Source organism: Thamnophis elegans, chromosome 1, assembly GCF_009769535.1.
Source record: "Thamnophis elegans isolate rThaEle1 chromosome 1, rThaEle1.pri, whole genome shotgun sequence".
NCBI classification, from domain to species: Eukaryota; Metazoa; Chordata; class Lepidosauria; order Squamata; family Colubridae; genus Thamnophis; species Thamnophis elegans.
Genome location: NC_045541.1, coordinates 98,399,215 through 98,543,393, shown reverse-complemented (window position 1 = coordinate 98,543,393; position 144,179 = coordinate 98,399,215). Strand labels below are relative to the sequence as shown.

At 38.5% G+C, this 144,179-nt stretch overlaps 4 protein-coding genes across 6 annotated transcripts in view; 2 read left to right on the top strand and 2 right to left on the bottom strand.

Moving 5' to 3' along the window:
* Positions 1-14,309, top strand: part of LOC116517594 (7-dehydrocholesterol reductase-like) — a 23,410-nt gene extending 9,101 nt beyond the window's left edge. Inside the window, exons 6-8 of the mRNA XM_032230643.1 lie at positions 4,928-5,132; positions 10,494-10,625; positions 13,697-14,309. Coding sequence (XP_032086534.1) covers positions 4,928-5,132; positions 10,494-10,625; positions 13,697-14,161 — 802 coding nt within the window. The 3' untranslated portion in view covers positions 14,162-14,309. The remainder of the gene's footprint in view (positions 1-4,927; positions 5,133-10,493; positions 10,626-13,696) is intronic.
* Positions 14,310-24,490: 10,181 nt separating this feature from the next.
* Positions 24,491-53,902, top strand: ZDHHC13 (zinc finger DHHC-type palmitoyltransferase 13). The gene is made up of 17 exons (XM_032225156.1): positions 24,491-24,609; positions 26,904-27,043; positions 28,656-28,778; positions 29,803-29,880; positions 30,886-31,030; positions 32,285-32,349; positions 34,066-34,228; positions 34,897-35,022; positions 36,301-36,434; positions 38,893-38,993; positions 41,354-41,478; positions 43,806-43,868; positions 46,396-46,489; positions 48,292-48,375; positions 48,956-49,113; positions 52,250-52,347; positions 53,477-53,902. Exons 1-17 carry the CDS (start codon positions 24,589-24,591, stop codon positions 53,607-53,609), a joined length of 1,851 nt encoding a protein of 616 aa, XP_032081047.1. The 5' UTR covers positions 24,491-24,588; the 3' UTR covers positions 53,610-53,902.
* A 90-nt stretch (positions 53,903-53,992) lies between these two features.
* Positions 53,993-72,103, bottom strand: CSRP3 (cysteine and glycine rich protein 3). Its single transcript, XM_032225169.1, has 6 exons — positions 72,054-72,103; positions 66,584-66,728; positions 62,273-62,444; positions 58,253-58,385; positions 57,445-57,538; positions 53,993-55,219 (listed from the first exon to the last, which is right to left on the bottom strand). The coding sequence occupies exons 2-6, from the start codon at positions 66,693-66,695 to the stop codon at positions 55,146-55,148; spliced, it is 585 nt and encodes a 194-aa protein (XP_032081060.1). The 5' UTR covers positions 66,696-66,728; positions 72,054-72,103; the 3' UTR covers positions 53,993-55,145.
* Positions 72,104-75,343: 3,240 nt separating this feature from the next.
* E2F8 (E2F transcription factor 8) lies at positions 75,344-96,945 on the bottom strand. 3 transcript variants are annotated; one of them, XM_032222904.1, is made up of 13 exons: positions 96,806-96,945; positions 94,994-95,095; positions 92,222-92,482; positions 91,782-91,938; positions 84,606-84,890; positions 83,231-83,392; positions 81,940-82,077; positions 81,445-81,645; positions 80,660-80,729; positions 79,904-80,360; positions 78,734-78,818; positions 78,053-78,408; positions 75,344-76,141 (listed from the first exon to the last, which is right to left on the bottom strand). In XM_032222904.1, exons 2-13 carry the CDS (start codon positions 95,009-95,011, stop codon positions 76,058-76,060), a joined length of 2,274 nt encoding a protein of 757 aa, XP_032078795.1. In that variant the 5' UTR covers positions 95,012-95,095; positions 96,806-96,945; the 3' UTR covers positions 75,344-76,057. The 3 variants fall into 3 exon arrangements, with proteins under 3 accessions (XP_032078795.1, XP_032078802.1, XP_032078809.1); XM_032222911.1 differs by having other exon boundaries at positions 96,814-96,945; XM_032222918.1 differs by lacking the exon at positions 78,053-78,408.
* Between the last annotated feature and the right edge of the window lie 47,234 nt (positions 96,946-144,179).

Genomic DNA, 144,179 nt, shown 5'->3' with positions numbered 1-144,179 from the left:
GTCTTATCTCTCTTGCCAATTGTGGAGTCAGTCTTCTTTTTGTCTCCTTTATAAGGTTTTTATAGACTTCTCTCCACACTTTGTTGCTTGAAGGGTCTCTCAGATAATGTCCTTGCCAACTACTACTACTTGCTACTAAAGTTAACTTGTCTTTGTTTGCCAATCTTGCTTCTGAAAAAAATTCTCTTCTTATGTCTATCGTCTATTTTTTTTCTCTTCTCTTCTAGTCTTCCAGACCTCTCTTAGCTTTATTGACTTAAACACAAATTCTTTTATGCTCTTCAAAGGGGAAGGGTTCTGTCCCCCCTTCCTTCCTTCCTTCCTTCCTTCCTTCCTTCCTTTCCTTCCTTCCTTCCTTCCTTCCTTCCTTCCTTCCTTCCTTCTTTCTTTCTTTCTTTCTTTCTTTCTCTGCCAAAATAGTTCTGAGAGACACCTGTGAAAACAGTTAGTGCCCTTGGTCTTTTATCAGTTTCTGTAAACAAGTTGCAAACCCTTGAGCTGCAAAGTTAGTGAAGTCAAATAGATACGTTGTTTCAAAAAAAACCTCCAACTGGCAGTTAATTTTCACCTTCTGTAGGAAACAAAGTTCTTTAGATTACTTTTAGTGTGATTTAATAACAAGTAATAGGAAGAATTGTTAAAATAAAAAGGAAGATTTTAATACAGAAGTCAAAAAATAAAGCAACAGGAAGCAGAAGAAAAAAAATCAATCCGTTCACTTTAAGCGGAGAAATGGAGAATGTGAAGAGCATTTCAATCCACAAAAAATAGTTACAATGACAAAGGAAAAAAAACTTTCCACAGTGATCCCATTAGGATTATTTTCGCCGCCCAGTTCTTTTGTTTAAGGATCAGTTTGGCTTTAAGGAAACATTTCTTTGGGCATTCTTAGCAAAATAGAAAAAATATCTCACCAGATGGACTCACTTTCTCTTTTCACTTTCTTCCTTCCGGAACATTCTGACTTCATCAGCATAGAAGCTGCCTGTTCACCACAGGGTTGAAGCACTTTCCTTGGGTCCAATAGGGATTTTGCAATTTCCCTGAGACCAGCAAGACTGTCTTCTTGATCACCATCTCTATGGGACAGTTTAGGTCTCAATGGCAAAAGTCTCAACGGCCATCTCAGAGTATTGAGACCGCATGTTGTAACATCGCGACGTGGCTCCTCCTTCTCCAGCTTCATGCATTCTTGAAGGATATGAGTTATGTGCACCCATTCCACTTTGATACTATTCTGGTTTTGGCATTGAGACTTATTTGTTCTCACAGATGATGTGCTCTGTGAGCAAGAATGGAGAAGTGCAATTCTGTTGATACAAATCTTGGATATCTTAGCAACTTTTAAACCATATTATTCTGAATGAATTATCTAGACCAGAATGTTCTTCTTAAGTAGATTTTTTCTATTTCTTATATCTGTGTTCAGTCTTGCAGGCTGTGGAGTTCCTTCTGTCATCTTCGTTATTTAGCATCTATATAAAACTGCTAACTTGGTCATTAATGGATTAGAGTTCGGTGTTATTAGTATACTGATTGCAGCCAACTATATTCCTTCATTATTAAAATCAGATAAGACTGCAGATATTAAAATAGATGCTATAATAGCCTGGATGACATTCTTTATCTTGAAGTGAAATCCTGGCAAAGTAGAGACTTTACGACACCTTGTGAAACCAGAAATTAAGTACCGTATTTTCACGACTATAAGCCGCACTGAAAATCCTAAAATTTGATTAAAAACCGGCAGTGCGGCTTATAACCCGGTGCGCTTTATATATGGAAAAAGATCGAAAATATCTCCCTCCCGATTTGACGCTCAAACTTGAAGCACGAGGACGGCTGGGCTGAGCGCCCATTTCCGAGCCCCCCCCCCGCTTGGTAGGAAGTCCAGATCGAAAGCCAAGCCTGCAGCTGGCTGGCTGGCTGGCCGGACTACCAGCCCCAGCAGCAGCCCCCGGCCAGTTGGGGTAGAGGAATACAAGCCCCATTACCCCCAGCCCAGGCTTTCCCTCCACCCCTGCATTGACGCGTCGTTCAACCGACCCATTTTCCCCCCGGGTTTTATTTGCCAGCGGAGCCCACCCACCAGACAGACCCTCGCCCCGTTTTCTCCCCCCATCCCACCCAATCCGGGTTAGAGACGTCGTGCGAACGTGTCTCTCGGGACGCCCCCCCCCTCCAATTCGGGTTCAAAGCATCGCGCGGATGCAGGAAGCCTCCTGCTTTCTCTATTCTTCCTCTTTCTCCCTCCATCTTTCTCTTTCTCTCTTTTCCTCTCTGCCGTCTTTCCCGGACCGGGTCTGCTGGTGGGGGGGAGGGCTGGGAGGGGCTGATGGATCCGGTGGTACCTGCCTGAAAAGAGATAGAAGGGGGGGACGCAAGCTTGGAAGCCACCAGACCTTAGTTGATTAGGAGCAGCAGGATTCCCCCCCGTCGCGCCCCCCCACCTCTGTATTGCAGAAGGGACAAACGGTGCCCCCCCTTATTATTTTTTTACCAAGCTCTCAGGGTGGAGCGGCGAACGAGGCAGCCCGTAAGAGCATTTTCGGAGCCAGAAATCCGGTTGCTGTGCCAGCCGACATTGGCCGTGGTCTCTCTCTCTCTCTCCCCCCCCCCTCAAGCTTCTACGCCCCGCCGCTTGATCATTCTTGCTTTGTAAGCAAAACGGTGTGGGGGGGAGCAGAACGAAAGGAGAGCCGGAGAGAGAGGATGGGGGGGAGAGAAAGAAAGAGAGAGAGAGAAGAGAAGAGATCAGCTCCTTTATAAAGACTGGATTGCCTTCCGCGCGGACGACGCTGTGCTCCAGGGGGCTGTTGCTCACTTTCTGCCAGCTCTCCTGGATCAGCTTCTGATACGCGCTGGAAAGTCCGTCACGCTCCATTTTTCTCCCAGAGCTAAGTGCCAAAGGGGAGCAGAAGCGCCATTTCGGGAGAAAGCTCCGCTCCCCGCTCAAAGGCTTGGGCTGCCCCCGGAGGAACAGGTGGCCCGGATCCGGATCCCCGAGCAAATAATAAATAAATCCACACGCGGGGCTCGACGGAGCTTTGAAAGCCGCTTTCTCGCCCAGAGCTTCCCTTCACATCTCTGGAACGGCTTGGCTCCTTTCTTTTTTTTTTTAGGGCGCCCCTCCGTTGGGAGGAGGAGGAGGAAAGGCTCCAACTCTGCCCAGAGAAGGAGCCCGAGCGCTCCGGGGAAACGTGGCAAGCCAGCCCTTCAAAGTCATGCCAGCACTTTAGCGTGAATGTTGCAAAAAAAAACGTGCGGCTTATAACCCGGTGCGCTTTATATATGAAAAAAGTTTGAAAAATTAACGTTAACTGATACTGTGGCTTATAACCCGGTGCGGCTTATGGTCGTGAAAATACGGTAGGTTCTCCACCCTGGGAAGAGTTGTGCTGCTCCTGAAAGAGCAGGTGTACACCCATATTATATACTTGGATTCATCTTTATCGCTATCAGCACAATGCATTTAGCAAGCTATATCTACCTAATCCTGAAAACTGCAACCTTTCTGGATAGGGATAGGGTGACCTCATCTTCTGATAACATCCCATTTGGATTACCATCAAATTATTAGCAGGTCTACTTTTGAAGATTCAGAAATTACAGTCAAGGGCCATGCCTTGGAATATTCTTTAGAGACAATGTAATACTGGTTCTGAAAGAATAGCTCTGGTTACCTACACTTGTATCACTAAAGTTCAGTAAAATAGCAATAGCAATAGCAATAGCAGTTAGACTTATATGCCGCTTCATAGGGCTTTCAGCCCTCTCTAAGCGGTTTACAGGGTCAGCATATCGCCCCCACAGTCTGGGTCCTCATTTCACCCACCTCGGAAGGATGGAAGGCTGAGTCAACCTTGACCCGATGAGATTAGAACCGCTGAACTACAGATAACAGTCAGCTGAAGTGGCCTGCAGTACTGCACCCTAATCACTGCGCCACCTCGGCTCAATACTTTAGGAGTTTTTCTCAGTGTCTATCTTTCCTGCTGTTAAATTCTCTAAAGTCTTCATAGATAGTCCTCAACTTACAATCATCATGGAACCTGCCCATAACAGTCAGAAACCATGATCATCGTATAGTGGATCACCCATGTAACTGATCTAATTTTATAACATTTTTTGCAGTTGTCATTAAGCAAGTGCCACAGTCATAAAATGACTGCTGCGCTCGCTAAGCAAATCTGTTCACTATGCGGCATTTTTGCCAAAAACTGGAAATAACACCAGGTTTTAGCAAAACAAACTCTGGTCATATGACCGCAGGATACTATAAACATCCATAAATGCAGGCCGCTTGCCAAGCACATGAAATGTGGTCATGTGACCAGGGGACCAACAATTGGAACTTTGAAGTTGATGTTATGTACTTGGGGGGGGGGGAGGGAGGCTTTGCCATATTTTGAATGGTCACTTGTAAATCAAAGGTGTATTTACCCTGGAACCAGGTCAATACTGATATTATCCAACTTTGGGGGAGTCAGTTGAAGATTCTTTTAGTAATGAATGTCAGCTCTCATCTGGAAGTTATTAATGCTAATACTACTTTTATTTTAAGGTTACAGTAACAGAACCTTACAAGTCTGAATATGCTACCCCTCCCTGTTTTTATCCTGAAAAGAACTAGGGAAATTCAAATCTAAGATGTTTTCTCAAATTATATTTCTGCCGCAGACTCAGGTTTTTTTTATGACCTTTGTATTGATCTCTTCTTTCTCAAGAGTTACTCCTTCTTCCCATTACACAGATCAGGTCATAAATATTTGAAATGAAAATAAATAACATTGTAATCAATGTCAATTATTTGCAACAGACTAATCAGTAATGTCCATTTTGTTTATGAGTGTTCTTGCAATTTCATTTGTTTTTCAGATGGATGTATAGTAAACTTTTATTTATACTCTTAATATTCTATTTTTAGCAAATTCACTGGCAATTTCTTCTATGACTTCATGATGGGAATTGAATTTAATCCACGCTTGGGAAAGTGGTTTGATTTCAAATTGTTTTTTAATGGCCGACCTGGAATTGTAGGATGGACTTTGATTAATTTATCTTATGCTGCAAAACAACAGGAATTATATGGACAAGTCACTAATTCTATGCTACTTCTCAATGTCCTACAGGTAAACATTAACACATGGATTAAAATTAAATGCTGTGAACAACAATTTCCTCCTATTCATTTCCTCAGGGGTGTGTGTGTGTGTATACACATACAAAAAAACAGACGTGTATTATATGCGCACACCTCTGGCTGCAATTTCATCATGACTATAGTTCCACAAAATTCTTCCTTATGTCAGTACCACCATTTACAAGCTATTCTTCACAAAATAATGACCAAAAATTATTGGAGTTGTGAAATAGTTCAATATGCTGTTGATTTCAACCTCAAAATCTCATAGGTTCTCATATAGCAAAATTTCATGCCAGAGTTCACAAAACAATATTCTTGCATAAGAATTCAGATTGAGATAAATAACATCTGTTTTTTGGAATGATTTTGAAAACATTAAAAATCTCTGATTTATAGCTTATTGTATTGGAAGGTTGTGTTCGGAATGTTTCTGTATTGTGACAGTGTAGTAATAATTAGGCACTAACATACAATAAAATTAAAGAGAACATTGTTTATGGAGATTCTCAATCATCCAGGTCACGGTTGTCCCAAAAGTGCTTTTTCCAAAGGCAGCTGGATTTTCTTGGTTTTTATTTGAAAACATTTTGCTTCTCATCCAAGAAGCTTCTTCAGTTCTAAGTGAGGAGAATATTCTTTGCGGTCATTTGGTCATTAGCACTCTCATGGTTGGTTGTTAGCTCTCCAAGAGTAGTTGAAGCCACTTAGGAATTTATCTATATCTCAAGAGTCACTTGAATCAGAGTGTAAATGGTATTTACATTTTGATTCTCACTACACACCTGACCACAAAATAATCAGAATCCTACACCATTGGGCTGAAGCAGGGATTGGTTGCTCCCAGTTTGCACTGGTACAGCAGAAGGTGTTTGTAAAATTTACCGTACCTTTTAGAACCCCTTCGTCCAAACTGCAACTGAGGAGTCTGGAAGCCTAAGAACAATCTGGAAATGTCTTCAACCAGAAAACCAATAATACAAGTAAGTACTTGAGTGTATTTCTTTAATTGTGTTGTTCTTATGTAAGATGTAAGTACATGCAATTAAGTCTTCCTTTCTGTGTCTCCTCTTTGTGCAGGTTATTGGAATAAGGTGGTGAGGTGGTGGTGCAGAAGACCGGCAAGGAAGTCATCTTTCCTCTGTAAGTAGCAGTTTTATTGCTTTGTGTGCTGGTTTCATCCTTAATGTAGTGCATGCAATTAAAGTCTTCCTTTCTGTGTCTCTTCTTTGTGCAGGCCATTTGTTGGAGCAAGTGTGATGTAAAAGACTAGCAAGGACAGTCATCCTTCCTCTGTAAGTAGCTGTCTTTATTGTTTTATGTACTTATTTTAATCTTATTTAAGTAGTAAGTGCACAAAGTAATAAATTTCCTTTTTTATATCTTCTTTTTGTAGATCATTCATGGGCACAAAAAATTCAGTGACATTGTCTTGGCCACTCCCACCCGGTCACATGACAGCCAAGCCACTCCCACCCGGTCATATGACTGCCAAGCCACTCCCACCCAGTCACATGGGTGGCAAGCCACTCCCTCCCGGTCACATGGGTGGCAAGCCATTCCCACAAAGCAGACCACACCTACAAAAGAGGTTCTAAAAAAAATTTAAACCCACCACTGGGCTGAAGGTATGCCTATCAGCAATGAGGGAAAAGAGAAGGAACAAAAACATATCAAGGAAGCCCTCAGAACTTACGACTATCCTAATGGAGCTACAAATGAAAACCACAAAAAGATCCAGCAGGCGCTCCTTCATAATAGACAAGGGAGAGAACAGCAAGCAGAGCAGCATTGTCATTCCATATATTGCAGGAATATCTGAAAAACTCAGGAGGATTTTCAACCAACATAACATACATAAATACATTAAGGTTGAAGCTTGTCCACCCCAGGGATAAAATTCCCAGACTGACCAATGAGGTATATAGCAATAGCACTTAGACTTATATACTGCTTTACAGTGCTTTACAGTAATCTCTAAGCATTTTACCGAGTCAGTATATTGCCCCGAACAATCTAGGTCCTCATTTACTGACCTTGGAAGGATGGAAGCTGAGTCAACCTTGATCCGGTAAGAATCAAACTGCCGAACCATTGACAGTTGGTAGTCGGCAGAAGTAGCCTGTAGTACTGCATTCTAACCACTGCACCATCACGGCATTAACATGTAATTTGTGACAATCTTCTGATACAAATGATGCTTCTTTCATTTCAATCCTTTGATCTTGTAGAAGAGCCCAGTAGTAAACCATCTAATAATACTTTCCTGCAAAAGGTGGTTTCAAAACCATCTCAGAGTATATATAATATAGTATACTATAAAGTATATATTTCCACTATAAAAAGTGGAAAGAGGGGGACATAACCAAGGCAGAATATCAGCAAATAGCCCAAGCCTGTACAGATGAGTAAGGAAAGCTAAGCCTCACAATGAAGAAAGTCTGGCCACAAAAGTAAAAAAAATAACAAAAAAAGCTTCTTCCAACATGTTAAAAACAAGAAAAGGGTTAAGGAAACAATTGGTCCATTGCTGAGAGAAAGCGGCAAGAAGGTGACAAGCAACAGGGAGAAAGCAGAACTATTTAACTCATTTTTTGCATCCGTCTTTACACAAAGGGATAAAACAGTCCAACCTATCAAAAACAGCACCACAAAAATCAGGTTAGGAACACAAATTGAAATAGGGAAGAAAATGGTAAGTGAGCACCTGACTACCCTAGATGAGTTCAAATCACCAGGACCAAATGGATTACAACCCAGGGTTCTGAAGGAACTGGCAGATGAGATCTCAGAACCACTGAACTACATCTTTCAGAGATCCTGGAGGAACTACCAGAGGACTGGAAAAGAGCTGATGTGGTTCCCATCTTCAAAAAAATAAAAAAATAGATCCAGGAAATTACAGACTTATAAGCCTGAGCTCAATACAGGAAAGATTCTGGAAAAGATAATCAAGCAACAAATTAGCAAACACCTAGAAGTAAACAAAGCAATAGCCAAAAGCCAACATGGGTTTGTCAAAAACAGATCACGCCAGACTAATCTTATTGCATTCTTTGACAAAGTGACAAAATTAGAGGACCAGCGGAATGCCGTCGATGTAGTTTACTTGGACTTCAGTAAATAAGGTAGACCATAACCTACTACTAGATAAAGTAGAAGAATGTGGGTTGGATAGCATTACCACCATATGGATTTGTAACTGGCTGACCAAATGTGTAGTCCTCAATGGAACTGCATCTACATGGAGGGAAGTATGCAGTGGAGTACCACAAGGCTCTGTTTTGGGCCCAGTACTCTTCAACATCTTCATCAATGATTTGGATGAGGGAATAAATGGGAAACTCATCAAATTTGCAAATGACACAGAGCTAGCAGGAATAGCCAACACTCCAGAAGACAGGTTTAAGATACAGAAGGATCTTGACAAACCTGAACATTGGACACTATCTAATAAAATGAAATTCAATGGTGAAAAGAGTAAAGTTCTAAATTTAGTCAAGAAAACCAAAATGCACAGGTACATTATAGGTCAGTGATGGGCAACCTTTTTGGCGTGGTGTGTCAAAAATCGGCAAAAAATCGAGCATAACTCGCGTTGTGTGTCACTTCGACAAAAACATAATTTTGCGCAATTTATAGTTTAAACTACAAAAATGTATAATTGCAATATATAATTGTATTTAATAAACCAAAAACAAATTATTTAACATACCTGCTTAGTAACTTCTTTGTTCATCAGTCGATTTCGTATGTTGCCCTTGATATTATTGAACTTGTTTTGGGTGCCGTGAACCAGGGCTATGGTGTTGGCTGCTTCCAGCTCCACGTCCTCATCAACATGCCGCTCCAGCCCGCCCCTGCTATGAATATTCCTAGTGACGCGAGGGCGAAGAATATGAATATTCATAGCAGGGGCGGGCCGGAGCGGCATGTTGATGAGGACGTGGAGCTGGAAGCAGCCGACTCCACAGCCCTGGTTCACGGCACCCCAAACAAGTTGGCACTCCGCTGTTCCCTGCTGTGGTGCGGTCGTAACCTCCAGTCCCAGGAGTAGACTCTCTGTGCCGGCCTGACTGGAGAGAGGCGCGCACTGTTCCCGCGCTCCTCTCCTGCGGGTCCTCCCTCGCCGCGCTGATGACGTGTGTGCGCACGGCACGCACGCCTTACCAGCAGCCCCTGCGCTCAGAAAGGGGCGGTGGCGATACAGTAAGTGAGTGTGGGCGGGGGAGATCACACGTCCTGCCCCCCCCGTTCCTCCAGCACAGATTCTTTCATCCTCGGCGGCCGTGCAGGAGCTGAGGATGAATCGCATGAAATCCTGTGCGTGTCACCCCAAATGGTTACGCGTGTCAGCACTGACACTCCTGTCATAGGTTCGCCATCACTGTTATAGGTGGTACCTTGCTCAATAGTAGTAACTGTGAGAGGGATCTTGGAGTCCTAGTGGACAACCATTTAAATATGAGCCAACAGTGTGCAGTAGCTGCCAAAAAAGCCATGCAGTTCTAGGCTGCATAAATAGAGGGATAGAATCAAGATCACGTGAAGTGTTAATACCACTTTATAATGCCTTGGTAAGACCACACTTGGAATACTGCATTCAGTTTTGGTCGCCATGATGTAGAAAAGATATAGAGACTCTAGAAAGAGTGCCGAGATTGCCGAGTGCCGAGAGTGCCGAGAAGAGCAACAAAGATGATTTGGGGAATGGAGACTAAAACATACGAAAAACGGTTGCAGGAACTAGGTATGTCTAGTTTAATGAAAAGAAGGACTAGGGGAGACATGATAGCAGTGTTCCAAGACCTCCAAGGTCCCTTCCAACTCCGCTATTGTATTGTATTGTATTGTATTGTATTGTATATTAGGCTACATTCCTAAGCAGTTTTCTTAAAGGATTAACCATATGGAATCTAATGGAAATTGTTGTGATTAGAAATCATACTATTCTGCATGTGAAAGTTCAAGCTAGATATATATTTAATATGTTATAAAACAAATTGATTAAATTTGATTGACAGCTAATTGAGGAAGTACTTTATACACATCTCAGTTTTGAAACACTTTCATAGAAAATCCCCCCTCCCCCCCAAGAAACTCCAGTTGCCTTTTGGAAAAAGCATCTTTGGGATAAAGAGGCATTGGAGTATTATTTTTTTCAACTAAAGGGCTCTCTGAAAGTGGTGATAGAATCATTAATTTAGAATTTTAATCTTTAATCCTATGTATCCCAAAAACCATGACTTGCATTTTATATCTATATAAATTTGAGTTTCTCTCAAAGATAGCATTTTTTCACATGTCTAATTTTTTTATAAGATGTAATGATAATGTGTATATTTTTCAGGGTCTTTATGTTTTGGACTTTTTTTGGAATGAAACTTGGTATTTAAAAACAATGGATATTGCCCACGATCACTTTGGATGGTATCTGGCCTGGGGAGATTGTGTTTGGCTTCCCTATCTCTATACTCTGCAGGTATTTTATCTTATACATTTACCTTCAACTGTTTGTCTTCAACTGCATCTAGAAACAATAGAGTTTTCCCCGCTTTAAGAAAGCACCTTGGGTATCATGATGACAGCTCATGTTTAAGGATTTATTTATTTTGTTAGTGTTTGGAAGTACTGCTGGAGGGAGCAATCTGCCTTGCCACTATTATTTTGGAGGGGGGAAGGGTTAATGGGCAACTGTTAGGGTGATGGTTGCTAATATGTGGCAGTTGGAGGTTGGGTGTGAAGACATCTGGAAGGTGATATTTTGTGTGGTGGCTGGAGGCCAGTGGCTGATATCTTATATGCCAGAGTTGAAAAACTAGAACGCAGGCTTTCAGAGGCTTTCAGAGACCAACTAGAGCTGAGGGAAAATACAAAGGAAGAAGGATGCTGGATGAGATTGTGGTATAACTCAAACAGTCATGGAAAGCGGGGAATGCTGCAGAGATAATATTTGGAAGCTATTGTAGATGTTGGAAACTATTGTAGGAGGGCATAGAAGAATGGTTGAGAAGGAATTATGAGAAATTCAGACAAAGAAAGGCTCAAACAGGTCAAGGTGGCTTCAGTCTGGAGCATGGACTCTGATAGATGTAATCGTGAACAAAAGAAAGATACAAACTCAATTCAAGGTGCTGACTGTCACCTTTAAAGCCCTTCATGGCTTGGGACCAGGTTATCTGAGGGACTGTGGGTCATATCCACCCGACCCACAAGAGTGGGGAGACAAGGAATATTGCGGGTCCCATCTCCTAAAAGGGTAAATCTGACAGGACCCAGAAGAAGGGCCTTCTCTATGATGGCTCCCTTCATCTGAAACATCATCTCTCTGGAAATTATTTTGGATTGTTTAGCAGCAGTGATACCAAGGCCAGGGAAGGGAAGGAGAGTGACCAGAGGCCTTGCTCTGGCTGTGTACGGGGTTTTTGCTCTATCTGTCTGTTTATTATTGCAACTGTTCTTTTTTCCACCCATTAAAATGTTTAAACTGTCCAATAATCAAAGCTCTCTGGGCAGTTTACAATAAAACACACAAAAACATAACCTTAAAAACATGTATAATAATACCAAAATACAAAATAAAAACATCATATAAACTAAACGCCTGGTATTGAAAAGCCAGTTAAAATCCTGGGAAAATAAAATGGTCTTTACCTAACACTAAAAGGATGATATTGTGGATGCCCTCTCCCTTTTTAACTTCTATATCAACCCCCTGATTAATCTCTTACAGAACCCTGATCTGCATCCTCCTAACCTAGCACAATGCAAAATTCCAATTCTATATGCCGATGATGCCGCTATTATTTCACAAACTCCTGTAGGACGGAAGAGAGCAATTAGGGCAACACTTGGCTATTGCAGGCAAAACAAGCTGGTCCTTAACTTTTATAAATCAAAATTTTTAGTTTTTGCTAAAAGACCTAGCCAATACGCCTGGAAAATAGAAGGGCATAATTTGGAACAGGTTAGAACATTTAGATACCTTGGGATGGTTTTCCACTTGCAAGGGACATGGAAGGCACACCTGGATCATACATTGCAAGCAGCCAATAGGTCCTCATTTGCAATTAAACACTTCTTTTACACAAGCGGAGGGCAGTTAGTACCTGCTGCCTTAAAACTTTGAGGCCAAAACATTGGCAGAAATTCTGTATGGGGCACAAACAGGAATCCTCACAAAGAAAGACTTGCTAGAAACCATACAAACCAAATTCCTGTGAGCCATCTTAGCTGCACCCAAAGGAACTCCAAATGCCCAGTTAAGAATTGAGACAGGCATGCCTCAAATTCAGGTAAGAGCCTGGATGATGATGATCATTCATTGGCTTAAAATGCATTTCTTTCCAGAGGGACCATTCCCACTATTGTTGCTTGACAACTTCCCCTCCCCCTGGAAACAGGCAATAGATCAGAAGCTGGGCTCTTATGTGTTCTCACCAGTATTCTTAATGTCCCTAGGCTTTGATCAAGCAAAGCAAGTAGTAATGAATAGAATGAAGGACATGGAGTTCCAAGAAGAACTAAATAGGTTGCCTCTCCTCAGTAGGGACAGAATCAAACAGGGTGTGTGGGAATCAGCAAGATATCTAAATGATCTGATCTTCCCAAAACAAAGAATAGCTTTCTTCAGAGCCAGATTTAACATTCTTCCTTCAGCACTCCTCCAGAGCAGGTACAAGAGAACACCTATAGCAGAACGGGTATGAATATGTGGTGAAGGAGAAGTTGAAGATATCTCACATGTTTTATTGTACTGTGAGCTATACAGAGTCCATAGGTCTGCATATATTCTCCCCTTACTAGAGAGATTTCCAAGGAGGGCAGACAATTTTTATTTAGGCTTTCTCCTCTAGGACTCAAACCTGTCTACCATGCATGCAGTGGCAAAATTCTGTGTTGCTGCAATGTCCACAAGAAAAAGATTAGTTACAGAATTATAGCTGTTATCTTGTACCAATTATTTGGACATAACTTTAACAATTTTTGGACCATTGCATTTACTCCCATACTTATCAGCTTTTCACCTATGTAAACCAGGGAGTGACCCGAACAGTTTGAGAGCATATATGTTATTATCTATTTTTAATATCAGTACTTTTTAATATATTTTAATGTCTATTGCTGGTCTTTGACTGTAATAAAGATATACTACTACTGGATGCTACTTGAACCTTTTGGGGCAGAAATTCTATAAATGGAGTGCCACCACAGGAGGTGGGAACCCTCCCCTTAATAGAATCACATTTCATTTCCTTTGCTCAGAGATCCTGGAAAAGATATTCATTAGATGATAAAGCTTGGATGAGTACATAAGGTAGAAGGGTCTTTTAGAGTCCTGAGCCACATAAGGCCCTAAAACCACTTTGAATTACTCTGTGGATGAGGATAGATATTATGGAAGAAAGTCTATGTGATTGTTAAGAGTTGACACTGACACTATGGGACTTAATTAATCAAGAACCAAGATAATATAAAGTAAAGTAAAGAGTGCTGACTAAATATGACAATTTGTTTACCAATTGTTTTTCATCATTATTATTTTTACCTCAGGGATTGTATTTGGTCTACCATCCTGTCCAGCTTGCTACCAGTTATGCCCTTGGAATTCTTCTACTGAGTTTGATGAGCTACTGTATTTTCAGAATGTCCAATCATCAGAAAGATCTCTTCCGTCGCACTGATGGCAACTGTAAAATATGGGGGAAGAAAGCCAAATATATTGAATGTGCCTACACATCAATCAGTGGAACTAAACATTACAGTAAACTGTTGATTTCAGGATTCTGGGGTATGGCCCGCCATTTAAACTACACTGTGGACTTGATCGGCTCCCTGACATACTGCCTGTGTTGTGGTTTTAATCATATTCTTCCTTATTTCTACATAACTTTTATGCTCATTCTCCTGGTCCACCGCTGCTTTAGAGATGAACATCGCTGCTCCAATAAGTATGGCAAAGAGTGGAAAAAATATACTGATACAGTACCATACCGACTCATTCCGGGGATTTTCTAAATGCTTATTTTAGACTTAAAATATTTTGCAAAAACAAATACCTTTATCAGCAATATTTTGGTACATATGATGGTGTATGATTTACTTCATAATGTGTTAAAAATAACATTTAACATAAAATAAAATGTACATCATATAAACTTTTAAAGGTTATTTTCGTTGTTGTTTTTTAAAAAGTTTCGTTTTGTACTGATTTGTTTTGCTACCTCCCCGTCCCAAATCCAAAAAAACAGTGTAGTAATTTGTATTTCAGTTTTATTATTCTGGAAAAAGGGAAATTGTGATCTATAATTGACCACAAGTTTATTTATATTGCCATGTGATGATTCTCCAATTATTGTACTTGCACTGAAGATTCTGGAGTCTTCAGTACCCTCTAAATCCATACTTGATACCCTATTGTACTGCCAGAGGACTGGAAAAGAGCTGATGTGATTCCCATCTTTAAAAAAGGAAAAAAAAATAGATCCAGGAAACTATAGACTTATAAGACTGACCTCAATACCAAGAAAGATTCTGGAAAAGATAATCAAGCAACGAAGTAGCAAACACCTAGAAGCAAACAAAGTAATAGTCAACATGGGTTTGTCAGAAACAGATCATGCCAGACTAATCTTATTGCATTCTTTGATAATGTGACAAAATTAGTGGACCAGAGGAATGCCATCGATATAGTTTACTTGGACTTCAGTGAGGCATTTGATAAGGTAGACCATAACCTACTACTAGATAAAGTAGAAGAATGTGGGTTAGACAGCATTACCACCAGATGGATTTGTAACTGGCTGACCAACCACACTCAACATGTAGTCCTCAATGGAACTTCATGGAAGGAAGTATGCAGTAGAGTACCCCAAGGCTCTGTTTTAGGCCCAGTACTCTTCAACATCTTCATCAATGATTTGGATGAGGAAATAAATGGGGAACTCATCAAATTTGCAGATGACACCAAACAGGCAGGAATAGCCAACACTCCAGGAAACAGGCTAAAGATACAAAAGGATCTTGACAAACTTGAACATTGGGCACTATCTAATAAAATGAAATTCAATGGTGAAAAGAGTAAGGTTCTACATTTAAGCAACAAAAACAAAATGCACAGGTACAGTATAGGTGGTACCTTGCTCAACAGTAGTAACTGTGAAATGGATCTTGGAGTCCTAGTGGACAACCATTTAAATATCAGCCAGCAAAAGCCAACACAGTTCTAGGCTGCATAAACAAAGGGATAGAATCAAGATGACATGAAGTGTTAATACCACTTTACAATGTCTTGATAAGGCCGCACTTGGAATACTGCATTCAGTTTTAATCCCCAGGATGTAGAAAAGATGTGGAGACTCTAGAAAGAGTGCAGAGAAGAGCAACAAAGATGATTTGGGGAATGGAGACTAAAACATATGAAGAACATATGCAGGAACTGGGTATGTCTAGTTTAATGAAAAGAAGGACTAGGGGCAACATGATAGCAGTGTTCCAGTTTCTCAGGGATTGCCACAAAGTAGAGGGAGTCAAACTATTTTCCAAGGCACCTGAGGGTAGAGCAAGAAGCAATGGGTGGAAACAGATGCGCTTCAAGGTGCTAGTCATTACTTTTAAAGCCCTACATGGTATTGGACCTGGGTACTTGAGAGACCGCCTTCTGCCAATTACCTCCTCACGACCGATTGGATCCCACAGATTAGGTCTCTTCTGGATTCCATCAACTAGCCAGTGTCGATTGTCGACCCCCCGGGGGAGGGCCTTCTCTGTGGCTGCTCTGGCCCTCTGGAACGATCTCCCTGTGGAGATTCGGACCCTCATCCCCTTCAGGCTTTCCGCAAAGCCGTTAAAACCTGGCTGTTCCGGCAGGCCTGGGGCTGATGAGTTTCCAGCCCCACTCGAATTGTTGCGGCTGTTGATGAGTTTTTAAGCTGTTTGTATTTGTCTGTCTTTTCATTTTTTGTATTTCCCCTTTCCCCTATTTAGTTTGTTAGCTGCCCTGAGTCCCCTCGGGGAATTGGGCGGCATACAAGTTCAATAAAAATAAACTAAACTAAACTAATCAAGGAGAGAAGCAACTTAGAACTGAGGAGAAATTTCCTGACAGTTAGAACAATCAATCAGTGGAACAGCTTTCCTCCAGAAGTTGTGAATGCCCCAACACTGGAAGTCTTTAAGAAGATGTTGGATAGCCATTTGTCTGAAACAGTATAGGGTTTCCTGCCTAGGCAGGGGGTTGGACTAGAAGACCTCCAAGGTCCCTTCCAACTTTGCTATTGTATTGTATTGCATTATAAAAAAAATCAGAAAGATTGCATTGAATGGCTTTTTAAAAGTTCTAAAAACTAGAAAGGCTAATCCAGAATGGAGAGAACTGATTGACTTTTTCACTGCTACAAGTTTCTGTATTTAAAAACTTGTTGCAATTTTTTTCTGTTGGAATCAATTGAAAACATTCCAGCATTTGGCATATCAGGAGAAAGAGAGAGACTTGGTGTAACAGTGCTCTCTGTTGAGCAAGAAAAGCATTGCACATGGAATTTTGCTGTTATTCCCAAAGTAAAATAATAAAAAGGAATAAAAAGAATATGAATTAAAAAATAAAAGTGACAAATCCACTTTGAAAGGGCAGCCATCAAGCTAGCTGAAGTTGCTCTTCACTGGCTTATTCTGTTGTGTGAACCAAAGTTGAAATATTCAGGTTTTATTAAGATTCTGAAGTGTAAATATAATTGATCCTCTTTCTAAAACTTTTGTGCTTTTAGATAGTCATTGAAGAATTCAAATATTACAGTCTCTTCAGTAAACTGGTTCACATATAAGCTAAACTATGTTGTTAAGCTTGTTTGTACTAGGCATAATGTCATTCATTAGCCTACCTGTTGTACTTTTAAGATTTACTCAAACTAGGCCACTTCAATAAGCCACTGCGTCCCCTAAGCCATGGTTAAACATACCGAAATTGTTATATAAGTAAAATGAATACTGAGATAGGATTCCATGAATATGTTTAATACCAGAAATGCTATGCAGCACTTTGAATTCAATAAACAAGAGGTACTTTAAAATGCATGGCAGTGCAGCTATATAACTATCTGCAATGCTACAAAAAAAGCATGCCCTGCACAGGTTTTAACAGCAGATTTGTGCAATCCTAGAAAAACACTGAGTTCTTTGGAGTTGGAACCAGAAGCTACCATTTGGCATACTCAATGCTAAGAAGGAGTTGGAGTTGGAGTCAAATGTTATATGTATGCCACATTTCAGAGATAACATTCAAACAATTTCACTTAAGTACTTATTTGTGTTTAATGGATAAGATTATGACTAGGTGAATTGCATACCTACTCAGTGGGTTGACCAAGATACTACTCTGACTTCCTGTGGTGATGTCATCGTGCTTGAAGCTGAGGAACGGGAGCTCTCCTAACCTCTAACTCTAATTTCTTCGTTTGGGCTCATTTCCGAGCGCTGTGGATCCTGAAGGGACCAGCAGATTAAGGGGGAAACTCTGAAGATGCTGGGGTGATAAGGCAAATCCCCCAGCGGGTATGAGAAACCCACTAAATGGATGAGGATCTATCCTGCCATTTGGTTAGGACCGGAGCGATGGCGACCACATAAGAAGGAAGTAGAGAGAGAAAGCAGTTGAAATCGAGACATCTGTTACTATTATTGATAACCCAAAGAAGAGGAGGACAATGCAAAATTGGCAGAGTGGGCGAGCTGGAAAGAAAGAGGCTTTGGGAAGGACACTGTTTTTGCAGTGCAGAATTTTGCCAAAAAGAAGTGAGAGCATAGACACTGAGTTGGAATTGACAGCCTGACTAACTTGAAGGAATTGGCCACGGTGAGAATGAAAACCTGGCATGGACAACAGGAGTAGAGCATAGTAACTGCCGAGAAGACTTGGAAGGCACAGAAAGGATTGTTTAACAGTCGGGTTGGTAGTTGACTTTTTCTTCTTGCTTTTCCTTCTATTGTTTTGTTTTCCCCAAAGAATAGTTGAACTTACAAGTATTTGGCATTTATTTGCCTTGGAACTTGGAACGGTACCAGAGACAGTAGAGAGAAGACTGTTTTGGAATGATTAGAGGGCGTCTTTACCCACCCCCCTTTATTTCCCTTTTCTGCTGGACTTGTTGTATTAACTGATTGGCAATAACAGTGATACTGAGGAGAGGGTGACACCTAGTGGATTATAAATTTGCACCGTGAAGTCTGATGCAAGAAAACGAATGGTGGCATAAGCTGATTGATATATATATATATATATATATATATATATATATATATATATATATATATATATATATATATATATATACATATACATACACACACACACACACACACACATATATACACACATACATACACACACACACACACACACATACACAGAGAGAAACTAATTACTAGAATTGAATACCTGTATAACTGATACAATTGAGAGACATCTATTTGTATAAGATAACAGTGTGATAAATAACTCTATGATATATAATAATTAAGGATCAAAAACAGAACAGAATAATACATAGGAATGTTTAGATATTGAAATGTGATATTAAAGAAGGTTAATTATTGTTAAATATTGAGATATTGCTAATAAAGTAGAAGTAAAGTAGAATTTATATGCAATTGTGGGCAAGGATAAATAGGGGGATAAAAATGGCAACTTCAGTAAAGTTAGTGAAAAAAACTACATCCAATATGATTTCAGCAACACCCCCCTCTTCAAATCAAAGATCAATTGAGAGCATGTGGGGGCTGGAGAAAGGTGGAACGATGGCAGGAACAACGGGACCAGCACCAACAATGCAGAGTATGCAATTGATGCTCCAGATGATACAAGAGACATTGACGAAAAGCCAAGAAGTGACAGCCACAAATCATGAAGAGACAAGGAGGAATCATGAAGAAATGAAAAATGAAATGGGAGAATTGAAAGGAAATATCAAAAATGTGGATGACAAAATTTGAAAGATACAGAATGCCTTAGCAATCAATGAACAAAAAATCCAGAACATCGAAACAAAAATAGAACAAACAGATCAGAAGATGGAAAAAAGTGGAGCTGAAATATAGACAAATTAATAAAGAATTAGAGTTATCAATAATCCAACTTGAAAATGAAAGAGCTGCATTCTACCTAAGATTTCAAAACATACCGGAAGAGAAGGAGGAAGACCTGAAAGGAAAAATGATCGAAATCTTCACCAAAATTTTACAGAGAAAAGAACAAGAGTTGAGAGGGGACATCGATGAAGCTTACCATGTGCATACTAATTATGCCAGAAGACATAGACTCCCGAGAGAAGTGCACGTAAGATTTGATAAAAAAACAACTAGAGATGAAGTGTACAAAAAAAAACTAGAGAAGGGACAATTACATTACAGGGAAAAGAGTTGATCACGATTAAACAGATTCCACAGAGAATTCGGGAACAACGTAGACAATACCAATTTTTAACAAATCAGTTAAATAAAAACAGAATAATGTACAGATGGTTGGTACCAGAAGGGGTACTGGTATCTTGGCAAGGAAAAAGATATAACCCTAACCCTAACCCTAACCCTAACCCTTAACCTAACCCTAACCCTAACCCTAACCCTAACCCTTACCTTTATGTGAATCGGCTTGCTTTAATTTAATTTTAATTTTAATTTAATTTATTTTTTATTTTTTTTCGTCGCACTGCTGATGACGTCAGGTACGCGCTTTCGTTGAGCGCGCGTTTGTCGACCGCGGTTTTGACGGGTCACGAGATGAACTACAGAAAGATCCAAAGAATAAAATTTAAAAAGAAAAATGATAAAACAAGATCAACTTAATAACTCAAAAGGAATTAGCACAGAAAATTAAAAACAGCCAGACAAAATTACTTTGAACAAGCCAACAAACCTGGATGATGGCTGGGATACAGATTGAAGAATAAAAGAGAAAAAAGGATGATATATCAATTAAAAGATGATGAGGGAAGAATTCAATACAAAGCAGAAGAAAAGAAGCATATTATTTATAAATACTTTGCAAAATTATACACACAAGATAGTATGGAGGAAATCAAAATAAAACATTATTTAAACACAGAAAATATAACACCAATTTCAAAAGAACAAAGGGAGGTGATAAACAGGCCAATAACATTAGCCGAAGTGGAATTAGTCCTCAAAAACCAGAAAAATAATAAAACCACAGGACCAGACGGAATACCGGTGGAGTTATACAAATATAACAAAATAATATTGGAAGAGCTAGGAGTGGAAATGTTTAACAAAGTTTTAGGAAAAGCCAAGACACCTGAATCATGGATAGAAGCAATAATATCGCTAATCCCAAAAGAAGAAACCAACCTACAAGAAATTCAAAATTACAGGCCAATTTCATTACTAAACTCCGATTATAAAATATTTGCAGCAATTATGGCAGGAAGAATTAAACAGATTTTAAATGAACGATTACACCCGGACCAAAATGGATTTTTACCTCACAGACACATTAAAAATAATACGAGAGTCATCCTAGACATAATAGAGTATTACGAGGTGCATCCAGAAAAACAAATGGTACTGGTTTTCCTTGATGCACAAAAAGCATTTGACAACATAATCTGGAAATTTATAATAACACTATTGTACGAAATGAAATTCGGAGAAAAATTTATAAAAATGATAAAAGGATTTTATAACACTCAGACAGCCAATGTTCTGATGAATGGAGATCTAACAGAGAAGACTGAAATAAAAAAAGGAGTCAGACAGGGATGCCCTCTCTCTCCTTTGCTGTTTATATTAACTTTGGAAATTTTATTAAATGAAATTTGGAAGGACCAGTTGATAAAAGGTTTAAGACTCAAAAATGAAGAATATAAGGCCCAAGCCTATGCTGATGACTTAGTATTTGTTCTAGAGGATCCATTAGAATCCAGCCTGAAATTAATTCAAAAATTAGAAGAATATGGCGAAATGGCAGGACTAAAGATCAATAAAGACAAAACAAAAATGATAACCAAGAACATGACAAAAAAGCAAGAAGAGGAACTGGAAGTAGCAACTAGAATGCAAATAACTAAGAAAGTGAAATACTTGGGGATCTGGGTGTCGGCAAAATGTTCCACAATTAAAGATGATAATTATAATAAATTAGTGATACAAATAAAGAAAGATTTAGAAAATTGGAAAAATATTCAGTTATCACACGTGGGATGTATAGCAACAATTAAAATGAATATTTTACCAAGAATTCTATTCCTGTTGCAAGCTACACCTATTAATTCTTTCAAGAATTAAACAAAATAACCCTAGGTTCATTTGGCAGGAACGAAAAGCGAGAATTAAACTAAAGTCAATGCAAGACAGCAAGGAGCGGGGAGGCTTAGCATTACCAAATTGGGATTTATACGCATCAGCAGTAACAATAACATTGGTGAAGGATTGGATAGAGCTAAAGAATGAAAGAATTTTGACCTTAGAAGGCCATGATCTGCAAGCAGGCTGGCATACATTCCTATGGGATGATAAAAATAAAACACACAAATACTTTCAAAATCATTTAATCAGAGGAGTGTTATTGCAAAAATGGTTCAAAAATAAAAAAAAATCCACTATGCGAAAATACCGAATTGGCTATCACCGACAGAAAGGACAACTCACCCAAATTTTACAGATCTGAACAAAATGCTAAGATACAGAGACTTAATTGATAGACAGGGAAATTTAAAAACAATTGAAGAATTGGCAGATCAGAACATGAACGTTGACTGGCTAACTTACCTCCAAATCAAAACTAAATAAAGATACTAAATTATATGACATCGAAACAGAATCAAACGAATTGGATAAAATTATTCAAAGCTCAGATAGAAAGATGATAGGGAGAATATATAAATTCTCCCTGAAGTATAAAATGGAAAAGGAAATTGTGAAAGAACAAATGATAAAATGGGCGTAGAACTTTGGCTAAAATATTGAATTAGACAAATGGGAAAAAAATTGGGGAACAAACTTAAAAATTGCATACAAGGAAAACCAGTACAAAATGTTTTACAGATGGCACCTGGCATCAACAAGGTTAGCTAAAATCTTAACAAATACCTCCCCAAAATGTTGGAAATGCGAATCAATACACAGAACATATTACCATATATGATAGACCTGTGAGAAGGCTAAAATTTTTTGGAAAAGGATCAAAAATTGGCTGGAGGCAATAACAGGGATTAAAACAGAATGGAAATCTGAACTTTTTTTATTAGGAATAATGTCTGCGAAATACAAAAAAGAAATCCAGTATTTAATACTACATATAATTATGGCGGCAATGATTGCCTTTGCCCGGAAATGGAAAAACAAATTAATTCCAAGCGAAGATGAAATAATGAGAAATGTTATGGATTGTGCTGAAATGGATAAACTAACTAAAGAAATACAGGGAAAAGAAGAATCAGAATTCTACCAGATATGGGATAGATGGTATAGATGGATGGAGGAAAGAAACAAAAATCAATGAAGGAATATAACAAAACTCAAAAAATAATAGTTATGAGTAAAATAAGAGGGTTAAGAATGGTGAAATCCAAATGAAATACAATAGAAGGGGAAATAAATAAGGTGAGTGGCATCGATTGATAATTGTTATTATAAAGAACAGGAAGCTCCTGTTCGTATTGTATTGTGTAAATGTGGTGTATGTCTAAGTTTTGTGTGTGTGTATTTTACATGTTTGTTAATTTAAAAAAATAGTCTTGGTTCCCCCGGGTTCCCCTCTTACCTTCAGCTTACGAAAGAGTAAGCACAGCAAGGATTAAACCCATCTCTACTCAACAGTAGTAGTATTTCAACAGTATTCCCAATTAAGTGAATCATGAACTGATATCAATTCCATAACGGATCTTCCTTCTCTGATGAACTTGGTATCCTATGAGGTTAAAAAAAAAACTTTGTTTCAGTTTCTCATCTGCTAAAGGAAGTAGAATCAGAAAAGTTCATACTGAACATGAAAAACTTTTCAAGAAATAAAAACTGCTTTGGGTAGTTAGCCTGTGTTCCAAAATCTAGAGTTTAACTTTGTTGTTGAACACATTGATACTTTTGATGTGAGGTTAGGGAAAGTGTTACAATGTAAAAGTTTGATGATTCATTTATTTAAAATATTTATAGAATTGGCCATTTTTCAACTAACTCTGGCAACTTCCCAAATAAATACCAACAGGCTGTATATAGCCACATAAGAGATATAAAACTGCATCCTTCTCCCAATAACTCAAAATTATGAATACAGATAGTGATTTACAACCACAATGAAGCCCAACATTTCTGTTGTTAAGTGAAGCGTTTGTTAAGTGAGTGTTGCCCCATTTTACGACCTTTCTGGCTGCTGTGGTTAAGTGAATCACAGGAGTTGATAGGTTGGTAATCCAGTTATTAAGTGAATCTAGCTTCCCCATTGACTTTGTTTGTCAGAAGGTCACAAAAGGTGATCACATGACCTTGGGACACAGTAATGGTCATAAATATAAATCAGTTGCCAAGCAGGAGAATTTTGGTCACATGATTATGGGGATGCTGCAAAGGTCATTACTGTGAAAAAGGATCCTGTCACTTTTTCCAGGGCCCTTGTAACTTTGAACTGTCACTAAATGAACTGTTGTAAGCCGAGGAGTACCTGCATCTCTTTCACCTCCATGACCTCCTGATCACATAGAAGTCAGAGAAGAGCGCTCTTTGGCTGTAGTCACAAGTTCTCAGGGGGGCATTTATTTGTTTTGTTTTATTTATTTGATTTGTCAATCGTTTACAAGATATTAGGTATAAGAAGAAACAGAAGTATGAATGAAATGGGGACAAATAAATGGGGACAGTAGGACAGGGACGTAGGCACAATGGTGTGCTTATGCACGCCCCTTACAGACCTCTTAGGAATGGGGTTGAGTCAATAGTAGAGAGTTTAAGGTTAAAGTTTTGGGGATTTGAAGATGTAACAACAGAGTCAGGTAGAGCATTCCAGGCATTCACCACTCTGTTGCTAAAGTCGTATTTTCTGCAATCAAGTTTTGAGCGGTTTATATTGAGTTTGTATTTAAGCTATTTTATTACTATCTTTAAAAGTTCGTTACAGTTACGGGTTTCCTTCCCGCTCTGAGGGAAGCTGACTATTATTACCCTGCAATGTTCATCCTCTGCCAACATTGATCCGAAGCTCCGGAAAAGGTTCCGTGGAAGGAGGGGCGCCGAGAAGGGCTCTCGCCCCGGCCACCGACTGCAAGCCACCTCCAGGCCGCCAGGGGCCCGGTTCGGACTCCCGGCTCCTGTGGGCGTGACCGGAGCGCCTCCTTTTCTCTTTCGAGGGGCTGGACCGTGGGGTGTGTTTCGACGGTAACCAGGAAGTCGGACCAGGAAACTCCTGGGGCCGCCAGGCGAGCGGTGACTCTGGACCGGTGACCATGGAGGGCGCTAGCCGCGAAGTAAGTACCAAATGGCCGGAAGGCGAGCCATGAAGGAAAGTCCGAGAAGAGGCCTAAAAGGCAGGCAGGCAGGGTATTATTCGCTGCGATTCAGCTCCGCTGGTTCCCTCGTGATCCTCGGAGGAGTCGGGGCCGACGGTTGGACGCGGTTCTTTCCCCCAAAGTCGAGTTCGGCCACTGAGTTGATCATCTCATGGCACTTTTCCAGCTTCATTTTGTAGTAGGATTGGGTGGTCAGATAGAGGCAGACGAGCACAACTTTGTTACTCCTCCCCACCCCCTTCTTCTTCATCATCATCCCCGGGGAGACGTACTTAGCCCAGGAGAGTTCATTTAAATCTCCGAATGAGAAAGGAGGGATTAAAATAGGTGGTGTCAGCCAAAAGAAATAAGTGGGCTCAGGTTCCTGTAGGAGAAACTGCTCTGGGAGATCACTTGAGTCAGGGGAAGTTATCACAGTGACTCTGGGTGAATGAAGTTCTGATGACCTGCTTGCTTGCCTCCAGCACAAACATCTCAGAAAAGATGTCTGTGGAGATTCTCAGTCATCCAGGTGATGGTTGTCCCAAAGGAAACTTTTTCAAAAGGCAACTGGAAGACTAAGCGATGAGAAGTAAAACATCTTCAGCCAAAAAACAAAGAATGTCCAGTTGCCTTTAGAAAAAGCACCTTTGGGGATCTCAGAGAGGAAGACCTTAGATGCAGTGTCCCAAACCCAACTTGATGAGGGGTCTAGACTGCCTCTATGCCTCCAGACCGAGAGCTGTGATTCAGTTTTTCTGACTACAGGTTCGTACAAGATTTGACAGAATATCAGCAGGTAGAAAAGCCAGCACCACATAGACAGAAATCATGGGTGGGCTTTCAGCACAAATGTTTCCCTACTAAGTCTACTAGATATTTTGATTACCATACTGGAATCTTAAAACAAATATTTAGTTGAACATGATATCAGTGTATCAGTCTATTAAACAATGAATATTTTAATATAATGTTTGAAAAGATTATTTCTTCTTGCCATGATATGTCAAATGCAACTATGAAGGGTAGCTTTATATTTTAAAAATGAAAATTATCTAACTTAATAGTATTTATCTTACTGTTTCCAAAAACTATCTTCATGAATGATTTTTGCTAGCACAGGTAGCAAGGAATTGTTTTTTGAGGTCAGTTCTCCCCAAAACGGTTTCTGAGGTAAAGAATGGTCCCACTTAATTTTCTGGTATTAAACTAAGCAATAGTAGGAAATTGGCAGTATGCCTCTCATGGAGATATGCAAAAGATGTACCTAATGGGAGAAGGAAAAAGTTATTTAGTAAAAGCTTTTTTTAAAATTTGTCAGTTACAATAGACATTATTTATTTTGAGATGCTCTCAAGGCACCAGTTTGTCATTTCCGGTAACTATCTAATAGTGTAGCCACCTGATGTAAAGAATAATTAAGATGCTCAACATCACATCTTGAATACCACTGAATAAATGCATCAAAGAAGACTAAATTGCTCACTTTGTTTAATATCATGCAATTGTCACTTACATGTTTCATCCCAAGACAGGTGCATACCAAGAGTAATTAATTTATTTAGGTTCCTTACATCACAATTCAAAGGACAGTGTGACTGATTTCAATTCAGTTTCCTCCTACCTAGTTGAGCAAGTTCCTATTTCTAGATTCTGAACATTAGTTTTTTTTGTTAGCAAATCAGCACAAGATCTGAGTAGGCAACTGCAAAAACAACAAGGGTTTATGTTGTTTTTGCAGTTGCAAAATCATTGTTCCTTTGGGGGTATGTGCAATGCAGTTGGGGCATTTCCACAAAATCAACATTAGGGTCAGGCAAGTGATTTTATTAAGACCATAGTTGAGAAGAAAACATATAACTTTTCATATAGTGATGGCCCTATTGTGAAGTAAAATTGATCATTAATTCGGATTTGGATCATGCTGTTAAGTGCAGTATTCTTTTCCATTATCCCATTATGTTATTCTTTGTTTGACATGAATTCCCATTGATCTGCTTTTCGGGCAGGTAGGAACTGTGTCTCCCTCTACACCTTGTTCAGGATTGCTGTAAAAGGGTGAATAAGCATATACCATTAGACCTTAATTGAATGTTGGGTTTTCTCTTTGATATGTTTTTTTTTCTTTTTGACTTATGATAAACATTTAATAACAAAACAACATGTCCCAAAGTACAAAAAAACCCCAGTTTCCTCATTACTTGCAAGAATACAATTGTACTGGCCTACATTTTTGATCAAGAAATGTATTAATTATTCATTTTAATTTACAGTGTCAAAGTCACAGCCATGGGTCCTTCCGTCATGGCCACACTTGGGCTAGTTCGTATGAAGATAAAGATCTATTAAAAGAGCATGAGATGCTGCCTTTTGTGGAGGATTACAGTAATTTTGACATTGTCAAAGCAGCCCAGTAGGTTTCTTGAACAATCAAATTTATTCTTATATCACAATTATAAAAAAATTAAATATTAGAAAGTATATTTTATAGGAAAGTGTGTGCATATAAAAGATGCTGTTAACAGATAATATAATTATGAATGATTTCTAAAACTGGAAAAATTTATTGTAGAAAAATAAGTTGTCTCTTTTTACACAGATATTCAAAGCTCTATTTCCAGGGCTTTGTGAGAAAAATTAGTATTTACCTGTGGTGAGCTCACAGATCGCACAGAATCAAAATGTGATATGTTTTGTTTTGGTTTCCTTTTTTATACAAATCCTTCCATTGCAATGGTAAACCATGATGAAGTTTTTGTACAGATGTAGTTTGTATAATAATATGTGATTTGGAATGGCAAAGTATATTCCTAAGAAATATGAACATACCTATAACTGAAGTGAGTAGTAATTTCAAAACGTTTATTTAGGCATGTTAAAAATTAGATCAATATTTTAATTTCAGTTTTTGAAAAATTTTGGTTAGCTTATTAGCAATTAGATGCCAGTCTTTTCTATGTAAAGAGAGAACTTTCATGAAATGGAAATGAATAGTTAGCTGTGTAGCTGAATACTTATTTGCACCATTTAAAGGTGCAAATAAGAAAATAGAAGCCTCTTTCAACTAGAGCTCAGTGTGACTCCATGGACCTGTCAAAATAATACATGTGTAGTTGGCCATTTCCTTTCTAGGAATTTTTTTTTTAATTTTCACACTCTAGCTTATAAGCCTGTTTTTTTCTGGTGTTCTTCCATCCAATTACTAACCAGATCTGGCCTTGATTATCTTCCAAGCGCAAATAAAGTCAGACAGGTTCTACCACCTCTTAAATATAAAGCAGGAAACTATTTCATAGATTTAGTCTAATGGCATGACCAATAATTAGTATCAGTTACTAGGTAGAAATGTGCAGCATCATTTCAGAAAATCTTGAGTGTTCTGCTAACAAATAAATTTTAATGTACTTCTGAAACTTACATGTTGCTGAACTTCTGGCAATTAAGAGCTGTAACACAGAATAGCCTCATTATTGTTTTACAAGATGCACTAAGATAAAACTAAAATCACATGTTTTAAACTTACTGATGAATCTTTGAAAATTGTGGTTCTTCTGAATGTCAAAATATTGATCTCAACTTTTGACTATTGGAATATTGATTCTTGCTTTCTTTAGTTTTTTTTAACCAAACAACATATATTATGTCACTATTCAATACTATATCTCAAATATTTTTAGGCTGGGATGTCTATAAGAATGTTTTGTTTATTTTTGTTTACTTTGAGTTCAGTTTTGATTCCTGGCACTAAATGGACGAGTATGGACACTACATGAAATTTTCTGGAAGTGGTTTACCATTGCAAAATAATTTAACTCATTTATCCTTTGGTTTGTATTCCAATGCCTTTAATCACTTCACTAAGCTAATTTTGTTATGAGAAATAATTATGCTAAACCTCAATAAAAATAATACATATAATATCCTGTCACAATACCATGTAAAACTACATTCCAATCAATGTTATAGTGGAGACATAAACAACCCAATTTTTTTCATAACCATCTAAATTCATGCTTTTATTTCAGATATGGTCTGTTAGAGCGATGTCGAGAATTGGTAGAAGCAGGATATGATGTAAGGCAGCCAGACAAAGAAAATGTGACACTTCTTCATTGGGCAGCAATCAATAATAAGTTGGATCTTGTAAAGTAAGTTGTCAGTAGATGAATTTATCAGACTTTATGAGCAAAAGAAGGGCTTGGCTCGTGTAGAAACAGAAGCAAAGTACAGTAATGGCACCCATTGCAGTCGACGTAGCAGTGGGGCGGGTGGCGCAGGTAGTCAGGCAGAGATGGTTGGGCAGAGAAGTCAGTCCCTTATCTGATTGAGGATTGTAGCTGGGAGAACCCAAGCTGGGTGGGTCCTTGGCCAACAACTGATAGGATTTAGTTAACAATGAGGAAAGACAATGAGGAATTATCATTGCTAAAATATTCAGTATAATATGACTCGACATTTTACAACTGCTTTTTGCTTAATGACAAATATTCTGATGCTAGTTGCTGTTGCAATTTAAGATACCTGTATATTTCAGAAACACTTAAGTCCATATTGTATATATATTGTGACAATAAAAAAATTACAGTGTGTTTATTAGTATAAATTTTTAAACTCTTATCCTATAGGGTTGTTGCAAATAAAACAATAAGCATTACACTTCATTTTAATTTTAAAAGTATACCTTATTATAAATGTTTGTAATAGAGGGGAGAATCTTGAGGGCCTTAGGCATAAGTGGGAATCAATTAAATGTTCTGCTCAAGGACAAGTATTCAGTAGCTAAGAAAATGTTTCAAAAATAAAGGTAAATATAGTTTTATGATAAATATCCAAAATATTATAAAATAAAATCCATATTAGCATTTTTAAAATTTAAGTGTATAATTCTGAAATGTAAAGCGACTTCCCAACATGGCCAACTTCCAGTCCATTCTTCGTGGCCATCCTCCTCTTCCTATTGCAGTTCATCAAGTATCAAACAAACAATGAGTATTGGGACAACATTTTAGCATCAAAATGAGTCAAGTACCAAATTCAACGAGTTTTGAAGCAGCTGAGTACTGTATTATCTATTAAGACTACCGTGTTAATAGAGTTGTTATCCATTTCTCTTAACACTATATGTTAATTCATCATGCATTTATAAAACAATTTACTTTTGTTATCCCACAGGTATTTTATCTCCAAAGGTGCAATAGTGGATCAACTAGGAGGAGATTTAAATTCAACTCCACTTCATTGGGCAATTAGGTATGAAGCAAATATTTCTTTTGATTATTTAAATTGTTACAGTTAACTGTGTGATATTGTGATAACGTTAGGGGAAACTGGGGTAACTTTAAAATTTGCATCTTTCATCTCACAGCCAAAGACTTGCTTAAATGGGATTTTAGGTCAACCTAGAGTTCTGTATTTCTATATACAAAAAATGGGGCCGATAAATAGAAGCCATTCAGTTGTTAAGAAAACTGTCAGAAGAAGAAATGAACATCAGCAAAACCTAGTCCAGTTATGACTAACCCTTTTCTAAAGGTGTGCCAAAACTGTGTGCACATGCACTGTCGTGCACGTGCCCACCCCCTGCACATGCATGAGCTACCTCCCCCCGCCCCCGTGCATCTACAAGCCACCTCTCTACCACGCATGTGTGAGCCAAGCCCCGCATGTGGGAGGCAATTTTCACACACCAGACTCCAAAGGCCGGCTGGGGAAAGCTGTTTTTCACCCTCCCCAGGCTTCAGGAAAGCCTCCAGAGCCTTGGGAGGCTAAAAAACTGTGTGCGTGCCCACCCACCGTGCATGTGCGGGCGACCCCTGCACAGGGTGGATTTTCGCCGTCCCCAGGCTTTGTAGGCTTTCCTGGAGCTTGGGGAGGGCAAAAACGGCCTCCCCTGGCCCTCCAGAAGGCTGAAAGTCAGCTGGCATGCACCGGAGTGATTTTTCACACTTACGACTGTTCCAGCATCTCAAGGTTATGTGATCAAAGGTGTGCCAAAACTGTGTGCGCATGGACTGCCCATCCCTTGCGCATGCGTGAGCTTCCCCCTATTATTTCATTAATAATTAGTTCCATTATTAATATATATTTGTTTTTGTTATCTTTTATTCTTACTCTGAAATTTAACTGTAACTTTTAAAATTTAAAGACCTCTTGTTGACATGTATTCGCATTTCTTTTCCATTAGAAATAATAATATAATATTATTGTGTCTTCAAAAGAAAGTGTTTTAAAATTAAAAGCACTTTCTCTTTCTAGGCAAGGGCATTTATCTGTGGTCATATTTTTGTTAAAATGTGGAGCGGATCCAACTCTTATTGATGGAGAAGGATACAGCAGCCTGCATTTAGCTGTACTTTTTCAACACATGCCTATTGTGGCTTACCTCATATCAAAGGGTCAGGTATGTGACTTTATGCAGTGCTGTAATTAATCATGTAGCAGGCATTAATACCTATGTGCTAATACTTTACTTCCATGAACGTTACGTTTTATAACTGCACAGGTACAAAGATTCCTTGCGTATTTAGTTACTTAGGAATTTCCACTCCAAATGGCTGTCATTGGCAAGCACCAAAAATAAGAATTAAAAGAAACAGAACAAACAGAATAACAGTGTCAGCAGTACAGGTAGTCCTTGACTTACATCCATTTGAGCCGAACATTTCCTTTGCTAAGCAAGACAGTTAAGAGAGTTTTGCCCCATTTTACGACCTTTCTTGCCACAGTTAAGTGAATCACCACAGTTTTTAAGTTAGCAACATGATTGTTGCCCGAATCTGACTTCCCTATCGACTTTGCTCGTCAGACGTTCACAAAATGTGATCACATGACCCCGGGATACTACAGTAGTCATAAATACATTATAGTTGCTAAGCATCTGAATTTTTATCATGTGATGCTGCAGCTGTTGTTAAATATGAAAAACTCTTATAAGTCACTTTTCAGTGTCATCATAACTTCAAACTGTCACTAAATGAATGGTTGTAAGTCAAAGACTACATGTAATGGCACCATTGACTAGATCCTAAACTTGGCATCTCCAATACTTTCAGAACCAGGTTCACTTTATTTCAGAGCTGCATCAGGAAGGTGGTGATCTGAATATTTAGGGAGAAGCTATTCCACGGGAGGAATGCTAACATTAAGAAATCTCTACTGTGTTCTCACTGAACTCCTTAGGGCAGTAGTTCCCAATCTTTTTGGCACCAGAGACCCGGGGGGGGGATTGGTTCGGTTTTGCTTGCTTGCTCACTGCTCATTTCCAGCTATGCATCCCAGTTCCTAACACAGAATACCAGTCAGTGGCCTGGGGATTGGGAACCCCTACCTTAGGGGACAGACTCCTCAGGGGGGATCTCTGTCAAGGATCTTACAGACTGATTCATACTGGGATATTGGAATGTCAGCCAGTATTGTAATACTGAAAAATATTTTTAAAAGTTGACTGTTTTAAATATTGCAAAGTTCTGTGTTATGGTCATATTAAAATAAACTGGAAGGCACCTAGGCCATACGGAAGTACCACTAAATTATAGATTAGTCATGAAACCCAGAACATTAATTGAATTAATTGCATTTGCATCAGTTTATGGCTTCAGTTGCTTGTTGGTGGTTCATTCCATTTCCTGAAATGTTAATATTTTCTCATATTTAGAATGTAGATATTACTGACCACAATGGATATACCCCTCTGATGCTGTCAGCCCACAAAGTAATTGGGTGAGTAGTGATTGCTACTGCTCAATTCAGTGAGATTTTCTAAGGGAAGAATATGCAAAATATTGCTGTGCTTTTAGGAAAGCAAAACAAGTTACATTGTTTGTTACCAAAACTGTTGTTCTCTTTTCTGAAAGAAAAGTTTTATGAAATACATAACAGAGCTACCACAGTATGGCATTGAGGAAAGATTTTATCTTTATTCCATGCTAAGTTCTGTATTGCAAAGGAAATCATTTTGATAGGTTAATTTAATGTCTTGAATTAAAAATTATTCTTTTTCTTGTTTAGTTTTTATATTTTTCAATGAAATTTAGAGTTTTGGAAAGATCTTTGTAGGATAGAGTTTACAGTGTGGAAAAATTTCCTCTATTGCATCCTAGATGTTACAATATTGGACTACTTTATTGAACTATTTGCTGAGGACTTTAGTTATTCTATATATGGTTTGCTCAGGCATGAAATCCTCTTACCTTCGCTACCAGTTTGTGCATGAGCAGAACCTTCTGTGCATCTGCAGAGCATCCATGATGACGTCTGGGCAGGTGGGCAGAGCCTCCCGCCACCGCCCCTATCAGTTTGCCCGAACCAGGGCAAACTGGCAGAATACCACCTGTGCCTTTGCTTCTATCAAATACTTTTTGTTACCGCATACCACAATCAGCCTTTAACTCCACATTCACCCAACACAATCCGTAATTTAAGCCTATTTACATCATCATACCCTTCTCCATAATCTATAAATGTAAACTGTACTAACTTTCTTATATTCATATATTCTCAATAACCAGCTGCAGAGCAAAATCTGGCCTGCTTCTTTCCTGGCAGGATTACATTTTCCAGATTGTATTCATTATCACTTCTTGTATCTTTGCAATCAGAATTCTGCCAATTATCTTCCCTGGTACACTTAACTAAGCCCTGTAAGTAACTATGCATTTATTCTTGCCTTTTTTTCCTTTTTTATAATGAACAATAACAACATTTTGCTAGTCATTAGAGACAGATACAATCTTAATATGCATGTTAAACAAGTTGTAAATTATTCCACAAACGAACCACACCTATATTTTAACATTTCTTCAATTGCTCTGTTTACATCTGTAGCCTTACCATTATTCAGCATTCTCAAAACATTTATTGTTTCATTTTTTTCATGGGTTTTATTATTATTTTGGAAGCTAGCATGTATGGTATTTATTCCAGTTCTGCTCTTATATATTGCTGTTATTGCTGTATGGATTTCAGACGTTTCTCCCAACATCTCCTCATTTCAGTTTCATTCCAAATCATGTTAGTCCTTTTATTTTTAATTCCATTCATACAACTGAAGGACTTGTTTAACTCTTTTTACCCATTTACAACACATATTTTTTAAAATTTCTATCAATATTGCTTTGCATTTTCCATGCCTCTTTAAATCTTACCTATTCCTTGTTCTCTTTCACCACATTATTTTAAGTTTCTTTTCCTCTGTATACAAATTCTTCATCTCATTTTGCAACATTCATTCTTTAATATGCATTTTCTCATTCATATCCAGATACATTTTATAGTTCTTGCAATATATTAATATGCAATTATTACTTTTGTATTTTGTCTTACGTATCAATGTGATAGATTTGCTATTACAATATGGAAATAAATTATCCATAAATGTATTTATACATTTAAAAATAAATTTGCTTTTCTAACTTGTGCATTTTTATTTTTATGAAGGCGGGAACCTACTCATTTTCTACTAAAGTTTAATCCATCTGTCAACGCTGTAGACATTATAGAAAAGAACACTGCTTTGCATTGGGCTATTTTAGCAGGAAATGTTAATGCTGTAGATGTATTGCTAGAAGCTGGATCCAGTCTGGATATCAAAAATGTCAAGGTATTATTCCATTTTCATTATTAAAGATCCTCCTGGGCATCAGAATTTTAGGTAAATATCAGAATGGTTATTATTGGGGGGAAATAGGAGGAAGGAGTATTATGTGTGTGTTCACCTTAGTTTTTGTTGCCATGTATTTTGAAAGTAGAGCGGTGGCCCCAGTGGTGGGATTCAACGTTTTTTACTACCAGTTCTGTGGGCGTGGCTTTGTGGATGTGGTGTGGCTTTGTGGGCGTGGCAGGGGAAGAATATTGCAAACTTACTTACTTCATACTAAAATAGCATTTTTAAATTAATTAAATCAGAATAGTTTTTATGACCTTCAGAATAAATATGTTTCAAAGTATAGTTTGCATTGCTGTTGATCTTTAATTTCTAGAATATACAATCTGATTTTAATTTGGGAAGCTATTACTATACAGTGAAGGGAGATTATGTTATAATAGCTCATTATTTTGTCATTATTTGAATATCAGCATTTTATTTATGAATCCTCTTCCTATTGCAGATTTTAAACATTGCTGTAGGCTTCTCACTGTGAAATATAAGTGTAACATTATTGTGCTTATTCAGGTTTAGTAATAAGATAGGATTTTAAAATGAAGCAGCCCAAAGATATGTTTTCTATTTCATGCTGTTTTTTTAAAACAATGTTGTTTTTGCCTAAGGGACAAAGACCACTTGACCTTGCTCTTCAAACCAAAAATCGCATAATTATTCACATACTTCATGAAGAAGAAAAAATTAGAATTAGAAGAACATCAGTGTTTTTGAGGTTTCTGGAAAAAAATGAGGTATCGTAAACTGAAACAAATAATTAAAATTGAATTTTCTAGACAAGAATTGATGCTGAGCATATTATTGACCATAATAAGTTGTACTAAGATTTTTTTTTAAAAGATATTTTAGATAGAAATGATAGCAATTCACCCAAAAATAGCGTTGGAATCTCCTGGTAGAGTCACCATTAAAGAATAAGAGGCAGTATATAAATAAGGAAAACAAAGAATAAAGATAGATGAGGAAAAGAGTTTGTGTGGCGTATAAGGAATTGATAGCCAATATATCCAAAACTGCTATGGAAGGTTTCACTTAATTCCCTTGCAGCAGCAATTCCACTCACTCCCATTCGGTAGTTACAAAGAAAAAATAGGAAATATGTACATCCTTAATTATTGATTTTGCTGAAAAATCAGTTTCCTCTCTATTTCATTTTACATTATACCGACTACTATTGAGCTGGTGCTTTTTCCTGTCCCCTTTTCATTCCAGATGTTTTTAATATATACCTATGTTTAAAATAGATAGGGAGATGTGATTTAAGGTGTTTAGCAGCTAGATCAAGGAAATAACAAAATAATTTAACAAGCTTAGTTACATACATTCATTAAATATTTGCAGGTCTTAAGAAATTGATTATATTATGATTTGCATATTTTTAAAACTAATAATAATTGACTTATTTTGATTTTGTCAATGCCGATGGTGTTCAAGTAGTATTCCAGATGCAATTCCAAAACATCTGGAGCAGGAGTGTTAAACTCGTGGCCCATGGGCCGGATGCATCACATGCTGGCCATATCCACCTCCCGGTTTAGCTGAAGGGGGGTGGGGAGTCACACTACGTCACGTGACAACAATGTGACACCACAAGTTTGATCTGATCTGGAGCAACACTTGAATACCACTGGCTTTGACAAAGTCTCTATCAGTCTATTGCAAAGACAATTTTATTTAGAACAGTTTACATCCTGTGCCAATACCGTCAAACAACATGTGCTTATTCCATCTCCTAAGGAAGGAGTCGATAGGTGCAGCCAAATCCAGTCAAAACATCTGGCTGACTGCATGACTAACAATAATAATAATAATATGGAAAGAGAACAGCACTTAGTTTTAAGACAGAGCCAAAGTGAAAGATCACATTTAGCAAAATAAAGAAGTTTTCAAATTTTTATATGAGGCTATTATGTAATCTGAGAGATCCGAAGGTTCCCCCCCCTTCCATGCACTTTATTTTTGCTCATTTTTTTTCATTTTGTAATGAGTTTTTTTAATTTTGTTTTATTTAGTTCTTGCTATTGTTTGTGTCATCATTGCTATTGATATGGACAGTAGGATATGTAGCAAGCTTAAATTCTGACTCATGGCTGTTGAAAGGAATCTTGCTGATGTTCATGTTGGTTACTCTGTCTTTTTTTGCAAGGTAGGCATATCTATACTTTTCTTACATTTATTTATGTAAGGTAAAGGTAAAGGTTCCCCTCACACCTATGTGCTAGTCGTTTCTGACTCTAGGGGGCAGTGCTCATCTTTGTTTCAAAGCTGAAATTTATTTATGTAGCATGTAGTAGATTCTTTTCTTGGTTCCTGAAGATGAAATCAACAGGGCAGGGTAGAATTGATTCTACTTTTAATTCAAAGACTAAGCTTAACATTTTTCCTGTCCCATGGAGAAAACACCTTCCCTTCAGTCTTGTAGGGAAGCCCTTCAGCCTTCTCAGGGAAACAGTAATTTTTCTTTAGTTCCCTCCACACAAAAGCATCTCCTTGGCAGCCATAATCAGCATGCCAGCAAGAAGCCACCCTCAGGAGAGCCACAAGCTAAACTAGGAGTATGACCTTGAAAAAGGAGGAGGCCATTGACTGAAGAATATGAGGGGACAAAACATGGAAGAGGCAAATGATGCTGCCGTGTTTGAGCCTTAATGCAATACAGAACTGAAAACCTGTCAAAATTCCACCTCCACACCTTGACAGAGTGGGCTCCTTAGGGTCTCAACTGTGTAGAACTTCCAGAAGTTCTAAGCAAAATACACAAGAAGATAAGCAAGGAGAGAGAATGGCCATCTGAAAGAGCACAAACCTAATAGTTTGTTTTCCCTAAACAGGGAAGCAGACAAGACATGTTTCCCATCCTGCATTTACTAGATAGTTGAATGGAGAATGGATGGAGAATGCATTGCCTTTTCACAGCTAAAAAAATGCTGCTTTCTCCCTAAGTCACAACACATTCCACAAGGGGTGAGGGGTGACTGACAGCACCCTTAATAATGAAAATATGCTATAAATAGAAATTAGTTGGGCAAATTCTTCTATAATACATTATTAAATAGTTGATTTTGCAAATGCAGATTTTGCACTGCATTGTGTCACCCAAAGTTCTATAACTAGGGATCCCCAAACTTGGCAAATTTAAGACTTGTGGACTTCAACTCCCAGAATTCTCCAGTCAGCATAGCCGGCTGGAGAATTCTGGGAGTTAATGGAGAATTCTGGAAGTTAAAGTCCACAAGTCTTAAAGTTGCCAAGTTTGAAGACCTCTGCTTTACACTGATCCACTCTGTTCAGTTGGGTATGGATGTCCATGAGGGAAAGTGGAGCTAAATGGCATTGTCATAAAAGTGTTGCCACATAATCGTAATTTACTTATCAATTTTGTATGCTGCTACAATCATAAAAGAATTCTAAGCAACGTGATAGGAAGTTATATTTGCAATTTACCTCATTGGTATCATGCACAGTATGAGCAACAGCATTTTAATGTCCTTAAAATTTCTGCCAGATGTTTGTGGCTTATAAATCTGTTTCCTGTCTGTTTCATCTCTGGTAACCAAGAACAATAGCTAGACCTAAAATAATATACTTTCTGGTCAATAGAGGATGCTTAGGAGGGAAAGAAGATTAAGACAGTAGCCTCCAGAGTCAACATGCATGTTAATTCATTGTGCTGGTACATAATGTTTTTCCATTTTCACACAGTCTTCCAAATGCAATTTTTTGTTGTGACAATGGACTGTAAAATAAAGGAGAAGTTAAAACACAACCAGCTAAAGTCAATACATGCAACTGAAGGCAAGTTTCCTCTATGAGGACAGGAAGCTGCCTTTCAGCCAAAAGAGGAAGTTTAACCCTTTCCAGCTCTAGCTTCCTTTTCCATCAAGTCCATCGTCTGGTGATCAGAAAAGTAAATCACAATAGGTAAAAAAAATACCATCCTTTTATAACAATGTTCAAGATTCCAACAAAAATGCTTAATTATAACATTGTGTCCTGAGTCACCTTAGCAATAGTTTAGCTTCCAAGATATTGTCCAAGATCCTTTTCATACATTGTGTTTTCTAAACAGAAATAACTTCCATATGGAAAATGTATGAAATCCCTATTTTAGATATTACAATTATGATTTTTTTTATTTCCTATTAGGTAACTATATTACAATAGTGACCAGATATGTCTTTCTAGAGTGCATGTGCCCATTGTAGTTCCAAAAAATCCTGCATGCAAATAAATCTGGGTTTATGTATTCTCTCTTCTTTGTGTTCTAACTTTCATTTTATTACAAACCAAGAAGGTTTTTGAATTTATGTAAATAGGTTTTTTTTTAAAAATTCTTACATAGGATATTATAGCTATTGCAGAAACATGTTTGGATAAAGAAACTTAATTCATCAGAAAGTTCACGTGCTGAATGAACATGTGTAAATGTTACTTGACATATTTATGTCTAATAGTGGGTAAATTTAGACAGCAACTCTTTCTCAGGTTAACCTACTTCACAGGGTTTTTCTTATGGGTCTAAAATTAGGTGATATTCTATATATGACAGAGATAAGTATATAAATGTACTAAATAAATTAAATACTTTTAAATGTTCCATTTAGGTTGTTCATAGGATTCAACACAATGAAATATTTTCCCGTAACATTTTTGATTAGTTCCATCTTTTGGATATCATGGACCTGTTTCATCTATTTCCTGCCTAATATCCTTTGTAAAAACAATAGTACCAATTGGAGACTTTCTTTACGTATGTGTGTGTGTCTGTGTCTGTGTGTGTGTGTCTGTCTTCCTGTCTGTCTTGATTTTTATAAGGCAATTCACTGCAAATAAATTGTAATATTATATTGTAAGCTGCCATGAAACATTTAATGTATTTGCTAAGAAAAAATGAGTTACTGCTAAAAAAAATATTATTATTGATGGCCAATAATCTTAAATGTATAAACTAAAAAGAAATAGACTTTTTTAAAGTAGCATGCCTGTTCTGCTTTCCTAGTTGGCTGTTAGTGGTGTCTTGATTATTCTTTTCCCATGCTGCCTCTACTACCTTTTCCATCAATATTATCTTCCACTACATGTCATTTCTCCATCCTAATCTTTTCTCTTTGCCACTGTATGGCTTTTGCTGCATCTCCTTCCACTTCCTTTTCCACATCACCCAATAATTACTAAACTGGCTACTGAGAAACTACAGCTTTAAAAGTACTTCTCTATTAAGAAATCACTAGACAGAAAAGTGCATTGAATTTTAAAATGGAGTGTGATAGGTGTTTCACTAGTTGGTAGAGCATTTTATTAGCATGGAAGGGGTTTGGAAGCCATTGAAAGTTTCCTTCTAGGATCTGAGTCTATATTTTAGCCTCAGAATTAAGATGGCTGTGGGATTCATTCAGTACTGTAAAATTGTAAAGAAGGGTAAAACGCTTATTTGTATTGATTATTTTTATAGATTACCACCAACGAATCTAAAAAATACATCCACCTTTTTGACAGTAGTATTCTTTTCTGCTGATGAGAGGGAAAAACCATGGCCAATACATGATTACAAAATGTACATTATAAAATGTAGATGATTATCAGTTGCAGGGAGATTAACAAAAAACCTAGTACTTGAACCACAGATCACACTTTGCTGTATTATCTGCGTAAATTAAAAAAAATAGGTAGCCTTTAGCAGACAGCAAATAATATTACAATACTTCTCAACTTCAAGACGTATTTCCCTAAAGTTGCTGGATAGCATAATCAAGGTGAGATTTCTGTGTGGCCTCAGAACAAGATGTTCTCATTGTCTTCAAATTTGGTGCAGAGTTGTGTTTTGTAAGTTAAACTCTTTGTGTATTGTTTACTTACTCAATTTTTATGCAGTATTTATTGGTGTACAATATAACATGACCATATTAAAATATGTAGTATGAAGCAATATTAAGATAAAAACAATTTAAATTTCCAATATATGAACAATATGAAATACTGTACCTTCTATACTGTACAGTTTTTGGCCCTTTACCCAATTCCATTTTTAAAAACCATGTTTAAACCATGTTTAACAATAAAAATAGAATAGAATATAAATGATTATTGTTTTAAAGTGGATTTAATCTGTTCTGTTAAAGAGTATTTTATTATTAATTACCATCTCCCAAGATAATTTTTCTTTTAGCATGCTTTTTAATGAGATCTTATTAATAGTTTCTTTATGAATTAATTCATGTGAAATATTTGGGCATATTCCAACTGCCAAAGGCACATAAATCTACTTAGCTCTTGAGAAAGATATCTGGTAATTTTTCAGTCATGGCTTTTGCTTTATGACTTTTAAACATTCTTTTACAAAATTACATTTATTACGTTGTTTGATATTCACTCAACTGACTAAGCTATCAATCATAGTAGGTTTTATGTATCTCCTGAAAAAATCAATTGAATACTATATAAAGAACTAAAGGGGTTCTGAGGAAATAGGTACCTTTTAGATAACACATTTTCTTCAGATTTTTTTTTAAAGTCACATATTAAATAATGTAAGATTTGTTTTCCCGTGGCTGAACAATTATGTCTCAAACTATTCTAGTCGTACATCAGCTGTGGATTTGATAGATTCTCCCAAGGACCCCTTCATTACAAGAGCCTGGAATTGGAACACTAATACTTAACCAGGATTGTTTTTCCAATTTTCATAATATGAGAGACTATATAAAAATCTATCAAAACCAAAGTCATTTGGCAGCTGTAAGACAATTTCATGATGGGTAACCAAACTTTTGTCTATTATCCATTGGTGTCTTATTATACTGTTCCTAATTTTTGAGATATTTTATCTGCTTTGCTTATTCATACCACCCTGCCTTATATTTCTGCTTTTTTGAAAATATGAGTAACAAAATGTGCTAAATGTGGTTGTTGTAAATTTAAAAGCTTTTTAAAACATGCATTAGAATCTGTTTATTGCCTCTTCCTGCCATGGTGTTATTGCTATTTCACTTTGAATTACAGCTTAGAGGGATGTTTATGCACTCTGATATGTGAATTATGGAAAAAGAGTCCTTAACTGGAGGCCACATTTTCCAGATATAACTTCACAGCTTCCTTTCTTTTTTGGCACGGTGGGCCTTATCTATTACTTTTACAAAGCTGTCAGAACTGATCCTGGATTTATTACAAGTACAGAAGAAGAGATTAAAAAGGTATTTTCACACATTCAGTAGTTCTTTTCAAGTAATTACTATTAATATTGAAAAGCAATATTTCTCAGAAAATTTGAACATTTGCTATGTTTTCCTCAAAATTCATCAAGTATTGCCAATGGGACAAATTTGGAAAAGTGTTACAGGTAGTCCTCAACTCACAACCGCAATTGAGCCTGAAATTTCTGTTGTGAAGTGAGACATTTGTTAAGTGAGTTTTGGCCCATTTTACGAACTTTCTTGCCCAAGTTAAGCACTGCAATTGATAAATTAGTAACCCTGGTATTAAGTGTGTAAGGATTCCCCATTGACTTTGCTTGTGAGAAGGATTAAAAACCAATCACATGACTCTGGGATACTGAAACCATCATAAATATGAGTCAGTTGCAAAGGATCTGAATTTTGCTCACATGATAATAAGGATGCTGCAAAGATCATTCCTGAAAATTGTCATGAGTCGCTTTTTTCAGTGCCATTGTAATTTTGAACGGTCACTAAATGAACTGTTGTAAGTCAAGGACTACCTGTACTTTGGAAGCAGAGAAAAGTCAGTACTTCAGATATAAAGGAACAAAGCCAAGCCACAGTATGGAGGCTCATTATGATGTGTAAGACAATATCCGGTTTTCATGATTGCTAATGTAACTGTTAATGTCACTGGGCAGTGTATTATAGTCGAAGTCTTAAAAAATACTTTGTTTTTGCTTGTACATGCTATCATCAGTTAACGACAATCTTGGGACTGGGATTTCCATCACTACGCAAAACATTCGTAAAGCACAATATTACATGACCATTCTACTTAGCACTGGCATTCTGACTTTTCCAGTTGCCGTTGTTAAATCCCATTAAACATGATATATTATTGTCATTTGCAACCCCCTGCTAGCCTCCTCATTGACTTTGCTTGTCAGTGAAGGTTGCAAATGGTGATTGTGTGACTGCTGAATGGTGCAGTGTTGTAATTGTGAGCCAGTTGCTGAGTGTCTAGATGCTGCAACAGCTAGAGCTTCCAAGATAGGTCATAAGTACCACTTGTTTGGTGCCATTGTAAGTTCAGTGTCATTAAGCGAGGAACACCTAGTTTGAGTTTCTGAAGTCATGTGTAGGCTTGTTTGACAGAATAAAGTCAAGTGACAAAAGTGATAAAATAGTAATTACATGCTTTTGTGACTGGAAAGATCTGAAAGATCTGAATCTTTATTGACATCCATTTTTCAAATGTTCCTGAATCTATGAACGTGAAAACAAAATTAGGGCAAGATGGTAGTTGGGAAATAGGTTGAAATATACCTTGAATGGCTCAGAGTGGGGAAAACTTGTTCCTTGTCCTCCGAGAAGTAGAAAATTATACAAGTGTTATACAATTTGTATAATTATACAATTTGGGACTGCAAGGCAGGGGGACATGATTTGTTTGACTTTTTAAATAGTAGTAGTAATATCATTCCATTCAGTATAAGTATGAAGATAAAACACTTTCCTGAAGTGCAAATCCATCCATTCCTCCCCTACACAGAGAGTTTTCAAAAAGGAACAATAGGAAAGGATTATTTTTTCCTTCTCTTCAGACACATATTTTTCACGTCCACCAAGATTGTTAATTTTATATCATATTTCCTGAAAACAAAACATGCCTACAAATTACTTGGTGGTTGGTTGGTTTGTCTGTGTGTTGGGGGAGGGAGAGTGTTTGTGCTATATGTATATCCTTGCATTCATAAATAATATAGGAATCGTGCATGCCTGGGACCTAGCTTTGCAGTGAGGTCTTTAGAAATAAATTAAATAAGCAAGTTAATGATTATGTACTTGCTGTATAGGAGAAATGGACTGGTGTAAGAGTAAAGGAAAATGATTTGTATTTGAAGCTGGGTACCATAAATGTCATAATAGCCCCACTGCTGAAAAATATTATAAAACAGCCCAGTATTTCTAATAGTGCCCACATAGCTGGTGGGTACAGGATTAGGAAAGGTTTTTTTTTAAAAAGGAATTATGTATATTTATTAAGATAATGTTATTTAATATAACTTTTGTGAGTCCCCTTCTGTCTTCCCAGTTCCCTAAAGAGGAAAGTATCTTGTATTTGCAGCAGTTTGTATATTTTCATATTAATCATTTAAAAAAACCTATTTTTAGTTAGAGTATTATTTATATACTTGAAATGGACAACAGTCGCAATCCTGCTTTAACCGTCATCCACTCCCTGCAATTGTTGTATTATAAAAATACGTTAAGTCTGTTAAGAGTTTTCAGGTCTTAAGTTATGATACCCTGAAGCATTGAGATATAAACATGTTTACAAAACTTAATCTGTCTTTCAGAATATTATTAACCTTGGGGAATCTGGCTCTTTGAACTTCAGAACATTCTGCACAACATGTCTTGTAAGTTGAGCAGTGATGCCTTAAATAATTTGATTTTTTTAAAGGATTTTTTTAATGATAGTAGAGAGGCATGTTTCTTCAAGTTACTTTTTGAATTATCACACTTTGGTTTAAACATGAATATAGTGTACTATAATACTTTGTTTCCTCAAAATTACGACATGTCCTGATAATAAGACCATGCCATATTTTTCCTGTGGGCAAAAATATACGCCCTCCCACAATAATAAGTCTCCTGGACAACCTCCCCCCTCCAGCCAGGCAGAGTGCCACTCACCAACCTAGCAATATCCTGAAGGCGCAAAGCTGCAGGAGCCACGGGAAGGGGGGCAAAGGCGCTCACATTGCTTGATGTCTTTAGGATACCACTGGTTGGTAGGTGGCGCTGTGCTCAGCTGGAGCGGGGGGTTGCCTGGCAGCTGCTCTCACAAGCAGCTGCCCGGCAACACCCCTTTCCAGCCAGGTAGAGCACCAGTCACCGACCCAGTAATATCCCAAATGCACTAAGCCATGTGGCACTCTGCCCGGCTGGAAAGAGAGATTGCGCGAGCACTTGTTCTGACTCCAGCTCGCGTGCCTCCCTGCCTCACCATGCCCAACTCTCCCTGCAGGGCTGGGCTAGGGCGCTGCCACCCCGCTGCCGCCATCATGCTCCAAGCATAACTGGCTTCCAAACTCCGGAAATCCGCTGCCGAATCTTCCAGCAGCGGCCGCTCTGGGACTACGCTCTATCATTGTGGGCTGGCTGTTGGAAGACTCTTCCTGCAGCCAGCCCACAACCATAGAGCGTAGTCCCAGAGGGGCCACTGCCAGAAGACTCAACAGCGGATCTCTGGAGTTTGGAAGCCGGTTATGCTCGGAGCATGGTGGCAGCAGGGTGGCGGCGGCACCCTGGCCCAGCCCTTCAGGGAGAGTTGGGCATGGTGAGACACAAAGGCACGCAAGCTGGAATCAGAACAAGTGCTCACGCAACCTCTCTTTCCAGCCAGGCAGAGCGCAACGCGGCTTAGCGCCTTTAGGATATTACTGGGTTGGTGAGTGGCACTTTGCCTGGCTGGAAAGGGGTGTTGCCGGGCGGCTGCTCATGAGCATGGTCACCTCATGGCGGCTTTGTTGCGCTGCTGTGACAGTGCAACACAGCCGTTTGCCCGAGTCTGTGCCCGTCTCTTTGGACGCCCGCTTGCAAGAGAGCAGCCACCCAGCCACCCCAAACCAATAAGCTCCCCCAATAATAAGGCCCAAGCAAAATTTGGGGGGGGGGAGGCAAAAGAAAATAAGACCCTGTCTTATTTTCGGGGAAATACGGTATCAAAACAGAATATAAAACTTAGCTGGTCTGGTACCCTTTTAGGGAAGATGTTTACATATTAGTTGTTTCTGGAGACCCTAATTTCATGCTAGCCATTCCTTAGAGAGAGTTAATTTATATTTTGCTCAGTACTAACATCCAGAAATGGGTGTCACATAATTTAACAACCGGTTCACCTAGTGCAGAAGCAAAAATGTGAGCGGGTGCATGTGTGGCTTCTGTGCTAGCATGAAGCAGTAGTCGGAACTTCTGGTACGGGCAAGCAGCAGCCCACCTCTACTAACACCTAATTATTATATGTAATTTAGAACTCACTTTGGGAACTTTTCTCTCTGCAAATATGAGTAAAATTTTAAAAGGAACATGGATAGCAATGGCTCATCACTACCAAAATCATTTCTGCTTGTTAGGACTGCCTCACTTGAATTTATTTGTTTTTAAACATCTACTGGTGGACACATGATATGAAATTTCCCTTAGTAAGCATAGGAACTTGCTAAGTCATGAACAAGAAAGGCAGTTTCACTAATGAAGACTGAGTGTAATACACTGTCCTTCCTGCTGTAATTCTTTCAAGCATAATGCATTGCATTTTTTGAACCAGTCCTCCCAGTCCTCATCACCAAGTGATGAAAGCAGGATCAGTATCCAAAGAGCCCTTCAAGTCACCTTAAATGCTCATAATAATGAGGAAGTATGTTCAAACATAGTCCTTGCCTTCCTGTATGTTTATTTAGATTAATCATACCATACCCTTGTTGATAGTTATTCTAATTCACAGCAGTCTATAAAATATATTCATCCATCAAAATACTTTTTTCCCCATTATGGAGCGTCATTGTATTTAAAATTAAAAGTACAGCAACACTCCATAATGCCAATAAATGTTATGACAACAAAACGTTTCTGACGCTGGCTAAATGTAATCAGATCATCTCAGAGCTGTTGGAAGAAGCTTTCAGAATACGTGATCTGAATGGAAAGCTGCCCAAACACTGAGACACGAAATATACACATGAGTGGAGGCCTTTCTGGATCCAAACAAGTGATTAAAGATGGGATTGTGACTCTTACTGTTAAATTTAATATAAGCAGCTATTTTTCTAGGGTGAACTTCAATTTATGATAAAGGTCTAAAATTTGAAACGCAGGAGAACATTTACTACTGCATTCAGTGAGGTGTTCATAATCTTTTTTTCTGTGTATTTTCTTACTCAGATTAAGAAACCTTTGAGATCTATGCATTGCCATGCTTGCAATTCATGTGTAGCTAGATATGATCAACATTGCTTTTGGATCGGACGATGCATAGGTGAGTTTATTTTAGCACAACCAGGATTCCTTTCCTAGGGGGTCTATGCCAGGAATATTTCTGAAGTCTTAAAAGGGCGGCCATTAATAGATCACAGGGAAAAATCTCTAGTGGTTGAGTGTTGTGTGAAGAGATGCTGACATGGTGCACAGCTTGGCAGTGTACAACATTAGATAGTGTTAGCAGAGTTGGTACGTGATTAAAGATTAAAAATAATTCTGATTACACTTACTGAAGACAGACTTCCTTTGGAGTGTCTCATGTGGGATTGCATTGCATGTTTTGGTTTTGTTATTTTTGTTATATTAAGTTTAGAGGAGCTTTGAAATATAGGTAGTCCTCAACTTACAACAAATCACTTAGGGACCATTCAAAATTGCAATGGCACTGGAAAAAAATTACATGATCATTTTTCCCACAATTGTTGCAGCATCCCCATGATCATGTGATCAAAATTCAGATACGGGCAACTGATTTATATTTATGATAGTTGCAGTGCCCCGGGGTCATGTGATCACCTTTTCTGACATTCTGACAAACAAAGTCAATGGGGAAGCAGATTCACTTTACAATAATTTTACTAACATAAAAACTGCAGCAATTCACTTAGCAACTGTGGCAAGGAAGATCATAAAATGGGGCAAAACTCACTTAACAATTGTTTTGCTTAGCAACAGAATTTTTAGGCTTAATTGTGGTCAGAAGTCGAGGACTACCTATATACCAATCCTATTTAATTCCCTATACCCAGCCACCCCCATGTATAGTGTGTTGGGAGAGTATGTGCCAGTGCCTGGAGGCTGTCAGGATCTGGATGGGGGTCAACAAGCTTGCACTCAATCTAGACAAGACCGAATGGCTGTTGTGTTTCCCTCCCAAAAATTTGGTTAGTAGTCCATCACTCAGGCTGGGTGGTGAAATTTTACGCCCCTCAGACAGGGTTCCCAATTTGGGAGTCCTCCTGGACCCACAGCTGACCTTAGAACATCATTTGTCAGCTGTGACCAGGGGGGCATTTGCCCAGGTTCGCCTGGTGCACCAATTGCATCCCTACCTGAATCGGGAGGCACTCGCAACAGTCACTCATGCCCTCGTGACCTCAAGACTGGACTACTGCAATGCGCTCTACATGGGGCAGCCCTTGAAGAGCATTTGGAGACTTCAGCTTGTCCAGAATGCAGCCGCGCGAGCGATTGTGGGTGCACCTCGTTACACCCACAATACACCTATCCTCCGCGAGCTGCACTGGTTACCGATTGGTCTCCGGATACGCTTCAAGGTGCTAGTCGTCACTTATAAAGCCCTTCATGGTATTGGACCTGGGTACTTGAGAGACCGCCTGCTGCCAATTACCTCCCAAAGACCCATTAGATCACACAGGGTTGGCCTCCTCCGGGTTCCGTCTACCAGCCAATGCCATCTGGCTACTACCTGGGGGAGGGCCTTCTCTGTGGCAGCGCCAGCCCTTTGGAACGAACTCCCCACCGAGATTCGGACCCTCACCTCTCTCCAGGCCTTCCGAAAAGCCGTTAAAACCTGGCTGTGTCGGCAGGCCTGGGGTTGATGAGTCCCCTTCCCCTCTCAATTGTGTGTCTGTTGATTATTTTAAATGCTTGTAATTGTAGTTCTTGTGTTTCCCTTCCCCTCTTGGGTTTGTGAGCCGCCCTGAGTCCCGCTGGGAATAGGGCGGCATATAAATAAAACGAAACATGAAACCTGAAATACTCTGTACCATTTTTAGATAGAATAATTATTCTGTGAATGTTATATTAACAAATCTTTAACGATTCTCTTTGATCCAGGTGTAGGTAACCATGCCTATTTCATCCTGTTCCTCTTTTTCTTGATCTTGCTGAATATTTGGGCCATACATGGAACTATTATATGTATGTATTTATAACTGTTATTTCATTGTTTAGAGAGAAAATATAATGTGTTGATCTCTAGTAAGTCTAATATGTAATTCGAGGACAGTATTGGTCAGCATTCTAAAATGTTACAAAACTAGCATCCTTCTGGAAAATATGAAGGACTGGCAGCAACATATGTATTCTGTATGTATGCAATCTATATTTTTGTTTACAAATAGCAGGTTTGAGTCCAAGTGTATACATATGATTATATATATATAAGACAAATTAATATATAACTACACCTTTTCATTAGGCTACATTGTGCATGTAGAATCTTATCTCTACTGAACATAGTTTGCATTGCAGAGAATTTTGCTACAAATAGTTCTTTGATTCTATGATGGCTGCTCATATTTATTATTAGAGTAAGCTGGTCTTCCTGGCAGCTAAATATATCAATACACATATAGTACTTATGGATAGTATAAATAATCCATTTTGGGATTGTTTTATCGGTAAAAATAGGATCAAAACTTTATAAATGAAAACACAGTTTGTCATGATCTTTTTTTTAACGTAATCCTTTATTTAAAGTTAAAATTACTTCCCTTAGATTGGTCAGAACGTTGTACAACAACATATCAGAAAGATGGAGCTTGGATGTCTTTCACACAGATCGTATCTTGTTCTCCTTGGGTGCTATATGTGTTCATGCTCGTACTTTTTCACTCTTCATGGGCTGCATTATGGCTAATCCTTCAGATTTACCAGGTATATTTTTTATGTATTTAAAGTATTGCATTGAGTGTTATTCAATAGCCTACAATGTATCACTTTTAGTTAATATTTCTAAATTATCCATTTTGTGCATATTTAATCACGATGCCAATGAATTGGTAAAAATCAGGACTGCATTAGTAAATGAAGTTGTTTTTCATTTGCTATTTAGGATTTTACTAGGGATATCTACCACAAAGTGTTCAATATTCTTTTGGGTCAACTGCAGCCATGTCTATTATATTTCTTTGTTTTTATTTGTTTGTATGTAAAACAAAATAGGCAGTAATATTGTTCCTTAATATATCAGTTTGTCATAGTTTATCCATAGAGGGGAAACCTTATTTTGTAATTTAAAATATCATCTTGCAATGATTGTTTATTCTTATATTCTTAGTCTTATTTTCTTTTGCCCCACAAAATATGGCCTTGGGCTTATTATAGGGGAGGGCTGATTTTCTGGGGCAGGCGAGAAGCAAGGTTCGCCTTTTACCTTTCCAGCTCCATCGTGTACTTCGCCATTGTGCTCAGGGAAGTGGCTGGTAAAAAAAACCCCACTTCTCGCGAGGTCAGTCAAACTTCTTGAAGTCACGAGAAGGCGAGGAATGTGACGGAGCTGGAAAGGTAAGAGGCGCGCCTCGCGGCCCAACACCGCCCACCTCACCCCAATGGTAAAGGCAGCCTGCCTGGTTCCCTTCCCCTCCGTCCCTTTAGTGAGGGGTTGCAGGTGGGGGGGGGAGAAGCGAGGTGCGCCTCTTACCTTTCCAGGTCGGTTGCGCTCCTCACCCTTTCACCCATTGAATCCTGTTGTAAAAAAAACTCGTGAGTTGAACTCATGAGGTTTTTTGTTTTCAAGGGGATTCAATGGGCGAAAGGGCGAGGAACGCAACGGACCTGGAAAGGTAAGAGGCGTGCCTTGCTTCTCCCTCCCCCACCTGCTACTCCTTGCTAAAGGGACGGCGGGGAAGGGAACCAGGCAGGCTGCCTTTACCATTGGAATGGGCGGTGTTTTTTTGCACAAGGAACAGGCAGGAGGGGGTGATTGCATTGCTGGCCTGCCGCTGTTTTTGCGGCGGGCTCTTTTTGCGTGGGAGGGAAGGGTGGGAGGTGGAAGCACTTTGCTTCAGCTGCCGCTGTTTTTGCGTTGAGCCCTCTTTTTGCCCCGCAAGCTGTACCGGTAGGTGGTACAGTGGTAATGGCGAAATCGGTTGCGCATGCGCTTAAATAGTTGGGGGCGGGCTTATTTTCAGGGGAGGGCTTATTTATGGCACATGCTCTGAAAAGCCCGATTGGGCTTATTAGCAGGGCATGTCTTATTTTTGGGGAAACACGGTAATAGCACCATCTCTAGATTTAGGATTTCCCTGCCATAGGTAAATTAATCTTTTATGGTTGAGCTGTCAGTTTAATTCTAACATGTGGCAAAGATTTGCTCTTGAGAAAAGCATGTCCTAATGAAGGAACTTCATCTATCAGTCTCTCTATCTTGTCATCAAGCATCCAAGCTGGTATAAAGAATTTAACCTGCCTCATGGAGTGTGTGCCTCTCAACTGAAAACTGCTCTATTGGGCAGCTTTATATACAGGTTGTCCTCAACCTATGATCACAATTGAGCCCAAAATTTCTGTTAAGTAAAACATTTGTTAAGTGAATTTGCCCCATTTTACTACCTTTCTTGCCATGCTTGTTAAGTGAATCACTACAGTTGTTAATTAATAGCACGGTTGTTAAGTGAATCTAGCTTCCCCACTGACTTTGCTTGTCAGAAGGTAAGCAAAGATGATCATATGATGGGGATGCTGCAATGGTCGACAATGTGAAAAACAGTCATAAGTCACATTTTTCAGTGCTGTTGTAACTTTGAACTGTCACTAAACGAACTGTTCTAACTTGAGGACTACCTGTAGTTTTTCTATGCTAGATCTTCTGTGACTAGGAGCATTATGCTGCCTTCTTTATTTGTTCTGTGGCCAATAGAGACTGGCACTTTGGCTACCCAAGATATACATCTGTTTTATTGCTTCTAGTCAAGAAATATATATTGAGGAAAGTTTCTGTACCTTTTATATGGGTTACAATGTTAAACAATTATGCTGCTTTCTTTCTCTCCCCACCTTTCATATATGCTATTATAGAACATAACACAGTACAGAAAGAGAAGTACAGCATGGACTTTCCTTGAAAGTAGAATTCTACTTGTGTTGGGGTTTTTGCTGCAGAATATACATAGAACTAGGCCAATATTTTTTAACTTCAGGAACTTCAAGATGTGTGGACTTCAATTCCCAGAATTCCCAGCTGGCTGAGTTGAGAAACATTAAAGTAGACCTATGACACTTCTACTGTTGTACAGTTGCCAAGAATTCAGCCAGTATTTAATTACTTTCTTCCTTTCAAAAACAAAAATAATGTTATTCTGCATAAAACTGATTGTTAAAGTCAGCCTTCAAAGTAATTTTATATGTGGGATATCTTTTTTCATACCGCTTTATATTTATTCCACCAAGAACTAATAGATAAAAGTACATTTTGATAACCATAGTGGGTTTTTAATTAATGATTTAATGGAATAATTTGTCATTGGGATAAAGAGAAGTAAATAATGCAAGGTTTATTCACACACAAACACATCCAAACACATAAACACATTATATACATTATATACACACACACACACACACACACACACACACACACACACACATTGTACATTTAAATATATGTGCATGTGTCTGTGTGCCTATGTATATGCTTGTGCGTATGTGTAAATAAATATCAGGACATGAAAATACCCCAAAAGCCATTTCTATCAGCTTATTTTGGATTTTGAATTAGAGTCTAGCTTAGCGAAAGTGCTTGTCCCAATATAATTGCAGTGCATAATTCTATAGTCTTTCAGATAGAGATTTCAATTAATTTATATTTTTTTACTTCTGTTAACAGATTGATTTATTAGTGTTAATCCTCTGTTTTTCATTTATCAGTACATTTTTAACTGAAAAAATATTCTTATTTTTGCTTGATTAAAAAGAAAACATATCAAGTACTTTTGACATTTCATTTTGTCAATATATTATTCATGTATTAATTGACATTCAGTTTTTTCCTTTTTGATTCTTTCATTTTCAGATTGCATTTCTTGGATTGACTTCACATGAAAGGACTACACTCTGGAAGCAGAGTAAATATTCCAAACATCCTATTTCATTTAGGAAGACTCCATATAAGTAAGTCAATTTAGAAAGTATCATTATTCAATAACTGTTTCTGCTTGAAGTAATCATAGTTGTTAAATTTGGCTTGCTTAAAAAGTATATAACTGCTTTAAAATATGCAACCACCACCACTAAACCTATCCCCCCTCCACACAGACACACAACAATAAAGAGCTGTTGTGTATCTTGCATATAAATAATAAAGCGCTCAGGGCAATTGTTTGTAGATTTAAATTTAAGATGATCTGTGTATGTAGAGGGAATGAGGCAACATCTTCCTAGAATTACCACATTATTCAGTAGTAAAAAGATGGTTGGGGTGCATACACTTCCTTCAAATGTAATTAATGCATGGAACCCTGGTTATTGTGTTACATGCCATGCGTGTTGTTCTCTTTTCAGCTACAGTTCAAATTTAGATAGTTTAGTTGGGAGAAAGAAGGTCAAGATAGCTACTCCCTACATGTTCTCAGTATATCTTTCATGATGCAAGTAGTTGCTTTAGTTTGGCAAGATTCCTATCTATAGATAAGGAATAATAAAGGAAACTGTTTAGAAGTAACTCTGTAGTCTTTCTTGGTTTTTGGGCCTGACAAGGAATGATACCTGTCTTTCATAATGATCTGTAATTTAAAACCCGTATATAAAGTGAAACACAGTTTGGCATTTTGAAGCAAATACTATATCTGTCATATACTTAGTTTCTTATTGTTAAGCTTCACTTTTACTTGCATTCTATGACTTCAGTGTCAGAATAGAAAGGTATGTTCTTTAAAAAAATGTTTTCAGTAGTTTGGAACTCAAAACCTATTTCTAATTTGTTTCATAAGTTCACAAAACTGCTTACTAAAGAAAGGTGTTTTGTAAAATACTGTAAATAGGAAATATCCTTTGTCACGGCATTCTGTTAGGAAATCACCAAGCCACAAGTGTTTTCTCAAATTCCAAATGTGCCACTGATCCAAACAATGGGAAATGACTAGTATACATTATACTTGTTTGAAAGCAATTCATTTGTAAACTTATCAATAGTTCTTGGATACTTCCACGATATTGAGATTCTGCCAGCATAAAATGCTTTTAAAAAAAATAATAATATGAAGGTTATTTTCAGTCTGTGTTACTTTTCTTTCTTTTCTAGTCTTGGATTCTTCCAGAACATTGCAGACTTCTTTCAGTGTAGATGCTTTGGAATTCTCAAGCCCAACGTAATTGATTGGACTAAGCAGTACACTTTAATGTTGGCAAAAGATCGACACATTCATCCAGTGTGAAAGCGAAAATCTACTCTCGACTGCCTGGAATTTACTGAATGTTTTCAGAAAAGATATTTAGAATATTTTAAAGTATATTGTGAATTATTTTGTTATTTGCTATGTGTCTGATTGCTATTTCAGAAAAAAATGAAAGTTTACATGGTTAAACTGAAGGAAACTGGAAATGCAAAGGCAACCATGGCTCATGTATAATACTTTCAAATACTTGGATGTGAACAAATACAGTTGTGAAATGTTACGCTTCCTCAGCTTGCAAAAAAGATTATTTTTAAATAAAGCAGGAAAATCTATCTATGATTCATTTATCTCCCTCATTCAAAATTTACCCTCGGTTAAGAAAATAAAGATGATTTGAAATATCAAAATACGCTATTATATGAAATCCAATTTATAATTCATAAGAAGTTATTATACTTCTCTGCTAATATATAACTATGTATTAGGACTATGCAGTGCTTAGATCAAATCCCCCAAAGTGATCTAGGAAAAAGACATAGCTGCTCTAAAGTACTGCAGTCAGTTGTTATGTTGGCACTCTCGTCTTTGCAGCCTTTTGGAAATTGAATCCAAAGTACTGGACAACTCTAACCTACATAAAGGCTGTTTAGATTTGACATATGTATGCTCACATTTCAGTTAAAACTTCAGTATATTACTGGCTTTAAATATTTAAAGGAAAATATAATAGTCACTGACATTGAACAATATATGCAGTAATGACAGCTTTTTTAAAAAAATTACCTAATGCATGTAAAAACAGAAAATAGAAGATTGACTATGAATCTTTTTGCTAGGCATTACTATTGCACATCACATTTATGGAAAATTTGACCTGCAGTACAAATCTGGTGCATCCTGAAGTTCATGCCAGAGTAGAACAGAATAAAAATTACCTCAGATAAATGCAGATTACAACTATATTTTTGAATAAGTGCAAAGTTTAAGTGAAATGACAAAAAGCATACTGTGTAAAGTAATTTGAGAAATGATGAATGAAATGTTTATCTTAGTGCTCACAATTTAATTACACTTCTTTTATGCAGCACAGCACATTTACTGCTCTCTTCAGTAAAATATGTTTAAAGATGGAATAACCAATCAGTTTTTCCCAACAAAGATATCAAAATTTTGAGAGGATTAAATTTTAAAAATAATATAGAGATTATATTTGCAGGTAGACTTATTAAAGTATGTTATCATTCTGACAAATCATAACCAAATGCCTATATTTCATGTTCCATCTTCACTTTGTTGATGTTTCATATATTCTATGATAAAGAATAGGATTTGAGTTTTGCTTAATTAGCACAAGTGTAAAAATAACAGTGTCAGGATTGTCTGTGTAATTATCTTGATAAAATAACCAGAATTTTGATTCAGAAATTATTTATGAACAGTCCACATCTCAGTGTTGGGGAGTTCTGTTGCTCAGGAATGAAATGCTATTTTTCAAAAATGATTTCCCACAACAAGAAATTAAATTTTTATTGTTACTTATTTAGATAGGCCTAAATGAGATCTCAACATGGCATCTTATTCCACCTTCTCAACTTGAGTGAGGCCGCCAAATCCAATTCCTTTAGGGCCAAAATTCTTTGCATAACAAACTGTAAAACAAAGAAAGGAATGATAGATTTAACTATTTTCATAAGCCTGTCAACACAAAACATTATCTAATCTTTCATAAAACCCAACTTTTCTATAAAGCTTTGACAACAGTACCATGTTGAAATACACCTAAATATATATAAACTATATAACTCCATGTTGCTCCTTTATTTGACCCTTGTCTCCATGTAGTGCAGATTTTAAAGCAGGCATTGTAAGTGCAAACAGAGCCACCAGATCTGCTTTTCTAAAATTTAGATGACCACAGGAAGAGTAAGGTTTTATATTTAGGCAAGAAAAATGAAATGCACAGGTACAATATACGTGGTACCTTGCTCAATAGTAGTAACTGTGAGAGGGAACTTGGAGTCCTAGTGGACAACCATTTAAATATGAGCCAGCAGTGTGCAGCAGCTGCCAAAAAAGCCAACACAGTTCTAGGCTACATAAACAGAGGACTTGGACTTAATCTTCGTAAATGTCAACGTCCACAAGGCAGTGACCGTTGCATTGTGAAGGCCAAAGGCAGAACGTCACGGATTACAGAGTTGTTTATCCGTGTGTTGTCCTGCCATTGGGTTCCCTGATTAGAATGAATGTATGAGGTGTTGCTATTTTAAACCGTTTTCTTTTGTTATGTGTTCGTTATGTGTCTTTTTTTTTCCTCTTTATTTTTGTAAGCCGCCCGGAGTCCTTTGGGATTGGGCGGCATATAAATGTGGTTAAATTAAATTAAATTTATAATGCCTTGGTAAGGCCACACTTGGAATGCTACATTCAGTTTTGGTCACCACGATGTAGAAAAGATGTGGAGAGTCTAGAAAGAGTGCAGAGAAGAGCAACAAAGATGATTAGGGGACTGGAGACTAAAACATATGAAGAACAGTTGCAGGAACTGTGTATGTCTAGTTTAGTGAAAAGAAGGATTAGAGAAGACATGATAGCAGTGTTCCAAAATCTCAAGGGTTGTCACAAAGAAGAGGGAGTAAAATTATTCTCCAAGCCACCTGAGGGTAGAACAAGAAGCAATGGGTGGAAACTAATCAAGGAGAAAAGCAACTTAGAACTGAGGAGAAATTTCCTGACAGTTAGAACAATTAATCAGCTTGCCTCCAGAAGTTGTGAATGCCCCAACACTGCAAGTCTTTAAGAAAATGTTGGATAGCCATTTGCCTGAAATGGTATATGGTTTCCTGCCTAGGCAGGAGGGTGGACTAGAAGACCTCCAAGGTTCCTTCCAACTCTGCTATTGTATTGTATTGTATTGTATTAAGACAGCTGCATTGAAGAACTCTTATCTCTTTGCTTCCACCTGAATTTTTGTAGCTCTATTTTAAAAAAAAAATATTTCAGCAAAATGACACAGGTTTTAAAGCAAATGTTTATCACACAAGGAGTTTCATGGGTGGACTACATGATCATTATGTCATTTTTTGCTAGCATGATTACTTGCATGACCAAAGGCTTGTCAGCTGTGAGACATCATACCACACACTGATTTGCTTCACCATTATTTCTTGATCCGACCAAATTTCGTTGGGCTCACACAACCAATTAAGCCATAAACAAGGCATTGCCCTTTCTCAATTCATAATGTGTATCAAGCTAATATTAGAGACATTACATTGCTTAAAGAACATGGAGAAAGGTACAGTACTCAGATGGGAAAGAAGATCAAATGTTAATGAGGGACAAATTGGATCTGCATCTGCTATTTTTATTCATAGTTCATTTTTCAGGGCACTAAAATGCTTTGAACATTTGTAAGTCAACTACCATTAAAAAAACCTAATTAGCAAAAAATATGGAATTAAAATCTACTGTATTATTTTTGTCTTCAGGTCAGTGTTGACTCCTGGTAACTAGTCACTTCAGTTTTCTTGGCAAGAATTTGGAAGGGTTCTTGCCTCTTTCCTGGGGCTGGGAGTAGTGAATGCTCCAAGGTCACCCAATTGGCTTTGAGCCTAAGGCCGAACTAGAACTAATGATCCCCAGTTTCTAGCCTGATGTCTAAATCACTTCACCAGACTGGCTCTTCATTGAATTTGGTATGAAAATGATGAATCTATCATTGATGTGTGGATCTATCCTTCTCCACAATCTTTGAAAGAATCAAGTTTCATTGGATACTTTGAAAAAAAAAAATGGGTCTAAATTCAACATGCATAGTCTAAGTCTGCATGCTAATGTTTCTCTGAAATGATATTTTACATATTACACTTGCCTTTACAATAAATCTCCCCATCTTTGTCTGTAACATTTGTAGATTCTAGACTTTTTCCACAAAAAGCACATCGGAAGCAAGTCTTGTGCCAAGGCTGAAACCGAAGACAAAAAAAAGAATTAACTCACATAAAGTATTTGCAAAGCAAGGTTTTTGTTTGGCAGTCTATTCATAAATTAAGAGAAAGATTATTTGATCTTAATTTACCTTTCACAAGCTAATCTGGACTTCAGACAGTACATTTATGCTGAATACACGTGAAAATCATAGTACCATGTTTCCCCGAAAATAAGACAAAAATTTTCTTTTGACCCCAGAAATAAGCGCTTGGCTTTATTTTCGGGGAGGTCTTATTATTTTTGAGATGCAGGAGGCGCCGAGCGTGGTCACCTCATCGCTGTTGCTGTGTTGCAAGATTTTCAGGGAGGGCTTATTTTCAGAGGAGGGCTTATTTTAACGCATGCGCTTAAAAGCCCGATTGGGCTTATTTTGCTGGGAGGTCTTATTTTCAGGGAAAAGGGTAATTATTATTGCCTCAAGCAGATCAGAGTCAGACTATCAACTGCAAAATGAGGATAACGTGCCATTTTAAAATGTGAAAGAAGACAAATGTGTCTTTCTGCCGCATAATCCTTGGCATATCAACATATTCTCTTTAGTGTTGTATAGGTTGGGAATCATAATCTTGTGTCTACTGTGCATGTAACAATATGAAGGTTGTTAATTATTCTTGGTTTGTGATAGCTGTCAGCCAAATGTTTTTAATAGTAACTGTGTATTGTGATAACATGTTTCATAGATTTCTTACCTTTCCTCCTCCTATTATCTTCTCTGCAGCATACACTGACTTTCCACAACGAGGACATTTTTCTACTTCTCCAAACCTTGTGGCAAATTTTGAAGGGTTGGTAGGGGTAGACGGACGACCCGGCTTTGGTGAGCTGGTGGCAAAAAGGTTTAGCATATATTAACTTTTTTATCTCAAAGATTAACTGACCTGATCTAATATCTGACCTGACAAATAATGTATCAAATAAGGAGAGGTGAAGGGAGAGGGGGAAAGAGGGAGGGAGGGAGAGAGAGAGAGAACATTTATGTTTTTAATAGAGTCAACCAATATTACCAATGTTATGTAAGAACTATGTATTCTAAAGAATTTATTGTCAGGCTGGTTCTTTAAAACACAATTGCTGAGTTCATGCTGACCAGAGTTTATAGCAGAATGTTCAATTTGTTCATGCTCAGCATGAAGTAAAAGAGGAAGATCTATTTCTTTGAGATATCCTGATAAATATAAAGAATAATAGAAATATAAAAGTAACTATTTTTAATGGTTAGAAAGGTTTGGGCAACAAAATCACAAAAAGTGTTATATTTTGAAGAATAATAAATATATTATGATGCAGATTTTTGTAGGTTCTGTCAATGAACCATAGCTATAAATTTAACACAGATAAAATGTAAAAGAATTAGAGAAATAAAAGGCACCATTCAAAAGCAAAGATACCTGGTGAAATTTCAGAATAAAAGACATACACTATAATAAGGGTAATGTCATAGAACCATGTATATTATGGTTATTGCAGATTTCAAAAGAAATGAGGAATCAACCTTCAGATCTGCCACATTGATAAATAGTGATAAATGTCCACAGCTTTTGTAATTCTACAATACACACCGTATTATTTAGTCTGCAACAAGGTTAGAAAGCAGAAGGAACAATACACTGTTGTAGTATTTGGAAATCTTTTTAAGCCTTTTCCAATCCCACCGCACCCACCAAATATATGTCCTAAATTCCTTTCCTGAGATAGCCTACAATCTCCTTGTCCTTTGCATTCTTCATTGTTTGGGTCCTTGGTGCTGAGAACTATTCTCTGAGCTCAGTTCAACCCTGAGCTACATACATTCTCTCTCATTGGTAGCATTGCTTAGACTTAAAAAAAAAACAATATAGAAATCTGAATATCCTTGGACAAATGTTTTTGGAGAGATGATTTTAGATTAACCTGATCTAAACAGAATCCAATGCAAGAAATTATTGCCAGAGGTTCCGAATTTGGATTCTGTTGTCTCTATTCCATTCCCCACCATGCCACTTCTCTCCCCAATCCAGTTCCAGTGAAGAAGGTTTTCCTGATTGGACTACTCCAATTGATATGTTCGAATCTGTATGTAGACAGCACAAATGCATAAATGAAAAGGTTAAGAGTAAAGACCAATTCTTTAAGAGGAAGTGCTTGCTTGCTAAATATTTCTGATCCCTTTAATATCTTTCTGTAAATAAATAATATCTTTCTGTAAATATCTTTCTGTAAGTAAAAAGAAGTACCATATTAAGATGGTAAGAGCTGCAGTGGCACAATAGTTAGAGTGCAGTACTGCAGGCTACTTCTGCTGATCACCTGCTGCCTGCAGTTTGGCAGATGGAATCTCACCAGGCTCAAGATTGACTCAACCTTCCATCCATCTGAGGTGAGTAAAATGAGGACCCAGATTGTTGGGGGCAATAGGCTGACTCTGTAAACTGCTTAGAGAAGGCTGTAAAGCACTATGAAGTGGTATATAAGTCTAAGTGCTAAGGGGACAAGAGCATATTGGACCCTATACTCTGGAATGCCTTGCCCTTACAAGCGCCTTTCATATTTTATCAGTTTACCACAAACTGGTAAAAATCATTTTCTCTAAACAGACATTCAAGGTAAAGGGTCCTTGATGCACTCTTAAGGTTGGTGTTAGTTTGCTAGCACTGGTGTTCTATATCTGCAAGAAAACAACCAAGCTCCGAGAGCACCAAGGACCCTTTATTTCAATCCTGAGCTATAAATATTCTTTATTGAGACATTCAAGGTATAAATGGTTGATGTGTGATGTAGAATTTGTAGTGTGTATTGGTTTTACTGCCAAGCATATTACAAAACTAAGCAGTAAGAAGATCCTAGAAAACAAACAATTGAACAAAGAAACAATGGAATGTGTGGATCATATCTATACATGCACATTGCTTTGTGGGTTGTAAGTTTTTTCCAATGAAGGAGTAGGCACCAAAGGAGTCCTATATTAAGATAATTTGCTTTTAACTAAATCTTGTTTTATTATTAAACAAGATATTATAAATCATACGGATATCCAGAAAAAATTGTTCAAATCAGTTTGAAAACTTTTTAAAAAACCACCACCCTTATATTAACGTTGGAAATTATTATTGTTGCTTTATTGCAATTAGGATGATATTTTCTCAGTCTTTAGGGCTGTGGTGGTGCAGTTGTTAGAATGCAGTACTGCAGGTTACTTCTGCTGACTGCCGGTTGCCTGCAGTTCGTCAGTTTGATTCTCACCAGGCTCAAGGTCGACTCATCCTTCTATCCTTCCGAGGTTGCTAAAATGAGGGCCCAGATTGTTGGGGGCAATATGCTGACTCTGTATAGTGCTTAGACAGGACTGTAAAGGACTGTGAAGTGGTATAATGTCCATAAGTCTAAGTGCTATTGCTATTTATACTTATATTATAGAAATATGAACATAGAACTTTATAGAGCAGCAGGTAGTGCTTAATCTTAGTTACTCAAAACAAATATTCTACTTCAACATGGAGTACAGTGACCATGTTTTCTTGGAAAAAGATAAATCTGAAAAGAGGGCTAATTTGAAAGGTTTGTAAGGAAAAAATTGGTTTTGTTGATAATTTTGTTTTACAAAGTCAAATTCAACAGTAAAACCAAGAAAAACTTTACAAAAGCACATATTCTAATAAAATGCCTTAAAACAAGCAGTATATGTAAAACTATTTTAGAAAGAAAATTCAGTTTCATACAAATGAGAAAGACTGTGTATCAAACAGTACATTTGTTTTGTAAAAATTAAATGACTGGAATAAAGGACAAAAGTTGGTTTTTGAAAAATATATAAATATAAAGGAGGCCTTCTGGAAACAAAGGATTGTACCAGTGGTGGGATTTTTTTACTACTGGTTCTGTGGGTGTGGCAGGCAAGGTTACTGCAAAATCCCTAATACCTCCCCACCCCACTAACCTGCTTTCCAGCTCTGTTCTCCTGTTTAAGGCAACAAAAGAAGATCAGCTGGGAGGCAGTGGGGATGGGGCCAGTCTATTTGCCAGTTCTCCGAACTACTCAAGATTTCTGCTACCGGTTCGCAAGAACCTGTCAGAACTGGTTGAATATAACCTCTGGATTGTACTTTATAATTAATAGGATCACTCTACCCTAGAAGGAAAGTAATCAGCAGATTGTAATGGGACTACTTCAAGAATGAGGGAAACTTCAGGATAATGTGACTGGACAAAGTAATCAAGGTTGTTGTTGCGATAATTTAAGGAGAGGGCATAATTACACCACCATACAAAGCAAAGGTGAGTAGAAATCAAATAAATAATAATAATATTCCATTCATTGTGTAATTAACCATTAATGTAATATTCAGCTATGTGATACCCTGCAGTTCTCTGGAAGTCAGGAGGGATTGGCCTCCAGCTCAAAGAATTAAAATTTAGATTCTATTTATTTTTACAAAATTTAAAATATGTGTAAATAAGGCTTCATTTTCTGATGCCATGTAAAGGAAATATTCTTTGCCCAATAGAATAGGTAATCGTTTTAGAGTAATACTCCTGAAGAACTAAGTCTAATTGTTTTAAAGTAATACTCCTGAAGGACTAAGGCTCATTAAAATGGTTTTAGGAAAATGATTGTAGCAATTAAAGAAAAACAACCAGATAACTATTTCTCCAACATGTTGTTATGGAAACTGAGCAAAATAACTGAATGCAACCACAGCTATAATTATAAAACAACCCAGAATTTCACTCACTGCTGCTGTAAATCCAGCCCCAGATGTTCTCCTGTGTCCGTACTGAGACAACCGGCGCCTTGCCCAAAGCCAATTCCTTTGGGGCCATATTTCCTCCCATAACATGTTTTGCAGTAGATTTCAGATTCATGAGCCGCTACTGTTGTGCTGTCCAGAGCTTTTCGGCAGCCCACTAAGAAAGAAAGACGAAAACACATGTTATGGTCCTGATCTGCAAACAGAGACTTAAATTTTACTATTCTGCATTGGAAGTTTGAAAATGAGGATACGAAAAGTTTCCCTACATAATAATCAAAGGCAATATAAACTAGTTTCATCTACTGTTAGAGAAATGAGAAGCAATCATGGGTCCAGAAAAACTAGGGTGGAAAATACTGTTTCCCTCACCATTACAGCCCTTGAGAAGGGTATCATACAAAGAAGAATAAAAGCTAGAATTCATTGATGGTGACAAGGATAGAGAGCTTTGAATTCAGAAAGTCTTAAGGTCTGTTTCTGTAGACTTGATCTTATGCACTTGGGTGCTTTGTTGCAACTTTAAGCCATGCCTAGCTGCACATAGATTTATAACTAAATAGCATTACAGAAATGCTATTAAATCTCTGGTGATACTTTTCTCCAAAGGAAACTAAATCTGGGTGCCCACTGGACCTGGATCTTCTACAAAGCTCAGGAAAATTAAGTTTGCCTATTTGAGGAGAACATTTCCCAAATGAAAACACACTTTGAGCAAGTGTGGCATTATAATAAAGATTATGCATGGGACAGCTTCTCTTTCATATCCCGCACCAGCCATAAACCATGTCTGCCTATCCAGCTTTGAAGTGAAGGTCATGACGAATTCCGACCTTATAAAACACCATTACAAAGTTCCTTAAGATTATGTGAAGTGCTTTGAATACTTATAGATCCTTTGAAGTCTAATGCAAATTAAGCTTTATTTGTATTTTTGGCAATGTATATTTACAGGCTACGTCTGGGTCACAATTGTGGGAAATAATGCTTTTCTGAATTCCACCACTATCCCCATGGAACAAAAATAAGATTTATTCTGACATATTGCAATAGTATTGCTAACTATATGACTATAACATCCTTCGCTTACAAAATTAACAAAGGCCACTGCAAATGTTTCATATTTGTCTTAAGGATAGGAAGGCAGATATTCACAGATGTTACAAATACATTTTCTCCAGTGCATTAAGATCACAAATGAAAGTTGATTATTGAAGTGAATCGGGACAGATAAAATTGAGCTCTCTGAAGAAATAACGTTGTGATTTTGTGAATTTCCTCCTTGACAATTTTGCATTTTCATCTGGGAAAAAAAGATAATGGCGTTTGCTCTGTGAATTGTTAAGGGATGGCTCCACCAGCAGATAAAGTGCTTCTATTTCTGGTCTCTTTGGAATAGAGGGTCTGTGCTGCAACAGATGGCTCCAAAGCCTTGCTGGCTGAGAAGACTCATCTGTCAGAAAGTAGTTTGAAGTTGACAAATTGTGATTGAGCCACACAGCCACCACAGATGCCCTTTAAGTCACAACTGACTTGGACAAATCAGAGGTGTTAATGACAGCAAGTCACATCATAAGGGGTAGAATCCCCAACACACACACACAGGAGAGGCTGTGTTGTCTGCCAGCATTGTTCCACAAAATTAATGACTGAAGGCCATTTATTATTTATATGACTTTCCTACTAATTATACTTCAAGCTGTGTGAACACCATAAAATCATCTAACAATTTAAACAACAAACTAGCTCACAAACATTTGCTACAGGAAATAATGTAAACATATAATGCAACCAACCAAACAACCTTGCTGCCTTTTATGCAGAAGTATGGTCTATTAAGTTTAATAAGAATTTAACTCCCAGATAATGAGGATGCAGTTGCAGTCTAAAAGTCTCTACAATAAAGCCTAATGTTGCACATTAAAAGCCATTGTACAAAATACTTTTTTTTGGTATATCTAACACACAGACAGAAAGGGAGAGGCTATCTTGCTCTCAGCTGTCAACTCAGAGAAGGTATTAAGGAAAGAAATCAGATCTACAGCCATCCATTGGGTGTGAACCGTAGATAGACCATTATTTTGAGAAAACCAATTACTGATCATGGACTTAAGAGACAGGAAGCTTTTCTTAATGTTTCACCATAAATCCACTCTCTTGTACTTTAAAACCATTTCCCCTTGTTCTAGCCACTAGGATGTCCGTTTCAATTATATGAAAGGAGAAGTTGTGTTGAACATTAAAGAAAATGACCACTTTTCTATAAAGATTGGAAAGAATATAGTACAGGTTCTGGTCCCTCCAACCCCTTCTTTTGCTTGCTAAATTATTCTTTTATCAAAGTCGACCCTGTTCTCCAATTGATTTGATGCTCATTTTTATTTGATATGCAACATCTGGATTCTTCATAGATCCTAGCACAGACTGACTGAAAGGTATTTTACCAGTTATGCTGTCATATAATTTTTGTCAGTGTTGATTATTCAGTCTCGTTATTCTTCTTCATTCCTCCAAAAACCCTGATTATTTTTTCAACAGTCAAAACCTACTCTTAACCTAGATAGAGACATCTAACCAATTATCAAACCCATGAACAAAAAGAACATCTATTTTCTATCAGTGTAATTTACAATCTTTCTTGTGGCAAGACATTCATTGGTCTTTCAAATGAGGAAGGCCGGGAGAAAAACAATATTAATGGTATTGAAAATCAAAATTAAATACATATAGGATGTTTACATCCATGCATCTAATAATATTTGTAAGCTGTCTTGAGACACCTCTAGGTAAGATGGGCAACATATAAATTGAATAAATAAATATTTCTTTTGTCATATTAAAATTAGTGTTTGATGTAAATTTTTGGAGGAGCTCTGGAGGACTCATCCCGGATCTGAGAGAGCTACAGTGTAGAACTTCTAGTTGACTGGAATAGTGAATACAAGCTTGTTTCTCCCAGAAGGAATCTTTATGTTATCCAACGTGACACTATTCTTAAACACAACAGAGATGTCAGTATAGAACTATCACATATACAGTATGTCACATATTTTTTCTCCTGGAGGATTTTAAGCAAAGAGTTACTATTGCGAAGTCGTAGCAATGAATGTTATATATTTGTAGAAAATTGGACCAGAGTACCTTGAAGGCTCTTTCCCATGCTACAATCAGAGTTACACATCATGCTATGTCATAATATTGCTTATTTTTTTATTTACTTTTTATTTGTTTGCTTGCTTGCTTATTTGTTTGTTTTCAATTTCTGTAGCCATCCATCTCAATCAATGACTCTGAACCAATCAATTCTGGCTTATGTTGTATGGTGCCAAAAATTGTGGCTAATAAAGGAATTTATAGCTAATTTTATGCAAGCTCACCTATTATGGTTTATTTAACAAAATGTAATCCTTGTAAAATGTAAGAGCCGAGGTGGCGCGGTGGTTAAATGCAGCACTGCAGGCTACTTCAGCTGACTGCTAGATCAGCAGTTCAGCGGTTCAAATCTCACCGGCTCAGGGTTGACTCAGCCTTCCATCCTTCCGAGGTGGGTAAAATGAGGACCCGGATTGTTGTTGGGGGCAATATGCTGACTCTGTAAACCGCTTAGAGAGGGCTGAAAGCCCTATGAAGCGGTATATAAGTCTACTGCTATTGCTATTGCTATTGCTTCCGAGATTGGTAAAATGAAGACCCAGATTGTTGGGGATAATATCAGTGGTGCAATTCAGCCAGTTCTATCTGGTTCGCATGAACCGGTAGCAGAAGTGGCAGGAGGCTCCGTCACCCGCCAGGATGTCTTCACATCCCGTTTTTGATGCTCTGCGCATGTGCAGAAGGTCCTGTGAATGCACAGAAGTGGTACGTGCGCTCACATTTGTGAACCAGGGGCGAAGGTAAATTGATTTCACCCTTGGATAATATGATGTTCTGTAAACCACTTAGACTCAGAAACTGCTATAAAGCATTATGAAGCGGTATGTAAGTCTAAGTGCTATTACTATTGCTAATATTATGACTTAATGCTCTATGAGTTAATCCACGAGTGATGTTATGGCTAGGTAAAAGATTTTCTCTCAAGCACTATAAAATATGTTTCTGAAAACTTTGTAAGAACCAATGATTGATTTATTATTTAGTATTTATTCATTCATGAATATGACATTTGAATACAATAATTACTTTTAGCTGCTCTTTTTGTAGGCAGAAATAAAGGATATTAGCTATTGTTCCAGGAGTCACAATGAGGAATAACAATCTGTAATTATTTAGTGAAAGAAGAAACATAGATGAACTTACTGCATAGGAAACATGTCTTATGAAAACTCCGCCCATTACACTGAATTTCCTCAGCATGGTAGACTGTTTTGTCACACGCACCACATTTGGCTCCACCTCCCCAATTTGGCATCCTTGATATTTTTCAATTGGCTTCAGCTGGCACCTTTAAATCCAGAAATAAATGAAGCATAATTAGCAGAAATTTGTCCTCAAGCGTGCTATACTAAAACATTTTAACATGATGCTGTGCAAGCTATCCAGCTGTGTCATAATGGAGCTGTCAGTTGGGACTACCATGTCTGGGCTGCAAACCTTCAGACAACCACCGGATGACAGAGAAAAAGAATGCGCTCTCTCTCTCTCTCTTTGATGCAGTCACGATATGGCATGCCCAGGATGGTTCCTGTAAAAATGTAGGGTTTGACTCTGGCTTGGTTGACCAATTTAAATTATGGGAATTGAGATGAATCATAAGTGCAAGAATCTCCCAAATTTATGACCTTTTAAGAAGGGCCAAGTCTGAAAAATAAGAAGAGGATGAAAAATAGCTGATAAAAATCCTCAAGGATTGTGAAAGTTACCAAACATGTGAGACCCTCTTGCACCCTTCCTGGGTGCCACCACATATATTTATATATCTGTCATGATGCCTCTTGGAATAATCATTCCAGAAAATTGTGGCACACAGAGGAATTGGGGGTTGGAAAATCTTCATTGATGTTTAATAGTGGGGAGGGGGGGGGGAGCCAGATAAGACAATAATCAAGAACAGAGCACTGTCATTATCTTGAACTTATAGCCACTGTAAAAACGTGTGCATTGGGTTAGTGGCAGAAAACCTTTTGCTACCTGAGACAAATCTAATAGTTTCATCTTCCTTTCAAGAAGCATGAAAGGCAAGGTTATTTTGGCACCTATGGCAGGAGATCCCACTGACATCTCTTGACTATTCCTGACAACAAAACAATGCAATAATAAATAAAATTGTAATTCTCAGAAGAACTCCCAGACTCTGTTTCATTTTGTAGTGCACTTCAGCTTCAATCCAAAAGGGCTCTATAGAGATCTTCTAGTTAAGCCTTTAAAGAAATAATAAATTGCATGACACAAAATGTAATATCTTCTACAAAGCAGCCTTTCATGATATAAGAATCTCCTTGAGTTCTCAACACAACCATTAGATATGATCTCTTGTTGCTCCAATTACTGTCAGCACTGTGGGGTTTTCATACTTAACCTAAATGGTATTTATTCCTACTGAGTTTATCCTTTTGCCGAGTGGATCTTCTTTAGAAAGATCAAGGTATTTAAAACATCTAGGAATTATTCCTATGCTTAGCAATAACTAGCTGTATCCCATTTTAATTAAATTACCATGAAAGTATTTTCCTTCTGAAAAGGAAATACCTATTTCAGTTCAAGAGAAGGAAGAAGCATTTGCTTTCCCTTCAAATATCAATAAGATATTTTTTTTCATCATGTGCATTTAATAAAAATAAGTATAAGCTCAAGAATAACAAAATGAGGGCAAGCATACTCGTGTTGCAACTTGGGAGTGCTCTCCTTTAACACGACATTTGGCTTTATTCTCTGCTGCTATATATTTAAAGTGTGACTCTTTTCTTTCTTTAGTTCATTGCCTCCTCTTATTTTCCTATGCTATTTTATTTTAGCTCACTTGTGTTGTTGCTCAGCAACCAAAGTTAAAAAGAAATCCTCTCATACTACCAGGTCTCCCTGAGTTGTTAGAAAAGAAGTGTAGCATTTGATAATGTATTGCAGAGGCACATCCTTTCAGATTCCACAAATAAATGTGTAAATTTCCTCCCTTTGAAAATCTGAGCTTTGCAATATGGTACAACAAAAGTTTAGCCCCGGCATTCAAAGCTTGTTCACACAAGCAATTAAGAATGGCATCACAGACTTTAGAAAGCAAATGTTGCCTGTCCTAGAAACATAGCAGCACAAAAGAAGAGTTGCAATGAACAGCTGTGGAAAGCAGATACATATGCAAAGAAAGGGTTGGGCTGGATCTGAATCTAGCTTAAAATGGTTAATAAATGGCTGCTCAACTCTGATGAACTATCTTTGTGCTAAAGGTCCTTGGCCCAAATATTTCATGTTAGAATCTCTGCTCAGAAATTCTAACGTGAGAATGTATGTGCTTTGATTACCACTTATCAAAAGAGCCTCCTATCTCATCAAATGTTTCTTGTCAGAGATTAAAAGTCTAAGAGGTTGGAGGTGGATCAAGAGGGAGAAGAATGCAAAATAGATAAAAGGGTGAGGGGAGGGGAATACATTTAACTTGATTGCACTTGCTGGGTGTAGAACTGAGAATAAGAAAGCAGTGGGCTTAAGAAAATGCTTTATTATTTGGATCAGTTTGAAATTGTTTTTGTTGCATTCCCCTTTCCTTTCCTTCTTTTTAGTAATAATTCCAAGGACAGCAATACATTTATGAAGGAAATGCAACGTTCTTAACTTCTTAAAGCAAATAGGTTATACTTAGAATGCCTGTCCAGACTCTTATCAAGCAGCTTCAGATGGAGAAACCACAACCTCAATAGAAAAATCTGTTCCAATACTGTTGATATTTTTTTCATTAGCTAACTTGACATTTTCTCTAAAAAACACAATTGTATATTATTAAATTAATTAATTAATTAGATAATTATTCACTTAATTATCTGAAAATCATCCAGCTCTTCCAATTAGGTTAGTCTTTTAATAAAGTCCAACATGACAGCTTCGTATATTCAGCCATATTCAGCTCCTGTTATTTGCTGTTTTGTTTTTATTACTTCACTTTTTTGAGCACACCATCAGTGACAAAGGTGAGATGAAACAAATCTTTCCCTTTGTGCTAGATTCTGGGCAGTTGAGTAGATTGAGCCAAATACAATTAGAAAATGTGTTTCAGTTTAAAGGAAAGAGATCTCTACTTCCTCTCTCACTGGTATGAAATATGATCAATAAGCTAGATTTTCCAAATGGCACAAAAAGGAGCTAAAAAAATAACTCTAGCTATTATTAATATTTGGAAAGCTAACAACATACACAAACACACAAACATCAACAATATTAACTCTAGTTAATGGTTAGAGTCTCGTTTCAGATTTTAAATGTTGGTATTCCATCCTGCCTGGAAAAATACAAATAAACTCAAATGCTATTTGAATTGTCATCCATGTTGCATTCCAGATATTCCATGATTCATTGGAAGAAAAAGGGGATCTTCACCTTCTGCTTTTCTAAGTTCGAGTGATCCTATCATTAAATCCACTCAGAAAAAAATTCTGTGGGACAATAATGATGTTGGCTAGTAGGATTCAGCAAGCAAATATAAGACTCAAAATATAGCAGCGACCTTTTCCTCGTCCTTTATTTCAGATGTACCATAGAAAGGACCTGCATTGCTCATACTGCTTTCTTGATGTCTTGGTGAGTCATATTTTCTAGCCTCAGTCTGTTACATTATGATCAGTTGGGTTACTCTGAACTTCTGGCTCAGTCCATCTTTAACCCTCTTGGCAAACCAGTCCCTTTCTTATTATAGCTTTCCCCTAAGAGATAGCTTATCTAACTGACACTGGACCAAAACACTATTAAGATTTTTTTAAAAAAATCAAGTCCAAGATGTCAGAAATTGCATTGAGATTAACCTAGCATTTGCTCCTAAAAATTGCCATCTTGCTGTCACAGAAAAAGGGAGCTAGAGAAAAGTATTATGTCTAAGAAGAATACAAAAATGAGTTACATTACATACCCAATTTAAAATATTGGAATGATAGTATATTGAAGCAGAAGTTTATGGAGATTTTTCATCTTATTTTATTTCAGAAATGCACAAAAACTACCTGAAGCATTCGGCTTTCCAGCATCTTTGGCAGATTTCTAGGTGGAACAAGATCAGTATTTTTAGCTGCTGTTACTTTGCTTTGGTGGGTTAATTTTTAGATTTTTTTAAAAAATCCTGCCTTTAATTTTTTTTTAAATAGATAACTCATGCTGAATTAGAGTTGGAAGGGACCATGGAGGTCTTATAGTCCAAACCCCTGCTCAAGCAGGAGACACTATACCATTCCAGGCAAATGGCTATCCAATATTTTCTTAAAGACCACCAGTGGAGCACTCACAACTTCTGAAGGCAAGCTGTTTTATTGGTTAATTGTTCTGTCAGGAACTTTCTCCTTAGTTCTAGGTTGGATCTCTCTTTGATAAGTTTCCATCTGTTACATCTGGTCCTGTCTTCATGTGATTTGGATAATTGGTTAATCCCCTCTTCTTTGTTATAGCTTTTTAATTATTAGAAGACTGGCATCATGTCACCCTCTAGCCCTTCTCTTCATTAGACTAGACATTCCCAGTTCCTGCAACCATTCATTTGTTTTAGCATCCAGTCTTCCTTCTTTCTCCTGCTGTTTTGCCCTCAACAGCCCTGTGAGGTAAGTTGGACTACAAGAGAGCGACCAGCCCAAGACCAACCTGAAGCAGGACAAGAACTCATTTTTTTGTTTCCAGCTGGGTGTTTTAAATACTAGACCAAACTGGATTTAGTTCTCAGATTTCTCCGGATTGTGAATATATATATATAGTGTCACAACCCCTGGTATGCCCCAATTATGGGAGGAAGCTAACTGCTTCCATTACAAGAGTCCATCATGACAGAAACCCAATATTTTTTACTGTTACCTTTGTACTGTTGCCTTTGTACATTTGTACAAAGCACAAATACAGCACAAATACAACATATATATATTTATCAGCACAAATACAACATATATATAATCTATATATATATAATCTATATATATAGATTTTTACAACCCCTGGTAAGCCCCAATTATGGGAGGAAGCTAACTGCTTCCATCATCTGTCAATCGGCTCATCACAAGAGTCCATCACGACAGAAACCCAATATTTTTACTGTTGCCTTTGTTATATTTGTGTTTTTTTTTAATTTGTGCTCCCTTTATTTATTTATCAGCACAAATAATAAACACACACACACACATTCATTAAAGGAATCCCAGACTGCAATATTAAATGAAATTACTAGCAAGAGCTCCATTACACTAGGGCAATGGTTCCCAACCTTTTTTTGGCCATGCCCCACCTAAGCATCTCTAAAATCCTGATTCCCCCCCCCCTGACATATAATTCTTACTTTACTCAAAAAGTGAACTCTACTCACGCGGAGGAAGCCTAAAAGGCCATTAACTTGGTTTAAACAAGGTTTAAATTGCCCCCATTAAAAATAAAATTGCTCCCCAGGGGGGCGTGAGGCCCACGTTGGGAACCACTGCACTGGGATGGGGGTTTTTTTGAGGGGGGGGGAGTTAAATTCAAAATTTCCAGATTTGCAAAAAAAATAATTGCAACAATAGTAAACAAATTCTAGCAATCCATTTCTCTCCATGTGGAAAAACCACCCTCACTAAACAATAGCAGACTGTACCCCTTAATGTTTCTTAGCAATACTTACAAGAAGGAAATGTATGTATCTTCTTGTCTTCTTTATCTTTTTGAAGAGCCCAAGCCAAGATCCGGCTGACTTTAAATATTTTCCGGGAGAGGCGGGCTGTGTTAGTTGGGACAGGGGTATGTGAGCAATGATACTGCTATCAGGTAGCTTAAAATAACTTGTGACAAAGCCTTGGATTGAACATCAGTTATGACCAAGTAACAGAACAATGTGGGCCCCTCATGTTACAGTCAATGCTTCCAACTGCAGTCGTCTAGACAAAAAGTAATCAAATGAATCAATAGGACCCCTGGCCTAAGCTGAGTTGTCAATTATAACTGGATCCTTAAAAAAGAAATGAAATTTATTTAGACAGACCACTCAGCTATAGAAAAGGTTCATTGTGGAAAAGCTGTAACTATGGCGTACTATCATTATATGAAGACCATGTAGAAATTTGTCATCCGCCCAAACTGAATAGAAAAAAAATATCACCTTGATCATTTTTAACACCCAGAGATGATACTCGTCATCCGTTGCCACGTCTCCACTTAATCAAAGGCTGTGGGAAGGGGTGTTGTTGTTTTTCTTTTGCTTCTTCTTGGAGACCAATTTAAGAAAAAAGAACTCAGCCTAAATGTTTATAATGACAGATTAAAACAGGTGAGGCAACCTAATACCCTTTAATTTCCTCAGCTCCAGGCAGCATGACAAATAGTATGAGACAAGTACAAAACATCTGGAGAGCATCATCTTGCCTCATAAATTAAGCCTAAACTAAATGTAGTAGTTTACTGAATTAGTCATGTAACCTTATCAATAAAATGAAACATAGTGCAGTCTAATTCCAAAATGAAATGGATCATTCAGTGATCTATTAAGAAGCATCTACAGGCATATTCAAAGAGTTAGGAAGAATCAGTAAGTCTCCCTTAGTTCATATTTACTCATGTTGACTACCATGATAGGAACAATGAAAGAAGACAGATATTGTCAAGCGCAGGAAATCTGGAATCCAGGCAGTTGAAATGAATATAGGTTTATTGCACACTAAAGCTCTCTACAGGAATCTGAACTGCTAACATTTAAAGCAAATTGGTGGTGGATAAGTGTTATGGAATTCAAGGTGGGCTGGACTTGGATCTCTTGTGGATGTGAAGTGACTCGAGACCGGTGACACACTTGCCCCCTGGACTCAAGACTGGTCATCTCCTACAGATATTTACGGAGGATGACACTGGCTTCTGATCATGTTGGTTATATATTGGCTCTAGCAGTGATCTGACTACAATCTATTTGGATTAGAGAATCCAAGTGAGAGGGTTAATGTCTTTTTGGAATCTCCCTGTAAACATAATATTGTATCTGATAGGCTTATTAAGGATTATGCATCTGTTCTTGTTCGTTTAAATGTACATTTAAAGGTAATTTTTAGCCCAATAATCTCATATACTGTATGTCTACTCCAAAACAAGCCCAGTGAGTTCCTGAACCCAAATACAAAACATTGCAGCAAAAAATAGAAATCATATAACTACCGTATTTTCCGGAGTATAAGATGCACCTTTCCCCCTCAATCTGGGTTATTTATACACTGAATACAGCATTTTTGGCCTCCCCAAAACCCTGCCCCCTTTGCAAAAATGGCCACGCATAGCCTTTTTACGCACGCGCGCACACACACACACAGTCCTCAGGAGCAGTCTATAAGTCTCCTAAAGGCTGTGCATGCCCCCTTTTTTGACAAAAAAAAAACGGGCCGTTTTTGCAAGGTCTACAGAGTACAAAAACTTTTTTAAAAATTTGCTTCTTCAAAATCTTGGTGCGTTTTATACTCCGAAAAATACAGTATATGCAATTAAGTTATTCTTTAAGGAGTTCAAGTTGTCTAGTTATATATGATTCTTCTTTTAATTTTTATTTATTTATCAATCTAGGAATATTTGAGTATATGACAATTTTTTATATATTTTCCAAACTTGGACAGTCTTTTTACTTGCATCAGATATAACATTTCAGCTGACAAAATGCACTATGCAAGTGATCAATGTAGCAAGAATCAGCAGAATACATCTTTTTCCCAAGTAAAACAGATAAGTACATAAATAATATCATCTATACTATAGTCCTAAATGGACATACAGACTTTAAAGAATGATAGAAGGTGTCAGATGCAGACAAAGGTAGTCCTTGATTTACGACCATAAATGAAGTATGTGTTAAATGAATTTTTCCCCATTTATCTTTCTTGCTACAGTTAAGTGAATCACTGCAGTTACTAGTGGTCGTAAGTGTGAAAAATGGTCACAAATCACATTTTCAGTGCCGTTGTAACTTTGAGCAGTCACTAAAGGAACTGTTGTAAGTCAAAGACTACTTGTATTTGAGTTAATCAAATATGCAGATTACACATAATCATATAATGATTGAAAGAAGCATATCAAAAATGACTTCTTCAGTCCCAAAAATGACTTCATCAGTCACAAGATCATACATCTTCATTAAAAAAAAACTCAACCAAACTAGAAAATTAATAATGTTATGATAGGCAGAAGGAAATCAATCAAGGCCGAAGTACATATTGTAGTCATACAAGTCATACAACACAAATGGGGGAGAAATTCCTGGGGCATTTCTGTTTAGGAGCCAGAACCAGAATAGTAACTTTCAAGTAAATACTTTTTGATCTGTAGCTAATTTTACATTAATATGGCAACAAACTGCAATTAGTGCATTTTTTTTCCTATTCACAATAAGGACAATTTGCAGGAGTTAAAGAAACAAGGTATGATAGAAATAACTCATAAAGCTATTACAATTTATTGACAATCAACTAGAACAGAGTTGGAAGGGACCTTCAAGGTCTTCTAGTCTAACCCCCTGCTTAGGCAGGAAACCCTACACCACTTCAGACAAATGGATATCCAACATCTTCCTAAAGTCCAGTGTTGGAGCATTCACAACTTCTGGAGGCAAGTTGTTCTACTTACAACATGTTGAAAAAAGTCCCCCCAGGATAGTTAACCAATCATCCATAGAATTGTCCCAAACCAACTGACTACCCAAACCAGTGGTGGGTTACAGGCGGTATGCCCCGGTATGGATGTACTGGTGCCTGCCTGGAGCACCAGATACCGTTCCAGAGTGCCCACCCACCCGCTTGAGCTCCTTACCTGTATTTGAGCTCTTCGGCGCCTCCACACACACGCACAGAGCACACAGAGCCTGCGCAACACTCCGCCCAGCAGCTGGAGCGTTACGGAGGCATCACAAGAGGTAAGGACGCATGTGCGCACTGCGCACGTTCATGTGTTGGATGCCGGGCCCCGTTGTGACTGGTATGGTTGCAACGGGATCCGGAGCCCACCACTGACCCAAACCCTAGAGATTTCAGGCTGAACTCACAATATTTGTATCTAGAAACAAAATTTGGGGAGGTATTACAACAATACAACAAACAAGACAGAAGATACTGATTATGAAATCATTTGAAAATTTATCATGAAAACTTTTAAAAAATCAAGTTCAATTATTAATTTAAAGGAAATAATTAAATAAACATTAAATTATATATTGCATTTAATTACATTGACATGATAAAATATCAAACTAGATCTTCCATATTTTTAAAACAGTCTAGGCTTGGTACTTGGACTGTGCTCTGTGTATTATTTACAAAAAAAAGAAAAGCTTTACATTTCATAAAGGTACAGTCAGATAGCCAATGAAATTCTAATTGACATATTTAAAAATGTTTATGTATATCCTTCATTCAAAAAAAGAATAGCTCAATAAACTAATGTAGATAAAAGCAAAACAAAATCCAGCACAGGAAAAAAAAAACATATCCCTATGCCTAAAAAAATTTCAAAGAACAATTTTAATGTGACAGAAACAATGTATTGCAATTATATTTGTTGAGGATGCAGTATTTTCCTTGAGAAAATATATATTCTGTTGATCCTCCAAGTATTCTTCAGCATTAGCAACCTTCCTGGGAAAATTCCGTCTGATTCACAAGATGATTAATGAGAGCTAGGATCTAGGCTTGGATCATTCAATGTTTCATTGCCTTTCTTAGAATCTTTGAATGTCACAGGAACACTGGTCTAAATGAAAGGGGAAAAATCAGCGTTATTTGCAAGCTAACCAGCTAAAGAAATGTATGTTCTTTAGCATGAAATAGACAAGAGGCACATTTAGTTTATAATTGTTAGCATGCAGATCATCTTATATGGGACTTGATGGGCACACAATTAGTCAGCATGCTGCTATGTATTTACTTTTCACCACAGGGAAGTGTAGAGTTTTTAAACAGTTGCTTGGATGCATATATGCTAAGATTTAGCCCATGGATGGGTAACAATCAGACTTGGAAGGAGTTACAACTGAAGAACAAATGTCACAGCTAGTAGTTCTGCTAGATATACAGCAGGGTCCCCAACTCCGAATGGGCTGAGGCCCATTCAGAACCAGGCCACAGAAGTAGCAAGTGAGTGTGTGCATGCAACTCCATTTGTGGAAGTGGTGGGCGCTTGTGCTAGCTGACATGTGGAACCACCACTTCTTGCCTTCCCCCTGCCAGTTCGCAAAGCCGGAAGGGTTGGAGACCGCTGGTTTAAGGTGTCTGACTATTACCTGCGTCTAATCACTTTTGCCTCTTTGTGGAAAGCTTAGAATTATGGTGTTAGTCATGCACTGATGTCATGCAGATTAGATATTACAAAGGATTTTATGCTGCTTTTAAGGACCGTTGATAAATGTCAGTTGGATCAGAGAGCAGCCAGTTGGATGCATGTTCTGGCCAAGGATTAGTAGTACAATGTACAGCTATTTTATCAATTGCATTAGGCTGCAATTTCCAGGATCGATGCTAGCTCACTGAAAGAAAACATCTCAGGTGAGCTCCAGAATTGGAAATTTTATGCAAGTCTCTCCAACATTGGTCTAGCAACTCTATGTTAATGCAAGGGAATAAATCCCCTTCAGAATAATTAGGCGTCTCAATGGAATACATTAATATATTTAGTCTTATTAATTAATTTCTTATTATTAATTTCTATCGTTCCTAATATCCCCTTCAACTAATAACAAAATTTGTATAAGGAAACTTAATTCTATAAACCAGAATATGCCAGGCAGGCTTTTGAATTTGTAAAAAAATAAAAAAATAAAAAACCTCACAAATCAAGTAATTGGTTGGTTCACTTCCTTCTCCTAAAGTTTCCAATAAAAATGACTATAAATTAATAAGAGAACAGTGGTTTCATTTCTCTTGAAGCTAGTAACATATTTTCAAATTTGGCAATAGTATAAGGTAAAATTTATGGTTTTTTTTTCCAAATTTCATTATAAAATGAAAAGTAACAGAATATGAGACAACTTTTGGACTTGCACAAAAGTATATATGGGATATTGAGGCACTTTTAAAAAGTATTACTGTAATGTACAGTATATACTTGTTATCAATTGATATATAATGCGAAATATTTATCTAGACTTCAGATTGCAGTATGTTAGGCTGCTTCTTATTACAGGTTTAAGCAATGCAAGTACTGCGTAGGCTTCCGATTAGAAAAAAGCAAAGCAATTGCAATCTTCAATTTTTCCAACACTATTTTCGCAATAGTCTGATGCGTTTTATATACTTTTTAATCAGATAATTTTGCTAAGGCAATTATTTTACATTCTAAGAGCCAAAGCAGATGACCAGCCAATTAAAAACTCAAGGAATTCTCCAGTATTCCAATATCATATATCAAATTATAGGGTTCTGCAAATCATTGGAACAAAGCTTGCATGCACTTTCCCATTTTCCAAGGTAAAAAACAAAAAAAATTAACTGAACCCACAAATAAAAGCAAGAGGTAGCCAACAGTAGTTTCCAAAGCAATTTTGCAAACCTGGAAAAATATAGTTTTTAATTATTTAAATAAAAAATGCTTTGTATATACTTCTGTGCCTCTGAAAAGATTTGCAGAGTCCCCATTACTTAATATTTTTGAAAAGATTCTTCTTACCTCCTGAGGAGTGGTTGGAACCAATTCTCCATGTAAATCTCGGTAATCCCTTAGTAATACAGTCGCTTGCTGCAATCCTACAATTACTGGAACAGGATTAATATGTTCTGTTCCTTGACAAATGAAAGCAGATCGATGTACGTCATCTGCAGACATTTGTACATTGGCTGGCATCATTCCTAACTGTTGTAGCATAATGTTCAGAACTAAGGTGCTCTGAGGCGGGGTAGGATTAACATGGACTGACTCAACAGCCCCATTCCCTGAGGATGTGGTTGCTACTGAAGGTGGTGGTAGTATTAGGTTAAGAGGTGTTATATGAAAAGTAGGGTAATTAGATGTCTCTGGAATTCGACCTATAGCAAAGAAGAAAGAGAACACACTATTATAAGGGAACATGCTTTATGCCATGTAACTTTTATTATTAATATGGAAAAAGCAGTTTAGTACAGCCAGCTACTGTGAGTTTGGAGAAGGTGTCAATTAAGCATAAAGAAGCAATGGGTTTTAAGAGCTATTAATTAGATCTGACCAAACCTCTATGCAGCCAGAAACTTTCATCTATAAAGTCATTTTATCTGGCTTCATTGCCTTAAAACCTGTATTCCTTAACTGCTGATAGAAAATGTCAAAATGAATTAACTTTGGAAAAATCCTGTGATATGATCAACGTATACTTACCTAGATTAGCGGAACTAGAGGATTTCTTTTCCACTGCACACAACTCTGTTTCCCCCTTACTGGTTACAGCAACATCATTGGGGACCTAAAGTAAGGTAATAACGGGAAGAGATAATTGGACTAGAATTCATAGTTGCTGGTATTTCCAACAAGATGTAACCCTAGTCTGCATGTAACAGAGTATAAAACTAAAGAACAAAAATGAGCATGTATCTGTGGTGGCAACATTGCTTTCTCCTGCATTGATCTTGAAGTTACTTTCATACTTTAAGTTGGTATAAAAAGAAAAATCCTTTGACTATGTATTATTAAACTACTGAGCCTTTCAGAAGAACAATATCTAAGTGTATAATGTCTGACAGAGAATGTGCCTTTGGTTTAGCACTGTGATAGCGAACCTATGGCATGTATGCCAGAGTTGGCACGCAGAGCCCTCTCTGTGGGCACTTGGCTGGTGCCAGTTGCTCTTCTGGTTTCTGGTGCTCACATGAATGCCAGCCAGTTGGTCTTCGCAGGTGCCAGAAAACAGCCCCAAAAGAGGCCATTTTCCAGGATGCTTTTGGCTTGAAAAACGCCCAAAAAACAGGCATATGCATGCCAGCCAGCTGGTCTTCGGATTTCCGGCATGTGCGCATGCACACAAGTTCCGGTTTGGGCACTCAGTGCCGAAAAGGTTCGCCATCACTGGTATAGCAGCTGCAAATTCTGGAGGCATTTTGTGTGGTCTACTGACTTGATCATATTGAAAAGTATTTCCCTACTTCTGTTCACATCTGAATTTCACTTCTCTGCGTATATGTTTATTTTGCTTAGTTACTGGTGAAATTAAGACTTCCTCTTTTACGTGAGAAGTTACAGAACCCTGGTGGTTTTTATCCTTAACAGACTTACCCTGAAATATATAGAAAATTAGAATTTTGCTTTAGAGAGCTTTGGTATATTTTAAATATATAATATTTTGGTTGTTTTTTCACTTAGAAAGCTACTTTCATGGGCAAGAAAAAATAATGCAAAGGAAAGGGATTGCAGCAGCTGCATTTATTAAAGCTTTCTTCTGTGATTTCTCTAGTATTGTATGTAATTTAAGAATGACTTGTGAAATGTTGTTAGGTTTTTCTGCAACAGAAAATTATTTAATACATGGAACAATTGCACTTAAAGATAGCTTACCAGCAGTGAATCTTGAAGCTCCACCTTTTTACTCTTGCATTTTTTAATTGGACTATCCTCTAGCTGCAACTTAGATCTTTTAAAACATTTCTCAGATATCATGTTATCTGTTGTTCCACTGGGTTCTTTAGTTAGCCAGAGTTGCAGCTCTTCAGCTTTTTTCCAATCATTAAAACTGTCTTTAGTAAATGTTTCAGTAAGAGCTTCCATGGGAGTCTTAATTTTAGTCACATGAGTAGTAGAAATAGGATATACCATGTAATTTGGGTATGTTGTCACTACTTGGGACGGATTCAAATATGCTGCACGAGGTACAGTAGAAAGGACAGGTGGAAGTATTGAGTTGGAGGTCGGGGATAAGTTTGGACCTTGAGAAGGCAACAAGACTGCTTTGGGCTTCAAACAAGATTCAGAAGGTGATGTGTGCTCCAATTTATTTTTTATCTTTTCAAATTCCCTAAAAAAAAAGTTATGTTTAATTAGAGTTAAGTCTTTAATCAAAATTTTCTCTGCTGGGAGACATCATCAATATTAGATCTTTTTACTTGGACAATAACACCCACACCCACACCCACACACTAACTACATTATTAAGTGTATAAAAAGTCAATAGACTTCAGATTTTAGAAACTGTTATGATATTACTATGTCATAATTATGTTAACTGTTGGTATAAACAACAGCTATAAATGGCTGATTTCAACAGATAGTTTATTACATTAATTAGCAGCCACCATGCCTTATGTAGAAATATACCTTGATTGTTCATCTAATTGTTGCTTGCAGATTGCTGCAAGTTGAGCCATCTTGCTTGGAATAGTTGAGCCTTTATAAGAAAAGAAACAGAAGCATTTAACTTGTATTTTATTTAAAACCTAGCAAGCTTTGATCCAGCTTGAATCTCCTTCTAAAACCCATCACTGATAGTGCTGACATGGTTTGGCTTATGGTTTGGCTTATGGCCTTTTCTTATCATCTAAATTAGTGTCCTTGACACAGATTGTTCCATGAAGAGATGACAGAGAACTGTCATATATATTTCCTCCGTGTTATCAATTTATTGTTATCTACCTAAGCCATTACGTTCTAATTTTTCTAAACCTACAAGTGCATCACATACACATGAAATGTAATTCCCATAAAACAAGGAGTCAGAAAGACTGCTCAAAAACAGACAGACTTGGAAATAGCATCCTCTGCTTCTGAAATATATTTACATATTTTGAATTGTACAGCAGGGGTCACCAACCCCTCGGCTGCAACTCAGTACAGGGCCTATTTGGAACGGAACACTATGAGTGTTGGGCCAGCACACAAACATGTAGCTCGACTTCCTTGCAAATTGAGTTGCACGTGCATGTGCACTGGCACGCCACTCGTGTGGCTTACTTCCACTCTGCCCTGCCCCCCCCTTTCCCGGGCCAGCAAGCTGCAAAGGTTGGAAATTGCTTTTCTACAGTAAGAAATTCAGAACAAATACCACCATTCCTTATTTTAACAGTTTTTTCAGAATTATGTGAAACATTTTGTATTCTACCTACCTAAATATTTTTTGACAGGACTGCCTGGAGCCGAGTGACTCTTTCTCTGATCATTTTCTTTACTCCTTGCCAGTTTTATCAAAGATGGATGCCTTGTGAAATGTGGTTTGCTATTAGTAGGGAAGAGATTCTTAGAACAACACTCTTTAAAAGGTTTATCTTCCACAGGAGGTGGCATTGCATCCAGTTTTGGCTGGGTATCTATGATACAATCATACACAGAACTCTCAACATTAATATACTATTGTTACATTCTTTGTTTGGACAGTTATCACTTTTAAATATTTCTTTTAAAATGAGTAATTAGTCCTCTAAGTATGAATAAACCTGTTGATATATTATGTTAATATCATGACCCAAAGGAGAAATTAACCACCTTAACTTTGATATGACTTTTATAAGTTGGGAGTAGCACAATTGAGCAGAAATAAACATTCGTTCTAGTTGTAGTTCAAAAATAATCTAAGTCTAGTTCAAAAGTAATAATGCACCTACCTTTAACATCTGAAAAAACATTTGGTCCTATCCATTTAAATGCTGGCTTGCGGCCCTTCTCTTCTGTAATATGAACCTTCTTGATGAGTTCAAGACTACTAAGAACATTAGCAATATCATATAGTCTTCGAATTTTAGCTGAAATGAGTTAAAAAGCTAATGAAAAACACAAAAACAAAAATTCAAAATTGTTAACGCTAGTGCTTTTCCTGCATAGCTACATTTCAGTTTGAGGGATCTATGATACAAGGCCAAGGTGAACATTGAACATTTTGCATTCTTCTACTAAACCTAGTGTTTGTAAAACACAATTGTTTTTGTTTTCCTTTGGAGAATAATTGAATCGCAGTGATGACTTGAAACAGAGAAATACAATTATTCAATGCAGGTTTTAGAAATATGGATCCTAAATCTTCTTCCCAGGAATGGCATTTGAAAGATCACTCTCAATTCAGGTTATAATTATCTGGATCCCTTTTACAGCAAGAGGTCTATTACAGCATGCAATACTTGTTTTATTCAGTGAAAATTAAGAGGACTGAAAGTTTTTATAAACCAGGAATCTAATAGAACAGAGCACAGCAAGAAACCTACTGTGTGAAAGCTGTCCCTTTGAAGCTAAGGGAAGCAACTTTAATAACCAATCTAATGCTTGTTATGTGGCCTGGACAGTTACTGGTAAGTCACAAATGGAGTGTTGTCACTAAGATTTTGGCCAATTATCCTAGCAGTCTAACACAAAGACTGCTAGGCATTTCTACTTGGGGAAAAAAGCACGATGGTAGAACAAGCTGAATAGAGGGGAGCAGGTGGTTGCAGCAAAATGAACATTACACTCTTCAGCAATTTTATTAGGGTTCTATCCTGTCTAAAAGAAAAGATTTCTTAGAGATAATAATGGATAATTTAAACCCCAAAGAGGGATGCACTTTTCTGAGCAGTACAATTACTCTCATTACATTGACTATAGGCACACATCTCATAATGTGGTTTGTTTTTAATCTCAGGATGTTGTGAGGGTGTAGCTTGTGTCATGTAAAATTATGGTTTGTCAAGCAGTCCATATGCAGCCATAATCTATATGCCATTTTACCATGGTGGTCCAAAATGCATATGCAGCCCCCTTAGTACCCTGCCACTGGTAACAAAACAGTGGCCAGCTTTTCAAGTGGGACTGAAAGCAGTTAACTTTCTGGAGAGCAATGAAGTTTATTTTTATAAGCTTATGGCTCACAGTGACTTTTTTTTTAAACTAAACCAGGCACACAAGGTAGTACTTTTTACCACTTACTTTTAAACTTGCTTTTATCCAGTGATTCACAATGGTCTTCACCAATCAAACTTTTAGCAGCATCTTCAAGGCTCACAACTTGGGGATATGACCCAAGAAACAACATTACAAATTTCTGGCTCATCACTCTTAAAGATTTGTCTTTACGACTATTTACTGTAACTGTAGAAAGAAAAGAGATAACCAAATATAGAAGTAAATCCAAATAACTAATAAATGGAAAACAGCATATTTTGCAGCCTGGTTTTAGTCAAAAAAGGTTTAGTTCACAAATTACTTACTGATATTTGCATAATAAATTATGTATGGGTAATTCTCATTTAGAAATTCCCTTGGGTAGTGACCATTTGCATTTATGGCGGTGATGAAAAAAGTAATTTTGTGTCCAAGGCCTGTATTTATTATCCCCCTCACAGAACAGAAAGATTGCCTAAACAAACTATCTCTTCTTGGCTCATTTTTTCAGTGCAGTGCATTCCTAAAAAGTGCTAGCCACAAGTTAACAAGTTAGCTCTGTAACCTTAGTTGATTAGACCCCCCAGGCTCTCTGGCACTGCTGCCTGATACTGACAAGACACTAATCAGTTTTTCAGTAATGGCTTGTTTGCTTCCTAAGCTGCTCATCAAGAATACACTAGGGAAACAGCTGGTGTTAGTATATTCCTTTTGATGTGTAGTCTCTATTGTGTGCCTACTTATTCTTTTGTAATTTCTTCTCCTCCATTGAATATAAATACAAATATAAATTCCTTTCTTACTAATTATCATAGCATCAAGGTGAACATTCCAAAGAATGCTATAAGATTTTCCCTTTTACTCAGCTTCCTCAAGAATCAAGTTTTGGAAACCTTCCTGCCTTCTGATGTTTTAAGGCAAAGGAAAGCTGAAATAAAATCATAAGCACTACTGTGGTCACACGATTGTTCACTTAGCAACCACTTTGGTTAACAAACCCAAACCCAGTTGTGATTCCTAAGGGGAGGAAGGGAAAAGATTCTGCCTAGGAAACAATAAGACAAGAGAGCTCCCCCCCCCCAATGGATTAATGATCAGAGAACAAAATTTAGGAAGGACCTTCCCTAATTACCTGTCTTTGTTTTCAGCAAGATTATTTATTGATTTTGTAATATTTATCTCCGATCACATTCTTCACTGACTCTGGTATGGGATCACACTTCATATTAGATGTGGTTTTAGAAAAGGCTCAAGAAGGTTAATGGCTTTTAGGATAGTTTTGCAATCTTCAGTTTTTCTAAGCACTGGTGGCAACATTGCTTTTAAAAACATTTACTTTAATTAATGGATTATACCCTGCATTTTAGCAAATGGAAGTATAGGACATCTCCATCTATGAACATGCCTTTTCTAGAATTACCTGCTTGAAGTTCCACAAAGTCTGTATGATAATTTGACCCAGCATGCATTGACATCCATTCAATATTGTGGTCAGCATTTCCAAACTCTTGCCCATTTTTTCCTTGTTTAGTCAGCTTGATTTGTTGCAAGTACTTGTTTTTCTCAGCTACTTTTTTCAAAGCCTGCAGTGTTTTTTTAAGATTATGACGGCCATGCCAGGAATATCTGTTTTTGGCAAGCCGGCTCACCATGTGAAGACTTTCTAATACATTCATAATGTCATAGATACGCCTGCGCTCAATATCTGGAATGATGGAAACATCACAAATTATTTTTCAGTTTCTTTTTCAATCTTATCAGTTTCCTAAAGTATGCATTTAAATACATTAACAAACAAAATACATGGCAGGACTTCAATTACAGAAAATACAATCTTAGTGGTGGCTAGAATCTTAGTAATGATTAGAATGCAGTATTGCAAACTAACACTGCACACATTGCCAGGAGTTTGATTCCTTCAATCCTGACTGCCTCAAAGCTGACTCAGCCTTCCATCCTTCCGAGATCAGTAGATTGTTGGGGGCAATATGTTACTCTGTGAACCAGTTAGAAAGGGCTGTAAAGCACTGCAAAGTGGTATATAAATGCTATTGCTATCTTGTTCAGTTAACATAAGCATAAGACTTTTTCAAACCATCCAAATGGGGGTAGGTCTGATAAACTGGATATAAAAGAATATGCTTTTTAAGAGCATCTCTATAATCCCTGAAGAGAGATCAGAGTTTGTCAAAGGGGTAAATATCATCCCCCAAGAATCAATTGAAGCTCCAGGGAGTTGATAATTAGGAAGGAGTCAATAAGTGATCTGTCTGGGGGAGGGGAGAGGAAATTTGTGGTCCATAAATGATTCAAAGTCAATAATGCTAGTCCCTAATTGTGAAGATGAAGTCGCTAGAGGTAAGACAGTGTTACCCAGGCTTGGGTGATCAGCTGCTGTAATGCAATGTATAGATGACCTCAGGGGAGGAAGGGAAAAGATTCTGCCTAGGAAACAATAAGACAAGAAGTCTTATTTCTTCCAATGGATTAATGATCAGAGAACAAAATTTAGGAAGGACCTTCCCTAATTGACCAGGTGGTTAAAAGTGATGGTGGGAAGTTTGCGTCTTCAGACTCACAAGTTTCCTTAATGTAGTTTTACAATAAAGTAGAATTAGCTCATCTATTTGTGTTTCTATTTGGTTTATCTGGGAAGATTGACAGCCCTTGACCTTCAGTCGTCTCTATTTTATTATTATTACTATTGCTATTTATTAAAATAGTATCTATTAAATTATTTTCATATAACAAATATTTGGGGGTTAGGGAATAATTTGAAACATCAGGAAGAGGTCAACGAGTTGAAGAGTTTGGGACCCATGTTCTAGATCAGCGATGGCAAACCTTTTTTGGCTTGCATGCCAAAAGGGGGGAGCACAGGGGGGTCGTGAGCGGGAGTGCCGCACCCATAATGCGGGGTGGTTGGGGGAACTACGGCTACGGGAGAGGGTCGGAGCATTGCGGTCATAACAGGGAGGGGCAGATACGGCGGGGGCTTTAGGGCTGGCCATTACCAGGGAAGGAGGGCTTGCTACATCACAGAGATCCCTCCTTCCGGCCCTATGAGTCCCACTCCGAGGTCAGATGGTGCGAGGAATCAGGACCCTGGTCTCAGGCTGTTGTCGCTAAATGCCAGGTCTGTTGTTCACAAGGCTCCCCTCGTCCGGGACTTAATTTTAGACGAGAGGACAGACCTGGCATGTATTACTGAGACATGGCTGGGCACGGAGGGAGGAGTCCCCCTCGTTGAGATCTGCCCAGACGGATTTCAGGTGCTGCATCAGCCGAGAGCCCAGGGAAGGGGTGGCGGTGTGGCTATTGTTATCCGGGAGTCTTTAGCACCTCGTAGGATCCCTGCTCCAGAGCTTGTCGGGTGTGAGTCCCTGCTGGTGAAGCTGGACCTCAAGGGTCAAGTGGGTCTGCTGCTAACGTACCTGCCTCCCAACAGCGTTGCAGCAGCCCTCCCCTCGCTCCTCGAGTCAGTAGCCGAGCTGGCAATTGAGTTCCCCAGACTTATGGTTCTGGGGGACTTCAATTTGCCATCGCTCGGTGAACACTCTGATGGAGCACAGGAGTTCATGGCTTCCATGACAGCCATGGGCTTGACCCAGGTAATTCGGGGCACAACCCACTCAGCGGGTCAAACGCTTGACCTCGTATTCCTCTCGGAGCAGTGGACTTGTGATCTTGGTCTGAGGGGTAGTGAGATCATACCCCTGTCGTGGTCAGACCACTGCCTACTGAGGCTAGACTTCCGGAGGCCAAACCCCCACTGTAGGGAGGAGGAACCGACCAGGTGGTTCCGCCCCAGGCGTCTTATGGACCCCTTAAGGTTCCAGACAGAGCTTGGGGTTATTTCTGATACTCTCACCCACAGTTCAGCGGAGACTCTGGCTGCTGCCTGGCACTTGGCGGCATCGGAGTCCCTTGACCGAATTGCGCCACTACGGCCCCTCCGGGTCAGCGGATCCCGGAGACCTCCTTGGTTTACCGAGGAGCTCCGGGAGAAGAAGCGCCGGAGGAGACGCCTAGAGCACCTATGGAGGTCCGATAAGTCCGAATCGAACCGAGCACTCCTGACAACATGCACCAAGGAATATATCAGGGCATTAAGGACAGCTAAAAGATCACATATTGCCACCTTGGTTGCGTCCGCCGAGTCACGCCCAGCCGCCCTGTTTAGGATAACCCGCCCCCTCCTAAATAAGAGGGATGTGGGCGAACCCCTACAGGGTAAGGCTGAGGAATATGTCCAATTCTTGGCGGACAAAATTGCTCGGTTTCGGTCGGACTTGGACTCCATCTCTGCAGATCCAACCGAGACACAGGGGGAGAGCTTGGCAGACCATCTCTGGGTTGAGTTTCAGGATGTTGCCTCTGGGGATGTGGACAAGGCCATACGAACTGTGAGTGCCTCCACCTGTATACTGGACCCGTGTCCCTCCTGGCTGGTTGCCAACAGCAGTGAGGTGACACGAGGCTGGATCCAGGCAGTTGTAGCCGCCTCCCTTCGGGAGGGGCACTTCCCCGCCGCACTTAAAGCGGCGGTGGTGAGACCCCTCCTGAAGAAAGCATCTTGGATCCAGCCATTCTTAACAATTACCGTCCAGTCTCCAACCTCCCCTTTCTTGGGAAGGTTGTTGAGAAGGTGGTGGCCTTCCAGCTCCAACGGACCTTGGAGGAAGCAAGTTATCTTGACCCCTTCCAGTCCGGCTTCAGACCTGGTTACAGCACAGAAACCGCTTTGGTCGCATTGACCGATGATCTCTGGAGAGCCAGGGATGGAGGCCATGCGTCCATCCTGGTTCTCCTTGACCTCTCGGCGGCTTTTGATACCATCGACCATGGTATCCTTCTGCGACGACTGCGGGAGGTGGGAGTGGGAGGCACTGTTTTGCGGTGGTTCTCCTCCTACCTCTCGGACAGGTCGCAGTCGGTGTTGGTTGGGGGGCAGAGATCGTCCCTGAGGCCCCTAACTTGTGGGGTGCCGCAGGGTTCGGTCTTATCCCCCCTACTATTTAACATATACATGAAACCGCTGGGCGAGATCATTCGGAGGCACGGGATAAAATACCATCAATACGCGGACGATACGCAGTTGTATCTGTCCGCCCCGTGCCAACTCAATGAAGCGGTGGACGTGATGAACCAGGGTCTTGAGGCCGTTAAGAACTGGATGAGAGCTAACAAACTGGTACTCAACCCGGACAAGACCGAATGGCTGTTGTGTTTCCCTCCCAATAATTTGGCCAGTGTTCCATTGCTCAGGCTGGGGGGTCAAATTCTACACCTCTCAGATAGGGTTCGCAACTTGGGAGTCCTCCTGGACCCACAGCTGACTTTTGACCACCATTTGTCGGCTGTGACCAGGGGGGCATTTGCCTAGGTTCGTCTGGTACGCCAGTTGCGACCCTACCTGAACCGGGAGGCTCTCACAACAGTCACTCGAGCCCTTGTGATCTCTAGGCTGGAATACTGCAATGTGCTCTACATGGGGCTGCCCTTGAAGAGCATCCGGCGACTTCAGCTAGTCCAGAATGCGGCCGCGCAAGTGATAGTGGGCGCACCTCGGTACGCCCACATAACACCCATCCTCCGCGAGCTGCGCTGGCTACCTGTTGATCTCCGGGTGCGCTTCAAGGTGCTACTTACCATTCATAAAGCCCTCCATGGTAGTGGATCTGAGTACTTGAGAGACCGCCTTCTGCCGATTACCTCCCTTCGTCCCATCAGATCGCACAGAGTGGGCCTCCTCCGAGTTCCATCCGCCAGTCAGTGCCGACTGGCGACTACGCGGAGGAGAGCCTTCTCAGTAGCAGCTCCGACCCTTTGGAACGATCTCCCCGTAGAGATTCGCACCCTCACCACAGTCCAGAGCTTCCGCACAGCCCTTAAGATCTGGCTATCCCGTCAGGCCTGGGGATAAGATCTTCATACACCCCACCCGAATGTTGAATGAATGTTGTGTTTTTTAGCTATTTTTATTTGTACCCACATATTATTTTACGTTCTGTCTTGCACTCCCTTCCCATGAGTTGTAAGCCGCCCTGAGTCCCCTCAGGGAAAAGGGCGGCCTATAAGTGACAATAAATACAAATACAATGCTAGATCCCTAGCGCGCATGCGTGCATGACAGGCACAACCCCCCCATTTTTTGCATGCTTTTTTCACCCTCCCCAGGCGAAAAAGGGGCTTTATAGGAGCCTGGGGAGGGCAAAAACAGCCTCCCCACTCCCGGAGGCAAACAGGAACTTCAGGAAAGGATTTCCGGTTTGCTCATACGGCCAGTTTAAGTCCTCCAGAACCTTCAGGGACCTTCCGATGAAAAATGACCCTAGAATCAAACCCTGATTTGTCCGTTGGGCCATTTTTTGTTCTCCGGAGCCTTTAGGGAAGCCTCCGGAAGGCGCCTGAAGGCTTAAACCGGCCCCATGAGCAAACTGGAAATCTGTTCCCAAACTTTGGTTTGCTCGTAGGGTTGGTTTTTTGTGCTCCGAAGGCTTCAGGGAAGGTCCTGAAGCCTCTGGAGGGCCTCTGGGGGGAGAGGGCTGTTTTCACCATCCCCAGGCTCCTATAAAGCCTCTGGAGCCTGGGAAGGGCAAAAAATGGCCTCAAAAAAGGTAAAGGCAGCTGGCCAGCAGGCACATGCGCGCTGGCCAGTTGACAGGGCAACGCCTCGCATACCCTGACAAATGGCTCTGCGTCCCGGCTCTAGATTTTCTAGGAAGATATTTTTAATGTTTAGCTTTATACTTTCTAGTTGTGCGTTTTTTAAAATTTATTGATCATGCATGCTAGTTCCCAAAACTCTTGTACATTGGGCCTTTTTAACATGCCTAAGAAGGCAAACTGAAAGGTGAAAAAATGATATTGACCTTTTTAAAGAATTTTAAGAAATTCAGGGAGCAAAACATGTAGCTGATTTGTGGCTTGAAAGGTCAATTCTATTTTCACAACTCTGCACTTAGCAAGTGGCAATTCTTTATATATAAATAAATAAATATATATACATAGTTAGTTAGTTAGTTAGTTGCAATTGTGCTGATAAATAAATAAAGGGAGACTTATCAGCACAATTGCAACACAAATGTAACAAGGCAACATAAAAAAATGGCTTTTTGTCTGGATGGCTCCCAGAGTGACAGAAAAGGAAAGCAGTATGCTCCCTCCCATATTTGGGCATCCCAGGGGTTGTGATACAATACATGCATGCATGCATGCATGCATACATATATATGTATACATACATATGTATATGCATATATATGCATACATACATATATATGTTTTCGTAGATTTTTAAGGGTGTAGGTATGCTGGTCTTGTTGTATCCAAGTTTTTTCTCGCGTAAGATAATCTTACATGGGAAAAGACCCGAATACAACAAGATCAGCATATTATATTTATATGAGATTTATATTTTAATTAAAGCATGCAATGTATTTTACACATTAAGCATGTATAATGTATAACCTGGCTCTGTTCCCGAGCTGAATGTGCCAAGGGGTTGGCTATATTACTAACAGACCAAATATCTTGCTCTTGTGTATCTTGAATTGAATGTTTTTAATATTTTTATTGGTTTTACTGTTTTGATTGATTTAAAATGTTCTTAAATTATTAATTCTAATGTATTTTATGAACTGTAAGCCTCCCAGAGTCATTGACTAAGATGGACTGCTATAGAAATTGAACAAACAGAAAAACACTACAAAACACAGTGACATTATTACCATTTGAAATAAATCTAAAGAATAAAAAATAGATGTTTGAAATGCTACTTTATTTGAAAGTAAATCCTCCAAACCAAAAGGGATTTGAGAAATTCCAGACATGACGCTATGAGCAAAATTAATTTGTTTAGGACTACTCTAAATGCTGCCAGTTCGGAGGATTTATGTTTAAATATTGTAAACTACTGCACAACAGCAGAGTTGAGGAGAGATTCTGCAAATATGGAGCGTAGAACCTTTTATTCTTACACTGATATTGACTGTATTTTTCGGAATATAAGACACACCATGATTTTGCACTCTGCATACCTACCTCACTTTTTGCAAAAAGAAAAGGGGGGGGGCATGCAGAGCTTTGGGAGGCTTGTAGAGTGCTCCTGGGGGTGGGGGCCTCCCAAAGCTCTGCATGCCCCCCCTTTTCTTTTTGCAAAAAGTGAGGCATGCAGAGGGTTTGAGAGGTATGCAGAGTGCAAAAACAAGCAAAACACCACCTATTTTTTGCAAAAATGGGCTGTTTTGGGGGAGAAAAAGACAGGGGCACGCAGAGCTTTGGGAGGCTTGTTGAGTGGTCCTGGGTATGGCGGGGCCAAAAATGAGCAAAAACTACCTGCTTTTTGCTCATTTTTGCCCTCCCCAGCCCCCAGAAGCACTTTGCAAGCCTCCCAAGCCCTCTGCACGTCCATTTTTGCAAAGGGGACAGGGTTTCGGGAAGCCAAAAATGCTGTATTCAGTGTATAAGGCACACCCAGATTTTTACCCTCTTTCTGGGGGGGAAAAGGTACATCTAATACTCCAAAAAATACGGTACCTTTTATAAGATTTATCAAGAAAAAAAGATAAGATAATGCACTGCCAAAACTTACTGAGATCTTCTGCTACCTCATCAAGACATATTTCATTACTTTTAGAAAAGTGAGGATAACTAGGATAGCGGGCTAAGAATTTATGACATAGCAATCCAAGGCTTTTCTCTTTACGGCTTGTTTGAGGCTTTTCATATTCATCTCCTGACAAATGATCCTGCAGAGAGAAAGGGGGTGGAGGTGGAAAAAGCTCTTCTATGACATTTTAAAATCCTCAAAATTTAACCAGCACTCCAGATTTTAAGTGTAACACAGGAGAATGGATTAAATTAGTACATTGTCAAGCAATGTACATTCAAAATACATATATAATTTAGCCTTTTTTACTTTTGTATAAAGCATATTTATTTAATTGATTTATATGCTGCTTCATCTCACTGTCGAAGCAACATTATCAATTACTACAAGTATGGCAAAATGAAACAAGAAAAAAGTTTTACCTCAAGGCTTTCACTTTTATTATCTGACCATTTTTTTTCCTGTTCTCGATTTCTAATCTCTGGACTAGCCGCACTGATCAACATTTTAAGGTTAGCAGTTGGCGTCCATGGGTCACAAGAAGTGCTTTCATTGGGCTTTGGTGGTGTTGTCAGATGGTCAGAAGCAGTAGGCTGGATCTCTGCCAAAAGCCAATTAGAGGTAACTGTTTGTTTTAGAGGAGTTTTGACTGGGCTTCCACACACTCCAAAACATTGATTTTCCTAAGCCAAGAAAAAAAAAAGTAGAACAATACTAAGCATTAAAATGTGATTCAGAGACTGACTGCAATATTGAAATACATGCTTTTTGCCAAAATTGACCTTACTGTATTTTTTTTTGGCCAAAATTGACACTTATGTCTTCTGGATTTGACACAACTCACTTTTATTGAAAACAGCCTAGTCTACTTTCTTTGTCACCCTGAGCATTTATCAGAACCGAAGATGATACAAGAATCAAGGATATTTTTGTCATGCTTTTTTTGGTTTAGTGTAAAGAGCCCCCATGTGGCCTAGGTTTTCACTGCCTACCCATCATAAAAATTCCTAAATTGTTATATGTGAATGCAGTCAATGCTCTATAGGGATATGCAAAAGAGACTACAGAGTACTCCTTTTGAAAATGTAATGTATTACATTGTTTAGAATGATAATAATGAATTAGTATAGTGAAACACAGTGCAGTTATATAAACTGTTGCAAGAGGACATGGTGTTTCTATATTCATGCTGTTTGAACAGTGTTTGTAGAGGTATGGGACAAATTTGGAATATCTCACATCATTCAGTTCAATTGGATAGACAATGTTGCAGCACCTAGCTGAAGGTAATAAAATATTATCCTTTAGTATAACTCTTTGAAACACTTAAATATTTATATATTTGAAATTACTGATGTCACCCTTTTCCTCATTGTTTTTACAAATATTGCAAAGCCCACACTGACCACTATAGAATAGTTACTATGTTTATTAACTATTTCAATCAAAAAATATTGAGTGTCTATGGTATAGGACCATAGGGGTGTCAAACTGGATTTTTTTTTGAGGGATGGATCAGCATTGTAGTTCTCCTTGGGCTGGAAGGGAGCAGGGGAGGGAGACAGGACGGACGCCCCCTGCAGGCCAAAATGGGATGTGGAAGAGGACACAGGTGGCCCCCTCTGCCCCATTTTTAGCCTGAATGCGCCCCACCCCCCAGTGTCCCATTTTCACCCTCCCTGGTCTCCAGCAGCACACTACAGGCCAAAAACAGGCTATGTGGTGGCCTCCCGAGGCCTGTTTTTGGCCAGCAGAGTGGTGCTGGAAGGCAGGGGAGGCTGAAAACGTGTGGCGGGAAACCAAAAACGGGGGAGGGGGATGTGGCCTGTTTTGTCCGGCAGAGGCACTGCGGGCCAGTCCTTTGATATTTCTAGGCTGGCCCTGTGAACCAGATTTAAGTATCCTGTGGGACGGATTCAGCCCATGGGTCTTGATATCCCTGGTATAGAAGATGGATATCTGAATGAATAAAATTATATAATACCATACATAAATCTTTTCTTAAATGCAATAATTGCATGGCAATTGTTTATATGGCAACACCAACAACTAGATATTCCAAAGGCTTCAATCTAACCATGCTATGAACACATTTGTATCTGAAAGATTCTTAGCTCTTCCTCACTCGCGCATTGAGTGCATCTAATTCAAGGGGCCTGTCATCCACCACTATATTGTTAATCATTTTGGTTTTTTTCTATTCAAGTGCTTTACTTGGTAAAAAAGATAATGGTTTATTTCTGTTTTAAGTTCTAGAATTTATAGGGGTGCCTATCTTCTATACAATAATCCTAGACAGCTCACAACAAAACTCATACAACAGCAAATCTACTCTTACAAAGGATGTTTTTCTAACATCCCATCGACTCTACATACGTTGATCCATCTCAAATTACTCCAATGGTCTTCACTGCTTTCTGAAAGGCTAAAAAGAGAGGGACTCTGCAGATCACATGTAAGAGACCGTTCCAAATGGCCAGGGCAGCAATAGAGAAGGCACACATCTGAGATCCCACTGGATAATAACATTTAAGGGAAGGAGCCTGAAGCATGCCATCTCATCAAACCAGCTTTCTGTATTTAATGCATTAATGTACTTAACATAGATGCCTACTAGCTTTAGCTGGACAGCTGTGTGACTTTTATGCCATGAGTGACCCTCTGAGATTATATATTCTTGACATTTACACCTGTCAACCTTTGCACATCCCTCCCAGAAACACTTTCTATGATGAGACAACCAAGCATGACTCGAGGGAGAGGAACAGTTTCTCAATGTCTACAAATAACTCCTTGCCTTGATTTCTGTGCACATATAGGTGGAGTGTAATTTCTTTTTTCATAAGAGAAACTGACAGTACTGCAACTTTGAAGCATATCATACTTGACAGTGTATACAATTGTTGTAAAATTGTCTTAAAATAGCCATAGGCAAAAAAAGAAAGACTTAAGAGGACAACATCAGATAGGGAAGGAAAAATGTTTGACCCTAGTAAGCTATTTTCTTATCTCCTTCTTTTATGTCAAGAGTGACATATAGCTGTATTGCTCAATCAAATGACAGGCTATCTAGAACATAACAATGAATAATCCTGGAGTTGCCTCAGATATTCTTACTACCACAAACAACATTGGCCTATAGTTTGAATATAAGTGATGACAAAAGATAGTTTGAAAGGACTTAGATAAATTACCTTGTTCTCTTTATTCATACTGCCACTATTAACTTCAGCCTTGTATACATTTGTTCAATTAAACGTTACGTTGGCTTATGTTGGGATACCATTTTTAGCATTCTGAAAGAAAAATAAATTAGTTAACACATGAACTTTTAAGGAAGTAATTAGAATTGGAGAGAAATCTGGGTTTAAATTTACTGTAGATATAAACATTTTTAGACAAGTGCTGTTGTTTTTCCTGCTACTTCAGAATGTTGTAATTGGCATAATAAAAATTGGTATCTCTTTCTGGTATTTCTTTTTATGGTTGCCCATCTCATCCAAAGTGACTGAGCAATATCCTGGTCTATCCTTCTGAGGCTTATTGAAAAACATTGTATAAAAAACTTATTTTACCCTAGCCACAATGGATGGTAGATGTTAATATTTATGGGCCTTATCTATGTTATTTATGGTATAGAAGATTTTATATGCTTTGCATAATATTGCTTCCACTAAAAAGTATTAATGTGAGGGTATAGTTGGGCAGTAAATAAAGACTATGATTTTCTAAAAGAAAATGCACTATTCTTAAACAGCAGTGTTTGGCCACTTGGTCTTTTGAGCAGGATTTACCATTTCTCTAAGTTTTGTGGAAAATGTGTGGGAATGGATAGAAGTGGCAACTCACAGAAGTACAAAATAGGATAGTAAGGGTAGTGTAGAAGGAACTACATTTAATTCAACAGACCTTGTACAGGTACTCCTTGGCTTACGACCACAATGGAGCCCAGAACTTATGTTGCTAAGTGAGAAATTTGTTAAATGAATTTTGCCCCATTTTACTATTTTTCTTGCGACATTTGTTAAGTGAATCACTGCAGTTGTCAAATTAGTAACATGGTTGTTAAGTGAATTTGGTTGACTTTGCTTGTCAGAAGATTGCAAAATAGGATCACATGCAACCATCTGCAACCGTCATAAATATGAACCAGCTGTCAATCATCTGAATGTAACTCATGTGACCATGGGGATGCTGCAAGAGTCATAAGTGTGAAAAATGGTCATAAGTCACTCTTTTCAGTGCCATTGGACAGTAGCTTTGGACGGTCACAAAACAAACTGTTGTAAGTCGAGGACAACCTGTATTGCCGTTTGAGATAAATTTTACAAGGGTCTGTTTTTGTACAAGAGAAGTTGCCTCCAAATGTGTTGTATGACTAGTAGCCTAACAATACAATGACTGCTGGGCTTACAATAACACAAACATTTCCAGCTTTCACAAGGCACCTTTACATTCGTGTTTATGACACTCAAGTGCAAGCAGTTTCACATTGAGAGATGTTTGTGGTTGTGCTTGATTTTCTAACTCCTTACACAGGTCGGTGGAGACTACATTAAGCAAAATCAATGCAGTAGCTTAAAAGAAGTCCTTCAAATGATCCATCAGTATTGTTGTATGTACACTGAGAATTTATGCCCCGAAGACATATTCCTTGTGTGTCCAATCAACTTGACCAATAAAGAATTCTAATTCGCCTCTAACACGCACTGAGGGTTTTTTTTAAGTCGCCCTGTTGCTCCCTTCCCTTTATGTTGGACTGCATTTTACAGTATTTTAATATTAATTTTTAAAAATTTAATAAAGACCTTTTTAAAAGACTCTACAAAAGTCTGTTGTCGCTGCTTTCTATTTTGTTCCAGTAAACCCAACTCCTCAATGCTTCCAAGAACGGGTTTTAATTTTATTTTACCAAGCTTGGGCGGCACCCATCTCGCGACTGAAGTGCCAGCCCTTGCACAGCAACCCTCAGCTGCGGTACCGTCCCTTCCCTCCAGTCCACTCACCTACGTACTTCGGACGATACAACCCTCACACCCCGCCACCAAACTTCCTTCTTCGCTTTCCAACTTGAGAATTCTGCCCGCGCTCCATCGTTCGGACGGGCCTCCGCCCTATTCTTCGCAATCTCGTTTCTCATTGGCTCTTGAGAGAAGGGGGCGGAGTCATCTTGCCGCTCCGTTTCAAACGTTTGGCGCCACTGGGCTTGTATTTGGTCTAATCATACGTTCCCAGGGTCCTAGAATTTGCTCTCCTTCCGCCTTTAAAGGCATCGCTACCGCTATTTAGACCGAACTCGCGCCTTCAACCTGATTGTTGTTGTTTTTTGTCCCCCCTCCCTCGCTCCCTCTCTTCCCAGAGCGATTTGAATTCAGCAGGCAGAAGAGTACAGAAGAGACAGAAAGTTTCCAACCAATCCAGAAGGTTTCCCATCTTGGCCAATCAGCGCTCTTTCCCTTGGAGTGGGAGGTGAAACGGGGGAGGGAAGCGGGAAGAAAACTGAGAGTTCGTTCGGTGGCGCCTAGAAATTGCGGGACGATATAAAAGGGGGAAAAACTTCCCTGTGTAGCTTTGGGTGTATTTTTGCATTCCCCGGTCTCCCGGATTGGCCAGTTGACGTTTCAATATCAGGGACACGTGAATCGACTGAATACGTGTGAAGCACTTCATCTGCTTTCTTGCAGAGGAGAGAAAAAGACAGGCTTTCCTTAAGCGACTCCTTAGCATCTCTCTGATTTCGCTACTTTTTTAAAAAGGAAGAAAATATTGGTCCAGTAATATTGTTCCTTCCCATTAAAGGTAAAGGTTCCCCTGGCACATATGTGCTACTCGTTCCCGACTCTAGGGGGCGGTGTTCATCTCTGATTCAAAGCTGAAGCACCAGCACTTTCCGAAGACATCTCCGTGGTCATGTGGCCGGCATGACTAAACTCCAAAGGCTCACAGAGCGCTGTTACCTTCCCACCAAATGGTTCCTATTTTTTTATTTGCATTTTTACGCGCTTCCGAACTTGGCAGAAGCTGGGACAAGTAACGGGAGCTCTCTCCGTTACATGGCACTAGAGATTCAAACCGTCGAATTACCGACCTTTCTGATCAATAAGCTCAGCACCTTAGCTACTGAGCCATTGCATCCCTGTTCCTTCCCATACAGAACTGGAAATCACAACATACAGAAACCCAACAAAAGATGTTCTGCTCTACTGTTCTTCTGGAATTTATTTGTTTATTGTTTTGAACAGCTTTTGAATTGGGAGAGAAGGATAGAAATAAGATAAAGAGGGCCAAACTCGATATTCCTTAGGTGAGACATTTCAGTTGTAAAGGAAAACTGGATTTCAAATCCATAACCTTGGGCTAATCATAATCCAGATTTACCTCTGGTTTGTTAATGCTGATAAAATGAGTTAACCTTATCATTGATGCTTAATCGAAGAATATAAGTGAAGAAAAGAAAGAGAAAAAATAAGGTAGTCTATCAATGCAAACAGCTTTGTTCTTGCTTTCTGTTTACATTTTAAAACATCTGCACCAGAGGCATTTGGGAAATTCATCTATTAACACAGCATAAAAATACTAAACAAAAACAAAGGCATCCTAATAAAAATGTAGACAAAATTTAATATGAATTTCTATCATACGGGATAAAATTTCTATCTTCCCCTCTCTAGAAGATGTTTTGGAAGGAGAGCCATCTCAGGATTTTATTTTTCATAAACTGATTTTAGATATATTTTCCAGAATGTATGAAATAAATTCCTATAAGTAGGAAAAATAGAATACCAGTAGTTTTCGACATACAATTTTTTTGTTTGGGGACCGTTTGAAGCTACAATAGCACTGAAAAAAAGTGACATGATTATTTGAAGCATCCTCATGGCCATGTGATAAAAATTTGGTGACTGACTCCTTTATTACGGTTGCAGTGTCCCGGGCTCATGTAATCATTTTTTGCGACCTTCTGACAAGCAATGTCGATGGGAAATCAAGGTTCACTTTAAAACTACAGTATATGACTAACAAAACAATGCAGTGATTTACTTAAATGCTGGAGGAAAGGTTGCAAAATGAAACAACAGCTCACTTGACAACTGTCTCGCTTAGCAACAGAAATCTTGGGCTCAATTGTGGTCGTAAATTGAGGATTGCCAGTAGTTCAGTTTTCTAATCTGTAACACTTTTACTGCCAGAAGTGAACTGTAAAGAGAAATGTAGTAAATTATCCGATTCTGAGTGGTGCAGAAGCAGTTTTGTCTCCTGAGACACTGGCAACTTCAGTTCTTACTCATCTTTCTTTTAAAAAAAAAATAATAAATTTTTAAAAAATCTTCAATTTACAACCACAATTGGAACCAAAATTTCTGTTGCTAAGTAAGGCATTTGTTAAGAGAGTTCTGTCCAGTTTTTCCATGATTGTTATGGAAATCGCTGGAAGTAAATCATGTGATCCTTAAGCGAATCCAATTTCCCTCATTGATTCTGTTGGAAGTTGATTGGGAAGGTCACAAATATGATCACCAGTTGCTCCAACCATCATAAATACATACCAACTGTGAAGTAATTGATTTTTGATCATATGCCCATGGGGATACTGCAATGGTCATAAGTGTGAATACTGGTCGTAAGTCACTTTTTCATGCAGTTGTAACTTTGAACAGTTGCTAAATGAATGGTTGTAAGTCGAGGACCACCTGTACTCCAAAGCTCTTGTACTTCTATTATGTTCTTAGCAATATAATAGTAGAAGCAGAGTCACAATGTCTCCATTTGAAATGCTGTGTAGTTTTCAACCCAGATTTCTGTGCCTTGTAGAAATTTGACTCATGATCTGAAACTACTTAGGGAAGGATTGACTCGGTGCTGAGTGTATGCCAAAAGTGTCAGGTGCTCCTGGGCATGGGTGCAAATTATGGTTAGTGTCTCATGATACAAACAAAGCCATTTGGTGGGTGATAAGAATAGGGTTGACTTGAATTTATTTCTAAGATTTGGGGAATAAGTAAGGATAACACTCCTCAAATACCTGATTTCAAAGCCAGAGAATCTAATATTATGTTTAAGGAAGAAAGGAAATTGATTGTAATTAGATTTTGAAATGCTGTTTTCCCCTAGCCGAGCAAATCAATTTGCTTTGTTCCCAAGTGATTCCAATAAGAAATAATCTCACTTATCTGACATTCTTTGTTCTAATAATCACTGGGTGATTTGGTTTATACTGATTGTTTCAGTTCAACAAATTTTTAAATTGTTAAATACATTTGCTTATTTACTGGGAAAACATCCTGTAAAACTCAAATGAGTCCAATTAAAACAGCAGTACATTGGTATATGCTATAAAAATGATGTAGTAAAAATGTCTTGTGTTTGAATATAAGAATATTTAATAGGATAGCTCTATCTGATGTAAATCAAGTATATTTCTAGTGAGGATATGTACATAAACCGCATGACAGGTCATTCTTGAAACATGCTCTGGCATTTGGTTTACTATGCTTTAGATCAGAAGTGTCAAATTCAAGGCCCAGGGGCCGGATCCGGCCTGCAGGGAGCTTAGATCTGGTCCAGGGGCTGCCCTGGAAACAGTGATGGACTGGCCCGCAATGCCTCTGCCAATGAAAAAGAAGCTCAGGAGGACTGTGTGCGGCCCTCCCGAGCTCCGTTTTCTCTGGCAGAAGGTTGCAGGAGCCCATTTTCATTGGCAGAGCACTCGGGCCACCACAGGCGCCCTCGACATGAGTGATGTCCAGCTGCCACACTCACCCTGGCCACACCCACCCTAGCCCCCCAAAGTCAAACACAACTCTGATGTGGCCCTCAATGAAATTGAGCTTGATACCCCCGATTTAGATGGTGCTATGCTGTGAACTCTGGAAATTTTTCCTTCAAAGTATCTTTTATTGAGTTTAATTCAGCTTACTCTATAAAAAATGTGAATGGAAATGCAAGCTTATACATGTTTATTTAATAAATCTCAGTGTCTTCAATGGAGCCTACCATAAGACAATTTACATAATTTCATGTGTTATTTCATAAATAGCATGGCAGTCCTGAAAGTAATGTAGTGAAGATTTTCATATCTTTCTGGGCAAGTCTCACTGAGTGGGAATTTTCTAGAAGTAAATGTTTCCTCAATAATCATATTCTCAAGTTCGCTTCCACAATTAGAATCATAGCCTCACTTTTGTGATTTTAATTTAAAAATGTATGCATGTAAAACTATGTGTGCTAAAAAAAAAAGGCACTATCCTTTGGAACATGTTTGTATTAGTTTAGTTCCACTAAAAGAAGTTACTGGAAAGTTACACAAAAACTAGTTTGTCTGGAAAAACCTGAGTTAATTTTAAGATAGATTTTGCTAAGGTACATATTTTTCCTCACTTTAGAGGCAGCTTTTTTAAGCATAGAAATGTTTGGGTTTTTTGGACTTCCTGTGGGAGGAGCTGTCGCCGAACGAGCTCAACGGAGCCCCTCTCAGAGTTCTGGTCTGTATATCTAATTAAGATCAATAGATATCACCCCTTTCTGGCAGAAAGGGGCAGGCAGAAGCTCAGGTGCTAGGATTTATTCGTAGTTCACAGCCCCCTTTCTTTTTTTTGGGGGCTGCGAACGGAGAAGAGATCCAGCGTAACTGAGCTCTTATCTCCAGCCAGTTCCTCGCAGCTGCCTTTTTGCAGCCCTAGACAGGCGACCCCCCCACTCAGGACAATGATAAATTGTTTAAAGCAACTTAAGCTAACACGAGCGGGTCTCACTCCTGTGATGTTTTTTTTTTATAACTATCTAAACACCAGCCTTGTTTTTCCTTTGAAACTTCTCTGTGCAATTGGGATACAAAATGGCGTTTTTACTGTGTTGGTGATTGATGACGTAATTAACCGGCTTTATCTCCCCGGAGACTGCTACTCATTAACAAGCAAAATCTACAAATAATTTATTGAGAACTGACCAGCTGAAGACACTGTTTATCTGTTTATTCTCAGCTTTTATCTATAATGCCTCCCAGGTCTAAGCAGGCAAAAAAATCCCCCCCGCATGTGCTTAAAGAACTTGTTAGTAAATCGCTGCCTTTGTCTCCTACACCACCTACTGGAGATTCCTTGACACAGGAGCTTTTCTTTCAAATAATTAATGACTTTAAACAAGAAATTAAAGAATTTGTGCTGGATTTATGCGATAAAATACAGACTAAAATTGCCCAAATAAAGGCGGATATGTTTGAAGTTACGTCTACTTTGACAGATTATATCGAAGAAATGGAGACTAAACTGGAAATTTTGGAGGGGGCTAATTTTAATTTGACTTCTAATATCCAAGCTTTACAACAAGAGATTAGAGATACTCAAACACAACTTACAATGATAAATTATAACAGAAAGGCGTCTGCAATAAGAGTCAGAGGACTGCCCGAAAAGAAAGGAGAGAACTTGAAACAGACGTTTGTAGAAGCTTTCAGCCAAGCGGTGGGAGGTCCGGGACTCAATTTTGATTGGAATATTCGAAAAATCTATCGCCAGAATTCGCGTGTAGCAGAGCAACGACAGCTTCCAAGAGACATAATTATATACTTTTTCACAAGAGAATCCAGAAATGTGATCACTCAAAAGTTTTACAATAACAGGCTCCGAATCGATGGCCATGATTTGTTTGTCTTTAAAGAAATCCCGCTCCAGATGCTGCAAGCAAGGAGAGGCTATACTTTTTTAACCCAAGAACTTAGAAATCGTCAAATACAGTATAAATGGGAAGCTCCAGTTGGAATCACAGTTACATTTGAAAATCAAAGATTTCGTATTAATTCTGTTTCGGAAGCTCGGGACTTTTATTATAAAACTCTGAAGGCGGGGCTTCTTGACTCACTCGGAAACGCGGAAGGACAAGGTGAAGGAAAGACAAGCAGCAAGTCACTTGGTTACAAGAAGGAGGGAGTTGTTCTCCCCCTACTGGAGAGGCAGAAGAGCGGAAACTGAGGATTCAGTCATATTTTCAAAGCAGCGGGACACGTGGTTATAAGGCAGAGGGTTGCCTTCTCTTTCCGAAAGGGCAGAAGAGTAAAGAGTATAGATCCAGCGATGTCTTTAAAATACTTTCTAAGCTTTTGGACTGATTAAAACTTTAGGATTTCTGTTTGGTATGAAATGGTAAAGCTGTGTACTGATGAGGAATGGAAAGAAGCATTGCTTATTCTAGACAGATATTATACGGGACTTTTACAAGACTTATTTGAATCTCAATCCAAACTGCGCATGAAGTGTTTTCTGTGAGGAAAGCGGGGACTAAGATTTATTTGAATTGCGGTTTGGGATGAATGGAGTTGGGAGGAGTGGGGCAGAAAGGAAGGTGGAGCGGGATATTGATGAAGGGATCTTGGGACTGAATGAATTGGTATGGATTTTGGGCACACATTTTACGGATTTACATGCTTGAAGTATAACATAAAAAGCTCAGGATTTTAAAGTGAAGAGCGAGATCCTAATCTTATGCAATTTGGGCTTGGGAGGAATGGAGACGTGAAACGAAGGGTAGGAAGATGAGTAGCGAAAGTATGATTAGACTGCTCTGTATTTGAAGATAAATTGATTTTTGTATAAACTAATATTTGAATATAAGGTTAAGAAAGGCTATCTGGAGAGTCTACAGGAAGATGGGGGTAAATATCAAAGAAGTAAGGGACGAGGACAAAATATAAATGGAATGATTCACACTGTTTAAATTTTAAGAATGATGGGAGGCTGAGCATAATGCAAAAGATTTTTAATTTTTTTTTTATTTACTTTTTTGTTTTTTGTTTTTTTCTTTTTCGGAGTGTTCTTTTTATTTTATTTTCATTATTATTGTTAATAAGATATTTTGAAGGTGAATGGTACTGAACTGTGCCGGGTGTGGGACCTGGGAAGTCGGAGGGGGTTAGGGAGGGGGGTTCATTGGGGGTGGGTGGGCGGGTGGAGATATAGTTTCAATATATAGAATAAGAAGAATACACTTGTATACTGTTGATCCTTATATTTTCTTTTTATTTTTCTCTTTTTTTTTCTTTTTGCTTTTTTCCTTTCTTTTTTCTTTTTAGCGTAACTGAATAGATTAAGGAATAGAGAAATGCACCATAGTGAGAAGTAGAGGAAAGGAAGAGGGAGAAGTAAGGAGGGAGGAAGAGGGGAATGTAAGGAGGATGAGAGGGGAAGGAGGGTGAGGAAGGCGAGAAAGGAAGATAGGAGGGGAAAGGGAAGTAGGAGGGGTGATCGTTGGAGGGAGAAAGGAAAGTTGGAGGGGGAGAAGAAGGGGTGTATGAAAGCGATAGGTTGGGTTTATGAGTTGTGTTTAGGTTGGGGTTTTTCTTTTCTTATTATTATATTATTATTATTGCAAATATCCAGTATATAAGTGAATGTACAAAATTGAAAATGAAAATGAATAAAACATTTAATAAAAAAAAAAAAGAAATGTTTGGGTTTTTTGAATATTTATGGCCTTTTATGGCTTTATTATTAAAATAATCAGTTAGGAGATAATGATTGTAAGGTCTTTTTAGTGATAAGCATTGTCTTGTGTGAGACTGATTATGTGCTATTAAGAATCCAGAAGAAAATGTTAACAGAAAGCATTGATAAATGTTTCAGTATATGGAAAAGTTCTATGCAATTTATTGTGGAAAAGCTAGGGTTTAGAATTTTAGAATACAGTGCATTGTTGCTTGTGGTAGATGGCAGCTCTTTGATGATCTTGAAAAAAGCTACCCCAAGATCAGTTAGTACCTGGATGAGAAGCTGCCAGAAAATTCTAAGACTTAAAGCTAGAAGCTAGAAACAAGCAACAGCAATCTACCTGCATACATAGGTCAGTGATGGGCAACCTTTTTGGCGTGGTGTGTCAAAAATTGGCAAAAAATCGAGCATAACTCGCGTTGTGTGTCACTTCGACAAAAACATAATTTTGCGCAATTTATAGTTTACACTACAAAAATGTATAATTGCAATATATAATTGTATTTAATAAACCAAAAACAAATTATTTAACATACCTGCTTAGTAACTTCTTTGTTCATCAGTCGATTTCGTATGTTGCCCTTGATATTATTGAACTTGTTTGGGGTGCCGTGAACCAGGGCTGTGGAGTCGGCTGCTTCCAGCTCCACGTCCTCATCAACATGCCGCTCCAGCCCGCCCCTGCTATGAATATTCCTAGTGACGCGAGGGCTGCTAATGGCGCTCACAGTTCCCGTTGGCACTCCGCTGTTCCCTGCTGTGGTGCGGTCGTAACCGACAGTCCCAGTACAGGAGTAGACTCTCTGTGCCGGCCTGACTGGAGAGAGGCGCGCACTGTTCTAATCACTGTTCCCGCGCTCCTCTCCTGCGGGTCCTCCCTCGCCGCGCTGATGACGTGTGTGAGCACGGCACGCACGCCTTACCAGCAGCCCCTGCACTCAGAAAGGGGCGGCGGCAATACAGTAAGTGAGTGTGGGCGGGGGAGATCACACGTCCCGCCCCCCCCCCGGTTCCTCCAGCACAGATTCTTTCATCCTCGACGGCCGTGCAGGAGCCGAGGATGAATCGCATGAAATCCTGTGCGTGTCACCCCAAATGGCTACGCGTGTCAGCACTGACACGCGTGTCATAGGTTCGCCATCACTGGTATAGGTAGTCCTTACAATCACAATCACTAAATGAACTGTTATATGTCAAGGTCTTCCTCTATTATTTCCAAGAAAACTCCATGAAGCCATCGCTTCCCCATTGACTTTGCTTGTTAGAGGGTTACAAAAATTGATCACATGACCCTTTGACATTGCAATTGTCAAAAAGATGAATCAGTTGCCAAATGTCCAAATTTTGATGATGTGACCATGGAGATAAAAAAATGGTCATAAGCCACTTTTTTCAGTAACTTCGAATGTTCACTAAATGAACTGTTGTAAATTGAAAGCTATCTATAATCTAGAAACTGTTACCAGTTGCTGAATTCTAACTGGATGTTCCCCTACCTGCTGCTTCCCAACTCTATGGAGGGCTACCTCTTCAAGACTCTGTAGCTGGCATGAATGCTCATTGTGGCAACAAACTTTGAAAGCACCATTTTAGGAAAGGCAATAGCTTTTAACATGAAAAACTGTGCCTGCTTCTCTTTAGTGAAACCTGCAGTTATAGTGGATACCTTTACACAGCTACGCTTACATTTACTGCTATAAGGGAGCAGATACCAAATCTATAGCAATAGAAGTTAGACTTATGTATCGCTTCCCAGTGCTTTACAGCCCTCTCTATGCAGTTTACAGAGTCAGCATATTTCCCCCAACAATCTGGGTCCTCATTTTACTGACTTCAGAAGGATGGGAGGCTGGGTCAGGACTGAACTGGCTGTGGGTGATATAATTAAAATTAATTCATGATCTTTTTGACATTTGATTAGAAATAGGCAGTCTCTTTGGTTGCTGTTGCTCTGACCTTGTAGAAATGTTTTTCAAGTGGTGGCTGACAACAAGAAATAAATTAGTTGTTACTATAGCATTTAAATATATGTAACTACTTTGAAGAAGAAAAAGAAACTTGAAAGATGGTTTTGTTAGCTAAAGGAGCAGGAGGTTTGTATGATCAGAAGAACCAAGAAACACATGTACACCATAAAATTATGGCTGTGTTGTGAATTGACCTAGGAAATATGTGTGAAGGTAGTAATGTGATTCCACCCTAGCTACTGTTCGCCAAAGGCAATTTCCAGAATATTATGGAGAAAGACATCATTACAGGCATGGCCTTTGGGATGATTCAGTATATGATCTGAGCTAGCAAAATGCCTGTTGGCTTGTTATAAAGTAATGTATCTAGTGTTTGGTGAAAAAGCCGATTTGTATTGTTTTTGACATGTTGCTTTACAGGAAATACCTGTCGTCCTTGCTTTGTTCAGAGGTTTTTTTGCATTGCAAATTGTTTCGTAAACATTAGAATTGCTTTTACCTAATTTTTGGTAGCTAATTAAGAAAGAGACAAATCTCTCTGTATTCATTTGATTGGTATCTATATTTAAATACACATCATGTACTGAAATGAGCGAGAGATAAAGATGGTGAAACATGGATTCCATCAATTTTATTGCTTACAAAAGTCACAGGTTTTGACAACATGTCAGGTATTATAGGATTTGTTTGGTTCTAGCTTAACCCGTTAAATTAAACAAACACCATGATACATAACAGTGTTATTAGCAGGGTGTTATATTTGAAACCAGTCAACTATGATTCAAAAGATTGACTAGAAAATGAATTTAATCTGACTTCTTGATTAGGAGTCAAGAGGCATGGCCAAAATCTTTCGTCAAACATCTTAATTACATGTGTATCCATATTACAAATTTTTTATCTAAGTGTCTATTTTAATTGATGTGCTACCCTTTGTCATCATGCACATCTTTGACATGACAAATTACAAAATCAACAGTCTGCCTGGTTGCATGAACACTTTCAATACATGAGTTTCTCAAGATCAGAGTAGCTTAATGAATTGAAAACACTGGATTTCTTTAATAGCAATAGCAATAGCAATAACAGTAGACTTATATACCGCTTCATAGGGCTTTCAGCCCTCTCTAAGCGGTTTACAGAGTCAGCATATTGCCCCCAACAACAATCCGGGTCCTCATTTTACCCACCTTGGAAGGATGGAAGGCTGAGTCAACCCTGAGCCGGTGAGATTTGAACCGCTGAACTGCTGATCTAGCAGTCAGCCTGCAGTGCTGCATTTAACCACCGCGCCACCTTGGCTCATTTAAGGTTTTCTCTAGAGCAGCTAAAACTTTCATGGTTAAATATCATTGCACAATCTAAAATGGGAAAATTGTACATTTTATGTGCTAGTATTTTAAGATCCTCTGTAGAAGTTTCATCTGGAGAAACCTGGTGAGTTGCATTTCAATCAAAACCGGAGTGTAATAATTATATACAGAAATGCATAGAATACTTCTGTGAGGTATTATTTTCTGAATGGTCACGACTGGGTACTTTCCAATCATTTTCTTGTGGATTGCTGTAAGGCTTTTAAAATTAATTCCTTCTGTAATCTTGCTGTACGTAATTTTCATAAATCAGAAAGTAAGCCTGTTCCAGATAATTGTTTGCAACTGCTAAGCAAAACTTTAAGGATTTACTGAAGATAACCACATGTAATCTTTTGTAAATCATTCCATTTTTTTTCTAGTTAAACCAGTCTATAAATATGTGGAATATTCTTCAGCAGTAACGTCATACATCACTGATGGAAACCAAACTGAACACTGTAAAACTATTAATGCTGCTATAGGTTACCTATGAATAGTTTTCTAATTCATACAACAATTTCCTTAAGACACGGATACTCTCCTAATGTAAAAACCATTGGACTGACTCTCTTTATATGAACTCACTAGGATTTGTTGAAGTTATCTTCATTTATATCTCTGACATCAAATTTCCTTTCAGAATCTTATCACTATTGATTTCCGTGTCACCTCTTAAAATCTGCATGCTACACAATCTCTTATTTAACCTTCTTGCCTTAACAAATCCAAAGTAGGTTCAAGGTAGCTTAGTGGCCATCAGAGGTATCAGTACCTCTGAAAGAGACCAAAAATAAATATAAAACAGAAGCAGCCGATAGATGGCACTGTGTGATACAGAGGCTGAGTATACAGTACATTCAAGGTTTGGAAAGCATCTCATGTTTTATTCAAGAGCATGGATAACATTAACTCACAAACTGTCTCGTAGAAAGGGCAGGTTTCATCCTTTCAATTTCAGGCATTTGCTTTTAATTGTTAAATAATTTGTAAATCAAATTAATCTGGCTCAGAGCTTTGTTTATGCTGGAAGGTAGTACTGAAGTAAAGAGATGAAAGATCTGGATTCCTAAATAAATACTTCCAAGGGTTAATAATTACATTTCTTCAAACAAAGCAGGCACCCTAATTAAAAGTTAATGCACACAGCCAGAACAATGCTGAGAGAATGCTAAACAGTTGGCATGATCTACAAAGCAAAACAACCTGTAGTGTTCTGCACTGTGGGCCATATATACATCTCAACTGATGGGGAAATAAAACTGGTAAAACTAGTCTGCCCAAAATCAAATGGTAGTCGTTGGAATTACAAGACGATAGAAATCTTTTTATTTTATTTTGAAGGCTAGTAATAGTTAATCAAAACATCACATCTGAGTTTTGTGCTGCTCGCTCCGCTAGTTTCAGGAACAGGAGGAGCATAAGAAGGCAACATTCAAACAGAATTCCAAATAAAATTAAGAAAATCTACATAGACTCATATCGCCTGCTTGAGGGCATGTGTAGAATTCATTGTGGAGAGAGTTAAGTGTAAGAAAACCTTAGTGTCTGGTTTCCTGGTTTCTCTGGATGGAGGAAAAGCCACCTTGTTATGGAAGATGATTATTTTGTCTGGTCCTTTACATTTTGTCTGTAATGTCACAGTGCTTTCTAGGCAAACTCTACTTCCTAAAGACACTACGGTGATATGATGAAGATTCTGGCTAGTTTTCTTTGGTTGCTGATTATATGGGATGCATTGTGTAAAAAGGAAGTGTTTCCTAGCATAGGATATACTTACCAGATCCTGTAGGGGGAAGCATTGAGCCATATATTGAGCATTGAGCAATCCAAGGAATTTAGGGAGAAATGTAAATAAATAAAATGTAAATAAATAAAACTTTGTAATCCCCATTTTCTAATAATGGAATATCCGAGAGTATGTATCTTAATCATGATTTAGCATTCAGAAGGTTGTTTGGCAAGTTGCCTTCTCACAATGATGGACATTGAAAAGCTGTTTGAAAAAATACTTTCATTCTTGTCATAGATCTCAGTTGTGACCTCTAATCTCATAGGGTCTCATAGGGAGCATATCTATGTTATCTGATAAAGTAGAATGGGTACATGTCCTTAAAGGTGGCCCTGCAGATAACTTGGCCTTATAGGTAATATCCAACACTTTGAATTGCACTTGGAAGGAAACTGGGAGCCAGTGTAGTTCATGCAACATCTTCAACCAATTGTAGCTTCTAAGGTAGCCCCATGTAAAGTGCACTGGAATAACTCAAATGGGAAATGATTAAGTGATATGTGACTGTGAGCAAGACTTCTCAATCCAGGGAAGAGTAAATGTTTTCCCCACTTCGCCCTCCAGCCACAGCTGCCACTGTCCTTGAGACAGTGAGATGGCATAGCAACTCTGTCCATCCTGTCCAGAATCAAAGCTGAAATATCATCTAGGAGGAGGAGGCACTGATCCTTATAATCTACAGGTGTCAAATTTGCCATGTCACATTGTCACGTGATGTTTCGCGACATTTTTTTCCCTTTGTGGTGCTGGGGTGGGTTGGCCTGCATGTGATGCATTTGGTCCGCAGGCCACCAGTTTGACATACTTGCTATAATCCAACCTGACAAAAAAGGGTATTACATACTGTGATGTCTAGGGCAGGGCCCTTAATGGTCACCAACCACTCATAGATGACAACAACCATATATACCCAGCCCTGTCTTAGAGTCATGGTTGATGCCACACTCAAAACGTGAGATAGAAACACTTTCAAAAAGGGGAGCCAAATGGCTTTCAGTGATACAGGGCAGATCAGCATCCTCATCTATAATAAGTTTTGGATGAGGGAGACTTTATTGCGCATTGACCTGGCATTCAGCAGCAACAGCCAGAGTCCAGAGCCACTGAAACACTGGGAACCAAGTCTTAGGAGTGAGCACAAGGGAGCCAAAGCATGGTATCTATCTTAAAACACCAAGCCACTCTCTCTGAGCGTGGTCTCCCCAGAGTCTCCTATTCACAGGGGTCCCCAATCCCCAGTCCATGGACTGGCACTGATCCTCAGCATGCCAGAAAACAGCCCTCACAAACAAGCAAAGCCCCATTCACGGAATGCAGTCAGCAGGCAAAACCATGCTCCCTCCAATCTGTGGAAAAACCTTTCTCCACAAAACTGGTCCCTGGTGCCCAAAAGCTTGGTGGCCACTGTTCTATCATATCTGCCAATGCCTATCACCAGCATAATGCTTTCCATATCCTCTCCCGCCCCCTTTCATCACTCAGCCTTGCCTCCCTCCTCCCACAAGGCAAAGAAATAATCTAGCATTCATCTCCAAACCAACAAGGATACAGAAATATAGAGGTGCTTTTCCTCCTCTGCCAAACTGACTGCCTTCCTAATTCCCTCCTTTCATCTCCCTCCGCCTCAAGCATCTCATTCTCACCTGGTGACTAGGGTGACTCATCCCTCATGAAATCCCTTTTAGTCTCTCAGTCTGTCTCTTGTCTTCAGTAATAGGAAGGCCCAATCCCACTTAGCCCATTCCTTTTAACAAACAGTTCTTAGCTACTTCATACCTTTTCCCACTGGTAGCCAGCAGCCACAAATACCATTCAGTCCAACCGCTGTAGGATCTCCAGTCCACTCTTGACCCCAGGCAATCACAGTCCAAGGTCTCAATCAAAGAGAGAGGGAAATTCCAAAATACACACTTTCTCTTGTGACCAGAGAAGCATTGGCCTTTTAGCTGCAACCGCTAGCTCCCTCCAGCTCCCACTGCCATTAATATTTCGATGGTCCCTTATAAACTGACTTCCATAGCCTAATAATTCTGAAAAGGTTACTGCTGGCCTCAGAAAACAATTACTGTGGCTCACAAATGGTTGAATGCCCTGGAGCCAAAATAAACATGAAGAGGGATTTCTCTGAATGCAAATAAGTTTATTAGCAATATTAATGGCTAGGTTCCAAGTTGGATTTATTACTTGCTTGAGTTTTGGCAAAGAACGTTGCTTGCTTTTGATATAAACAGTGTTATTCTTCATGGAACACAATTTGAGGTTTTTTGAGGAATTGCATCATGGATTTAAGTGGTCCAGCAATTCCCCGCTATAGTCTCCTAGAAAGCACTTTGTGGTGTACAGCTATAGCAATGTCTTTTTCTAGTCTGCTTCAAGTGATATTTCTGAAAGCAGATTTTCATTGTTCTTTGTTTTTAGCATTTCATGCTTTGTGAAATTTGGGTAGGTCCTCTTTTATCTTCAAATATCCTTCCTTCTCTTAAATCTAACACATGGTTGCTTCTTTCCAGATTTCTTCCCTTTCCCAGTCCCTCTAAGAATTAATTTGTTTCATATACTGTATATCCTTTTAAAGTCTGTTTTTATAACAAACTTGTAATATTTTTCTCCTTTTGTAAACATTGTGCATGTTAAAATTGAACAGAACCTAAAGGATACATTCAGGCTTAAGGGCCATTTAATATGAAAAGTAAGATTACATGGATCATATTAAATGTTTGAAGAAATTAAGTTTCTTAACAAAATGTATTATGGTCTAATTGAACCAGTATAAGTGTGAATATGTGAGATTTTCCTTGATCTAGCACAGTTTGGTAGAAAGAGGAAACTGGAGTGCCAGTTTTTGTATATGTTTTATTTGCAATTTTTCTTTAACAACCAGCATTTTTGTAGATAATGTGTAATGTCTGGATTAACATATTTTTCACACAGTGCTCACAATAATAATACAATTACATATACAGGATTTTTATCTTACAACTTCTAACCTTAATGTGCTCATTATAATTATAATATATTCTTTTATGTATCAATATTATATTATTTTCCCAATTTATCCTTATTTATTTTCGCTATTTGTTGGGGTTTTTACCTCAATAACTTTAAACAATACTATTCTGTTTGTGATTTTTTTATCACTTTATCAACATCCATCCTTGTTCATCTGGATTCAAATGCATAGTTCAATAATTTGAAAAAAAAAATGAACTATGTGGTTGTCTCATGGCATTTCCCATAGCATCCCACATTAAGTGCCTATAAAGCATGCACACCTTTTGGCTAATTACTGTTTATATCCTCTGCTCCCACTATGAAAAAAGGTTCAATGCTACCACTGCTGTTGTTGAGGACCACAACCAAAATGATGCCTTTTTTCATACATATTTGTTGAATTAATTGCTGAGTCACTGAATTAAACATTAATCACCAAAGATGCACTCACATTGTCATATTTTAATACTATGCATGATTCAATAATCTTTGTTCACATGCTTGACTGGATCATGGGCAAGGTTAGTAAGTAGAGGAGATTTGTTTTATCCCCAATAGTCACAGATTAGTCTTGTCTCATACCTATTGGACTAGGTGTCCATGATAAAGAAAAAGTTTGTAGACCAGCATCTGAACTGAGGAAACAGCTATGTTACCTGAACATAGCCAATAGTATATTTTTATTAGAGGAACGATGTGGAAAAGAGTCAATGTGGTGCAGGGGTTAAGATGGACTAGGGATGTGGAGACTCAGGTTCTAGTTTTCCTGGAAGCTTAATGAATTTGGGCAGATTACCAAACAACATTACTAAGTTAAATACTATTCCAAAATTATCCTGGATTCCATCCAGCAAAATGAGCCAAAGGGACTATGCTTAATAGATACGGATTACCATATTTTGAAATATGTCAAATAATATATTACTATCTAAACAAAAGGGGAGGCAATTCAAATTTGAAAATTACATACCTGTGTTAACTTTCCCAAGTTCCCTGAAGCAATTAAAATAAAGGTATCAATAGCTATTGTCACTAAGACTGTACTTTTATCTCAGGTTTCAAAAGCCAGCAAGAATACCAACTCCAATTAAAAATACATATTTAAACAGACTCTGTATTATGGGCACCACTGAAGAAAATACCTAATTATTCACCCCCTTCTTCTGCTCGATGAGGCAAACTGATGTTTTAAAAAAATGCATGAAGGCATGAGGGTCAGTTGATTTGAAGGAAAGCAACGCATCTGAACTGAATCAGGGGAGGTGTGAAGTAAGAATTACTGCCTTGAGTTGAGACTGAGATGTAGATAGAGCAGGTGCAAAGTAATCACTTGACCGGACTCCTATCAGCCTTGCTCCTACATACTGTACTAATTACAGTCTCTGGATTTGTTGCACATCAAGTGATTAAACATGAAGAATAGCTCTAAAAATTCATGAACCGTCTGAACCCCTTGATCATCGTACCTTCATTATGCTCTGTTGCATGGAAGTTTTCTGTGCTGGGTGATGTTGTTGTATAGAGCAAAAAGCTGATGATTATGTTTTGCTAGGAAAAATAGATCTCTTCAGAAAGTTGTTAGGTTGTGACTCAATATAAAGGCGAAGTGAGTGTTTTGGTCAAGGATGCTGGACAACAAGGCCCTCCCTATTCATCAGGACAATGGACAATCCATCACAAGATGAAAATCCCTTAGGTTAACATGGAAAACAGTTATTCACTTAAAATCTACTTGTCAGCATTCCAAATATCATCCAAAATTAAATCAGAGTCCAAGGCAGAACTTTCCTTAAACTTCCAATTTATTAAGAGAGACATGTTGGCACATCTGTTGAAACCCGAATCTGAAAGCTTTCTGGGGTTCCCACCCATTTGAAAGTTCATGATCTTGCCCCCACACCTACAAGTCCATCACATGGTCCAATCTTCCAGTGTCACGCTGACATTTCCACCCATCCAGTTCCAGTCAGGTGCAGAGGTGCAGAGACAAAGAATGACTTTGATTTCTACAAAGGATTTTTTTTTTTGACAACAATACATTCTACTCCTTAGTATTCCCCCTCCCATTTCCCCACTAATGAAACAGCATAGTAAAATAAGAGAGAGTGTGGCAGGCCAAAGATCCTAAAAGGAATATGACTGCAGGCCTGACACTACTCAGTTTAATCCTGAATGGTCCAAGGTAGCTTCTTGTGGCCTGACCATTAGTGATTCCTCTACCAAACCACTTGGTTTTGACCTGCCTACTCTGTCTGGATGAAATTGAACAGAATTAGGTGTGATACTGGAAGAAGGGCTTCTGCCCTGTATCAATTAGGATGGAAAGATTTCTCTTGTTGTGACTATGGTGCTGATATAGAAATTATGAAACACCTTGTATAAGATTGCCCACAACGTGCATTTTCTGATTCTCTAGAAGATCTACAGAAAACAACTCCAGAAGCAATTGCCTGGATAGCTGAATCGGACAACCAGTTATGAGGCTGCTGCCATATCACCATAGAAGCTTTGTATATAATTATGTGGATAGTGTGTATACTCTTCTGTCATGTTCTCATTGTGCGCTAAATAATAATGTGCTGAAATAGCATAACAGTGAGCAACTTTTGGGAAATTCAGCACAGCTTCTGGTGAAGATCAGATTTTGACCCTTCAGTGTCTCCCTGAGTAACACTTAAATATGAAGGGGAGAGGGGGAGAAACAGTTTAGTGTATGTTTATAGCTTTAGATAAAGTTTCTAATAAAATAAAGAGGCTTGAAGTATGGATTGTATTATGTGCAAATAGTAATGAAAGCTGGTTGTTGTAAGCAGCAAGATTACTATGCAAAGGAAGGAAAGCTTGCATAAATGGAATGCCAAGCAAAAGAGTCAACATGCAGCAGAGAAGAAGAAAAAAGAACCTTGAATTTTCTTATGTTTAATGTTTTTATGAATAACTATATAAGGAATGCTTGTATGTTGGCTGGGGACATGAATGTGTGTGTATTTTTTTAGGCAGATAATTCCTTGTTGTTTGCTGAAAGCCCAAATGATTTGCAGTGAATGTTAGAAAAATTATATGATGCAACGAATGGTATGCATCTGAAAATGAACGTGTCGAAGACAAAGGTAAGCTGGTCTTAGAAAATGGAAATGGAATGAATGATTGCAAATTGTATATAAATGGTGAAGGAGTCTAGCAAGTAGATAATTTTGTTTATATTGCTATAATGTTTGCTAAAAGTAGACAGTGGGTAGAATGAACATATTTTGAAAGAAAAAAAATCAGCTATGGGTTAGAGCATAATTCATAGGTTGGCGAACATTTTCGGCACAAGCGCATATGGGGAAGCGCTGGAAACCAGAAGACCAGCTGACCGGCATGAATGCATTGGAGCACTGGAAACTGGAAGAGCAGTTCCCCAGCATCCATGCGCTTGCCTTAAAGCTGAGCTTCCGATTTCTGACATGCACAGGTATGCCAGTCAGCTGGTCTTCCAGTTTCTGGTGCTCATGCACACGCATATACCAGCTGGCCAGTGTACATGCACTTGCCGGAAACCAGAAGCTTAGCTTCCTGGTGTGCTCATATTTATTTATTTATTTGTTTGTTTGTTTGTTTGTTTGTTTGTTTGTTAAATTTTGTATGCCGCCCACTCTCAGAAGAGACTCAGGGTGGCTTACAATAAAAGGGAGGGGGCTATAAAAATAAAATAAAAGAACAGTTTAAAATTACACAACAGTCACAAACCTGAAGTGGGGCTGGACAACTCAACAGCCCCAGGCCTGCCGGAACAGCCAGGTCTTAGTTGCTTTGTGGAAGGCAGGAAGGGTAGTAAGGGTCCGGATCTCAACGGGGAGCTCGTTCCAGAGGGCCGGAGCTGCAACAGAGAAGGACCTCCCCCGGGGTGTTGCCAGCCGACATTGGCTGGCAGATGGAATCTGGAGAAGGCCTAGTCTGTGCGATCTAATCGGTCTTTGGGAGGTAATTGGCAGGAGGCGGTCTCTCAGGTAACCAGGTCCGATGCCATGTAGGGCTTTAAAAGTAACCACTAGCACTTTGAAGCGTGTTCGGAGACCAATGGGAAGCCAGTGCAGCTCATGGAAGATAGGTGTAACGTGGGTGTACCTAGGTGCACCCACAATCACTCGTGCGGCTGCATTCTGGACTAACTGAAGTCTTTGAACACTCTTCAAGGGCAGCCCCATGTAGAGCGCGTTACAGTAATCCAGTCTTGAGGTGACGAGGGCATGAGTGACTATCCAAAGGGCCTCCCGGTCCAAATAGGGTCGCAATTGGTGCACCAGGCGAACCTGGGCAAAGGCCCCCCTGGTCAAAGCCGACAAATGATGTTCTAAGGTCAGCTGTGGATCCAGGAGGACTCCCAAATTGCGGGCCCCCTCTGAGGGGCAAATAATTTCACCCCCCAGGCTGAGAGATGGAATGGCTGGACCATGCTTGGGAGGGAGCATCAATAGCCACTCAGTCTTGTCGGGATTGAGTGCAAGCTTGTTCATTCCCATCCAGACCCTGACAGCCTCCAGGCACTGGCACATCACTTCTACCGCGTCACTGAGTTGGCACGGGGCAGACAAATACAATTGTGTATCATCTGCATACTGATGGTATTTAATCCCGTGCCGACGTATGATCTCACCCAGCGGCTTCATGTAGATGTTAAATAGGAGGGGGACAGGACCGAACCCTGCGGCACCCCATAAGTGAGGGGCCTAGGGGTCGACCTCGGCCCTCCGACCAACATCGACTGAGACCTGTCTGAGAGGTAGGAGGAAAACCACCGAAGAACGGTGCCTCCCACTCCCACCTCCCGCAACCGTCGCAGAAGGATACCATGGTCGATGATATCGAAGGCCGCTGAGAGGTCAAGGAGCACTAGGATAGAGGAGTGACCCCTATCCCTGGCTCGCCAGCGATCATCAATCATATGTGCCAGGGAGTGGGTCTTCTGGTTTCTGGTGCTTCCATGTGTGCGAAGAACAGTGCACTGGAACCCAGAAGAGCTACAGGAGATGGCTGGCGTACCTGGAGCGATGGCTCTGTGTGCTATAGGTTCGCCATCATGGAATTAGAGCATGCCAGTTCCTATATTTTTATAAGTAAGTGACCTGGGTATGATAAATATAAAATTTAAGCTAAACTCAAAGGGAAGGAGATAGTTAAGAAGTATGTGCGGTAAAGGGTCAAGAATGAATGGGCGATGTGAATGCCTATAAAAATGAGTAATCAATACTAGCAAAGTACAGGTAGTCCTGGACTTAACAACCATTACTTTAGTGACTATGTAAAGTTACAGCACCATTGAAAAATGTGACTTGGAGAGGCGGGGCTGACGTCGCTACAACACGACATGCAATCTTGGTGCTCCAGGATTGCTGTCGATATCTCTGTTGCTGGATGGTCCTTTTTAGACCTAAACCGTCCTGCAGAGACAGTGATAGAGAAGGGCACGTCCTGGTTATCTCAGGGGCATTGCAAAGCCTCTGATTGATCCAGGAGAAGCTCTTTTTTCTGGCTACAAGAGAAGCAGCCATGAGGCTGCACAACGTTGGGACAGACCCCTGAAATGGAAGCAGAGCAGGAGAGAGAATGTGTCAAAATTGGTGAGATAAATTTTACTATTAGAGAAGAGAACACCCCAAAAGACTTAGAGCAAAAGTAAAATTGAAGACAGAAGAGAGTAAGCGGTGGATTAAGCCTGTATTAATATTAGAGTGTTATCTTTCTTTCCTTAACCCTTCTTTTCTTTTTTTGGATGGAATTCTTACAAATGCCTCTTACTTTTTAAATTGGACTAGTCTTTTTTTCCTTCTTCTATTTTTCCTCATTTTTTGTATTTGTGGAGCAAGAAACTCTTTTTTTTTTTTTTTCCAATGTTCGGGTGGATTTTACCTTTTAAAAAATTTCTCTAAAGCTCAGAACAAAGAAAGGGCTAAAAATAGAAGAAAAAGAAGTAACTCTGCCACCTAAAGGCTGGAGACTTGGAAACACTATGAACATTTGATTTATATTTTATATCTCGAAGTCCTTGACTTTGTTTACTGAAAGGAACAGTGGGAAGAGCATGATTTGTTTATACAGGTACTCTTTTGGAGTATTATCAGTAGGTGGACTGGAGTAAAGAGAAGCTTGGATCTTAAAGATTATAGCGAATTTGTTTGAAATTTAGCAATAAGCCTTGGATGGTTTAGTGCTTATAACCTGGAAAAATGGCGCAACATGAAGAAGAAAAGGAATTAACATTGCAAATAATTATGTTAAAAATTCAAAAAGTTTTAATAAGCACAGAGAGAATTGATAAGAGATTTGAGATTATAGAACAAAACATAGAAAGAATGGAGGGAAGAGTTGAGAATATTTACAAAATGATGATGAAATTTGAGGACAGAGTTAAAAAAACTGCAGAGAAATATGAACAAAGTGATAAGAAAATTGTTGACATTGACAGCAAACTGAGAGTGGAGGGAAATGATATGTGTGAATTGCTGAAAGGAGGGATCGATGAACTCGAACTCTATCCCAGACTTCAAAATATAGATGAAGAAAGGAGAGAAAATTTGGCAGAAACAATGAGAGTAACTTTGGCAGAAGCACTAGTGATAACCAAAGGCGAGATGATGGAAGGAACAGATGGAGGGTTTCGACTTTCTATAAGATATGAAATGAACAACAAGTTGTTAAGAGAAGTCCACATAAGACTTATCAAGAAAACACTTAGATTACATTTCTACAAATGGCAAGAGATATTGGACTGCACTACTACTGGAAGGATACAGGATGATGAAATGAAATGTTACAATAAAATTAAATTAAACTTAGTTAAACTTTGAGTATTATATATAAGATAAAGTAATAATTGTTATAGTCAAATAAATGATTAACAATGATAATAATGCATTTATATATACTAGATTGATAATATGAAATTTTATATAAAATTGCAAGTGGGACTATGGAGATGAGGTTGAAAAGCTTTTTTTATAAAAGATAAACAATTTTATATAGAATAGAATATAAAGATGTAATACCATTGGATGATTTTAGGACGATGTAATAAAACGCCATAATATAAATTTACTTTAAATTTAGTTATGCTTCAATAATTGTATACATATATATTAGATTGATGATATTAATAATGGAAAAAACATGGAATTAGAAATTATTAGAGAATGTTACCAATGCTAAAATAATAGAATGATTTAGAATAGGATATAAAAATACTTTATTATTGGATATATTGAAGATGATACAATGAATTATTACAATGTAAATGAATTTATATTTAGAATACCTTGTTTAAAATGAAGAAACAGTAGTGATAAACAAATGAAGTACTATAATAATAATGTATATAAATATATTTGATTGATAATATGTGACTTTAGATAAAGTTTAAGTGATGACTATGAAAAGGATGCACAAAAACCTTGTAACTAATTGACACACTGTAGATAATTGAAGATGTTTTTATGTTATATGTCTTGTTTATGTTTGTTTAAAAATAATTTTTTTATTTAAAAATGTGACTTATAACTGATCCTTGCTGTTAAGATCATTGCAGGATCCCCATGGTCATGTGTTGAAAATTTGGATGCTTGGCAACCAACATGTATTTAGGATGGTTGCAGTATCCTAAGGTCATGTGATTGCCATTTGCAACCTTCCCAGCTGTCTTTCAGGGGGGGGGGGCGGAATGGATTCACTTAATGGCCACACGATTTACTTAACTGCAATGATTTCTTAGCAAGCATGGCAAAAAGGTCATCAAATCAGCCACAACTCACTTTACAACTGCATTGATTCCAATTGTGGTCATAAGTCGAGTTGAGGACGACCTATAAATTAGATTTATCTATACTTTGCTTTCTTTTTATCCCACACCTTTAATTTCTTTGTCTTGCTATTTCTTATTCTTTCTCTGCATTCACTACATATAATATTGGTTACTCGAAAAATAATGGCATTAGAATTATATTGCCATCCAAAAAAGAAAAAACATTTTCTTTTATGCTTCTGTAGTGTAACATTTTCAGCAACTGAAAATTATTATGTCTCGCTTTCAGTGTAAATTTACATCTAGCCTTTTCCCCAGTTCTGACTTGTCAATTGGGTATATGGCATTCTGAGAAGATTACTACAGTTCTCTTTAAAGGCACTGACATTGGTTTAGCTAGACTAGAGAGTTGTCCATAAAAATGACAAGGGGCGGAAAGACACTTGACATACTATGTACACAGTACAAGGTATAATAGATTGTGCCAACCATCATGCTGACATCTTTTCAAGGGCCATTTGTTCTGTTATTTTGCAAAGATGCAGCACAATGCATCTTTGCAAAGTAAAAAAAAAACCTAGCATTTCATTGTGAAACTTAAGGAAAGGGAATACATTGCTTTTCTGGACCACCAGTTTTCAAAGAAAGAACATTGTTCTTGCTGACTATCAAGACTGCTTAACTTTAGCACATTAATTTTTGCTACATAGAAAGTTATTCTGCATTATTTCATTGCATCATGTATAAGAAGTCAGTCCTGTGCTTAGCTAAGGGATCTGAATGCAAGCACTGTTGGTGTATCTTGATGTGTTACACATACAGGCATAGCTCTATTTTTCAAAGGAATTTATAGGAATAACAAATGGGACAAGTGCTTTATTCTTTTGGTAACCTCCCTTGGCATAAATGGTCTAAATAATAAGACAAATGTAACCAGGAAACCTCCTGTCAGAGCTGAAAAAGCTTCTTGAATGAGAAGTGAAACATTTTCAAAAGAAAAAGAAAGAAAGTCCAGTTGCTTCCTGAAAAAAACATCTTTGGGACAACTATGACCTAGATGACCGAGAATCTGTTCAGACTTTTAACCAGGAAAGGGGAGGAAAAATATTAACAGTAATGGAGCAAAACTACAAAATTTCAGCAAGTATTTATACTTTATTGATGCCAAACAGATCTTAACCTTATTGGTGGTTTCTTTGTAGATTGAGACTTTGCAACTGATCCAGCAATATGCAAATATATCACTTATATTCCTTATTCTGAAATGGTTGACATAATAGTGATGGCTTCAAACCTCTTCCCAATTCCCAGCTTGGAGCACCTAATCACTTTACCTGCCTCTTTGATCTTTGCATTAAAGTTTGACTCCATATCACGGGCTGGTACATGGCAGGGATGTGCCCAGCAGAATTGTGATCAAATACACACCTGAGTATGGACATATAGTATTGAAGCCCAGAAAACATATTACAGGCCTACCATATTTAGCTGTGGTCCACGTTTTTGATAGTGGATAGTTACTCTGTGAATCATGAGTTTTGAACAATAGTGTATAGCAGTTGCGGGCATAACTAAATAAGGGAGAATAGAAGGCTTGCTCTGCTGAGGCTCGGGTTTCATTTGAAGTAGTTTATACTGTAACATCTGCTTAAGGTAACTGATAATCCTTGGAGAGAACTATTACCAGGTTGTTCAGAGAAAAGCATTAATCTTTCTAAAACCAACCCTGCTCTCACTCCCTGTGGTACATAAAAGTATTCCACAGATCCGAAGAGCAGGATTCTTAGAAGAAAAACTGAATGCTGACTGGAAGTATTAAACTTTAGAGTCCTGGATACAGATAAAAGCTAACCAGAATCTGGATTAGATAACAGTCCATGCTCTGGCATGATCTCTTTGAAGAGGTAGTCAGGTATTACGCTATTTTTTGGAGTATAAGATGTACCTTTTTCCCTCAAAAAAGAAGGTGAAAATCTGGGTGCATCTTATACACAGCATTGTTGGCTTCCCAAAACCCCACCCCCTTCACCAAAATGGTCGTGCCTAGCCTTTAGGAGGCTTCCAGAGTGCTGCTAAGGGCTGGTGAGGGCAGAAATGAGCAAAGAACAGACCGTTTCTTGTTCAATTTTGCCCCCCAGCCCCCAGGAGCACTGTATAAGCCTCCTAAAGGCTACGCATGCCCTTTTTTGACAATAAATGGACCCATTTTTTTAAAAAAAAAACGGGCCATTTTTGGGAGGTCAGCAGAGTGCAAAAGCTGTTTTTTAAAAATTTGCCTCTTCAAAATGTTGATGCGTTTTATACTCCGCTGCATCTTATACGCCGAAAAATATGGTATATCCCCTCCTTGAATACAAATCTGGAACACAGCAGTTCTTATCTGATCATAAATAAGTAATTTGTTTTACAAACCTGCCCAATAGATCTCACATGAGCATGAAATTACTTCATACAATATGAAGCTTCTCATTGTCCCTGTCACCCTTGGGAAATCTGAGAGCATATCCCACTAATATACTTGGTTGTCATGATTGTCAGTTAGCAATGTCTACTCATATTATGGTCTTAAACTTGAAAGGAGCAAAGCCCTGGGTGATTTTTGTTCTATTAAACAAATTCTAGGCTTCTTGGGAAAGAAACGTCACTTTGACTCTCTTTTTTTGTAGAAGTCAGAAATAGCAGAAGGAAAAATGCAAACATAACTTAAATTTTCGTAAGAGGTGTATTTTTACATACAGCCCTTTCTGCTATGATCCAGGATATTTTTAACAGCTCTTTGACCAATAGGTTTCATAGTGTCTGAATAACTAAGACTTAAAGTTATAATAAAAAGATTGTAAATCAGCCAGATCAAGAATAGATAATATAATAATTATGTGGCTATTTTTGAGAGTCATTGGAAGCTTTAGCAAGTCCAGAAGGCAGCAAAAGACAATTAATTGTCCTATATGGACAAGCTATGTTTCTTATGCAATGTTGATATTGGTTGCTGGTTTATTGTTGGACATAATTGAAAGCCTGAAGTATTATCTTTCGGGTCCTAAATAGCTTCTATCCTGAGATATCTTTTCACAAACCAATTTCCTGTTTCTTAAAATCAAAAGGGAAGGTTCGGTGCTTCCACTTTTTAGAGCCGTGCCAGTTTTGCCCTTTGAAATATGGATCAGTCCCCCTTAGTTCAATTTCAGCTGGTTAGTAAAGACATTTTTATTTTGGCAGGTTTTTATGATGCTAAAAGACAAAAGGCGTTGTTTTATTAGAACCATCTGCCTTTATTATATTTCTAACTGAATACACTAGTTGTGAGCTGCCTTAAGTAGTGTGCAAGTATTAGGAAAAAAGATGGACATTACTATATGGAATACACACACACACACACACACACACACACACACACACAGTGTATATCATGTTAACAGGCTTTGAGCTGTCAGAATAATGACAATTGAGACACATCACAATGTATTATCACTGAGACTTCTAAGCACTGATTATGTTACTTATTGGGTAATAAAATGACTGCAAGTAAACCACCAAGCACACTTCACAGCTCAATCCTGAGCTACAATTGGGACTTCTAAGCATCACTTGAAACTGTTCAAAAGCCTTTTGTGCAAGGTTTAAATCAAATTGCCAGCAATCTCATCCTTGAAGCCAGACCCTGACAAGAGCCTGATTCCATTTGAGAATATATGGGTTTGGCTAAGCTCAGAAGTGTTGGATCAGCATCTTCTTTCTTCGGGAACTGTTCCAAGGCCTGCAGCTGAGTCTCTTCATTGGCCTTTTGCTCTGGATACATTACTTGGAATGAAGAACTGCCTCCTAAGAAACCTCAACTCACATCTTAACAGAAGTATATCTTACGAATGTGAACGCAGAAAATGAATCTTCAGTGACAGGTTGCACTTCATGGTCTTGTATGCTATAAGAAGGTTGTCAATCAGCTGAATGGAGTTTGATGCTCAGCAGTTGCCAAGAAAATTTTCAATGACATCCTTGAACGCTTTCCAGGTGGTTTTCACTGGCCCTCCACTAGCAGATCTTCAATCCACTTGTCACTGATGACGTGTCTGATCTGTGGACCAACAAAAATGCCTTCCTTAATCTTGGCATCAGTTATTATTGGAAACATCTGTTTCAAATAACAAAAATCTTCACTTTCCCTGTTCATCAGTTTCACAAAAATTTTCATCAGACTGAGTTTCATGTGAAGGGTCAACAAATGATTCATGTGCCACACATTTTTTGGTCCTGAACCAAATTCTTTCACGGTGTCCATTTCTTTACAATGTAATGTGACTCTCTTATATGGCTGTCCCATTCGCATATGTAACAACAGTGCTTGATACTGTATATCAGAGCTACACTCCAAGCAGTAGAGCAGGGGTCCTGACCCCCAGGTCACGGTCCAGTAGTGGGATGCAGACTGTTCAGAACTTGGCCATGGAAGTGGGAGTGAGTTCACTCGCAGCTCCTTTTGTATGAGCAGCAGCCATACACACTCACTTTCTGCTCACACGGAACTATCCCCTTTTCCTCCTCCACCATCCACAAAGCCAGAAAGGTTGAGGACCACTGCAATAATTCTCCACAGATATTCCAGTTGTACTTGGTATATGGATGTGATTCAACAACATACGTTTCTTTCATGTGTGCAGCGTAGCCATCAACATATGTTTCTTTCATATGTTTCTTTCATGTATGCAGCAATACTGAAAGGTGTACCTTGCCATTGTGTAGAAACAGAAGATTTTTATAAAATGATGTATTACCGTAGATTAAATTAGATTATTTCTCCTAATTTTGATTAAGCAGCAGAAATGCATAATAACCCCAAAGTACCAAGCAAAATCTTTGTTGTCTAATGTTATCAAAGGAATGCTCTTAATCAGATAGGTGAGTCACTTTTTTCAATGCTGCTGTAGCTTTCAATAGTCACTAAATGAATTGTTGTAAATCAAAGACTACCTGCATTTGTAAGCATAACTCTCAGAGTTCTTGCCTTTCTCCAGAACTGCTGAAAAAGCAGATTCAACAAATTGTGGCAAACCCTCCCTTTTATATTTTACCCAAAGCATCTGAACTATCCTGATTAGTTAAGAATAAAACAAATGGATCCATCAGTAGAGTTAGGAGGTAGAAGGCTGTCAAATTTATAGATATACTTTAAAATTTGGAAAGAATGAGAGCTGGTAGATTTTAAATAAGTTAATACTGGCACTGTTTTCAGTAAAACCAGGATTGGATCTGGAAATGTTATTGTTGAAGATCAGGTGTCCATAAAAGGACTTTTTATCTCTACCTTATTATTCAATAACTTATTGAGTTGTTGGAGTTCAAACTGAACAAAGCTAAGGAAAATGTCTGATGGTAAATTAAAACTGGCAGCCTATCACTTTGGAGATAATCACACAGTTTATGCAATGTTTACTGAAAATCCTCCCTCTCTTTCCAAATCATTTTGTCTGGCAATCAGGCAGTGGCAGAACAAGATAAACACTTGTTCAGAGTCAATAATAATCTAATCTTTTATTTTAGAATTACAGAGGGAGAAACAGCTGGTTTTCTATTTAGGATCAATAACGTAATTTGAAAAGCAAAAGTACATGGGGGCACTATCTTCAGTTAAGATTTGTTGCCAAGGAATTAATCTCTCTTTATAATATTGAGGCATGGAAAAAATAATACTTCCAAAATGAGCTTTTCAGTAATATTACTTATAGGAAATATGGCATGAACTCCAGCGGTTGGAAATATTTGTATTTTGGATTGAAGTAAGGTGCATTTGAAGAGAAACAAAAGCTTCTTAACATAAGCTAAGGGAAATAAAAAGATAGCTAAAACCTTTGTTGTGATTATGATCCCACTAGATTAAATGTAGCAGCCATCTTGGCATGTCTTTTCTTGGCTATCAACTGACCATATTCAAGTCAATAATAGATGGTTGAAAAATCTTTACATGTTGGCTCCTAAAATACAAAACAGATATAGATTTTATTTATTTATTTATACTATATTTGTATAGCTGCTGATCACCACTTATAGTGATTCTGGACAGTGTATGTACATAATAAAAGCAAAACATACAAAATCAAAATACATAAAAACCATTAAAATCAAAATTAAACTTAAAAATAACTTAAAAATAAAAAGAATGTATTTGCTTGGATAATGTTGCTCTCTTCTGTGTTCTTCATTGGTATGAGAGATCCCTGATTTTTTGCTATTATGCTGAGTAGTATAAATTTTGTAGTCATATAACACCTTTGGAGGGCATCATATTTGGAGAGTTTTGTGTAGATTATTTCTGTTTTGACTTTGGACATTTTTAAAGAACTCACTGTGCAGGCTGAATTTTAAAAAAATCTGGAGAGGGGAGGAATTTCCAAAAGACATTTCAATCTTCAATCTTCAATTATCACTGTGTTGGGTGATCATTGGCAACGTGAAGATAAAGATCCATGCTACAAAAAATATTGGGATAGATGAAAGCAAATTATCATACCCAAGATATATTCTCCCTATTAAGAATAACAGAATAACATTGTTGGAAGGGATCTGGGAGATCTTCTAGTCCAACCCCCACTCATGCAGAAGATCCTATACGATTTCTGGCAAGTGGTTGTCTAGTCTCTTCTTAAAAGCCTCCAGTGACACAGCATCCACTACTTCTAAAGGCAAGCCATTCCACTGGATGATTGTTCTCACAGTCAGGGTATTTTTCCTTAGTTCTAGATTGCTTCTCTCCTAGGTTAGTTTCCATCCGTTGCTTCTTGTCCTGCCTCCAGATCCTTCAAGAAATGGAAAACCTCTTACAGTAGTTTATAATTCAACTAGGTTTTTTTAATGTGTATCCAGCAAAGCCAGTGAGGAACACGCCACCTTTGAGTTGTTCAATCTCTAATTCTATTAGATAGAACAGTACTATCTTTGAACCAGCTCTACTCCACTGGGTTGTACCGGACTTCAGTTCCCAATATTCTTGGCCAACATGGCAGTCCAACATTCTTGAAGTGCATTGGAAAGGCTGGTTTTAAAGGCCCCAATGAATGCTAGCAGCAACCAACTTACCGATTTGAACAAGTGGCATGTTAATCATCTTTAAGGAAGTTCTGTGACAAAATAAGGACGTTAAATAAGCAACTACCCGTATATACTCGAGTATAGGCCGGCCCGAATATAAGCCGAGGCACCTAATTTTACCACAAAAAAACTGGAAAAGTTATTGACTCGAGTATAAGCCTAGGGTGGGAAATGCAGCAGCTATCGGTAAATTTCAAAAATAAAAATAGATACCAATAATGTTTTTGAATATTTATTTCAAAGAAAAACAGTAAACTAGCTCTGGGACATCGTTATGTCGCTGCTTGCCATAACAAGGAGGAGGTGGGACATCGTTGCAGAGTGGCAGGGGAGGAAGGGGAATCGTAAGACAGCCCTGCATTACATTAGAACGTGAGGAGGGGGGATGGTGCGGTGCGCGCTGCGCGGCAAACTGACACAGAGGGAGGGGAAACTCACAGGGGCGCCGGGCCATTCACGAGCGTCACCCAGCAGCATGGCCCCGCCGCTTTTTCTCCTCCATTTCGGGCAAATTTTTCACTGACTCGAGTATAAGCCGAGGCGGCTTTTTTCAGCCCAAAAAGTGGGCTGAAAAACTCGGCTTATACTTGAGTATATACGGTAGTTTCCCCCATGGTCCTTTCCTCTAACTTTCTTTTTTGCTAGTACTGAAACTGCCATTTTACATAGCAAAAAAATGCACTCCTAGTCTATTAAAGTGAGATCTCATTTCACAATCCATTTCCTTAAAAGGCTGTCAAAGTAGCAACAAACTGATGGATTGGTTAAGATCTGTGATGATAAAACTTCTATGGTTACTCTTTTACATAGAAGAAGCTGGATATTTTCCAAGCCAGTGAAGATTCACCTACTTACATTTTCCCACTTGACACCGATTTTATAATAGAGCAGAAGAACAGGTGAGAAGATTAAAACTTTATGTTTGTGACACTGCAATTATGTATGAAGAAGCACTTTTGTTCAAACCATCTATTTCCATGCACTTAGAGCTATCTCAGTACATTAACCTTTGGGATCATATTTATCCTTAATATCTATGTAGAGAAACACCCTCCTGGTTTTATAAAAAGGTTCTGCTGACATGTTTCCTCTGAATTATTTAGTTTGGAATCCTATTTGTGCTTATGGAGAAGATTTTTGGATCCCCTGGTTTTGGAAATTCTCCATCTGTTGTCTTGCAACATTCCTCCATCAGCCTGAAACTTGGAGATTTGCATAGATAGAAACGTGGGGTTTGCATAAATTTATTCGGTATTCCATTTGTGTCCATTTTTTTGGACTGGGAATGACCTCCAGAAGGTCATTTGCACCCTGGTCACTCTGTGAGTGGACAAACGCAATGTACTCTATAGATTTTTTGCATGAAGACATTGCAGTAATCCAGCACGCAGCGATGCAGGCAATCATACCAGAGGTGGTATTCAGCAGGTTCTGACCAGTTCTGGAGAACCAGTAGCAGAAATTTTGAGTAGTTGAGAGAACCGGTAAATGCCACCTGACTGGCCCCTGCCCCCATCTATTCCCTGCCTCCCAAGTGCCAGCTGATCAGGAGGAAATGGGGATTTTGCAGTAACCTTCTCCTGGAGTGGGGAAGGAATGGAGATTTTATAGTATCCTTTCCCTGCCACACCCACCAAGCCACGCCCACAGAACCGGTAGTAAAAAAATTTGAATCCCATCACTGAATCATGCATGTACCTTAATATGGCCATATAACAATGTTGGACTACAAACTGCACTGGTTGCCAGTTAGCTTCCAGGTGCAGTTCAAGGCATTGTTTACCAACTATAAGCTTTCCATGGCACAGGGCCTGGCTGTATGAGGGATTGTTCATTTTGGGCAGTTTCTGCCCATCCTATACAATCAGGCAGACTGGGCATGCTGCAGATCCCATCAATAAAATAATGTCACCTGAAAAGGCCTAGGAAGTAGGCCTCCTCTGCCACAGCAACTGCCCTCTGGAATAGTCTCTCAGATGTGTATATTCCCAAACACACACACACACACACACACACACACACGGAGGGAGGGAGGGAGGGAGGGAGGGAGGGAGAGAGAGAGAGAGGGAGAAAGAGAGACTTTTTAAAGTCTTTGAAATCTCTTTTTTTCCCCTCAGGTCTTGGTTTAGAGTTGTGGCAAGGATTTCATATATTAGCTGAATATTATTTTCTCTAGGAAGTGTATTGCGGTTTTATCATTTCTGATTGGTTTCTATTGCTTTTAATATTGGATGCCACTGAGGTTTTGGGAGTTAGATGGCCTACTAGATTAAATAAACAGAAAACCGCAAACAAATATTTTCTTTTACTTCCCTTATACTCTACAATGAGATTTTAGCCACACAGAGACTTTTAGTATGGCATTAAAATAAAATAAAATATAAAGCAAAACAAAATGAAAACTGTGCCTAGCCTCCTCTAAGAATGTCCGTTACTAATATTTTAGAATTTGAAAATCATACCAAACAATCACAAGTTGTATACTTTATAGGGTATATTCACACTGTAAATCTAATTTTGATATTGTGGCTTCTTAGAGCTGAGTTTCACCAGTAGTTAACGGATCTTTATTTTTAACCTTTCCAGAGAACTACAGTCATCTTGATTCCTTGGGAGAATCATTTTACAAATGAAGTGATATTATTAGCAAGTTCAAGTCTGTCAGACATATATACCAGCTTGCACGTGGGAGCAGGGTTTCTCTTTGTATCAATGAATGCCTCTCTCTGAAGGCTTGGAAGCACCAGGGACTGGGTTCTCTATAGATCCAGTGTGTTGTTGGATTGTGTTTCACGACAGTGATAGCACAAAGGTCTTATAGGCACTCGAATAACACGAGAGGCCACTAGGAATGCCACATAATGAGAGATCTTACGTTTTGTAAGCTGGTGAAGCTAGTGGGACAATTTCAAGAGTCTAAAAATATGGTTCTTGCCATACATTAGATGAAAATATCAGTAGGAAACAGCGATGCATGAATTATTACAATGAACCAATTTTAATCCCAAAGGCCTGTGGGGTTGAAAGTAAAAGACGTTATAGGATACTGTTCGCAGGAATGAAAATCTAAGTCAGGTCAGACTCCTTTCAAGATAGGAGTCTCTTAGAGCAGTGGGAAAAAAAGATGGCATTAAAAATACAACTCTGGAAAGATCAGAAGAATATTAGCATTTTAAAAAAAACTGTGTTTCTTTCTTCTCTTTCTCTCTCCCTCTCCCCCTCCCCCCTCAGTTGGGTCTTTGTTTAAATGGAAATAGCTTGGTCAAGAGGAGTTTTTTTGCTTCACTGATTATTTTTTTAAAAAAGATTCCCTACTCCCTGCTGTTAGATTATTTCCGAGCGACTGTCTCAGGTTAATAGGCTCACCAGCCTTTCTCATCTAACTCTTTCTCTCGATACTTTCCATATACAACTGCCAAAGAGCGTATCCATGAATCCAAAGATAAAGCAACCACGTTTATATACAATATGTTACTTTAAAACAGCAACTTGTACCATTTTAAATGCTACTGACTTCAAAACATTGGAACCCTGCTTCTCCCCAACTACCCCTAAATTTTGTCTAGAGAAAATGTATAAATGGGGGAGGGGTAAAACCAAAGTCAGTTTTCAGTTTTTCTAATATTTAAAATTATAAATATAACATATAAATTCTGAGCTGTGATAGTGCCTCTTTAAGCAAAGCTAGACAGAGCAATGGGCCTTTGTGTATGCACTGATTTCATGCAGTAGTTTTCAAAATAAATGGAATGCAGTATTCAGATTTCCAACATAATCAGAAAAAAACTTCCACTATTCTCAAATGTTAGGTCACTCTCCTATGAAGTACTGTTGGAAGATATGTCCATCTGGGCTCAGCTACACTTGGGGAAAAAGACACTGGAAACATGGAGACTGCTTGGAAAGATGGCTTTTTAATGGTGGACAGGACCCCATGGTTTGAGGTCCTCGACGAAAAAGGGAAGAGATGCTGAGAGTGCTCTGGTTTTATACTCTCTCTGGGCTTTTGAATTTGAGCTTGTATTCTGATTGGTTGTCAGACTCCCATAGGGCCAAGCAGGGGCAACTCTGTATGCTGTCCTAGGATATAGGTAGTCCGAAGCTTGGTTGAGCCTTACTACTATGGCTCTGCCTGAAAGAGGTAGATCTTTGTTACTTAGACTAGATTGGCCCAGGCCTTAATGGCCCATTGACAAAGGTGGAAGACTGACTTTCTGCCTCCTTGGTAGGGAAAATATTCTGTCTTTTTAATATTTCCTAAAATATTTCATTTTTCTAGGAGAGGGGTGGATGCTAACTTCCTACAGTACGATGATGAAATCAACCTTCCTAAAGTTCATTTCACTCATTTATTTGGGAAATGACTGCTTCTTGGTGCCTAACAGGGGTGGGTTTCGGCAGGCACTACTGCCGGTTCACTCATGGGCGTCCTGCACGCACTTGATGCACAGTTCAATAAAAATTGTTCTGCGTATGCGCAGAAGTGAAAAACAAGATGGTGGCACCATAGGCGAGAACCAGTTTGGGAGGGTGGCAGGCTTGGGTCACTGCTGGTTCCATGACCTAGGTTGCCAAACTACTACTGGTTCAGCCGAACCGGTAGGAACCCACCACTGGTGCCTAACTATGTAATTCTGTCAATGGAATTAACATGTGCACAAATACAGTATATAAAGAGCTAATTTTAATAATAGATTGGTCTCATTAATGCAAACTTAAAACATGCTGCTGTTCAATTTTTATTTAAATCTAATAGTGCAGTGCCAAACCACTGGAATTCTTTAATGGGTGTTTCTATGCATCTTGGAGACCATTACCTGGCTAGATACAGGTTAGAAATCCAGAGATTGTGACTTCTAATTTCTTCCCAAGGCACAAAGCCAACTGGGTGACCATGGACCGGACACTCTCTTTCAGCCCTAGGAAGGAGGCAATGGCAAACCACTTTCTGAAATCTTGCCAAGAAAATTGCGGGGACTTCTCCAGGCAATTGTCAGAGGACAAGACTGACTCAAAGGCATAAAAAAAATTCAGAAGATTGATGGAGGATAATTTGAAATTTGAGCATTAATTGATGGAAGCACGCATTAAGTGAATTAGTTAGTTGGGTTGTGGAGCTTGGAGAATAAATATGTAACTTTGCTTTCTAGCACTATTCTCCAAACCTAGTCAAAAGACTCCAAAACATATTGCTTTTGGGTCTTTGATCCCGTGACCCCAATTCCCTGATGTGGGTTATTTTGACAAAATTCACTGAGAAAAACAGTATTTGAGGAACTGCTGATTATGATCTCTACAGTGATTGTCAGAAATTATTGCCTTTTATTTCAGTGGCACACAAATTCTTGCTGAGCTGATACATGAACACACTTCTGGCACTTAGTTTTATTAAACTGCATGGACAGCTTTTTTTTTTCTTGAGCAGAATTCAAAAGGCTAGCTATTCTTTATAACTCCCAGAACAGTTTGGAGTGGCATATCTACATAACTTTACCCCCATATTGGCAGACTTTGTTTAATGAGATTCTGTCTGTCATTAGGGATCTGCTTTCGAAGATCCGTCAGGATGTCTGATTACTGGCATGGCAACATTGGTGGCAAGATAGAATGATACTGAAGGAAGTTTCATCTGACAATCCAAATCAGTTCTGCACCAGGAATAAGAGAAACATCTTGACATTTCCCTTCAGCAGTGAAGTGCCTTCAATTGCCTTTGCTGTATTGAACATTCCCCCCTTCACCAATTAGGACAGCAACAGAAAGAAAGTGGTAGGATTGCCACCAAGTCTTTGTGTAGGTTGGGTCTTTAAGCATGCCCTGTGTTACATCCCTGTCTTTGCTTGCTGTGACATATCTCCTTTGATGCTAAAACTAAGATATCAAAAGAGCTGAATCAGAATTGCCTGGCTATTTTCCTAGGCTCATAGACTGCAGTTATGGACAATTTGGGGTTTTTAACTCAACAATTATCTTGCCTCAATAATCATAATAACGTTGCAGGACAGGAGGCCATTTATGGAATTTTGTAGGAGGTCCTGACATTGTAATTTTCCTTTCTTTATTTCCTTCCAGTGCTTCCATCATTCTTATTACCAGTGAAAAATGTTTAAAAGGAAAGGCAGAATGTAATGTCTTTTGATTGGTACTGTAGTCATCTGTCTGGAAGCATCCCAGTTACCACTTTAGCATTTTGTATAAAATGTAACAAACTGACAAAACTGAAGAAGTGATAAGGAATAATAAGGATCCATTTCAAATTACGTGTGAAATATTTGATCTCTTGAAGACATTTCACACTCTGGAGACATAATTTAAAGGAATGTTTTTATAAGAAAAAAAGGTTCAGGAACAAAGGCCTATAGTTGTTTGAGCCAAAATATTTTCCGCCTTATAATTTAGCCATTTTATATCCAATAACTCTAAAAGTTGGTCAGCATTTATAGATAGTAAGGGGATCTTTTCATATTACATTTAATATTAATAACATAAATCATTGCACTTTTGGAAAGAATAACACTGCTCCTTATAATGCTGGAATGCTAAAAATTCATTCTAGCCTATTATTGAAATTCTGTAATATAATTCTTCTTATATGTCCTCTGGGTGTTATGCACTGGAAAATATGTAATTACTATACAACGTTTCTCAATATATTTGAGCTTTTTTGTTGAACAATGTTCAATGCTAAGATATTTACATTTTTCTAATTCTTCAAGAATGAACAACATAGATTAAAATAAATTAGTTGCCCACACTATTTTAGCCATATGAATCTATTTTTGCAAAACAACCATATTTTGAAAAACAACCCATGCTAACCAAGAGGTCCAGTATCAAAGTAACAACACAATATCTGACAAGATGAGTGGTGTAAGAACATTATTCAAATAGCACAAATACACTTCAGCAACCCAGAACACCAGAAAAAGAAAACTGACTGCTATACACCATCTTCCAACAAAATAAGGTTATAAGGTTATAAGGTTTATTGTATTTATATGCCGCCCTATTCCCATGCAACTTTATGAAAAAGTGCCTGGCCACTCAACCCAATATAAACTATGAAAAGGATAATACTGCAGTAGCTCAAAAAGAAAAACCAGAAATAATCTACTGCAATGTAAGGAATATAACAGCCACTGTGTAGGACAGTGAGGCAGAAAAATTGCAGACTCCATCCATAGACACCAACTAGCTGTCAAAAGACATGATGAAAACTCCTTAATCTCACAACACATGGATATATGCGATCACAGTATCAGCTGGGCAACTGTAAGCATCCTAACCAAGCTGAATCCAAGAACGCTAGGGAATTCTTGGAAGGTTGGCCTTCAGACAACTCAATCCTCAATAAATGTAGATAAACCAGATTTAACATTCAAAAGAGACAATAAGAAAGCTAAGAAGAAAACAAAAAGACGACAACACATCTTCAGCAGTCATCCAGATAAGCAAGTAATAACACCAGACAAACAATAAAGCAGAAAACAATATCCTAGTCAAGGATATACCAATTAGAAACACCAACACCTCCACCAATGATGGCAGTGCAACCTACTATATAAAAACAGTGAGCAAACCATACTTAGCAGCACTGATGATGTTATCTAATCAGGTAATGAAACATCTGTATGCAAACAAAGAGCTCTAGGATTCCATATATGAGTTTTGTGCCTAACTTCAGTATATAATAAAGGAAATGAAATTTTGATACATGGTTTTGCTTCAAGACTTCAATCTGGAAAAAACAGAGGTGGCACGCAGAGGTCTCTCTTTGGGCACACAGGCATTTGCTAGCTGCTTTCTGGTTTCTGGCACGCACATGCATGGCAGCCAGCTGGTCATCGTGGGCGACGGAGTGCCAGAAAATGGCCTGAAAATGCCCCCCCCCCCAAAAAGACAATTTTTCAGGCCCTTTTTCAAGCTGTTTTCCCGGCCATTTTGTGGGCTGTTTTCCAGCCGTTTTTGGGGAAAACAGCCCAAAGAACGGCCTGAAAATGGCGAAAATGGGCCAAAACACAGACATGTATGTGCCAGTCAGCTGGTCTTTGGGTTTCCAATGCTTTGCCGTACACACATGCACCTGCGTTCCAGTTTGGGCACTTGGTGCCAAAAAGGTTCGCCATCACTGATATAGAGTATTTGCAGCCTGGAATATGGATCTTTTGATAAATTAGGTTCATTTAGCCATTGCTGCCTTCTTATGGACTGTTTTCCTGGAGCCAAGAACTCTCATTGTTTGCGGCATGAAACATCACTCCTATATAATCCTAATGTCAGAAAATCCCATAAATATAAAGTTGCTTAACAAAATATACAAAAGCCTTGATGACAATTTCCAAAGATGGACTATCCTATTTGATAATCTGCTGCAGATGATCACAAAATCTTATGGTTTGTAATAAAACTTGTTAATCAGAAAAAGTGCATCAGACTCTTAAATGAAATTGATTATTTGAAGGCGAGAGAGACATCACCAAACTCACCAGCTTAATTTCTTTAAATCTAAACAAAAATAATCAAAAGTGATGATTTTGCCAACAACTCGCTTCAAATATATAGATGCGTAGCAAAGAGAACGTAACTGTTGGATTGTACTTAATATTTGATGCTGCTTACTATTCTCAGTAGCAATCCACTGGGTTTGTCACTTTCAGTATTATTTCCCTAGGTGCATCTGAAATGAGCCGAATGTTTTCTCTTGGTATGCTTCTTATCTGTTGCAATCAACTACAACTTTTGAAATAGATATTCTTGCTGTAATTTGTAGTTACTGGCAGATAAAAATCAGATTATAGCCAAAAACTAATAATTTAATTTAGAACAGAAAAGTGCTGTGTTTCTGGTTGGCAATCTACTTCAATATAGACAAGTACACTTGGCCCTGCTAATATACTGCAACTTGCCTGATATTTTGAATTAATGTTCCTCAAATAATGCAGAGCTAAATTATTCAGTAATAACAGTTTTTGGTTTTTAACAGAATAAAAATCAAAATAAGGACAGAAAACCAATTGGAAAGAAAGGGAGGGGGAGAGTTAGAAAAAGTAATACAAGACAGAGAAATTAAGTTGCTTACAGAATAGCACCAAGGAGGGAGATAAATTAAAAATTCAAACAAAGGCACTGGAAGAAAGCCCAAACTATAGCTATGTTTCTTAAAAATGTGTTCCTTTTCATGTACGGATGAAAATGTTTTTCTATTGTTTTGTACTCCTAGGAACAGATGGCAAAGAAAACACATTGTCATGAGTACTGTATATGGAAATTGTCTTATGCCAAGTAAAGATAATTGATTTTCTCAAATCTTTTTAAAAAACCAATATGCTAATTTTATAGCTTTCTACTGCATGGATTTTTAAAATACTTTTAAAATGTACAGTATATAGAACTTTCATTAGTTATTTTTTTGTACAAACAAGTAGTTCTGGACTTACGACCATTCATTTAACACCCATACAAAGTTATGGCAAGGCCAAACAAAGGGATAGGAATGTTGATAGCAGTGTTTGAGGGGCTGCCACAAAGAGCAGGAGCAAGCTATTTTCCAAGGCATCTGGAGGCCAGACAAGGAATAATGGATGGAAGCTGATCAAGGAGAAATTCAACCTAGAAATAAGGAGAAATTTTCTGACAGTGAGAACAATCAACCAATGGAACAGGTTGCTTTTGGAAGTTGTGGGAACTTCATCACTTGGCGCTTTCAAGAAGAGATTGGACTGCCATTTGTCAGAGATGGTATAGGGTCTCCTGCTTGTGGGGATGGTATAGGGTTTCCTGCTTGTTGGACTAGATGACCTACAAGGTCCTTTCCTACTCTGTTAATCTGTAATCTGATTTATGAACAAATCCCCAAAGTTATGTCTGTTGCAGTACCCACCACATTGTAGTCACATGATCAAAATTAGGCAGTTGGCAGCCCATCTGCACTCATGACCACAAGGGCACATCAACTGGCCCTAGTTCACTTTGTCTGCTCTGCTCTGTAGCAATTGGCTGATACATGTGCTAATAGGGGACACTGTTTGCTCTTTCCTCTCTACCTGCAATGGGCATTTTGTGCTGTGGAATGGGACAATTTGGTGTGGCCAATTTGCTACGGCTAACTCACTGTGGCCAACTTTTTTTCTAAGTGAAAAGTTCCACAAAGTTTCCTCTTTCTAACCTGTACATTTATTGTCCTTGTTTTTCCCCACAAAACCTTAAAAGATCTACTTTCAGAAGGGCTGGATAAAGAGAGAAGAATGAAACAGGGGACCAATAATTATTATTACACTGCAGGATCTGGAGACAGCAGAATAAACGAGAAAAAAACTGGAGAAAATGACAAAATACAAAGATTCACAAATAGAAGTAAAACAAGATGTAGAACGGGGTGTGTGCGAGAAAAGTGTGCACGCGTGCATGTGCGCTCACATTTGCAAACTGGTAAGGAAGGTAAGTGAATAACACCCCTGAGTGATTGGCACTTTGGCTGCAATCCAGAAACAAATGGAGCACCTCTTGAATACCTCAGCACGGACAAAATCACCATCAGTCAATTACAAAAAGCAGCTTTATTTGGAGCAGCTTAACAGCCTTAAAGGATGATACCTTTAATATCATCAAGCAACATCTGTCTATCCAGGTCCTTGGGAGGAATTCAGTAGGTGGATAAAAGTGCCAAATCCAGGCTAAACATACAGCTGACTTGCGACCAGCCATAATAATATAATCTAGCTATTTGAATCTGGGTCAACAGCAGATTGGACAGAATAGCTCCCCGTCATTTTGACCAATAGGGAGGACGGGCTGAAAGCCAGAAAGGGATTCCTGAAGCTGATTTAATGTCAAAGAAGACAAGCCAAAGAAAAGTGAAATGCAGAAAAACCCACATACCTACCAATGATGAGCTTAAGGTGTAAATATTGATTAAAATATAATTTTTCAGCATTTGATTTGGGAAAGGTAAGGCCAAAGAGGAGGGGCCTCACAGGAAAGGCATCACTTGCATTTTATATAAATTAGACTTCTGATATTGGGGAAAAAAAATCTCTGTGCATCCGGAGAAGCCTCATTACATACGATACACGTGATAAAGCGCAAATACAGGAGTGCCTATTTTAGTCCTGAAGTTGACAAAAAAAGTGCAGGTGTGACTAAAGAGCTAAGTGGAACTGTGACAAATGGAACTTCAAAGGGAAACATTAATGCTGTTTGCAGTGAAGGGGGGGGAACTCAGAAGGGCTGGAGTTTCCCTCATTTTTAAATTATTTTATGACTTCTGGTATTAGGCAGCAATGTCTTGGTTCTGGAAGACAAAATGCCACGGGCATAAACAATATTTATTTGCTTACAAAAATTATACCTCACTCCCATCCAACGATTGTGGCTAGTTAATTTTTGCATAATAACAATCCACTCTTTTATGCATACTATTCAATCATGATCCTAATGGGAAAAATGCTTAGAGAATACTTTGCTTGCCAAAATTCATTTAGAAAGGGGGGGGGGGACCAAGCATGGTCAGATTATTTCACTCTCTTATTATGAATAAAATTCTGATCTCATTCTTGAGAAGTGTCAACATATTTTGGGTTGGGGTGAACCTACCATGATAGAACAATAATCACCCTGGCATAATAACTATTTGTACTCAAACATGCCAGTAATAATATTAGAATGCTGGATTTCTGAAGACTTAACATGCAAGTAGAAACCACTTATCTTCTCCATTTGACCCAATAAATTGTGGGACCCATTATCCTTATTTCTTCATCTGATTTCCCTGGTCTGAAGCTTTGCAGCTTTGATACTGAGACAATAGAATTGTGGTAGCGAACCTATGGCACACATGCCACAGGTGGCATGCAGAGCCCTCTCTGTGGGCACGCGAACCGTTGCCCCAGCTCAGTTCCACTGCATGTGCGTGCATGCCTCCCACCAGGCAGCTGGTTTTCTGGGAGACACATATGCATGCATAGGGCAGGTCGCACACACATTACATTATGGGTGTGCACGCATGTACTTTCGGCACACAATGACAAAAAGGTTAACCATCATTGCTATAGAATATAGTCTCTTTCCTTTCTTTTCCATGTTCTTTTCCTGATAGAAACACAGAAGTCTATTAGGAGTGCAGCCCACTGTGACTGAGAGCCCAAGAGCATATAGTAGTGCAATCTTTACAACTCCAGGGAGAATTGTTACCCAATGGACTGAGATAATGGTAGGAGAGATGGTGTTTAATTCACTTTTGCGAATTTTATGAAAGGAGACGAGAGAGTTGAATGGCCAAAAAGGCCTAGAGATGAAGATAGCTTCTCTTCCAGAACAGATTTTCTACAGGTTTTTTTTTTCATCATCACTTACAATGCTTCTAAAATGTTTTACACATAGTAAAACATGAGCTTAGCCGGGGAGAACAAGAAAGTGTGAGAAATAAACATTATCCCATTTGGTATACATGAAAAGGAATTGGAAATACATCCAACATTGATGTCAGCCCTTGAAATGGGGTCAGATCAGGAAACTGATTTCGTAAGAAAAGCTAGATTTCTCTTGATATACACTATAATAACAGAATTCTGTAAGACAGTGTTTGGCCTCCTTCCCTCTTACAACAAGGAGATGGAGGCATCTTGAGCAGAGGTGGGATTCACTTACCTTCCCTACCGGTTTGCAAATGTGAGTGCTCGCACATTACATTGGGGCAGGTGGGTGAAACCTCCCGGAGCCACAGCTACTGGTTCACCTAAAACGGAGAGAACCATCTGAATACCACCTCTGAGCTTGAGTTTCTTTCTCATGCATTATTGTTTTCCTGGGCTAAGTCCATGTTTTACTAATTGTCTCTGTATATATCTTTTCTAAAGTCATCTCTGTTCTCCTCTAGAGTACCGTATCAATATTTGTACTGTTAGGCTTGTGCCTACTAACTTGAGAATCCGAACATGTATTCTTCAATATTCTTACATGTATTCAAACATGTAAGTTTGGACATATGAGTGCATGCTGAAACAGAGTGGAAAAGCACCTCAAAACCTAGTGTACAGGTCGTTCAGTAAGATTGGGTGTCTGGATCGTCCTTATTCTTGGCTGGGTTCAGACACATTGTGCTAAACTATAAAAGGATTTGTTTGCTTTTGGCTTAATACATTGTGTGAGGCCAGACATTGAGAATTAGAAGTCATAGCTTTTAACTAGCTTGTGTGAACTGCAGCCAAAGCAAAGCAGAGCCTGGACAAAATAACCAGCTTAGCACAATATGGCCTAAGATCCAGTTTTCATTCCAGCACTCAGAAAGCAGGTCATTATTGTGACTTTACATTAAAAGCCAAAGTGCTTCTAAAACTTTCCCTAATGACCAACCCCTGGTTTTTTATGCACAGAGTGAGAATCCTTTTTTTTTTTTTTTAAATTGCCTCTTCAAAATCTTGGTACATCTTATACACCGGTGTGTCTTATACTCCAAAAAGTACAGTAGATGTGGCCCAGTAGATGTGAGATTCAATTTTTTTTACTGGGTGTGGCTTGGTGGATGTGGCAGGGGAAGGATACTGTAAAATCTCCATTCCCTCCCCACTCCAAGGGAAGGATACTACAAAATCCCCATTTCCTTCAGATCAACTGGAACTTGGGAGGCAGAAAATAGATGGGGGAAGGGCCAGTCAGGGGTGGTATTTACTGGCTCTCCGAACTACTGAAGATTTCCGCTACCGGTTTTCCAGAACTGGTCAGAACCTGCTGAATACCACCTCTGCTCTGGCCTTTGAAAAATTCAACAATGATTCAGATTGGATGCAAAAGCCAAGGTGAATAGCTCTCTACACCACTTGTTGCATGACTGTTTTGTTTGGGCTACTTGAGAATAAGAAAAAAAACCTAATTTCAGCGTTCATCCAAGTTTTTTTGAAAGAAGTTGCTTTCACTTTAGGCTCTGCTCTTGGGCAAAGCACATCCTTAGAAAACCCTTCTTTCAATATTGACTATTAGGAGGCCTTCATCTTCCCAATTCCCGACAACAAGGGGTTCAAGTATATAGCACAGTCAAGCCTCTCATTCAAAGTTAAGAAATGAAAGGGAGGGGAAAAAGTCCAAATGTTGTTAAATGAGCTGAGTCTGGAAGCTACAACAATTTGATCTAGTAGGCATTGTGGCAAAATATTGCCCAAATCTGAGCCTGGCTATCTAATAATATACTTTCTGTCAAACTGTTTTATTTTATAACATGTATGTTCTGCAGCTACAATAGTTCTTGGGGGATGGGGAAGAGACCTCTCAGACTGACCTAAAAAGTCTCAGTAAACCCCTCAGGAAATGCTGGCTTGCAGAGTCTGGAGATCAAAGGAGAACTTGTCCAAAGTTAAATGGTTCAAATTCTCAAGGTAATGTATGGAGTCTTAAATGAGTTTGCTAATTATGGCATTTATTTAATACTTGATCTCATATTAGAACAAAACACACCCACAAAAAAAACACCTGGAGTATTAGCAGGGCAGTTAGTGTCAGCTCCAGATTAATTAGGTTTTGACTTATATTCTAATTTTATCTTTCTCCATATATTAGATTTTATATTTAAAAAAGGTCAGATTCGATGACAACAATGATGACAAGGGCAGGAAATTCACTGAATTACTCAAAAACTCAGCTCTATACTTAACAGCCTACTGTGACTTTCAGCATTCTTTATCTGACTTTGCACCACATGGAATTTATATACCAACAGGAAGCTAAATATCTCATTGTATGCAAATGTTTGTAGATTGTTAGAATTGCTTCATAAGCATTAGTAATCTTTGAGACAATTTTACAATTGATTATATAAGATCTGTGTTGGATATTGTTTATTTAATTGATATATTTTAAAACTTTGTTACTCCTCTCACAGCAACAAAAACCATCAACTGATCAATTAAGACAGTGCTCAAGAGATGCTTTCAACAATGCTAGTCATATATACATCTACTATTAGTCTGAAAATGCCTCACTAGGATGTGCTGTAGCCTTTTTTTTTTTCATCCCCAACTCAAAGACCAGGCAGCTTATTTTGGATTTATCTGAACCAATGGGGAAGTGATGCTTTCTGTCTTCTATCAACACAAATCTTGCTATTTGCTTGGCAGGCGGTGTGTTTTAGCAAAGCCTTTTGCACTGATGTAGTCAGAGACTGGAATGTGCCAACCTTCCATTAGTCCCTTTCAACACCAGTGTATCAGCTTCCTGCTGTCCATTCTTGTATGTGCTTCTGCAGAAGAGAATTAAAAAAAAAGCTGCAGCAGTCACTGGAAAGATTACTCCCATTATTACATGAAGTGGGCACAAGAGTGAGCATGATACTTTCATGGTATGCAGGGTGAGGAGGAGGTGAGAGAGAAGGCATAAATGCATCTGAAGGGAGAAGGGCATATGGGGCCGCAGAGGACAAGAAGAGAGTAGAGTTGTCTTCCACAGAATGGGGGTTCCCATCCTTTCTACTCTTTATCCTGTAAATTGTACGCACTGCCAATCAAGTTATTATAAAAGTGTGTGTTAAACATTTACCTCTCCTTGCTAGTGTTAGTGAGTGCCACAAACTGCTGGCAAGGTACATGTTCTTCGCAGAATGTTTTGGGTAGTATGATGGCAGGCATATCAGAAGATACATTAAGAAGATGCTAGAATGAGGTGGTTGAAATGCACATGTAAAAAGCCTTGTTGGTGCAGGGTAATTGTAAATGACAAGGCAGAACCCTTCTAAGAGCTACATTGCTAAAGCTGACAGTGTTGGAGGGAACCTATGTACAGACATTTCCCAAGTAGTAACCCTCAGCACAGCTACATGGTTTCTGTTAGTGAAGCAATAGTTAATTTCAACTTGATGTTCGCTGCTTCCATGGCTAAATCACAGAGACATAACTCTAGTTTTCAAGAATGGGCAGGCATGTATAAAATGCACAACGTTATTTCTGTTTCTCAGTCCATGTTAATTTTATCACCCAAAGCAATCTGAAAAAGGTCCAGCCCAGTGACATATTCTTGCTGTCATTTCTTCTTTTCCACTCTGATGCTCAGGGATGACTGGCCTGGTGAAGCTACAGATGAGAAGAAACACCTTGTATTTAGCCTTATTATTCTTATCATTTGCTTAATTTTGATAAAAACCTGTTTCATGTTTGGGAAGGAAAGTCTATAACCAAAGATGTGATTTCATACAAATCAGAACAGCTGTTAGTTTGTAAAATTGTTAATTCAAGAACCAACATGTTGGTTTTTATTAATTATTAATTTCTAAATTAACAAGATTCCAAAGGAATCTGTTCTAAAAATCAAGTGTTAAGATGATAGAAGTTAACATCTGCAAACCCAATCCAATTTGACTAACTGGTGATGTCAGCAAGGGCTAATGAAGTTACATGGCCCATTATTGCACTGAAATAATGTGCTCTAAAGCTTGAGCTTTAAAGCAAACAATGAATTAATAAGCAGAACTGCATGCATAAAAACATCCACACATCTCTGGAACAAGATATCTGTTTGCGCTTTGGAGCTGTTTGTTCTTCCAAGTTAGTTTGTAACATTTTCATATTATGCTCCTTCATAGAAATCAGTAATGATGATTTTATTTCTTATTTGCTTCCATTTTATGTTCATAATTACTTTATCATACACGGTGGTATTCTGATTGTTAATGGCCGGTCCCCAGGTCCTATTCAGCTGGTGGGATTGAGATGTATCCAATCTGGCTATAACTTTAGCCATTATATCAGAAGAGAGAAATATTTTGATCTCTGAGGGCTGCACAAGTGTAGGGCATGCTTTCATCAGATATTAACAGTGGTGGGTTCCTACTGGTTTTGACTGGTTCAGCCAAACTGGTAGTGATTTGGTGGCCTGGGTCACTGGAACCGGCAGCAATCCAGGCCTGCCAGGCTCCCGAACCAATTCTCCATGTGGCACCATAGGTGGCACCATCTTGTTT

Excerpts from the sequence above, each read along its gene's own strand:
- ZDHHC13 (XM_032225156.1), top strand. The coding sequence starts at position 24,589 with ATGGAGGGCGCTAGCCGCGAA. Across the intron at positions 35,023-36,300 it reads GGTTTCTGGAAAAAAATGAG|TTCTTGCTATTGTTTGTGTC; the intron begins GTATCGTAAACT and ends TGTTTTATTTAG. Across the intron at positions 48,376-48,955 it reads CATACATGGAACTATTATAT|ATTGGTCAGAACGTTGTACA; the intron begins GTATGTATTTAT and ends TACTTCCCTTAG.
- CSRP3 (XM_032225169.1), bottom strand. The coding sequence starts at position 66,695 with ATGCCAAATTGGGGAGGTGGAGCCAAATGTGGTGCGTGTGACAAAACA. Across the intron at positions 57,539-58,252 it reads AGATAATAGGAGGAGGAAAG|CCTTGGCACAAGACTTGCTT; the intron begins GTAAGAAATCTA and ends CTTCGGTTTCAG. Across the intron at positions 55,220-57,444 it reads TGGGGAGATTTATTGTAAAG|TTTGTTATGCAAAGAATTTT; the intron begins GCAAGTGTAATA and ends TTTGTTTTACAG.
- E2F8 (XM_032222904.1), bottom strand. Across the intron at positions 81,646-81,939 it reads TGTTTTTTCAGATGTTAAAG|ATACCCAGCCAAAACTGGAT; the intron begins GTAGGTGCATTA and ends ATTGTATCATAG. Across the intron at positions 78,409-78,733 it reads CTCTAGTTCCGCTAATCTAG|GTCGAATTCCAGAGACATCT; the intron begins GTAAGTATACGT and ends TCTTTGCTATAG.